Genomic DNA, 144,179 nt, shown 5'->3' on the forward strand with positions numbered 1-144,179 from the left:
GAAGAATCCCATCAGCATTGAGCATGCTAAACCATTTATACACCTCAATCAGATCACCTCGCAGGTGCCTAGTCTCCAGACACTGTAATTTGCAAAATTTAAACCTTTCTTCGTAAGAGCAACCCTTTGCTCCATTCACTAATCTTGTTGCCCTTCTCTGTACTCGTTCCAACAGCTCTACATCTTTCTTAAAATGAGGCCTCCAGACCTGTATACAGTACTCAAGGTGTCGCTTAACCATTGCCTTATACAAGGGGATAATCACCTTCTTATCCCTCCTAGAAAATTTCCTGTATATCATTGACAAGACACCATGAGCTACTCTTGCAGACCATCTGCACTGCTCAGAGAACTTCATGTCTTCCTGCACAATTACACCCAGGTCCTTTTCGTTCTTTACCACTGTCAGTGTAGTGCCACAGAGTTGATACGTTACTCTGGGGTTACTGCTTCCCATATGTAGTACTTTACATTTGTCAATGTTAAACTTCATTTGCCACCTCTCAGCCCATCTGCTCAACTTTTCTAGATCCTGTTGCAGCAGCGTACTGTCATTAGTGTCCTTAACAACCCTGCCAACCTTCATATCGTCTGCAAATTTGGACATTAAGCTTGATATACCATCATCAATATCATTTATAAATACAGAAAACAACAATGGACCCAAAACTGAACCCTGGGGAACTCCACTGATAACATTTGTTCATGAAGAGCAGTGTCCGTTGATTACCACTCTGTCTTCTCCCACTCAACCATTTCTTTATCCATAGCAGCAATTTGCTTCCAATGCCACACTACTCCAATTTGTTCAACAGTCTTCCATTCCTCCAGGGGCTCACATCTAGTGAGTATGGGCTTGGCACACCCAGGGTCCTGAGCTGGATATCATCATTCTTCTCTTTCTTGGTGATTCCTTTCTACTCCTTCTCTCTCTCTCTCTCAGGGTAACCTTGGAATTTTTTTTTTTTTTTTTTTGGCTGGTGCAGCATAAGCCTAAGGCTTCCTTACACCATACGGCTAATAATAATAATAATGTGCAACGGTATCAAAAGCCTTTCTAAGATCCAAATATATGATATCAAAGTTATTCACTGCATCCAGTTCCTTTGTGACCACATCAAAGTATCCAATCAAATTGATCAGGCAAGACTTTCCCTTAACAAAACCATGCTGTGTCCAAGCTATAACTGAAGTCATGTCTAGATGATCTTGCAGTGCTTCTTTAACCAGTGCCTCCATTAATTTTCCTGGAACAGGAGTTAAACTAACAGGTCTATAATTACTTGTGTTGCCCTTTGATCCTCCTTTGTGAATCGGGGTCACATTTGCACATCTCCAGTCCATGGGTACCTCCCCTGAATCCAAAAGGAGCTCTCATAATTATGGTTAAGGGTTTGCTTACTTCCTTTGCTGCCTCCTTTAATATAACTGGATAGATCCCATCCACCCCGGGTTCCTTTTTTATGTTTATCTTCAACAATTTCTCCTCCACTTTCCTCCCAGTTATTACAAAATCATCTAGCTCACTGCCAGAGTTTAATTCCCCTCTCTGAATAACTCCTCGTGTGTGAATGTAAATGCAAAATACTCATTTAGTTTGTTAGCCACCTGAGCAGGATCATCAGCAGTTGAACCATCAATATCCAGTGGACAAATCTGATGCATCCCTTTCCTTCTAGAGTTTACATAAGTAAAGAACTCTTTACTGTTTTTCTTTACATCCTTTGCCAAAAATTTCTCATAATCTGTCTTTGCCTGCCTAATCTGCTTTGTGACTTGGTTACAGACCAGTTTATATCTATCATAGGCTTCCCTGTCACCCATTAATTTATATGTATCCCATGCATTTTTCTTCTCTGCCATATGTCTCATTAGTTCATCTGAGATCCATTTAGGCCTAAACCTTGAACAATATTTCTTAGTTGGTATGTAAAGCCTAGTAGCTTCCAAGATAAATTCTTTGAATGCTTCCCATTTTTAATTTGCTGTTGGTAACATCATCAGTTAGTCCCACCGTATAAAATTTAAATACTGTCTCAGACCACCATAGTCACCTTTACGAAAGCAAAATCCCTTCCCTTTATCCCTGAAGGTAGTTACCTCTTTGAGTAAATCCCACTTCAGCACACTGTGATCACTGCCACCTAGTGGTTCCTTTATCTGCAGATTCGTAATGCATGAAGAATCACTACTGATAATCAGATCAAGATATCTCTCTCCCTAGTTGCCTCCCGAACATTCTGCTGTAGAAAACAGTCATCCAATAAATCCACAAAAGTCTTGCTAGTGTGTGAGTGACCAACCCTAAATTCCAGTCAGTATCTGGGATATTAAAATCCCCCATTATAAGACTCTCTGATTTACTGCCCACTCTATTTCCCTGTATAGTTTCTTATTATATTCTTCAGAGTCATTAGGCCTATAACACACTCCTACTCTCAATTTTGATCTCCCAGTGCTTATGTCACACCAAACTGACTCGACACTGCACTGTCCAGCAATGTAGACTGGCTTCACTTCCTCGAATTTTATGTGTTTCTTAACTAATAGCATAACCCCTCATCCCTTCCTATTATGTCTATCCTTCCTGTACACATTGTACTCCCCAAATTCCAGTTCCTCATTCCTTATATCTGTGTGACACCACATGTTCTATATCCCAACAATATCTGCCTTTGATGTTTTGAGCGATATCTCAAATTCATCAAATTTATTTACCAAGCTCCTAGCATTAGTGTATATTCAAGTATACATGCACCTGTTCCTATTCTTAGCTACCCTAACACAACCCATGTGTTTACTTGTAGCACAGTGACTACCAGCAATCTGAAATCCCCTGCATCTTGTTTTCCAGGCTGCTGCTCATTCCAATAGAAGCAGTGCAAGAATCACTCTCACTTCTGCCAGTGGCTACTGTTAATCTACTAGTCCTTGTATCCCCCCCAAGCTAACAGTTTTTCTGACCCACCTAACAGTGCCTTGATAGCATCAGCAAATATTCTTGCACCCTTTCTATTTAAGTGTATCCCATCCCTGTAGAAGCAGTCTCTCCTGTTAACAAGCACAGACCAGGCTGAAAAAAATTCTACCCCTTGAGCCTTGCACAGTCTTTCCAGGGTTGAATTGATCGACGAGGCTCTCATCATATACTCCCTCCTGTCGTGTCTGGGCAGAATTGCAGACACTTTCAAATTCAACCCTAACTCACGGCTTTTTTTTCAACAGTGACCTGTACTTGTTAAGTAATTCCACCGACTCCTACTCTTAATATCATTAGTGCCAACGTGTACAACAATATCACCTTTCTTTTGTGCCCTTAAAAGATGATATCCGCTCTAAGTCATCAACCTTTGCCCCTGGCAGACATACCCTGGTCCTGTACCACTCTTTTACATAGCATTTCCCCTTTTCCCTGACAATAGAGTCACCAACAACTACTAGTTCCTGTGGGACCAGCGCATTCTGTCTTGGTGGTTGCCGCTGTGTTGCGTAATGATCAAGTGCAAGCTCTGGCGTTGATGTGGGCAGCTGAGAGCTTGATGGGCCCTCAATTTAGATTCTTCGAGGGCATCCACCCTGTCCTTCAAGCTCTCATATAGGCCCATAACCACGCTGAGTTGTCGCCTGATTTTCTCACACTCCTTACATTGCGCACACACAGAGACATCCCCCTTTGGCAATATCATGTCCCGTACCTGATTGCTCCACAAACATTGAGCAATAGTACATTTTAAAAGGCTATGATTCAGAGGGCAACTGCCCCCTTCTACTCAGTTCTCCCCTGAGCCACAGCACTCCCATTAGCTTGAGCCTTTTGCTTTGCTGCTCTGGTCTGAGTCACGATTTCGATTCAATTTCAGTACAAAATTATAACTCTAAACTTGTATCTCAACACAGTTATAACACTACATATCTATATATATTTTTTCGGTATCGAGTATTATGTTCGAGTTCTGTTATATAACTTCCGTATCAAATTGTGTATTAATTATGTTATGTTTGTAAAATCTAAGTCGTTATATGTATTTAGTTAAAAAGTACAATTTAATTAACAATGAAGTTTAACAAGATTAATAAATTTTACTGAATAATTGATAATATTATATATTATACTATACTAAGCTAACACTATATAGTTCGGGATATAACGTATCGTATAACAGTGGCGGCAAATTACGAACAGTAAATCTACAGACACTTAAGTTTTTTTTTTTTTTTTTTATGTAAACCCCAAACACGAAAGGTATTAGAACCTATAGTACTTAGTACTGTGCTTAGATTGGAGGTTGAGAAGACAAAAGAAGATATTTGTTGACATTGGACTTGAACTTCTGTAGACTGCAATATTTAGGAAATACGTATGAAGGAAGGTTGTTCCAGAAAATGGCAGTTGAATGAATAAACGAGGAAGATGAAAAGTTGGTTCTGTGAGTCAGAAGTTGGACAGTAAATGGATCTTGGCAGGGTGGCTGCACATGTTCGAACTGTTTTGAAAGAGAGAGTGGGAATTATAGAAGCCAATTCAGAAGAACAGTGCCCATGGAAGTATCTGTAGAAGAGGCATGCAGCAGAAACAGTACGTCTATGAGCCAGCGAGAGATTAGAAGTCAGGGTAATCCCCAAAAGAGATATCACTTTGCCTAGAAATCGGAGTGTCACTAAAGATAAGCATAGGAGCAGAAGAATCCGTTTTGCGAGATATAAGACAAGACTGAGTTTTAGAAGGGTTGAAATCAACTAAGTTGTCTTTGCCCCACTGGAGAATTACCTGAAGATCGGCATTTAAGAAATTGGGAGCAGATTTTCGAGAAGTTGAAGCTGATTGGGCAGGGCAAGGTTTCTCAAAATGGAAAGTCGAATGCAATGTGCTATCATCGGCAAAACTATGGATAGGATTTCCAGTCAATGGAAGAAGGTCATTAATACACAAGAGGAAAAGAGTGGTGGAAAGAACTGAACCTTGGGGGACACCGGCATTACTGGAGAAGTTAGAAGACAGAGAGCCATCTACCATTACCCTCAGTGAGCGATCAGAGAGAAAACTGGATAACCAATTACAAAAAACAGTTGGCAAACCATAAGATGGAAGCTTGTTTAGAAGACCTTTATGGCAGACACGATCGAAAGCCTTTGAGATGTCAAGAGCAACTACTTGTGTTTCACCGAACCTTTCCATTGAATTTGTCCATAAATGGGTAACATAAGCCAGAATATCGCCAGTGGATCACCACCGACGGAATCCATACTGGCGATCATTGATCAGACGGAAGGTTTCTAGGAAGTTTAAGAGTTGACAGTTAATTGATTTCTCCATTATTTTAGAAAGAGTAGAAGTAATTGCAATGGGACGATAATTGGATGGGAGGGTTTTGTCACCCTTTTAAGGAACTGGCTGGATATGAGCAAATTTCCAAGCAGAAGGAAAAACACCTTTGGAATAAGAAAATGAAAAAAGGCGACATAGATCAGGAGTAAGTTCAGGAGCAGGTTTTGAGAACAAGTGGAGAAATACCATCGGGACCTGGAGCTTTCTTAGCATCATGATTCGTCAAAATCCTTCTGAAATCCTTTTGACGGAAGACCACAGGAGGCATTGAATGGAGCATGTTGGGAATGGTGGAAGGTGTTTTACCAAGATCATTAATACATGAGTTTGAATTAAAATGGGATGCTGAATGAGCTTTAACTTTGGCTGAAGTGACAATAGAACCATCTGGTTTTGACAGGGTGGGAGCAGAGATAGGAAAAGTTGCAGCCAATAGCTTTGGCAAAACACCAGAATGCTTGGCACTGTTGAGAAAGGAGTCTATCGTCTCCGAAGGCTACAGTTTTTAGCGCTTTTATTACTGTTATATTTTATTATTATTTTAACTTCCATTTCAGTCATATTTTAACTGTCATTTTATATTTATTGTAAATTCATCTGTTTTTACCAGTTTTATCTAGCTCATATATTTTAGTTTGCAGTAAAACTTATATTTTATTGTACTTAACTACTAGTTGGTGTGAAGCATAAAATTTTTCAACAGGTCTGTAATTACCTGTCTCCCCCTTTGATCCTCCTTTGTGGATTGGGGTCACATTTGCACATCTCCAGTCCATGGGTACCTCTTCTGAGTCCAGGGAAGCTCTTATAATTATGGCTAAGGGTTTTCTTACTTTGTTTTCTGCCTCCTTTAATATAACTGGATAGATTCCATCCGCTCCAGGTGCCTTTCTTTTGTTTATCTTTAACAATTTCTCCTCCACTTTACTCTTAGTTATTACAAGATTATCTAGCTTACTGCCAGAGTTGAATACACCTCTGGCATTCCCCTCCCTGAATAACTCGTTATGTGTGAATGTAGATGCAAAATATTCATTTAGTTTGTTAGCTACCTGAGCAGGATCATCAACAGTTGAACCATCGATATCAAGTGGACCAATCTGATTCATCCCCTTCCTTCTAGAGTTTACATAAGTGAAGAACTCTGTTTTTCTTTGCATCCTTTGCCAAAGATTTTTCGTAATCTGCTTTCGCCTGCCTAACCTCCTTTGTAACTTGGTTACAGACCAGCTTATATCTATCATAGGCTTCTGTGTCACATGTTAATTTATATGTATCCCATGCATTTTTCTTCTCTGTCGCATGTTTAATTAATTCAGCTGACATCCATTTAGGCCTAAATCTTGAACAATATTTCTTTGTTGGTATGAAAAGCCTAGTAGCTTCCAAGATTAATTCTTTGAATGCTTCCCATTTTGAATTTGCTGTTGGTAACATCATCAGTTGGTCCCACCGTATAGAATTTAAATACTGTCTCAGACCACCATAGTCACCTTTACGAAAGCAAAAATCCTTCCCTTTACCCTTGATGGTAGTTACCTCTTTGAGTAAATCCCACTTCAAAACACTGTGATCACTGCCACCTAGTGGTTCCTTTATCTGCAGATTCTTGATGCATGAAGAATCACTACTGATAATCAGATCAAGAGTATTACTCCCTCTAGTTGCCTCCTAAACATGCTGCTGTAGAAAACAATCATCCAATAAATCCCCAAAAGCCTTGCTAGTGTGTGAGTGACCAACCCACAAATTCCACTCAATATCTGGGAAATTAAAATCCCCCATTATAAGACGCTCTAATTTACTGGCCCACTCTATTTCTCTGCACAATTGCTCATTATACTCATCAGATTCAATAGGCCTATACTCATTTTTCCTTTCCCAGTGTTTATGTCACACCAAAAAGACTCAACATTGCATTGTCCACCCACATCAATTGGATGCACTTCCTTAGATTTTATGTTTTTCTTAACTAACAGTATAATCCCTCCTCCCTTCCTGTCCTGTCTATCCTTTCTCTATACATATTGTACTCACCAAATTCCAGTTCTGCAGTGCTTATGTCTGTGTGAAACCATGTCTCTGATATCCCAACAATATCTACCTTTGATGTTTTGAGTAATACCTCAAATTTATTTACTAAACTCCTAGCATTGGTGTATCCAGCTCAGGACCCTGGGTGTGCCAAGCCCATACTCACCAGATGTGAGCCCCTGGGGTTAAGAAACAGCACCGTATTCAGCAGTCACGGGCTTGAACCCCGGTCACTCAAGGCACGTGTACTTATGCACCCGCGTGCCTGACCACTAGGCTACGGCGGCCTGTCTATCCTTTCTGTAGCACTTCAAGCTCATCGAATTTATTAACTATACTCCTAGCATTGGTGTACATGCAAGTATACATGCACCTGTATGTATACAGGTGCATGTATACTTGCATACATGCACCTGTTTCTACTCTTAGTTACCCTAACACAGCCCATGTGTTTACTTGTTCAATTATGACTCCCAGCAGTCCTGGAAATTCCCATTTCCTTCCTTTCCAGGCTGCTGCTCAATTGCATTTCAATAGAAACAGGGCAGGAATCACTTTTACCTCTGCCAGCGGCTACTGTTAATCTATTAGTCTGTGTATCCCCCCCCAAGCTAGCAGTTTTTCGACCCACCTAACTCTGCCTCGATAGCATCAGCAAATATTCTTGCACCCTTTCTATTTAAGTGTACCCCATCCTTGTAGAAGCAGTCTCTCCTGTTAACAAGCACAGAGCAGGCTGAGAAAAATTTCTACCCCTTGAGCCTTGCACGGTCTTTCCAGGGTTGAATTGATCGACAAGGCTTTCATCATATACTCCCTCCTATCGTGTCTGGGCAGAATTGCAGACAATTTCAAATTCAACCCTAACTCACTGCTTTTTTTCAGCATTGTCTTGTACTTGTTAAGTAATTCTGACGGTATTTTACTATTAATATCATTAGTGCCAACGTATACAACAATATCACCTTTGTACCCTTAAAGGATGACATCTGCCCTACAATGTCATCAACCTTTGCCCCTGGCAGACATACCCTGGTCCTGTTCCATCTATCCTTTTTGCACAATATGTTCCCCGTTTCCCTGACAATAGAGTCACCTACAACAACTAGTTCCTTTGGGACCAGCGCATTCTGCCTTGGGGTTTGCCGCTGTGTTGTGTGAAGTTCAAGTGCAAGCTCTGGCATTGATGTGGGCAGCTGAGAGCTTGATGGGCCCCTCAATTTAAATCCTTTGAGGGCATCCACTCTGTCCTTCAAGCTCTCATATAAGCCCATAGCAATGCAGAGTTGGCACCTGATTTCCTCGCACTCCTTACATCGCGCGCACACACACACACACACAAAGACATTCCCTTTGGCAATATCATGTCCCCTTCCTGATTGCTCCACAACATCAAGCAAGCAGTGCATTTCAATAGACTGTGATTCGGAGGACAATCGCCCCCCCCCCCCAGTTCTCCCCTGAGCCACAGCACTTCCACTAGTCTTATAATGGGGGATTTTAATTTCCCAGATATTGACTGGAATTTGTGGGTTGGTCACTCACACACTAGCAAGGCTTTTGTGAATTTATCGGATGATTATTTTCTACATCAGCATGTTTGGGAGGCAAGTAGAGGGAGTAATACTCTTGATCTGATTATCAGTAGTGATTCTTCATGCATTAAAAATCTGCAGATAAAGGAACCACTAGGTGGCAGTAATCACAGTGTGCTGAAGTGGGATTTACTCAAAGAGGTAACTACCATCAGGGGTAAAGGGAAGGGTTTTTGCTTTCGTAAAGGTGACTGTGGTGGTCTGAGACAGTATTTATATTTAAATTCTATACAGTGGGACCAACTGATGATGTTACCAACAGCAAATTTAAAATGGGAAGCATTCAAAGAACTTACCTTGGAAGCTACCAGACTACTAGGCCTTACATACTAACTAAGAAATATTGTTCAATGTTTAGGCCTAAATGGATGTCAGATGAACTAATGAGACATATGGCAGAGAATAAAAATGCACGGGATACATATAAATTAAGTATATGTACACAGAGATGGGTGAGATGGAAGCCTATGATAGATATAAGCTGGTCTGTAACCAAGTCATAAAGGAGATTAGGCAGGCAAAGGTAGATTATGCAAAATCCTTGGCAAAGGATGCAAAGAAAAACAGAAAAGAGTTCTTTACCTATGTAAACTCTAGAAGGAAAGGGATGAATCAGATTGGTCCACTGGATATTGATGGTTCAACAGTTGAGGATCCTGCTCAGGTGGCTAACTAAACGAGTATTTTGCATCTACATTCACACATCAAGAGTTATTCAGGAAGGGGAATGCCAGAGGTGAAGTAAACTCTGGCAGTCAGCTAGATGATTTTATAATAACTGAGAGGGAAGTGGAGGAGAAATTGTTGAGGAGAAACATAAAAAAGGCACCCGGGGTGGATGGGATCTATCCAGTTATATTAAAGGAGGCAGCAAAGGAAGTAAGCAAACCCTTAACCATAATTATGAGAGCTTCCTTGGACTCAGGGGAGGTACCCATGGACTGGAGATGTGCAAATGTGATCCCAATTCACAAAGGAGGATCAAAGGTTAACACAAGTAATTATAGACCTGTGAGTTTAACTTCTGTTCCAGGAAAATTAATGGAGGCACTGGTTAAAGTTGCACTGCAGGATCATTTAGACAAGGCTTCAGTTATAGCTTGGACACAGCATGGTTTTGTTAAGGGAAAGTCTTGCCTGACCAATTTGATTGGATACTATGATGCAGTCACAAAAGAACTGGATGCAGGTAATAACTTTGATATTCTATATTTGGACCTTAGAAAGGCTTTTGATACTGTTGCACATGGAAGACTGCTGCACAAATTGGAGCAGTGTGGCATTGGAGGCATATTGCTGCTATGGATACAGGGATGGTTGAAGGGGAGAAGACAGAGAGTGGTAATCAATGGACACTGGTCATCGTGGACTAATGTTATTAGTGGAGTCCCTCAGGGTTCAGTGTTGGGTCCATTGTTGTTTTATGTATTTATAAATGATATTGATGATGATATATCAAGCTTAATATCCAAGTTTGCAGACGATACAAAGGTTGGCAGGGTTGTTAAGGACACTATCGATGCTATGCTGCTGCAACAGGATCTGGAAAGGTTGAGCAGTTGGGCTGAGAGGTGGCAAATGAAGTTTAACATTGACAAATGTAAAGTACTACATATGAGAAACAGTAACCCCAGAGCAACGTATCAACTCTGTGGTACTACACTGACAGTGATAGAGAATGAAAAGGACCTTGGGGGTAATTGTGCAGGCAGATATGAAGTTTTCTGACAGTGCAGATGGGCTGCAAGAGTAGCTCATGGTGTCTTGTCAATGATATACAGGAATTTTTCTAGCAGGGATAAGGAGGTGATTATTCCCTTGTATAAGGCAATGGACAGTCCACACCTTGAGTACTGTATACAGGTCTGGAGGCCTCATTTCAAGAAGGATGTAGAGCTGCTGGAATGAGTACAGAGAAGGGCAACAAGATTAGTGAATGGAACAAAATGTTGCTCTTACGAAGAAAGGCTTAAGTTTTGCAAATTACAGTGTCTGGAGACTAGGCACCTGCGAAGTGATCTGATTGAGGTGTATAAAGCCTTGAATGGTTTGAGCATGCTCAGTGCCGATGGGATTCTTCCTCTTGCTCAGAATAATCACCTGAGAGGGTATAAATTCAAATTGAGGAAAGACAGATGTAGGATAGATGTGCGGAAATTTGCCTTTAGCCAGCGGGTAGTTGTTTGGTGGAACAGACTTCCATCCTTTGCTGTGGAAGTTGATAGCCTAAATAAATTTAAGCCTCAACTAGACAGGTATTTCGAACGAGCAGAGGGGGTGAAATGGCAGTGGTTTTTTTTTTGGTTAATGCTGCATAAGCTTGCTTTCTTGCATTATATGCCTCTACTAATGTTAATGCTAATACTAGTTTGGGCCTTTTGCTTTGCTGTTCTGGTCTGAGTCATGATTTCTATTCAAGTTCAATAAAATTCCAATACAAAATATAACCCAAACCTATATCCCAATGCAGTTATAACACTATATATATGTATTTCGTTATCAAATGTTATCTCCGAGTTGCGTTATATGACACTCTTATCCTCTGTCAACTTATATGTATTAATTTATGATGATACGTTTGTAATAACTAAGTCGCTATATTTATTTAGTTAAAAAAGTACAATTCAGTTGACAATGAAATTTAATAAGATTAATAAATTTTACTGATTAATTGATACTTCTATACTCGCTATCTAGTTTTCCGTTAAACCTTACTCTAGCACACGTTGTATCGTATAATAGAGGTGGCAAGTTATGAATGGTGAATCTACGGACACAAGGTATTATTTACTTTCCAAATCGCACTATCTAAATTCAAAATAAACCATGGAGCTTGACTAGGTCTATAAGCTACGTATAGAAAATAATTTAATCTAACAATTAAGTCAATAAAGCAGCTAAGTATAATTAAAACCTTTCGTTCGCAGGAGCTGTAAAACCTGCCCACACATGGATTTGATGATACCCTTACTGATACTAAGTAACCTACAAAATCTCTGTCTAAATTCAATTTAAACTAAAGTATTGTTACTAGGAATATAAAGCAACTCTAAAAAATAAATTAATATGCCAATTTAAGTCAATAAAAAAGCAAAAACTTCTCTATTTGCTGGAGCCTTAAAAACTTCACCTGTTCACAGGTACTCCTGCACCCACTCAGGTGCAAGAGTACATGTGAACAGGCAAGATAGGGAGATTATAATTACTGCCTAGTACTTAGCTTTATGTATCAGAATACTGACATCAATTAAACTTGAATTGAAGTTTGAGCACAGCCATTCATTGCTATCTGTAGATATTTCTTACCTATGTTCATATTAACACTTTCATGCAATGTTGGAACATTTGAAAAGAGAGGATGTCAATTTTTGTAGCATAGAGTGAAAAGAGGGACTTGCAAAAATAAAGACTGATTTTGTTGCAATTTATTGTAGCGATTTCTTCTTATATGTGCAGCTTACAAAAACTTATGAGAAATTTGACAATCTTAAAAAATTTTAAGATTCAATGATTCAATCCTATTTTCTTTACTTCTATAACTAAGTCTACAGTAACCTCGGATGAGGTAAAAATCTTCAAAATTACATGTAGTAATATTTATAAATTTGACCATAGTCAACTGTTTATGGAAGTTACTAATATTGTAATTACTGACTACTTTAAACTATGTGGTATGACTTTTTATGTGTCAGAATAACATTTTTAGGATGTGCCACTTTTTGAGCATTGTAATTCACAGTTTATAATGAAAGGGCTTACTTTAGCTAGGGCTAAAAATTTAACAGGAAATAGGATTGAATGGAGGAAAATTAGTGAATGGAAGGGAGCTATAAGGACAAATTTGTACTATCATAGCGATATGTACTCCCATTGGGTATGACTGGTTTGGATGATGAAAAGATAATACTTTTACAGTAATGATGGTTTGAGACAAACATATATATAATAGATGCAGTATTTTTTTCAAGCAAACTTAAATTTTTTTTTTATTTTTATTTAGGAAAATAGCACAAATAACCACATTAAGAAAGTTTACCTGCAGCCTTCTCCAAAAGTAAGTTTTTGAAGTGATTCCATTAATTTTGAATTTCCGGTAAAATAAAATACCTAATTATATATAAATATATAAATATATATGTAGTAGTAGTAGTAGTGGCATTTGATGCAAGAAAGCAAGCGTATGAGCTTATGTAGTATCAGTCAAAAAAAAAAAAAAAAATTACAAAACAATCCCCTCTAAATATTTGTCCATTTCTTCCTTATATTTATTTAATCTCATCAACTTCCACAACGACAGATGGAAGTTTGTTCCAGCAATTAACCACCTGCTGGCTAAAGGCAAATTTTTGCACATCTATTCTACATCTGTCCTTCCTCAATTTCAATTTATGGCCCCCTTGGGTTTGTAATCTGAACAAATGGAAGAATCCCATCAGAATTCAGCGTGCTCAACCCATTCAAGGCCTTATACACCTCAATCAGATCACCTCGCAGGTGCCTAGTCTCCAGCTGCTGCAATTTGCAGAACTTAAGCCTCTCCTGGTAAGAGGATCCCTTCATTCCTCTCACCAATCTTGTTGCCCTTCTCTGTACACGTTCAAGCAAATCTATATCCTTCCTAAAATGAGGCCTCCAGACATGCACGCAGTACTCAAGGCGTGGCCTGACCATTGCCTTATACAGAGGGACAATCACCTCCTTTTCCCTGCTAACAAAATTGCTGTATATCATCGACAACACACCATGAACTGCCCTGGTAGCCTGTCTGCATTGCTCAGAAAACTTCATATCTGATTGTACAATTACTCACAGGTCTTTTTCATTTTCTACCTCCTTAAGTGTAGTACCACACAGTTGGTACATTTCTCTGGGGTTACTTTTACCCATATGCAGTACTTTGCATTTTTCACTGTTAAACTTCAGTTGCCACTTCTCAGCCCATCTGCCCAAATTTTCTAGATCCTGTTGCAGTAACACACTGCCATTACTGTCATTAACAACCCTGCCAACCTTTGTATCATCTTTAAACTTTGATACTAAGCCTGATATACCTTCATCAATATCATTGATTAATATACAAAACAACAGTGGACCCAACACCGAACCCTGTGTGACTCCACTAATAACATTAAACCACGGAGAGCAGCACCAATTGATTACCACCTTCTGTCTTCTCCCACTGAACCATCTTTTTATCCATTGTAGCAACTTACCCTTAATACCATTCTTCTCCAATTTGTACAGTAGTCTTCCATGCGCAACAGTGTCAAAAGCTTTCCTGAAATTCAAGTATATGATATCAGAATTATTTTTTGCATCCAGTTCCTTTGTAACCACATCATAATAACCAATCAAATTTGTCAGACAAGTCTTTCCCTTAACAAACCCATGCTGTGTCTGAATTATTGCTGCAGTCTTGTCTAGATGATCCTGCAATGCATCTTTAACCAGTGACTCCATTATTTTACCCGGAACAGTAGTTAAACTAACTGGTCTGTAATTACTCGTGTCACCCTTCGATCCCCCCCCCCTTTGTGAATTGGGGACACATTTGCACATCTCCAGTCCGTGGGGACCTCCCCTGAGTCCAAGGATGCTCTCATAATTATGGCTAAGGGTTTGCTTAGTTGCTTTGCCGCCTCCTTTAATATAACTGGATAGATCCCATCCACCCCAGGTGCCTTTCTTATGTTTAACTTCAACAATTTCTCCCCCACTTTGTTCTCAGTTATTACAAAATCATTAAGCACCCTGTTACAATTTGATAACCTTGTGGCATTTTCAAACCTTAATAACTCCTCATGTGTGAATGTAGATGCAAAATACTCATGTACAAATGCAAGTTTACAGAGATATATTAATTCATTGCTAATAATGTCCATTGGTTAATTTATATTTTTCTTACTCAGCAATAATTTACTTTTTATATTTACTCCTACATGAAATGGCCATTTAGATATTAAAACATTACTTATTAAGTATATTTTTGTGCTGAATTTGTTTGACCTCTAAAGCTTTACATCTATTTTTTTGTATCTAAATAATAGACACTTATTCCTTCACAGTCATTTGTTGTTTAGATTGGGTTTTATTATTATTATTAATATTATTGAGATTAACATAATTACAAATAATGCTATATAGCAAAAAAGTTTGTTTATATTTAACTCTTTTGTATATGTATTTTGCATTCTGAATCCAACTGTCATTGTTTTTTCTCACTATTTTGGTGGCAATTGAATGTTTTATCTTTTTGCAGCATTTTGTGTATTACATAAAATGTATGCCAATACTGTTTTATTTAAGAGCCTGTGGTATTCGTATAATAAATTTTTTTTTTTTTTTTGTGGTTTGTTATAGCTATTAAATAAAGGTGTAAGTTATTTCTAGACTTGCCCTACTATATTTGTGGATATTATATAGTTCTGAAGCAGGTAAAGCATAATACTGTTGGTGGCACCAAATGTTTTGATGCAGATGAAGATCATATGCCTCTACTAATGCTAATGCTAATTTTTGAATGTTGGTGGTGATCAAGACAAGTTGCAGCCACTTCATTTCTGTTGTGTAGTTGCAAGTCACTTGTCATCAGTGGTTTTGTGGTAGTCATAAGTGTATGTTATTTGCTATACCTTGAATGTCGAAAGAGCCTACTCACCACTATAATGACCACTACTTTTGTTTGGTGGCTGTATCAAAATCCGAAGATCAAAAAGCTGTAGTGCAAATAATGAAATAATTCTCTAACTCTCATAATTGGCATCCTAGTAGGTTACAAAAATATATCAGAATTTTTTTTGACACTTATGATAAACCCTTCACCCCTAAAAAAATTCTCACCTGGAGCAACATTAGCCTTCCAGTTTTGGTGTTTTATTTTTGTCTAGCATTAGATAAAATTAACACATTAGTCTAAGAGAATAGGTAAAAAGATAATCCTCCTCCTCAGATCTTCATTACTTTTAAGCCACCAAGAGAGTCTCAACTGATGAAAAAGTATTGATATTAAAGATATTTATCAGGGGGAGTTAGAAAAACTTGGTTATATTGCTACAGCTATTGAATTGGAGTTAGGAAACACTTAAACCACAAAATAAATATTAACAGCATTAATTTCCTGTATTTATTTTGTGGTTAAAGTGTTTCCTAATTCCATTTCAATGTTAAAGACATTTTTAATTAAATCAAAAAAAAATATTATATCAAGTGTTTCTACTTGCATCTTTTGATGAAGCAGATAGTTAGATAAAATGTTTACAGTTCAGTTTGATTATGTTATAATATAAAGTTGTGTATTCAACATAAAAATATTAATATTTCCTTTATTATTTTCTCTTTGCTATATTCTCTTACCATAGATTGCTGTGATAGTAAAGCTTGTAACTGGAACTTTGTGTGCTGTTATTGTTGTACATATTGTTCCTCATTTTCCTGTTAAATATCTTGCAGGTAAGTTGATGTATATCATGAATTTGAAATTTTTTAATATGAAAATTAGTTTGTTATTCATTCATTCTTTAGAATTTCTGCATTTAGTAATAGTTGCTGGTAACAGTCCTGGATTGAGAGATGTATAGGGACTACTGAGTCAAATAAATGATGCTATAAAAGAGCTTCACTTCAGTTTTAGCCCTGGATCTCCAATGTCTTTAATCCATTACTGTCTGTCCAGGTTACTTTATTTACTGCCAGTTGAATGTTTTAAAAGATTATCACCTAGCAAAATAATTTGTTACATATAAAAAAAAAATTCCAAAGTGTTATAATATAACATTTTTAAATGAGACCTTTGAGTTTAAGACTCTTAACAATTTAGTCTCCACTTTAGAGATTAGTAAAAGATTATTGATAATGTTTTGAAAATCAAAAGGAGAGTTTGATAAAGAGAAGTTGATGTACATCCCAGAGAATTTCAAGAAGTTACTAGAGTGGCTGGCATTTTTTTGGACGAATGAAGACTGAGTGGTTCAGATTTGTATTATGCATAAATGAGAAGTCATGATTTTTGAAAAAAAGGAATAAAAGAAACATTTAAAAAAGAAGAGAAAAGAATATACCACTTTGGAATATATATATCGAAGTTTTAGAGAGGTGCACCCGATTGTTGAATGTAACCTGTATAAATCTGTTCGGAAGAATAATTTCCAAGAACAGTACTCTGTGATATGAAAATTAGTTTCCTAGAAATTAATAAGGCTGAATTCAAGACTGCATAAAATGGAGTGGAGATTTCTAAGAAAAATATGTGCAGTTGACATTAAAATTTCCAAGAACAACACATGCTTTTTAAGGAACTTGATTTAGACAAATTATTATTTTTTTTAATTATTTATTTTTTTTTTTTTTTCATTGCATAGTAGAGAGGAGAAATTTGTTGAATGGATCCATTTGTTGGAAGAAGAAAGGATGTATTTTTCTATAATCTTTTGGAAACCTGAGACAATTGAGATTGGTCTATTTAAATTGTCTCATACATCCAGAAGGAAAGATGAAGCAAAATTTCCACTTAGGATTCTGACAAAATATCACAATGTACAAACTGGCAACTTGGAAGACAAGCAATGGTATATGAACTGCATCCTGCTGCAGCTTTTAAAGGAGGCATAAAGAAAAAAATTACCCTAGTCAATTTTTTTTACTGCTCTCTTTACTAATTTAGCAAAGACTAAATTAGTAAAGAGAGCAGTGGGTATCCTTTCGTGCAGGAGGCAGGTATTTTTTCACTGGCTGAATTTGGATTTGTTTCAACCAGGTTTGGGCTTAGTAGGAAATGATTCAGAGTGAAGAGATTTGCTGAAAATTCTTTTGCATTTTTTTTTTAAATACTCAGTGAAACAAAAGAAGTGAATGCCTATTGAATTCTTGATTCAGATTTGTGTAGCTAATTGTAATGATTATTCATGCAGTCTCTAAAATTTTTGTATGCAAGATTTCTCATTTGAATCTCCTAAGATAAAGTGGATTCAATTCATCAAGGCTTTGAGAAAATGGAAATTTTGGTTTAATACAAGCCAGCTATTTTGTTAGTCCAAAAAGTTGCCTCCTGAAAAGAAAAATAAAATAAGAAACTAAATAAATATATATATATATATATATATATATATATATATATATATATATATATAAAGGTAGTAGTAATGACAAATAATGCAGGAAAGCAAGCTTATATAGCATCTGCCAAAAAAAAAAAAAATGTTCACCTATCTGTACCCTCCAAGTATTTTGTCTAGTTCTCCGTTGAATTTATTCGACCTATCCATTTCCACAACAACAGATGGAAGCCCCTGTTCCAACAATCAACCAGCCGCTGGCTGAAGGCAGACCTCCTCACATCTATCCTGCAATCATTCTTCCTCAACTTCAATTTATGCCCCCTCATGTGTGTGTAGTGTTAGCAAGTGGAAGAATACCATTAACATTCAGCTTTCTCAGTTCATTCAAGGCTTTAAACACCTCAGTCAGATCTCCCTGAAGGTGCTTGGTGTCAAGACACTGAAATTTGCAGAATTGAAGCCTTTGTAGGTAACAGCACCCTTTTGTTCCCTTCACCAATCTGGTTGCCCTTCTCTGCACCCGTTCCAGCAGATCTACTTCCTTCCTAAAGTGAGGCCTTCAGACCTGTATACAGTACTCAAGGAGTGGCCTAACCATGGCCTTTTACAAATGAATAATCACCTCCTTATCCCTGCTAGCAGAGTTTTTGTATATCATTGACAAAACATCATGAGCTTTTCTGGCTGCATGTTTGCACTGTTCAGAGAAATTCAGGTCTGACTATACAATTACCCCCAGGTCTTTTTCATTCTCCACTACCCTGAGTGCAGTACCACAGAGTTTATATGGTTCTCTGGGGTTACTACTATGCTTGTGCAGTTCCTTGCATTTGTCAGTGTTAAACTTCAACTGCCATTTCTCAGCCCATCGACCCAATTTTCCCAGATCTTGTTGCAGTAGCTCACCCTGATAACCGTCATTAACCACCCTGCCAAAATTTGTATCATCTGCAAACTTAGACATTAAGCCTAATATACCATCATCAGTATCGTTGATAAATATTGAAAACAACAATGGACCCAGCACTGAATCTGAGGAACTCCACTAATAACATTAGCTCACAAAGAGCAGTACCCATTGATAACCACTCTCTGCCTTCTTCCATGTAACCATCCCTTTATCCATAGCAATAACTTGTCCTCATTACCACATTGCTCCAGTTTGTACAGCAGTCTTTTATGTACAACAGTATAAAAAGCCTTCCTGAAATCTAAGTATATGATGTCAAAATTATTTTTTGCATCCGTTTCCATCATAGTAACCTATCAGATTGGTTAGACAAGACCAGTGGTGAGCTATAGTGGGTTCACATGGGCTCGCAAGGTCCCATTGTTATTTTTTTTGAAAATTTGCGAGCCTATTGTTGAGACAATAATTTATTTTACAAATGAAATCTTGAATGCAATTATTGAGTATCCACAGCTGGAACTACAGTGGAATGAGCGAGGCCCCCATCCCCAGCATTTTAATGGTGCAATCGATCAGTGATGTATTTTAAAATTGCTTCATTTTTGATTTAATTATAGTCGGACCTCTGTTTAATTAACTTCTTTATAGCAAATTTTTTTAAATTCCCCTTGGTAATTACATTTAAAATAGTTTATGTTGAACGAAGAAAATTCCTATGCATTGTTCTCACCTTTTGCCTTTAGGCAATTTAGGTAATTAGAAAGTGTGAATTAAGGGCAAAAGGGATTACCATTTCACAATGTCACTGGTGTCCTTAAAACCTATGCAGTCACATACCGAGAAGTTGCACTAGTCAATATGCTTTCCATAGCCAGTCAGAGGATTAAGAAGGTTCCCGACACTGATAATAGCCTCTGGTCAACCTGTGTTGTGGTTCCCCTTTACTCTGACAAGAAGTCATATGTTTTTCGGAGAAGTGAGTGATCCACGTGTTTCAGTAAATTTATCCTGTCTATGTTTACACGGTCACAGTATTCAAAGAAATTCAAAGTGACAGTAGCAACGTAGAGGTGGAGAAATTTTGAAAGAAATTTTAAACATATGCTACTTGGAATCGTGGAATATGAGAAAATTTTCGTCTCCGTGTATGAGGCAACTAAGATATTAAGTAAACTTTCAGATGATGAAATGTTGGCAGATTTGGAAACTGGGTCGAGGCTTTCATTGTGAAGAAAATGTTCCAAAATATAATGGCATATAGCAATAATTAAAAAAAAAAAAAATGTATGCATTATATCACCAATCTCCAAAAAACCAGTGCAAATTAAGGATTATTGCTAAAGAACTTGATCTGGAAACTATAAAGATCAGTTGCGTGTTCAGGCCACGATGGGCAGCTTGTACCTTGCAGATGGCATTTGCAGGTTGAAGGAATTATCATGCCTTGTGTAAACATTTTGAATTAGAAGTTAAATATTTTCGATTATTAAACTGACTTTTCAATCTGGAATTTCTTAACGATTTAGCTGTAATGATTGACATCCTGCAGGAGCTCTCTTACCTTTCAGAAGCTTTACGAAGTCGCAGCATCACTATAGTAAAAGCAGATAAATTAATTATTCTAACTATTAATGCTATCACTAATTTTAAAAATTCTGAAGAAAATTATGAAGCTAAAATTGAGAGCATGTTGAAGCGGAAAGAATTTGAAGGAATCAAAATCAAAAGTAAGAACACATTTAAAAAATTACCTCGTGACAAGTTATTAATGCAACAGAGTAATTTTAAATTAAATAAAGAAAATAATGATACTATTGATGATGAGGAATTGAAAGAAATTTTAAAAATATGCTACTCGGAATCGTGGAATATGAAAGAACTTTCGTCTCCGTGACAAGACATTATGATGACCATATGTTTAAATGGAAAACCATTGCTTAAATTCGATCTGGATCATTACGTCAAATCATTCCTCTGTAATCATCGCTGAGCTATTGAGCAAAGTGGATTGACAACAGATATTAATAAAGAAGTAAATTCTATATGGAAGTTTTTTAGAAAAAATTTTTCTTGAATATTTGTATAATAATTTTTTTCATGTAATCTGTGATTTTTGTGTACCTTTTCTAGAAGAGTTTATTTTTTATGTAATATTTGTTTTTATATTGTAGAATTGTTTGTGATAGTTTTTGTTATTTGTGATATGGGAAATATTTCATGTTATTTTTTATTCGCAATATTAAAATTTTATCATGAAAAACATGAAAAACCATCTACTGCGTGTGCCGAGCAACCACGCTAGATGGTTTTTTGTGAATCCTTTGTGTTTCTCTTAGGTATTTTGATTTGTATATTGATTACGAAATAAAAGACCTTTTTTATTGTAAATATTTTATTGAACATTTTCAGATTTTCATAATTTCTGGAAGACAAGATACAATGGATATATGATAACTAAAATAAGAGATGTATATTTGCGATTGCAACATATGTAAATGTCTCTAGAAAACAGTGTCAATTGAAGTAGTGATCTTGTAGTTGAAACGACATACGCAGCTGTTATCGGCACCTAACAATGGAATGTTACGAAAATGCAAGACAAAAAAATAAATTGTTGAAAAATATTTGTATAGGTAGTTCTCGAATTTACGAGTTAATTCGTTCCATGTGCCCATAAAGTGAAAACTCGTAAAGCGGGAATTAAATCCCATAGATATAATGTTAAAAACAGGGGTTAGTTCTCAACAATGAAATTAGTTAGCTAATTAGTTTATGTTTAAACAATGATTGATTTATCCAAAGAAATTAAAATGTAGCCTGTAAAATCAAGCAAATTATAATAATAAAGAAATTATTTATGACTTACAAATTTTAAAGAATGGTTATTCTTCATCATCGACTAAATGCACACTCGTTGATCACTCATTATTGGCTCAGCACTCATTGGTTTATTGCACAAGGAGTCGTCTTCTTCAGAAATGCTTCAAGAGGTGTTTGTTTCCAAGATAATCTTCTATTTTCTTTATAAATTTCAATAGATGCATAAGCATTTTTTAACGGAACACACAAATTGCAACTAACATGATTTGCACGGAGTAACAAGTTTACGAAGCTTAAAAAAAAAAAAAAAGGAATGAAGAGAACATTCTGAAAATTTATTTATGTTTTTTATATGATTGAAGATTTTAGTAAAGAGAAACACGTTTCACCATAATAACACAAAAACCACACAATTCTAGATATTGGTATTTTCGCAAATGCAATAACATCGAGTTTACTACCCATTTATAATTGCTTGGAGTAACAGAAAAGCCTAATAAACCAGAAGGTACAAATTGTTTTTATTGTTTTATGGTTGTGACCTCCAGAAATGTGCTTTAGAAAAATGTCACAAAGGCGTTCAAAATTGGTTCTTATAACAGAGCATATGATAACGGTGAAAGTTTAGTGCATTTTAGTGATTTGATTTGGTAAGTAATACAATTTACACTATAAAAACAACCTTTTAGAGAGTTATATAGTGAAAATTTAAACTTCCTAGGTCGTGGAACGAATTACCAAAAAAGAATGTGTTTTTTTTTTTTTTTTTTATCTACGATATTTTCACGATACGATGGTGTCTCTGGAATGAATTAATATCGTAAAGCTGGGTACACTGTATTGTATAGCTATGCACCTGGTTTGAAATGCGGTATCGATTTGGTTGACACTTGATACTTTGAAAAAAAAAACTCATAAACCCGAGAACTCGTAAAGCGAAAACTGCCTGTATTATTGCAGTCATATGACACATACTCTTATTGTTACAGTCATATGACAAATACTCGTATGATCGACATTCTGTATGATTGTTGCAATCATACTTACTTCAGGAAGTATGATTGTGATGTCATGCTATTCAAAAATTCTAAAAAGTTAGAACTCGAGATACAATATCTCGAGGCTGCCTCAAGATATTATATCGGTCATGAAAAATGCGTCAGCCGCTCTAATCATATTACTGATGAGTGCTCGGCACAGACTAATAGTGTGAACGTGGGAAGTGCCTCTGGCAGAAGCTACAGATGATGTCACTTCTGTGCCTGATCAGATTCACTTGGCAGGAATCCCCAAGGATGTTTCACATCAAAAAGTTTGCAAAATGCAAGCCCATTGTTAAAATATTCACAGCTCACCACTGGACAAGACTGCTCCTTGACACATCCATGCTGTGATTGCAGTATAATATCATGCCTGTCCAAATGGTCCTGCATTACTTCTTTAACCAGCAATTCCATTATTTTCCCTGGAACAGATGTTAAGCTAACATTTCTGTAATTACTCATGTTGCCTTTTGAATCCCCTTTATGAATTGGGGATATATTCGAACTTCTCCAGTCCATAGGGACCTCCCCTGAATCCAAGGATGCTCCCCTCATTATTATGGCTAAGGGTTTGCTTACCTCCTTTGCTAATATAATTGAACGAATTCCATCTGCCTCAGGTGCCTTTTTTCAGCCCATCCTCGATAGTTTGTCCTCCACTTTCCTTTAATTTATCACAAAGTCATTTAGCTCCTCGTTGGAGTTTGATAAACTTCTGGCATCCTCTATCCTAAAGAATTCTTCATATGTGAATGTAGATGCAAAATACCTATTCAGTTTGTCCACAGCCTGAGCAGGATTATCAACAGTTAACCCATAGACATCAAGTGGCACAATGTGATTCAACCCCTTCCTTCTATTGTTAAAATAAAGATAGAAGTCTTTGCTGTTTTTATTTTCATTCTTTGTCAGAGACTTTTCATAATCTGCTTTAGCATCTCCTTTGTGACTTGATTACAGACTATTTTATATCTACCATATTTGTATCACCTGATAATTTATATTTCCATGCACTTTTCTTCTCTTCCATGTGTCTCGATAGTTTATCTGATATCCATTTAGGCCTAAGCCTAAATGGATATCGGATGAACTATTTTCATATAAAAAAAAAAAAGAAATACTATCAGTATTTTTTTTTTTATATGAAAAGCCTAGTAGCTTCTTTGCTTACTTCCGATTTAGAATTTGCTGTTGGTAGCATCATCAGTTGGTCCCACTGCACAAAATTTAAAAACTGTCTGAGACCTGTAGTTACCCTTACAAAAGCAAAAGCCTTTCCCTTTACCCTTGCCAGTAGTTATGTCTTTAATTAAATTCTACATTAGTACACTGTGATTGTTGCCACCCAGTTGGTCTTTTACCTGCAGATTCTTAATGCATGAAGAATCACTGCTGTTTGCTGACACCCAGGTCAAGAGTATTGCTTCCTCTTGTTGCTGCTCTAATATGCTGCTGTAGAAAACAGTCATCCAAGAAATCCACAAAAGTCTTGCTAGTGTGTGAGTGACCAACTCACAAATTCCAATCAACATCTTGAAAGTTAAAATCCCCCATTATGAGACATTCTGATTTGCTAGTCCACTCTATTACCCTGTATAGCTGTTTGGTATACTCATCACAGTCATTAGGCCTTTAACACATTCCTACTCTCAATTTTGTTTTCCCAGTACCTATATCACACCAAAATGACTCAACATTGCACTCGTCACCCAAGTCAACTGGATGCACACACACACTCCAGCAGTTACCAAAACCTTAGATTTCATATTATTCTTAACTAAGAGCATAACCTTTCCACTTCTCCTGTCCTGTCTGTCCTTTCTGTATACATTGTACTCCTCATATTTAAATTCAACATCACTTATGTCTGAGTGATGCCAAGTCTCTGCTATTCTGCGTCTGCTTTTGACAACTTAATTAGTACTTCAAATTCATTCATCAATTTTACATTGCTCCTAGCTTTAGTGTACATGCAAGTATCCATACATGTGTTCTTACACTTAGTTACCCTAACAGAGCCCATGTATTCATTTGTTCCATGATGACCCACAGCAGGGCCTGAAATTCCAGACACTTTGCTTTCCAGGCTGCTGCATATACTAATAGTAGCAATGCAAGAATCATTTTCACTTGTGTTTGCGGCTCTAGTTAAACTATTAGTCTGTGTATCCCCACAAGCTAGCAGTTTTCCGACCCACCTATCACTGCCTTGATAGCATCAGAAAATATTCAAGTGTATCCCATCTCTGTAAAAACAGTCTCTCCTTTAACAAGCACAGACCTGAGAAAAATTCTTTCCCATGAGCCTTACACATTCACTCCAGGGTGGGCCGAATTGATTGACAAGGCTCTCAACATATACGCCCTCCTATCGTATCTTTTTTAATTAAGAAAAAAAAAATTAAGAAAAGAATGACAATTAATGTTTAAAGTTTTAACAATACAGAACAGAATGGAACACAGATTACAAACAGTAAATTAGTTTACACTAGATCACAGAGATTACACTATATTGTTAAAAAAGTAATAATTTATTATTGCCGACAGTTTCAGAAATAATTACACATTTCCATCTTCAGCGTGATTGGATGATATTTACGTTATTGCAGTCTGTCTTTATATTGTTACAGTAACATCACATCTAGAGTGACATCTCAACACCATCTGAGAGACATGACACAGAACACCAAGAATTAGTAATAGTAATAGCCATGTAGTGCAAGGAAGCCACAGGATTTTGCTGCACTGGCCAGGGAGAAAAAAAAAACACAAATAGATAACAAAAAACAAAATCCAGTTGACCTTTGAATTTATTCAAACTGTCAGCCTCAACTACCTGTGAAGGCAGCCTGTTCCAGCAATCAATGACTCACTGGTTAAAAGAAAACTTCCCATGAGCCTTACACATTCACTCCAGGGCGGGCCGAATTGATTGACAAGGCTCTCAACATATACGCCCTCCTATCGTATCTTTTTTAATTAAGAAAAGAATGACAATTAATGTTTAAAGTTTTAACAATACAGAACAGAATGGAACACAGATTACAAACAGTAAATTAGTTTACACTAGATCACAGAGATTACACTATATTGTTAAAAAAGTAATAATTTATTATTGCCGACAGTTTCGGAAATAATTACACATTTCCATCTTCAGCGTGATTGGATGATATTTACGTTATTGCAGTCTGTCTTTATATTGTTACAGTAACATCACATCTAGAGTGACATCTCAACACCATCTGAGAGACATGACACAGAACACCAAGAATTAGTAATAGTAATAGCCATGTAGTGCAAGGAAGCCACAGGATTTTGCTGCACTGGCCAGGGAGAAAAAAAAAAACACAAATAGATAACAAAAAACAAAATCCAGTTGACCTTTGAATTTATTCAAACTGTCAGCCTCAACTACCTGTGAAGGCAGCCTGTTCCAGCAATCAATGACTCACTGGTTAAAAGAAAACTTCCCATGAGCCTTACACATTCACTCCAGGGCGGGCCGAATTGATTGACAAGGCTCTCAACATATACGCCCTCCTATCGTATCTTTTTTAATTAAGAAAAAAAAATTAAGAAAAGAATGACAATTAATGTTTAAAGTTTTAACAATACAGAACAGAATGGAACACAGATTACAAACAGTAAATTAGTTTACACTAGATCACAGAGATTACACTATATTGTTAAAAAAGTAATAATTTATTATTGCCGACAGTTTCGGAAATAATTACACATTTCCATCTTCAGCGTGATTGGATGATATTTACGTTATTGCAGTCTGTCTTTATATTGTTACAGTAACATCACATCTAGAGTGACATCTCAACACCATCTGAGAGACATGACACAGAACACCAAGAATTAGTAATAGTAATAGCCATGTAGTGCAAGGAAGCCACAGGATTTTGCTGCACTGGCCAGGGAGAAAAAAAAAAAACACAAATAGATAACAAAAAACAAAATCCAGTTGACCGTTGAATTTATTCAAACTGTCAGCCTCAACTACCTGTGAAGGCAGCCTGTTCCAGCAATCAATGACTCACTGGTTAAAAGAAAACTTCCCATGAGCCTTACACATTCACTCCAGGGCGGGCCGAATTGATTGACAAGGCTCTCAACATATACGCCCTCCTATCGTATCTTTTTTAATTAAGAAAAAAAAATTAAGAAAAGAATGACAATTAATGTTTAAAGTTTTAACAATACAGAACAGAATGGAACACAGATTACAAACAGTAAATTAGTTTACACTAGATCACAGAGATTACACTATATTGTTAAAAAAGTAATAATTTATTATTGCCGACAGTTTCCATCTTCAGCGTGATTGGATGATATTTACGTTATTGCAGTCTGTCTTTATATTGTTACAGTAACATCACATCTAGAGTGACATCTCAACACCATCTGAGAGACATGACACAGAACACCAAGAATTAGTAATAGTAATAGCCATGTAGTGCAAGGAAGCCACAGACTTTTGCTGCACTGGCCAGGAAGAAAAAAAAAACACAAATAGATAACAAAAAACAAAATCCAGTTGACCTTTGAATTTATTCAAACTGTCAGCCTCAACTACCTGTGAAGGCAGCCTGTTCCAGCAATCAATGACTCACTAGTTAAAAGAAAACTTCTTAAAATATAGTCTAAACCTCTACCTCTGTAATTTGAATCTATGCCCACGAATTCTGGAATTCTCTATAACAGTGAAAATTCCACCTTCATTCATTTTACTAACCCCTCTCAGAATCTTATAAACCTTTTTTTTTTTTTTTTTGATTTGGTAGTTGTTGGCGCATCGGCTTCTGTGGCCATATTGCACCTCCCAAGGTTTTTGCAGTACTTTGATCCAAGCCCGAGGCGGGAATCGAACCCGCGACCTTTGGGTTGCCGGGCAGGTTCTTTACCCACTCGGCTAGCCCGGTCGGCCTTATAAACCTTAATAAGGTCACCTCTGCAGTACCTGTGCTGATCTCACCATGCAAATTGCCCATCTTTGGACCATTTCAAGAAGTGCAATGTCTTTTTTTCAGATGAGGTCTCCATACTTGGACACAGTATTCCAAATGTGGTCTTACAATTGTCTTATACAGTGGGACTGTGGCCTCCATATCTCTACGTGTTAATGTGTGATAAATTATCAATGGGATACCAACATAGCAATTCAACATAAACAGAATAAACAAAGTATGATTTTAGAATCATACAAAAATTACTCTGTTAAATTAGTCCCTAGTTTGATGGTTGTTGTTGGTGAATATATTTTAACTACCATTATCAGTATTATTGTTATTATTTAATTTACTTATTCATTTTTAAAGATGTGAAACTTTTTCAAACTTTTAATAACTGTAGGCCTGACGTAGCCCAGTGGTCAGGAACGAGAGTGCATAGCACGCGTTCCTTGATTGGACCGGGGTTCAAGCCCGTGACTACTAAATACGATAAATATCTGTATTGACGATTTATTGTAAACTCTACTGACTTGGTTGTCATGCCGGAGTATAAACAGAAAATTTATTTATTATTTTTTTAAATTTAATTTTAATTGCAATTTACTTGACTTTAACAATTTGAACAGGTTTTTGAGCAGTTTTCTGGAATGTATTATGTTGCTAATCTTTCAACAACACCTGCTACCTCTAATCAGAAATGTACATTTACTCTAGAATCCATAAGTGGGCATTTACTCTTCACCATAAATTAGGCATATTATGGCCTTGTTGCCCTTTATCCATAAAGCATAAACAACCAACAGCCTTTTTTAAGTGAGTCTGACAACATGCTCAATTTCCTTTCTGGTGAGAATAGCAAAGGGATATCTATTTGAAAGGGACTATGAAGATGTGAGTTAAAGTTAAGAAACTAGGCATCTCAGGAGCAGGACATAATGTTGTGTATAAGGCCTTGTGGAAAGAGTGCAAACCGAATGCTGTTGCTCTATTCACATTGTCTGATGGACCAGATCTTAGTAAGTTGATGTTTGATCAGTATGCTGTTAACCACTGGGATGAACTGCGTCTCTTGTGGTTGAGGTTGACAGCCTTGTGAAATTTAAGGGGCATCTGAGTCAATACCTTTTGACAGTGGAAATAGTATGAAAAGAGAGGTTATATAGAAAAGGGTTTTTTTTTTGTCTTGTGCAACAAAAGCCTAGCTTCCTTGCATTTTTTAGTCTATACAAATACAGATAACTGTTACAAAAAAGTACTCAGTATTTTTAGTGTATATGAGGGGGTTATCAAAAAGTTAGTACTCTGATCTAGATAAAACATCAGTAGGAAGATGCTGTTTTTAATATAAGTTGTCTACGTATTCAATAACTAACATGTGAAATTTCATTCCAGTAGGTGATCGTACACCAGAGGTGGAGCCTGGAATCTGAGGACGGATGCTATGGTTGACAAAGTGGAGTATCAAGCAGTGATCAAGTTCCTGCATTTGCAGGGCAAGAAAGTTCAGGAAATTGATGAAGAAATGAAAGCTGGATATGGGCAGAATTGTTCATCCTATGATACTGTAAAAAAGTGGAAACCGTAGTTCCAATACAGTCGTACAAGTGTCTTTGAAGCCAAGAGAAGGAAGGCTATCAACATCCACAGACAGTGAGACGGTTGCAAATGTTGAGAAGCTGGTGCTGAGTGACAGACATGTGACAATTCATTTCATCGCAAATGCAGTGAGAATTAGTTATGGGTCTGTGTGCAGATGGTCATTTTACATGACCATGTGCACATGTCTAAGGTCTCCACACCATGGCCAGATTTTCCTTTAGGCACAGTGCCTAGGGCCTACAAAGGAAGGGGAAAAAACAGTTTTTGAAAACCATTCCTACGTGTGGTATTTCTTTGCAATTGTCTCTAGGAGCTTCAATTCAATACGCATACACTATCTAGTGACTGTTCTCAAAACTAGAAGAATAGAAGAGATGGTCGCCCCATCAGTTGAGGCGGTTTATCATTTATTATAGTTGAAACTTGAGTCATTAATTGACATGATTCGCAGTCAAAGTGTTAAAATAGAAGGAACATTTCCCCCTCCCCCTCTTTTTATAGCACATTTCGGAATTAAAAGTGCCTAGGGCCTACGAACACCAAAATCCAGTCTTGTTCCTCACAGTGGATTCCAAGATTGTTCATTCTTTTTCAGAAGCAGTGTCGAATGCAGTGTTCTCACCAACTGTTGGATTTGTGTAATGTGGATGTCGAGAACTTTTTTGATCGGTTGGTGACAAATGCTAGGTGCACCGGTATGATCTGGAGACTAAAGATATATCAAAGCAGTGGAAGCACACCTCCACAGTAAGTCATTAATGAAGTGGAATTGTGGTTTCAGGCAAAAAGTGCAGACTTCTATGATCAAGGCATTAAACAACTGATTCATAGATGGGCGAAATGCGTTATTATACTTGGAGAGTACATAGAAAAGGATTAAAGTTCCTGTGAAATTTCACCTTTCTAGGGCTATTATTTCTAGGTAAGGGTACAAAAGTTTTGAAACCCCCTTGTATATGTGTCTGTAAGGACTGTAAAATTAGCTACCATCCTCAGGCACCAGATTGTCTTGTGTGAGTAAGTTTAACTATTATCCAGTTCAAAAAAAGTTAAATAAGCAGGCACATTGGTGTACAAAGTTTGTCATTCTGTTTTTTTTGGGGGGAAAAATAGGCAAAAAATTTAAATTGTACACTTTGCAATGCTGTCCATTATTTTAACTATATAAAGGATACAGTTCTGAAAAATTTATATTATTGTACAAGCAGGGCATAGCTTCATTCTGTATGTAGCATTGAGCAAACTAGGTTTGCCACTTAGTGTATTAGTCTTATTTGTGGCAGCACTTTGCCACAAATTTCAGTACTCAAAGTAAAAAGTGCTGCTCCAGTGGAATATATTGTTATTTATATAAAGTGTATGCCACTGTCCAGATTGCCAATTTCGATCCTACTTGGGGTTTCATCAGTGGATAGGTAAACACTGTGAAGGCCTTAACAACTCAGTGATGAGATGTGAGACAATACAGTGAAGTAAATTTAGGGAAGAAGTGTCATGCTATGAGAGCTATGAAACATTATTGTACAAATGGGGCATAGCCCCATCATTTGGTTACTGGGTTCAGGTTTTCACAGTGCCTGCCTTCCCATTAATGATACTCAAGCAGGTCGAAACTGGTGTAGTGACATACACTTTAAATTAATAGCATAGTATACTTCTCCACTGGAACAATGCTTTTTATTTAGATTAATGCAATATCAAGGCAATTCATGGCAAAGTGCCTCCACAATATGAGATTGTTGTGCTAAGGAGCAAACCTAGTTTGCTCATTGTGACATACAGAATGAGGATATGCTCTACTTGGGCAATAATGTTTTATAACTTTCATAACATGAAGCGTCTGTCCTAAATTTACTTGAGAAAAATTTATGTATAATTTTTGAATTTCTGCAGAACAACAGTATACTTACAATAACAAATTTTTTTCTAAACAAGTGTTGTTGGTGTATATTATAAACCTAAACCTTTTCATTTTGAAAACAAGAATAAAACAATATTAAATATTTTTTTAAATAAAGCAGATTGTTTGTTTATCCTTCATTATTTTAACATTATTTAAATTTATCTTAATTTTAGTTGAAAAAATTTTAATAGTAAATCGTACTGAAAAAAAAAAAGTTATATGGCTACTCAAGTATGTTGTTGTACCATGTACATCAAGAGAGAGAGATTTTTTAGTCACACTTCTTGAGTGTTAGCTAATGATTCAGATCGAAAGTCAAAATGATAATAAAGTTGAATACTAAAATTCACATAGTTAACAGTTCAGTAGAAATTGTTTTTTTTTTTTTTTAAATAAGTTTTCCCCATTGTTTTGCCATTTAAAGTGAAGCCTCTAAAAGGTAGGCAGGCAAAAATTTAAATATAGTAGAATTGTTTCTAAATGCTTCCCTCTGTCCATTAATTTGTTAATGGAAATTACCTTATCCCCAGTTCTATTGTGCAATAAAACTAGTAATAAGGTAATTTTGTGTTTATTTATATTTATTTTGAGTTTTATATTTAAAGTAGTTTTACCTTGCATTTGTATGCACAAATTCTTCTGAAATGTATTGTTTTAATTTTACAGATGAAAATTTTATTAAAAATGCTTCTTGGCTATCCAAAGTTGTTTATCTAATTATTTCCACTTCTTTGGCAAGATCAAAGTATTACGTTGCATGGCTCCTAGGTAAGGTTATTAGATCAAACTAATATTATTTATTCTGGAAATTGTAATTCCTTTGCCAGTGTTTATTTTTAAAGTTGCAGCTCATGTGATTATTTACATATAAGTAGAACAAAAGAATTTTTAAACAAGCAAAATGCAAGATTCTTGAGCTACTCAACAATTATTTTTTAAGCATTCAAACTGAGTGTCCTTCCTGGAACTATGATGCCAGTTATGACTGGCATCATAGTTATGACTTGGCATAATTTGCCAAGTTATGACTTGGCATGGAGTTATGACTTTGGCATAATTTGCATGATGAAAGAACTGTACAGAAACCAACTTTAAATTCTTATATGATATTCGTGAATAGAGAGGATTTTTGTGAAATACATATTTTTAAGAGTGTAATTTAAACAAAGATACATTACCCGGTATATATTTTACTTTGCTTACAAAGGTAAAAAACTTGAATACAGTCCTATGTGAAAATTTGTGTGAATTAGACTGTCTCTGGCCATTAAGTGCATTAGATGGAAGTTATTACTATGGATAAAGGGATGGTTAAGTGGTAGGAGGTAGAGAGTAGTTATAAATGGCCACTCTTCATTCAGACTAAACATTACATTTGGGAGCTCTCAGTGTTCAGTGCTGTGTCTCCTTATTGTTCTGATATTTATTAATGATATTATGTAAATATTTCAAGTTTAATAGCTAAGCTTGCAGATGGCACAATGTGGAAAGGGTGGTTAATGACAGGAATCAAGGTATAATACTTCATCAGCATCTAGCAAAATTATTTGGTTAGGCTTTAAAAAGGAAATTGAAGTATAACTGGAAAATGCAAGGCCTTGCATCTAGGTAGTAGTAATCCTAGTAATAAACCTGTTGATGAATAATTTATTGAATTAAAATTTTTATTATTTTTTTCAGGAGACTGTGTTTGCAATGCCTCAGGACTAGGATTTAATGGTTTCACTCCAAACAGATGGGCGAAATGGGACTTGGTGTCTAATGTAGATATTTTTCATTTTGAAGTAAGTTTTATTAATTCTTATCAATACTTGTACTATTTATTAAAGATATCCCTAGTCTGTGAAATTGGTTGCACATTACATAATTTTGCTAAATTACAAGAGTATTATTAGTTTTTAAAATATTTCCCACTAAAGAGACCCATTGAGTTTCTTATAAGAGACACAACTGAGTATTGCATTTGTATACAGTTAAGCACCCGTAATCTGGCCCGTAATCATTTGACACAGAATCACCTCTTTTGAATCCAGCATTTCCAGTATTTCACAAGACTTAATTTCCCCTCATTTCTTACAACTTGCATTACCATTATTTCCCTTTTTAATTTCTGCACTGGTTTTTTTTTGGTCTATTAAATGTATACATACAAAAAATTTTCATTGTACTATGCAACTGAACACTGTCATATCATACATTGAACAAATCTGGGCTTTAGCTTGCTATGCCTGCTATCAAATAGCAGCTACTAGAATTATAAGAAAAAAGTAGTCTATAGTCTTGGGGCTACTTATTCAGAATTTTTTAATCAAATATTCTTAAAAACTTTGATACATTGATACCCTGATTTCTTTCATTTCTATTTTTATATTTTCATATTGATTATGGTTTACTACATAAATCTTAGATAGTTTTTATGTACCTATATGCACATTATACTTCTTTCATTCTTTAAATCTACAGTTATGTGAATTAAAACATGTATATTTATTATTTATATATGAATAAATGTATATTATAAATCTATTATACAATCCTGTAAATTGGAAAATTCCATAGATTGTCAATGATATAGCTGCAAGATTGCTGGTCAGAGACTCCCTACTGTATTCGTATTTTTATGACTTAATAATCAACTTCTTAAAATTAATTTTTTGTGTTTTCTAAGGGTTTAGCCTACACTGGTGCCAAAGAAAGTGCATTACTCCTTAAAATTGTAATTGTCGTCTGAATAACGTAAGTATATGGCAATATTTCTTATAGATCGCATCAGATAAGATTGATATGCATAGGTGATGATGTAATATTGCATCAGCTGTTACTTTCGGTTATATAAGTACGCTCTGCAATAGTTGCAGTCATTCCTTGCTTGTGTCAGGATGGCGAGTTACGTGCAGTTGACGCCATGAAGAAAGAGTGCTACTGTTGCTTTATGTGAGGAAGGATGTTCTTCCCATCATATTGCTTATAGAGTGTCTTGTAATCAGTCGACAGTGAGTAGATTTCTTTCCAAACTCAAGAATACTGGTTCTGCTGATAGGAAAAAAGGAACCGGATGCAAACTAGTCCCTGCATTTACCTACACCAAAACAGGACCACATTTTGAAGCGCTTATGCCTTAAAAACCATAAAGCTTCTTCGTCTGAGCTGAAAAGGGAATGGGAAGAACATACAGGAGTGTGGTAGCAAGTGCAGTAACAGTCAGAAAACGCCTCTTCAAAAATGGACTTGTAGCCTATCGTCCTAAGAAGAAGCTCCTCCTCACACAAAAAATGAAAGGTCCGATTAATTTGGTGTAAGGAGCATGTCAAATGGACCCCTGAGCAGTGGAAGTCAGTTATTTTCATGGATGAGAAGAAATTCAACTGCATGGCTCTGATGGGAGACAAACGATTTGCCGTAGACATGGTGAAGAATACCGTCCAGACTGTATGGTGTCTGTAGTGAAATTCTCTACCAGCCAAATGATATGAGGATTGTATTTCATATCGCAGAGTAGGTCACCTGCAGTTTATAAAAGGTTCCGTAAATGCCAATGGATATCTGGCTATATTGGAAGGCAAATTGCTGCCAACCATTAGAGACTATTTAAACCTGCCAAGTAACTGCATCTTTCGGACGACTCTGCTCCTTGTCATCGGGCGAAAAGTGTAAGTAGGCACTTCTGTAGTTACTTTAGCTTCATTTCTGCATTAGAGGTTTGACAGTAATGTGTTTATATTTGTTACAGGTGAAAAAATGGTTGGAAGAACAGTCTGTTACAACTCTTAGCTGGCCTGGAAACAGCCCGGCCCTGAATCCTATAGAGAACTGTTGGCATCGTGTGGAATCTGCAGTTGCCAGAAAGAAACCAAAGACCCTTCTGAACTTCAGGAAGCCATAATTCATGTTTGGAACCATGAACTATCAGTTGATTATCTTCATAAATTGATCTTGTCAATGCCTCGACGGTGTGCTGCTGTCATCAGGGCCAGAGGCGGTTCAACTAAATATTAGTTTGCACCTGGTGAACTTTTCATTTTGTTTTCCATTTAAAATGATAGACTGAAGCAAACTGAGGGCTTCTGATAACATTTCAGCCATAATTGTCATGTTGACCAAAACTGTTGTATAAAGGTTGCAAATGCTCATTTTGGAATATTTTGAGAGCACCTGTCAAATATTACTTAGCTTTGCTTTAACTATTAATAAATATCTTTTGTTTATATTTCTATTTGTGATGCTAGTCATAAATGTAACATACCATCATGAAAAAGGGTTAGAAATATGAAATTCCTATGAAATATGAGCACTTTCTTTGAACACCAGTGTACATAGTGTCAGTTTTTCATATATGTACTAGTTATAAACAGTGGTGGACTGGGACTACAAGTTGTGTGGAATATTTCTAACTGGCTTTATTTGTGGTGGTCCTCTTTTTAGTATATATAGTTTACCAATAATATGCAATTTTCTGATGAGATCATTGTGCACATGTAAAATAATTATGTGCTGCAGAGCAGGAATAAACTTTACAGAGTATTTTTTTTTAAATTTGAGAAGATACTAGATACAAGTGAGTTGTTTTTGAGAATGGAGTATGGTGAAGAATGGACCAGAAACTGGATTATTCATTTACTGAAGAGAAGGTACAGCAGTATGCATATGTGCTTATGTATGTATTTGTTCATTGACTGTCCTAATTGACTGTATTTGTTCATTGACAACTGCTACTAACTTTGTAGAAAAATAGATCAGTCATATATGTTATTAATCTATTGGCTGTATTGGCAGTCATGTGAAATCATATATAAAATATTGCCAACTAGTGGCACATTTTCACTCTATTCAATAAACTTAATCAAAATTTTTAATAGAGAAAACTGTGGCAAAAGAATATCTTTGAAAGCATTGAAGTGCTACTGAGTGAGTGGAATGGATTTACGTAAAAGTAAAAAGAAATTATCAAGAAAACACCTATACATACAGTTTTATTTCAGTGCCACAAGATAAAAATTGAAATCTGTTTTTAACTCTTCTTATTTTTGGGCCTCTTGTCACAACCTTGCCACAACCCTGGGTAGCAGTGAGAATGCTCAGTAAAAGAAAGGAGTGGATGGGGAATCAGTACTGTTAATTATTTCCTGTGGGAATATATACTGTTTTATTGCAGCGCCACAAGAGAAAAATTGAAGGCCTGTGGTATTTGGCAAAGAAAGGTTGGAAAACGTTTTGTTAACTAGAATCTTAATTAAGATTTTATTTAAATTGCATTAACATCAAATGGCTATAACTTTTATGCTTTTTTCATAAAAATTGCAAAATTTCATAATTTGCACCTTATTTTTCTTGATAGTAAAATAAATATATGTAAAGATACTTCAATAGGATGTTTAATTTCGTTTACTAGTTCTCTCGTAATTTTCGTGAAACCCTGGAATCTTGGAATAGATCCACGCAGACATGGTTGCGGCTGATAGTATATGACAGAGTCCAGTCTCACAAGACCCTAGCTACTTATATATTGTCTGCCTTCTGGCATGGCTTTTTCCCTGGCTATTATTTCACTTTCTTAACAGGAGCCCTTATGACAGTTGCTGCCAGAATTGTAAGTATATTATTAATTTAAAATTCTTATGGATTCCTTAGGCTAATTTTATACTTTTTTACATCTTTTATTTCAGTAATATATATTTAACATTAAAGATTTATAAGATTAAAATTAAGATTTATGAAATTAGACCAATTTTTTATCCGATTTTCTTTAATTAAAATTAATAAATAAATTTTATCAATTGTACCAGATATTGTGAACTATGATTTTTCCTTACGGCTTCAAGTATCATCATTGGTTATTATAATTTCCAGTAATGCAGGGCTCTTCAACCTGTGAGCCACAAGGAAAGAGAAGCTGATTAATATAAAAACTTATGAATGGTACAGTTCTTGAAATCTAATGTATTTTAATTCCTCTTGCCAAGGTTAAAGATCCTTGCCTTAATGCTTTGAACATAAACTATTTGGCTGTACTTTGCATATAATATATTTTTCAAATGTTGGGTAGCTTTCCTAAATTTGGTACCTAAAAAGTAATAATAATAAAATTGTTGAATATAGTAAAAAGCTGTATTTGTGTCCATATTTGTTTATGTTTGATACGGGATCTCTTATCTCTCATTTATTGGCTGTGTTTCTCAAAGTATAGTTGTTGCTTACTCCAGTCTGTCTGAATAGTAGATGGTTTGAGTTAAGTGTCTTTACCAACTAGAGAGGTGTTACTGTGCTTCTGCAACCCATTTAAAATGCTATATTTATTTTTGTATATATTTATAAATGCTGCCATATCTCTCTCTCTCATTGTATCTCTACTTTAAAAACTTTGGCAATTGATTGCAGTTAGTTGTCCGTCTGTTCCATATATTTCTGCAGTAATTTATTTTTTAAAAAAATTGTGAACGTCGCTTTTTTGTAAACAGTCATTGTTTGTAGAAGCATATGGTATTTTTTCCGTGTGCTTTTAGAAACTAATTTTCTTCTAAAATTTATAATCATAGTGAATGTACCAGAAATTGTGTTTTACACCTTTTTTCAAGTACCATCACTGGTTATATTTTCATGTTTTATTATATTTTCAGTATTTGCTCTTGTTAGCATAAAATGGATTTAATCAATAGTAGCACAAAATAGATTTAATGAAATTTTATATATTTTTGCTATTAGGTTCGTAGGTGTATGCGACACCTGTTTCAGCACAACTTACAAATGAAGGTCCTGTATGATGTGCTTACTTGTTTTGTCACTAGGATAGCAGTTGCCTATGCTGTTTTTCCTTTTGTTATTTTGGAATACACTGCAACTATTGCTGTGTATAAGTAAGTATACTGATCTTTGCATACTATGTACAATATGTTATATACAAGGCCATTAAGAAAAGATGCAGCACTTTTGATTACCTACATTTTTTGGTAACATTAAACATGTATGGCATGAGAATTCTTTTACCCATTAGATATGCACCCTGGTGGGAAAATTTTATAACTGGTATGGCAAGCAGTACTCTGCGCATTTTTTTTTTTTTTTTTTTTTTATGAGGTTTTATCAAACTGGCAATGTTATTACAGTGCAATGTGAGTTTGAAGTATGATTTTGTTGCAGAAAAGAGTGAATATAGTTCTTCATTTCCTGAGGAATAGTAGGGTCATCTATAGTAGGCTGATCCTTGATGATATGGAATTGGATGGCATTAGTCATTTTATACGTGTTCTATCTTAATCCCTGTAATTATTTCCTGTGGTGAATTCCTGTAGGACAATGTGCACAAGAATAATCCACACACTCTGAGGAACAGAAAGGTGAAATCAAAGCTGCTGGAGGGGTATCTTGGATGAAATACTAACTTGCGGTTAAGATAAACTTCAGCTGATACCTGCAAATGGGCCTAGATGTGCAGGGATTACATATTGAATATGTTTTTGTTTGAATTATAAACTCCCATCTAACATGTTTAATGAAACCATTCATGTCAGTGCAATAGATCATAAGATATTGGCATTCAAAACTATTGTGCTTTTCTTGATGACACTTTAGTTAAGATATTACTCAGTGTAAAATTACCATTGCAAGAGATATCTTAAATTATATGTTACATTGTTGTTTTTTTTTTACTGGCTTTTAAGTTAGATCCTGGGTATAACCCCATACGCAAGCATGCTGTGCGTAACCATCCAGGTGTGAACCAACGTAAGCGGGGGTCGAGGTGTGGTGCCCATACCTCGACCACTACTTTGCTTATTGGAGGCTTGAAGTGGTGGAACCCATGTTTAGTCTGCAGAGCTAAGTTCCAGTCAACCCTTCCCACCTCTTCCATTGTGCAGTATGATTGATGTCTTTTGAGGTTATGATAAACACCATGGTGAAATCCAAACTTTCTTACATTTCAAGGATACAGCTCTAAAACGGTGTTTACAGGCCAGCCAGCCACCAGTTAGTACACCAGACCGAACCTATTGGTAACTCTCTAGGAGGCTTCCAGATCAGCTAGAGTATAATCTTGCTGCCGCTACTCTGCCAGATAGTGACTGGAGGGAGTCAGAGTAGTGTGTATGCAGGGGGCATTGTCAAATCCACGTTATGTCAAGAATCTGGATATATTCCTACCATGTGTACGCCATATACAAAAATTTCATTACTTCATACAGCATGAGCCCCCCAATTTTATTACAATTGAATACACCATGAATTGTCAAACTAATAGAGCAAACTTATCTGCGAAAAGATCTAAACCTCCCAAACACTTCCTAGTTCATTTCACAAATATACATGATCTCAGTTCTAATCTCAATGATGTCTATTTCCAATTACAGTCTGCCAAACCCCATGCACTGTTTCTGACAGAATCTCAGTTATCGGTTGATTCAACCACTGCTCATCCAGTTGCCCAAATTATTCACTGTATGATTCCTTTTGCCTCAAAGGTGGTACTTGTGCATATGTCCGTTCTGATATTCCCTGTCAGAGACTTGGTAATTTGGAATCTCCTCTTTTCAATCTTCTCTGGCTTAAAATCTCTCTAGTTCATTCTGTCAAATTCATCTGTTGTCTCTCCCAACTCCACGAATCACTTAGAATTCTTTGACTTCCTCTCTTTGCAACTTGACTTTCTCCAGTCCAAATTTCCTAACAGTGAGGTGATTTTAATGTTCACAACTCCAGCTGACTTCCATTTTCTAGTCACACAGACCCAGCTGGTCGAGATGCTGAGGCTTTTCCAATTACTAATGACTCACACAAATTGTTCATTTACCTACCAAAATGCCAGACAGTCCCAACCATACAGCCAACATGCTTGATCTTTTTCTCACAAGCAACCCTTCTAAGCACACTGTCAAAGTGAGTGGTCCTTTAGGCACCTCAGATCAAAACTTTGTGATTGTCTTTTCTCCAATGGATCCTTTATCTCATGTGTTCTCAACCTTGTGTTGTTTGGCATTACAAGAATGGGATGTCCTGCAAGTTTCTTTTCTTCTTTTCATTGGCCGGATTACTGTTTCAAAACTTCAGATGTCAACATTTGCTCAGATCGTGTCAGTGAAATTATTCTTATAGGAATGGAATCCTTTATTCCACACTCCACTTTAAAATTTCATCCTTTATCTAAACCTTGGTTTTCCAATACATGTGCTAAGGCTGTTTAAGAGAAGAATGTTGCATGTCGTAATTGGCTTGGTTCCAATTCTTCAGTTTCATTTTCTGCCTACACCAAAGCTCGCAACAATTGTAAAGCAGTTATTAATCAGTCCAAACTAGATTTTGAACAGGCTGAGAGTAGAAAACTTGCTTCTTGCCCTAGTGGTAGCCAAGCATTCTGGTTGTTTGCCAAAGCTAAATAAATTATTGCACATTGCTTGTGAGAGGGCTGCAACTTTTGCCCACCTCTGTCAAAACCAGATGGTTCTATTGTCACTTCAGCCAAGGATAAAGCTGACCTAGCATTCCACATTTTTCTTCAAACTCATGTATTAATGATCTTGGTAAAACACCTACCATTCCCAACATGCTGCATTCAATGCCTCCTGTGGGCTTCCGTCAAAAGGATGTCAGAAGGATTTCGACGAATCTTGATGCTAAGAAAGCTCGAGGTCCTGACTGTATTTCTCCACTTGTTCTCAAAACCTGTGCTCCTGAACTTACTCCTGTTCTTTGCCACCTTTTTTCACTTTCTTATTCCAAAGGTGTTTTTCCTTTTGCTTGCAAATTTGCTCATATCCAGTCATTTCCTAAAAAGGGTGACAAATCCCTCCCATCCAATTATCGTCCCATTGCAATTACTTCTACTCTTTCTAAAGTAATGGGGAAATCAATTAACCGCCAACTCTTAAACTACCTAGAAACCTTCCGTCTGATCAAAGATCGCCAGTATGGATTCCATTAGTGTCGATCCACTGGTGATGTTCTGGTATATGTTACTCATTTATGGACAAATTCAGTGGAAAAGTTCTGTGAAACACAAGCAGTTGCTCTTGACATCTCAAAAGGCATCTCAAATTACAAATATTGCTATAAAAGTCTTCTAAACATGCTTTCATCTTATGGTTTGCCAACTGTTTTTTGTGATTGGTTATCCAGTTTTTCTCTGATTGCTCATGGAGGGTGATGGTAGATGACTCTGTCTTCTAACTTCTCCACTAATGCTGAGGTCCCCCAAGATTCAGTTCTTTCCCTCACTCTTTTCCTCTTGTATATTAATGACCTTCTATTGACCGTAAATCCTATCCATGGTTTTGCTAATGATAGCACATTGCATTCCACTTTCCAGTTTGAGAAACCTCGCCATGCTCAATCAGCCTGAACTTCTTGAATATCCACTACCATTTCCTTAAATGCCAATCTCCAGGTAATTCTCCAGTGGGGCAAAGACAACTTAGTGGACTTCAATCCTTCTAAAACTCAGTCCTGTCTTATATCTTACAAAAAGGATTCTTCTGCTCTTATTCTTATCTTTGGTGGCACTCTGATTTCTAGGCAAGATGATATATCCCTTTTGGGGATTACCCTGACTTCTAATCTCTCTTGGCACAAGCACATTACAAATATTGCTTCCTCTGCATCTAAAAAACTTGGTTTTCTCTTTCACTCTCGGCGTTACTTTTCTTCCAAACAGCTGTTCACTCTGTACAAATCGCAAATCTGCCCTACCATGGAATATTGTTTCTACATCTGGGGCGGTGTACCTCAAAACCTCTCTCAGGCTCCTAGATTCCATTCAGAAGAGGGCAATTTGGTTAATCAATAGCTCATCTCTAATAGAGTCTCTCCACTCTCTGTCTCATAGACGTTCTGTTTATGCTGCATGCCTTTTCTACAGATATTTCCATGGGATATGGAAGATATTATATTATATATTTCCATGGGATATTAAAGAAGCCAATTCTTCTGAATTGGCTTCTATAATTCCCGCTCTCTCTCTTTCAAAACAGTCCGAACACGTTCCGCCACTGGCCAACATCCATTTACTGTCCAACTTCAAGCTCACAGAACCAACTTTTCATCCTCGTTTATTCATTCAAGTGCCATTTTCTGGAACTACCTTGCTTCATACGTATTTCCTGAAAATTAGTCTACAGAATTTCAAGTCTAATGTCAAGAAATATCTTCTTTTGTCTTCTCTACCTCCAACCCAAGCATGTACTATAGGTACTAACCTCTCATGTTTGGGGTTTTCATAAAAAAAAAAAAAAAGATAATTTTTATGATCACTTATTTAAGAATTATATTAAGCACACTTAAAAATCACCTTATTAGTATAGGTGGAAACTCCATACATCATTCAGCTCAAAAGTAAGTCCTCTATAATGCTGTTGTCTACTATTGTGTTCTATATATTGTCTACTCCAATCCGATATAGTTTTTCAATATCATTGTCTCAACTTAGTTTCATTGCCAAGCTGTTTTTGCAGACTTAATAAGATTTCAAATATATAAACATTGTTACTGACCCCATACTTTAGTGCAGCATTTCCCAAACTGGGGTCTGCAAACTGCTGGAGGTCCGTAGACTAGTTCCAGGTGATCTGTGAAACGGACCCTCTGGAACTGGTCAAATTATTTGTTTTGCATATAGCAAATTGATGATAAATAAAGTTATTATTATATATTTATGTAAAAATAAGAATAAAGTTGAGTTTTAAATATAACTTTGAATCTTTTATAAATTTTATTGTGTATATATATCTTGTATATATACACAATAGAGAAACATATCTATATATATCTATCTATATATATATATATATATATGCAAATACACCAGCTGTCTATGACTGAAACTTTATTAAAATAATAAAATAAGACAGGATAAAATTTGTTGTAAAAATAAAATACACTGACTGTAAATCGCTTTTAATTTCACATATTTATCTATCATTTTATCGCTTTTAACTTTACAGTCAGTGTATTTTATTTTTACAACAAATTTTATCCTGTCTTATTTTATTATTATTTTAATATAAAGTATCAGTCATAGACGGTTGGTGTTATTTCATTGCAATTATTATGAGTCAGAACTTTCCCAACCCCATAGGCCTATTGAAGAATAAAACAAATCTTATCAAAGTTAAGTAAACAAAAGAGTAGACAACTGGGATTTTATGACTTAGGTTTCATTGGCATACAGTTTGACACCTTACTCATATCAGTTTATCATTCTAAGTATGCTTAACACTCAGTTAATGTATGAAATGCCCTTAATGCCATACTGCTCCAATTTGCACAGTAGTCTTCCATGATACTGTTGCACATGGAAGACTACTGTACAAATTGGAGCAGTATGGCATTAAGGGCAAGTTGCTACAATGGATAAAAGGATGGTTGAGTGGGAGAAGACAGAGAGTGGTGGTCAATGGGTGCTGCTCTACATGGACTAATGTTATTAGTGGTGTCCCTCAGGGTTTGGTCTGTTGTTGTTTTGTATATTTATCAGTGATATTGATGAAGGTATATCAAGCTTAATGTCAAAGTTTTCAGATGATACAAAGGTTGGCAGGGTTGTTAATGACAGTATGCTGCTGCAACAGGATCTGTAAAAGTTGGGTAGATGGGCTGAGAAGTGGCAACTGAAGTTTAACATTGACAAATGCAAAGTACTGCATATAGGTAACAGTAACCCTAGAGAAATGTACCAACTATGTGGTGTTGCACTCAGGGTAGAGAATGATAGAGACCTGGGGGTAATTGTGCAGTCAGATATGAAGTTTTCTGAGCAGTGCAGACAGGCTGTCAGAGTAAGTCATGGGGTCTTGTCAATGATATACAGGAATTTTGTGAGCAGAGATAAGGAGGTTATTATCCCCTTGTATAAGGCAATGGCCAGGCCAGGCCACACCTTCAGTACTGCATACAGGTCTTGAAGCCTCATTTTAGGAAGGATCTAGAATTGCTAGAACGAGTACAGAGAAGGACAACAAGGCTGGCGAAAGGAACAAAGGGGTGCTCTTATGAAGAAAGGCTTAAGTTCTGCAAATTGCAGCTTCTGGAGACTAGGCACCTGCGAGGCGATCTGATTGAGGTGTATAAGGCCTTGAATGGATTGAGCAGGCTTAATGCTGAGGGATTTCTTCCTGTTGCTCAGATTACAAACCTGAGGGGGCATAGATTCAAACTGAGGAAAGACAGTTGTAGAATAAATGTGTGGAAGTTTGCCTTTAGCCAGCGGGTAGTTGATTGCTGGAACAAACTTACATCTGTTGTTATGGAAGTTGATAGCTTAAATAAATTCAAGGCAGAACTAGACAAACATTTGGAATGAATGGATCAGTGAAATGGGATTTTTTTTTTTTTTTTTGGCTGATGCTGTATAAGCTTCCTTTCTTGCATCATGTGCCTCTACTAATGCTAAATGCATCCTCGGGAAACTGTACATTAACCAAATTTATGCTAATCAAACAATTTCTCATATAAACTCGTGTAACTTGCCCTATGTTCCCAAAAATTTGCCAGTAATTTGATTTTTAAAACAAAATATAAATAAATACAATTAGTGTGTGTACATACCTGATAAACTAATCCTGTTTAAAAAAATTCATTCAAAGAAAGCTGATGAGTTACCTTCTTTTCATCATAAAAAATTTTATAGCAAATGGGGGACATCATGAAGGCCTTTGACCATTAATTCACCTTATTGTCTTTTCCAAATTCATATTGATTTGTCTTAAACATTTGAGGTTCAGTCTCTTTGAAGAGATACTGAAGATTATCATCACTATCATCTCTTTATTCAGCAAAGGAGGTAAGTAGACTCTTAGCCATAATTATGAGGAGAGCATCCTTGGCTTTAGGGGAGATCCCTATGGACTTGGAGAATTTTGAATATATCCCCAATTCATAAAGGGGGATCAAAAGGCAACCTGAATTACAGACCTGCTAGCTTAATGTCTGTTCCAGGGAAATAATGGAATCAGTGGTTAAAGAAATAATGCAGGACCATTTGGACAGGCATGCAATTATACTGCAATCACAGCATGGATTTGTCAAGGAGTGGTTTTGTTTAACCAATATGGTAGGTTAGTATAATGCAGTGACCAAAGAACTGGATGCAAAAAATAATTTTTACATCATATATTTGGATTTCAGGAAGGCTTTTGATACTGTTGCACATAAAAGACTGCTGTACAAATTGGAGCAATGTGGCATTGAGGGCAAGTTTCTGCTATGGATAAAGGAATGGTTAAGTGGAAGAAAACAGAGTGTGGTTATCAGTGGGCACTGCTCTTTGTGGACTGTTATTAGTGGAGTTCCCCAGGGTTCAGTGAAATGGTTCCCCAGGGTTCAGTCCATTGTTTTCAGTATTATCAGATATTCATGAAGGTATATCAGTCTTAATGTGTAAGTTTCCAGATGATACAAAGGTTGGCGAGGCAGTTACTGACAGTCATCAGGGTAAGCTACTGCAACAAGATCTAGGAAAATTGGGTTGATGGCCTGAGAAATGGCAGTTGAAGTTAACATTGACAAAACCATGGGTAGCAGTAAGTCCAGAGTAACTTATGTGTGGTACTACATGCAGAGTAGGGGAGAATGAAAACTACCTGGGGATAATTGTGCAGTCAAACATGAAATTCTCTGAGCAGTGCAGACATGCAGCCAGGACAGCTGAAGGTATTTTGTCAGTAATATACAGAAACTTTGCTAGCAAGGATAAGGTGATTATCCCTTTGTATAAGGCATGGTTAGGTCACAACTTGAGTACTGTGTACAGGTCTGGAGGGCTCACTTTAGGATGTAAATCTGCTGGAACAGGTACAGAGAAGGGCAACCAGATTGGTGAAAGGAACAAAAGGGTGCTTTACCTAAAAATGCTTCAGTTCTGCAAATTGCAGCATCTGAAGACCAGGTACCTGTGGGAAGATCTGATTGAGCTGTTTAAAGCCTTGAATGGATTGAATAAGCTGAATGTTAATGGTATTCTTCCATTAACATTGCTGAGACCACACACATGAGGGTGCATAAATTCAAGCTGAGAATGATGATTGCAGGATAGATGTGCAGAAGTTTGCCAGCAGGTGGTTGATTGTTGAACAGGCTTCTATCTGTTGGAAGTGGATAGGTTGAATAAATCCAAGGGAGAACTATACAAATTCTTGAGAGTACGGATGGGTGAACTTTTTTTTTTTTTTGTGGCTGACGCTGCATAAGCTTGCTTTCTTGCATCACTATTACTTTGCCATATTAGGTATCTGTATTTATCCTGTTCCCTTGTAACTATCCCAATAAATGTTAACATTTGCATGTCGTTTAATAGTCTCTCACTTTGTATTGACATTAGAGTACTGTGCATCCCCATTCTTAATAACTAGTTTATTCAGTGATATATATATCCATGATCCTTTTTAGCTAATTTAAGTATCTGTTGAAAATCAAATAAATATTTAGGGTAAATGCCTCACACTATGACAGCTCCATAACATTATAATACAGGTTAGGGCAAAAACCTTGGGTTTGTACATGGCTCTGAGTAAACCAGATTTGTTCTGAATGCATCAATCTCATATTGTGGAGGCACTTCATCACAAATTCCTCCAATCTTGCACTATGCACTTTAAATAAAAAAACACTGCTCCAGTTGGGAAGTATATTGCTATTTATTTAAAATGCCATTACCTAGAACTGTTCCAACTGTGGTTGGGGTTTCATCAGTGAGTACGTAGGCACTATGTTAGCATTTAGCATTAGTAGAGGCATTTGATGCAAGAAAGCAAGCTTATGCAGCATCAGCCAAAAAAAAAAAAAAAAAAAACACTTCCACTTCACCCCTCTGTTTGTTCAAAATACCTGTCCAGCTGAGCCTTAAAACTTATTTAGGCTATCAACTTCCACGACAAGGGATGGAAGTCTGTTCCACCAACCAACCACCCGCTGGCTAAAGGCAAATTTCCACACGTCTATCCTACATCTGTCTTTCCTCAGTTTGAATTTATGCCCTCTCAGGTGATTATTCTGAGTGAGAGGAAGAATCCCATCAGCATTGAGCATGCTCAAACCATTCAAGGCTTTATACACCTCTATCAGATCACCTCGATGGTGCCTAGTCTCCAGACACTGTAATTTGCAAAACTTAAGCCTTTCTTCGTAAGAGCACCCCTTTGTTCCATTCACTAATCTTGTTGCCCTTCTCTGTACTCGTTCCAGCAGCTCTACATCCTTCTTGAAATGAGGCCTCCAGACCTGTATACAGTACTCTAGGTGTGGCCTGACCATTGCCTTATACAAGGGAATAATCACCTCCTTATCCCTGCTAGAAAAATTCCTATATATCATTGATGTATGATGAGAAATGTCCATAATACCTATAAGTTTCAAAATCTAATAAATAGGATAAAAGCCTCAAGGTACAACAGCTATATATATAACATAATACACGTTACGGCAGAATCCTCAGTTTTTGTATATAGCTGTGAGAAAACTAGGTTTGCTACAAATGCATGTTTCATTTTGTGTAGACACTTCATCAGATCCTGATGGTCAGAATTGCAGTCTCATTAGTGGCATGCATTTTAAATAAATAGCAATATGGTTCATGGAGCAGTGGAGAAATATTCACTATAGTTTTTATTTTAAACGCAAAGTGCTACTTGTGAATTGTCCCCAATATGAAATTGATGCATTCATGGTGAACCTAGTTTGCTTATAGCTCTGTGCAAACCAAAGACTTTTGCTCTAACTTGTGCTATAACGTAAGTTTATGATTAAAGAAATTTTAAATCTGTATTTCTTCTATGTCATTTTCTAATAAAAATTTTACTTTTACAGGAGTTTATATTTCTTTGGTCACATAATTGTCTTGGGTGCTGTGTATTTTTTGCCTGTGATCTTCCCACCAAAACGACATTCAAGTAAAGAATCATGCCAGACAAGTATAAATAGTTTGCCCACACCATGCCGGGATACAAGCTGAAATACCAGTGATGCAGCTCCTATTCTTGTACAGCATGTCCGAGTGATGTGATATATATATGGTGCTCTTTAGTTGAGCGTATAAATGCTCATTTTTAAAGCAAGGTTTATTTTTAAACTGTTATTAAGGTCTTTCAGATTTTTAACCCATTTCTACAAGTATGCTGTGTATGTTAAAAGTATGTTTAGAATACTTTAATTTTAGTTGTTGAAAAATAAATATTGCAAAATGTTATGTTTGTAAAGAAGATTCCGCTGAAAAACAAAATTTTGTGGTATGATAATAGTGATACGTCAGTGGTGTCCAACATCTGGGTATGCTTCACTACTAAATCAAGCATATAGAAGTACAACAGTTCACTGTTATTTCTGCATTAAAAAGGTATAGGGTATGCCTTGCTGCTGAAGTAAGCATAGGAAAGATAAGTACAATTCTTTGTTATTTTTATGAAGATTTTGTTTTGTAAAATTTAACCTAGCATATATAAATGGCAGAAATTGTATCTATTTGCTATGAAATGTGAGAGACCGATATAGTGGCATTTTATAGTAAATGGATGCAAGTCATTTTTATTAAATACTTGAATATGCTTGGAATTTTGAAGATTGTTGTTGAATTTGACTTCAAGTATAAATGATATAAAAATCTATTTTATATTTGAATAGCCTATTTTTATCCTTGTTATTAAAAGTAGCATAATTACTTTTTTTTTTTTTTTTTATTGTGAAACAAGCAAAGAACAAGGTACAAAATATCACAGTTAAGAAAGTGAGATGCAGCAACAAAAAGTTTGGGAGCCTGTGATTTGAGTTAAGCATTTTGATTATTTTAACTAAATTATAAACTTTAAGAAAATATTTTCACACTGTGGACTAAATTCACATGAAAGACTATATTGAAACAAATTGCTTATAGATTATTTACATTTATAAGCTGCTGGAAATAATAGTAAACATAAGAGCCTTTTATATAGATTTATGGATGTAATCAGTGAATTATAGATACTTTTGAAAAGGAAGTAAAACACATTACAACTAAGCTGATCTGCTACTTTTATTGAATATGAACTTGACTGGACTGGATACATGGCTTAACTCAGAGCTGGCACAGGTGTACCCAGAAACAAACCAACCTCTTGGGCCATCTAGGAAGTTGGTAGGATGTTATCTGGTTTTGTGCATGTTTTTTGAACTTTAGCTGGCAAACAGGAATTGTTTGCAATGCCACACATATTCTAGAAAGCAAACTGGAGGAAATTTCTTTAGGCCTCTTTAATCAGGGTTGTAGTTAACCAATTTCAGGAAATAGGATTTCCCCAAGAGTTTTTCAGAGCTTTTTTTTAGCCTACATAACGAAAATCAGAACATTAATATACACTGGTGCAATATGGTCTGTGCAATGTAGTCTAAAGTGTGATACTTGTAATTTTTGTTTTGGTGAGAAGACAGATGCCATTCAGCTCAGGGTACTGCATATATTTAATCAGCCTCAGGGTGGACCTTCATGGATGTGTGTGAAAGGTAAGTTGAAGGAGGAATGCATTTGCTTGCTATATAGGTTTTTGCTATTTGGAGGCTCATAACATCCTTTTTAGTTTTTTTTTTGAAAATGGCTAGATACTGTAGATTGAATATTAATACATGAATATGCTTCTTCATATGAGTTCAAAGCTAGGAGCTTTTGTATATCAGTATTGAGGCTATAGCAGGGGATTGGCAATATTTTTATTTCGCACAAGCACAACACATCGACCAGTAGAGCCTTCTTTATGTGCTACTTAAAAAAAAAAAAAATTCCATGAACTTCAGTTGTGCAACATTTAAAATTCCATCCATAAAAATCACTAGTAATGACATTTCTGCAATCCCTTAGTGCCCCAAAGAACTGAACTATTTTTTTTTATATATATATATATATATTGTATGAAGATGCCTGCATAAATCTCCTTGCAAGTTATTGATCTGTGGTCTACATTCTAGCTATATCGTGACACTTTGGATATATATGTGATAATGTGTCATGTTCTTGTAATCTTTTATATATCCTTCAATAGGTTTGATATGCAACTGCAATGATGTCTGATTTTGTATACCAGGCTGCCTCTGGCTTCATGTTAGAGAGATGGTAAGCATGGAATCAGTGCCCAGCATAGAGAATCCTGTGATGAAGTACCTGTAATTTGGTGATAACAGTAATATGAATCTGAAACAAAAAACTTGTTTACTGTTATTAGCAGCTGCTTAAATGCAAATAAATTTAAACAATTTCAAATTATTTAATGTTTAAATGAAGTGCTTTGTGTGCCTTTATTCATTAGTCATATCTATCTTGCATCATGTCCTAACATGAATAGAATATATAATTTTCTCATAATTTGAGGGTTTTGTGATCTTTTTAGTTCCAAAAAGATTAAAGCATTAGCACACAAAGATCCAAATGGTTTTAGTCACAAGTTACAATGTGATAAGTTTTTTATTTTTAAGGGAAAAGGAAGGTGTAACATTTTTTTTTCATTATTTTTTACAACTTACATAAACTATTTATTTCTTTCATATTGTTTGTATATATTCTTTCTTTATATTTCAGTTGTGAGTGATTTTGAAATTTAGTGATGAATTTTATTTAAAAGTAGTATTCACAGTTACACATGTTCATGAATTTTCCTATAACTTTTGTGAATGAATTTATACATATTTACATTAAAAATTTTGTACCAGACATTTCAGTTAGGATTTCATGGCTTATGTTCTTGATTAATGATCCTTGTGTATATTAAAGCTTCAAAGGAATAGATGTATTTTTCATTTTCTTACATAGCAATTAAGAAAAGACATTCCTATATTTTAAAAATTCAGTTGAGAATTGTAAGCAGATGTATTCCTTATGAAAGGTTGTAATGAGAGACTAAATACAGCTGAGTACCTCCAATATAGAATCGTTGGGACTATAGCCTATTTAGAAATTTCTAAATTTTAGAATTTTTCTCAGAATGATAAAGAGGAAGGGCAGGATGAGCCTTGGTTCTTGAATTTGTTTAATACAAATAATAAAATTAATTTTAAATAAATAATATAAAAAATTTTGAACTTTTTTCAAAACTGATGCCAAAAATTGGGACACATTTACCATGACAACATTTAATCAACTAATTTTACCTAAGTTTGCAGATTGAGCAGCATGGTATTCTGCTTCAGAATTCCTTTATTGGAGTCATACTGCATTTAAAGACTAAATGCATAAGGCATAATTCCATATGGGTTGAAATTAACTATATAATATTGGTGTATTATTTACTCAAAATTAAACTACGTATGTAGTGGAAATGCGTTGTTTTAATTATATCTCATATTGTGGCTACCTTCACAACGAAATACCAGGTATTGCACTACTTTGAATAAGTAACACTTCTCTAGTAGAGAAGACTACTGTTATTTATTCTCAGTGGGCACCACCACCCAGACGGCATCGTTTCAACGGTTGTTGGCCTTTCATCAATGGGCAGGCAGGTACTGGTAATGCAAACATGCCATCACAGTTGAAGTTAATTCCACAATATGAGAGATACCAAATGGTGAATAGAATGATACCGTATTTAAAGACTAAATGCACAAGTCATAATTCCATATATGGGTTTAAATTAACTATATAATATCGGTGTAGATACACCATAGTTAACCCATAAATCAAAGCTTGTTGGCCTTTCACCCACCGATGAAAGGCCAACAAAGCTTTGAAATGGTGCCATCTGGGTGGTGGTGCCCACTGAGAATAAACAACAGTAGTCTTCTCTACTAGAGAAGCGTTACTTATTTGAAGTAGTGCAAAACCTGGTATCTCATGAAGGTAGCCACAATATGAGATTACAACAATGCCTTTACACCACATACGTAGTTTAATTTTATGGGTTAACTATGGTGCACCTACATCAATATTATATAGTTTATTAGTAAAATAATAAGAGGAGTTTACCTCAATATAGTGCGTAGAACACTTCCGTATGATACCCTCCAGAAATTAAAACGTAAAAAAAACCGACAACTTACCGGTACATTAGAGTAAAATATAAATAATCAATTTAACACGATTCAAATCAATTTAAAACAATTAAAAATCAAATTAACGCAATTAAAAGAATCTAACGAAAGAAGGAAAATCGTTTTTGAATATTTTTGTTAGATTCCTTTAGTTGCGTTAATTTGATTTTTAATTGTTTTAAATTGATTATTTAATTATTTATATTTTACTCTAAGGTACCGGTAAGTTGTCGATTTTTTCGTTTTTTTTGTGTGTTTTAATTTCTGGAGGGTATCATACGGAAGTGTTCTACGCAGTATATTGAGGTAAACTCCTCTTATTATTTTACTAATACTATTAACAATGTAGAACATATTGAGTAGTACAGCTCTGATTCATACTATATAGTTTATTGGAGTCAATACCAAATAAAACTTAAGCAGCCCTTTTTTTTTGGTTGCTATAGTTGAAATGCCACCAAAGATAAATGTAAATTACACATTGATTTGCTAGCATTTTACTTCTGGACTTCCTGCCTCATTACTTCATCCTTCCTTATAGAACTACCAGTGACTTCAATATTATCATTACTGAGCATACCTACGGTTTTTTTTCTGATACTGCTCTTTAAAAGTAACTTCAATTGAGGAATAGCAGTTTGCAACTAAATGGTTAAGCATCAGTTTTGTTTATGTTCTGCAGCATCACCGTTGTACAATGCCAGCAACTACAAATAAGAAATGCTAATTTTATGATCCATTCAAGTTCCATATCTCAGTTGCTGGTCTAGAAGTACTTAACTGTAATTACATTACAAAATTGTGAATACACAATGTGAGAACTATTTTCACATCTAATCAGATATCTTAAAAATATTCAATCTCATTTGATATTTAAAGCCAAAAGAATAATTAAAACACCAGAAAAATTTAATTTTTCTAGTGTTTTAATTACCAATTTTATGTTAATTTTGTTTTTCTGTAAAGTTTTATATGTAGTACAGAAAAGGAGACTGGTCACGTAAATTCTTTTAATTATTAGTTACTGAACTCTTTTTTTTTTTTTTTTTTTTTTAATAGAAATGAGTACAGTAAATCCTTGCTTTAACAGACTTCGGAAGTAGACAGCATCCACTGAATCAGACTTTTCTGAATAGGAACCAGTGATATAACTGTTGCAGTCTGATGGTATTTACCATCAATTAAAATATTTTCGCAATACAGTCCATTTTGGTTATTTGGGACACATCGGGACTAGTGCATTTTGGCCCGATTAAGCGGCTGCCCCAATTGTCCGAAGTTTCATGTAAATAGTTAAAAATACAATGTACTTCCCCTTTACAATTGGTTCAGTGTACAATCAAATCATGTTACGACGAACTCAACATAGTAAAGTGCCGTTCACTATACGATGTGCAGTAAGCGCTGGTTCACTGTGATCACATTTGTGAATTGAATTTTAAAATTTTACCCTTTATTACCTTACCAATTAAAAAATTAAATGATACGTGAAAATTGGAAGAATATACTGTAATATGCACATACGAACTAGTTGACATTTCTGTTCCCTGACATTTGTGGGCGGGGGTTAAAATTTAAACCAGTAAAAAGATAAGCAATCAATAACAAAGAACACAGCACACACAAATTGCAAGTAACACAATACGCACAAGTGAGAACCGAGTAACGAGTTACAAAGCTTTAAAAATACGAATGAAGAGAAGATCTGAAAATTAATTTTTTTATGATTGAAGATTTCATGCAAGTGTAAACACATTTCACCATAACAACCCACAGAATTCCAGCTGTCGGTATTATCGCAAATTCAGTAAGATCGAGTTTACTGTCCGTTTATGATAGATTTCACTAACAGAAAAGCCCAATAAACAGGTGACTGCTAATTGTTTTTATAGTTTATGGTTGTAACCTCCAGAATTTCGACCGAACCACGTGGTACCGTCGGAGACAATCGTAGGGTAATCTCCAGTGCTGCGGTCTCCTGCCTCAATTAAGCGAAGTAAACCCTGGTTATTTTCTCGATTGGTTTCTGTTTTTTAAGATTTGCCCCAATTAAACGGTGGCCCAAATAACCGGAATCTACTGTATTATAAAAAAAAAAAAAATTACAGGGAGCCAGGAGTTTCTTGCTATCACCTTCCATCAGCCTTCTAAGCATATCAGAAATAGCACACTGAACCTCCAAGTAAGGTACTAGAGATCTCTTCAGAGTGAATAAGCTTTATCCAGAAGTTTCTGCTGCCACTACACAACAGCAAAATTTCAGCTGCTCTTAATTTTTTTTTCCCTTTTAGTATAGCCCTTTTTCATAACGTTCTAGTAACTTTGGTGACTATGTTATGTATTTCTTTGAAGTTTAATGGATGCCAAATTTAGTGGATTGGCCTTATCCCAATATAGTCTGTTAAAGTGAGGCTTTATAGACTAAATTTCATTCAAGCATGTGTTCTCAGTTAACGTGATCTTAAAGGAAATACTGCTGGAAATGTTTAAACTAAGATATGAGAAGAACCTTAAATTTTTCTTTATTTAGTATACTTCAGATAATAATTGAATCGCCTTTAAATACATGTGTATAAATAAATGCAAATACAAAGAATGATAATCAATGAACATTACTGTATGGAGAGAAAAATATACCAAATTGTGTTTTAATAACTTAAATGTACGTAGTTATTTTAAACTATGTTATATAAATCAAGCTTTTAATTAACATACTTGCTTGAAACACAACATTATTTTTGATAACCACTTTTAATAAACAGTTTTCATTTTATGAGCAATAAGAATGGCTAAGTGCAATGTAATGAGTTACAAAAATTATCACCAGAATAAAAAATACATAAAAAATAGTTTGTGACTGATCAAAAACACAGATATGTTGTACATACAATAGCTACATTCAGAATGGATAACCCTCCTCTCACATTTTATGAAGGGTATCTGGAAGGATCAAAGAACACCATATAAAAATTAATATTTCACTGTAAACATGTACACATGTTAGATGGTAAGAATACAGGCTAGCTAACATTAGATATTTGTATTTACTTATCTGAATAAAAATATGGTCATTTTTTTTATACAATAAATAATTTTACTAAAAATTCATTTTTAGTAAAATGATTTACAAAATCATTTAAAATCTAGCTAGTTACAAAAAAACTTTGGCATGAAGAAAATGTGGATATAAGGAAAGAGGGAAAAAATCTTCCTTTTATTTCTTTGAATATACTACAGCTTTATTACTACTATTTTTGTGTGATTAAAAAATTGTGAAGCCTTAAACTACGTTAATATTTAGTAAGTAACAGCATTCCTAAAAGTAGGAGTCTTCAGAAAGCAGCTATGTTATAAATTTTCCAGTGAATATAAAGTAGGACAGGTATTTTCTAGCAAGTTATCTTATGATTCAACTGACTTATTTATTTGTACTTTCTCCTTTTTTGAAACTACAGCAAAATCACAATTGTTACATGCATGTAATTGACCACTGCAGTTTTAACTTCCTTGCTGTCCCATTTTCTGTTTAAAGAAATGTTGTTGGTAACTGCAATACAGTTTTAGATTGTACAAAACCATGATGTTGGTGTGCGTGCAGTGTTCATTATTTTTTAATGTGAAAGGCTTGAATCTATAGTATTGGTGGATAATATGAAGATTCAGATTGTGAACGCAATTTCTTTCTTTTTTTAATTTTTTTTAAACAAAATCAAATCCTCCCTTGTACCTTTGCCCACCAATAGTCTCTAACTGATTATATGGTATTTTCTATTTTTATTTCAATATACTACAAATTACGAGATGTCGAATTTTTGTTTGGCATTTAACAGATGCCAGGTGAGCAAAGCATCTACATTTCTAGGCAACTCCCATATCTGTGAGATGTCAGTGAACACGTCTTACTATAAAGCTTTGATTTTTTTGGCTAAATGCAAACAGCTGACAAACATACAGATGTTCACATTGCACTCTTGTGGCATCTAGAAGATGCCACAAGAGCGCCTGGTTTTCAATGTGGGGATCAGTAACCTTAAATTCTAAAAAATACAAATACTTTTATAATCGTTTCTCTCATTTCTTTTTGTTTGATATTTTTTAAATTGGGTTTAGCAAATCATAATTAATAGATCATCGATTTTTTATAATTAAAACAAAAAGAAGTATCACACAGACATCGTGCGAGTGTCCTTGTTAAAATTGAGGTTGTGATGGGATGTTAAACATCTGCAGGTTTAGTTTTCAGGAAGTACATGTAAAGGAAAGTTATTTCAAAGAATGGAAGTAGAAGTGATAATATACTAAGATATCCTCTCTCTCTCTCTCTCTCTCTCTCTCTCTCTCTCTCTCTCTCTCTCTCTCTCTCTCTCTCTCTCTCTCTCTCTCTCTCTCTCTCTCTCTCTCTCTCTCTCTCTCTCTCTCTCTCTCTCTCTCTCTCTCTCTCTCTCTCTCTCTCTCTCTCTCTCTCTGTGTGTGTGTGTGTGTGTGCGCATGTATAAATTTACTTGGAAACTGAAATACTGGAACTACAAATCAAACATGTTGGATCAGTGAAATTTTTTCAGATTATCTCTGAGTGAGAGAACCAAGAATGTGTTAAACTAACTTTTTTTTTTTTTCTCCTGCAGACTATAACAAAGAGAGAGAGAGAGAGAGAGAGAGAGAGAGAGCCAAGAGTGTCCCTTCTATTCTACATATTTCCACAGCATTCATTTGGTCTGCAGTTCACCTATTTTGCTATCACAACAGAAATTAACATTATCAGTGAGTGTATTTTTAAAAATTGCCGTGCCCATTCTTCTATTGGCTAACAATAGAATGGGCATAGGTATTGCTTAATTGTATACCAGAATAAACCCAATGATTTTAATATTATTTCAACCTTTGGGCAAAAAATCTCATGTTATCTCAAATTTCCAGATTCAATATAAAAAAAAAAAAAAAAATCCCATAGTAAGATGCTTCCTACATAGAGTTTTGTAAATTAAACACATTACTGAAGATACTGCATAAAAAAAATCAGTAATATTGCCATAAGATCTTAATGACAAAATGTGTGGCAGCATTCCCCCTTTTCAATTTATTTTGAATAATTTACTCAAATTATATTTTGACTTGGTACTAATCCCCTTGATGCTGTCTAGAAGTAGTTAGTTTTAATTAATTTTAATTAATGGACAGAGTACATGTGACTTCTTTTAAGTACAGTAGTACCACATCAAAAGATGCACAACAAACTATGTACACTGCTGATGATATCATACTTGTTTCTTTATGAAATAAAGAACTTTTTTTTATTTACAGCATAGCACAGTCAAAACAAGTTCTAAAACAGATTAAAATCCTACAGCAAGGCTGCTTTGGTGGATTACATAATTGCAATTTAATTAATAACTCAACTTAAAGTGTTTATAAGAAAACTCTTGGTATCAAAGTTTCATAAATACTGATTTTAAGGGGTTTAATTTCTGAGAACGTGTCAACTTCCCTTAATGCTAATAAGAATAATTAATAGTCTGTGATTAGTCAGTATCACAATTACATGTTCTAAAAGCATCAAGCAAATTGGCAAATAAATATAAATACAGCCACCATCAAAACTACGGTGCAATAAAGAAAATGAAGAAAAATAAATGACAAAAATGATGATGTTCTTTACATTTAATTTCAGGAAAATGTTCAAGAACAGTCATTCGCTTCCTTCCCCATACTTCTGGAACACTTCTATACAGTATTCCAGAAGTATAGAATACTTATCTAGTTTCGTGGTTAGTCATACTCTTTTTCTATCCAGTTATGTGATATTTCCTCCTGCGGCGCTTAAAAATGAATTGGGTTGAACTTTCTGTATTTCATTTAATCTATCAATTCTCTATTGTAACTGTGTTGTAGCTTTAGCTCTACGTTAATGTCATTAAATTTGAAGATTAGGAGTTTTCTGTCCATCATTTACCTTGAATGTAACAGACTGTATATCCTTTTTCCACATAAAAAAGCTAAATCATTAAGAAGAAACATGACATTCCCTGGCAATAAATAAAAATTATTTAATTATTAGAGGCCAAGTTTGATTCCTTTCCTTAAAATTGTTTGCAGCATATTTAATTTTTTGTACTCAGTTTTTAAATCTTTCACCTGTTACTGATTTCAGTTAACTACCACAGTTCTTTATAGTGCAAAATGCCACAGGATGGTAATGCCTGAAAATCTCGACACCTTCCACTTCTGTCCATTATTTTTTCACTGATACAAAATGTAATTTATATGCTGTTAAATAACATCTATCACCAAGACTGAAGCAGATTTTCTTTAAAAAACCTTCAGAGTTAAAAAAGCAATGTGAAATTGAATATTACATCATAAAATGTCAAAATACAAAGTACCCTAATATAAAATATTAGGGTACTACCATTTTATTGATGGTTAGTTTTCTGATATGCCAGTGATAATATATCACTGGGCATCCTTGATGCAAGGGTTACCACAAGTGGGTAGGCGAGGCAAGCGTCGCTTACAGGTGGCAGTTCAAGAGGGCGGCAAAATTTTTTTGATATTGTTTTCTGATTGGTTAACGCTTATCAGTATTCAACATTTAGGGCGGCAAATTTTATTTTGATTACTGGCAAGCACATAGCAACAGTGCTACTGTTTGATGCTAGCCACAAACAGTTGGGGAAATATTCCTGTCTCAACTATATTTTTTGATTGTATAGGTATGGTATAAAGGATAGTTTGCTTTTCAGAGGGAAAGATAGACCTGAAAATTCACAGATAAATCATACTACCATGGTATGAGACTAATCAACTGCTAAGTGTAAAAGCCTTGGAAATATTCCCATCAAGCAGGGATCTAATCAGAATTTGCCTCAACAAGTCAGTAGGCTTTTTAATCTTAGGCCACTCTGGCAAACCTAGCATAGAATGGATAATCAACATCTAATTTTGTATTCTTCTGAAATACTTCACTTTAGCCCATTCCCTCTCTCAACTGTGAATAGTTTAAAATTTAGCAGGCCAGAGAAACTTGGCCATTCACATTGCTTGATCCTCTTATTTAAATTTTAAAATAACACACATTCTGTATTCATTTTTTTTCTCCTCCAGTAATATAATATATACTAAGCGTATCACACTGAGCTTAGAAACACCAAAAATTATGAATTAAAAATTTGTTCTAATGAAAAGCAAAAAAAAAAAAAGAAAAAAAAAGTTTCATATTTGAGCATGAGACATAAGTTTATAATATCACGCATGATAAAAAAAAGCAACATTTTTAAATTACAACAGTAGTTTACTGTCGTTTCTATCCATTACAAGTAAAAACTACTTTTAACTTTATCAGGAAGTTTCTTATGATTTATGTAATACTGCACAGCTAAGGAAATCTTCGTAGTTTATCTTTATTGTTCCAGACATTTCGGTGTCCCTAGCTCGGAATGCATCAGTAAGAAGACGCAGTTGGACACAGAAGACTATAAAATCATCAAACTGAAGAGACCGTCGTGAACTATCATATTTTGCAATAACACTAGCAGTGAATTGCGGAGATAAGCGATAGCCCATTTCACTCAATGCTGTAGAGAAAAATGATAAAATTAGACAGGCTATAGTAAACTCTTGTACTTAATTCACATATATGATGGAGAAGGATAGGGGGAATAAATTCTCTACTTATAAAAATATACTTTTAAAGCAAATTAATGCTTGTTTGTTGTATTGTGATTGGTTTGCATTTTTAAAAATTCGTGTAATAATTTCATGATTTCTTAAATAACTGGTATAGTGACTTCTTAATTTATGTAAGGGTTACATTCCAGAATATCGTGCAATTTAAATTCATACGTAATGTAAATAATCACCAAAAGATGGAATAATAAACCTATGAGAGTAACTCTTGCATCTAGCTAAGTTACCCCTACCAGAACATACCATTCATTTTCTTTGGTTGAAAGACTCGACACTAAAAAAAAAAAAAAAAAAAAAAAAAACAGAAAAGAGCAACCAAAGAGATTCATTCATCTTTATTGGTTTACTTTTTTTTTTTTGTACAGTAAGTAAAAGTATGTTCGCTATAACCAACACACAGTACAACACAAAAAACAATTGAAAGAGATTGGGGTGGAAGGTGACCTTAAGCAGATTGATGAGAGGGATCATTATGGTCAGATTTAGACCAGATAAGTGGAAACATTACACTAAACTGGGAGGTGGAGGGTTCAACTTGGTTGCTCTCTCTTGAGTGCTTAAAAAAGAAATCCAGTTAGTTGCTTTGCACATTGCCTCTTCTCACACAACTCATAATAGCAATCAAGTATCTGTTTCCTGAAGTGAAAATCACTGGGAGCACCACTTATGAGAACATCCTTGGACCCAGGGGAGGTCCCCACAAACTGGATGCAAAAAATAATTTTGATATCATATATATACAGGAAAGCTTTTGATGCTAGTGCACACGGAAGGCTACTGTACAAATTGGAGCAGTATGGCATTAAGGGCAACTTGCTGCTATGGATAAAGGGATGGTTGAGTGGGAGAAGACAGAGTGGTAATCAAGGGGCACTGCTCTTCGTGGGCTAATGTTATTAGTGCAGTGCCTCGGGGTACAGCCCATTACTGTTTTGTATATTTATCAATAATATTAATGAAGGTATATATTAGGCTTAATGTCAAAGTTTGCAGATGATACAGAGGCTAGCAGGGTTAGTAATAACAGTATGCTACTGGAACAGGATCTAGAAAAGGTAGATGGGCTGAGAAGTGGCAATTGAAGTTTAACATTGACAACTGCAAAGTACTGCATATGGGTAGCAGTAACCCCAGAGAAATGTACCAACTGTGTGGTTACTACACTCAGGGTAGTGGAGAATGATAAAGAATTGGGGTTATTATGCAGTCGATATGAAGTTTTCTGAGTAGTGCAAACAGGCTGCCAGAGCAGGTCATGAATGATGTATACGAGAATTTTGCTGGCAAGGATAAGGAGGTGATTATCTCTATATAAGGCAATGGTCAGGTCACACCTTGAGTATTGTGTGAGTGAACTGCACAGGCATTTGGAGGGAATGGTGTGATTTTTTTTTTTTTTTTTTGGCTGATGCTGCATAAGCTCCTACACTTGCTTTCTTGCATCACGTGCCACTACTACTACTACTACGTCTGGAAGCTTCATTTTAGGAAGGATGTAGAGTTGCTAGAATGAGTACAGAGAAGAAGGGGAACAGAGGGGTGCTCTTACCAAGAAAGGCTTAAGTATTGCAAATTGCAGGGCCTGGAGACTAGCCACCTGCGAGATGACCTGACTGAGGTGTATAAGGCCTTGAATGGTTTGAACAGGCTCAATGCTGGTGGGATTCTGACTCTTGCTCAGATTACAAACCCAAGGGAGACAAACTGAAATTGAGTAACGACAGTTGTAGAATAGATGTGCAGAAATTTGCCTTTAGTCAGCAGGAAGTTGATTGTTGGAACAAATTTTAATCTGTCGTGGAAGTTGATAGCTTAAATAAATTTAAGGAAGAACTAAGACTTCCTTAAGCGTGAACGTATGGATGAAATGGGAAGTTTTTTTTTTTTGTTGTTGTTGTTGCTGTATAAGCTTGCTTTCTTGCATCATATGCCTCTACTAATGCTAATGCCTACATCCAAACATATTAAACTCAATCTTCTTTAGGGAAAACTCTTTAATAGCCATACAGGGACGTTGGCAGCCAAAAAATTCCAAGTTTCTCTGTCCCTATATTAGGAATTATCTTCTCGGCATTCAATCCAGTCCAATCTTTCGTCATTCTCTACCACATTTGATAAAAAATTTCAATGGAAAAAATTTATAATTCAACATGCCAAAGACTAATAGTGAACGTTGTAAGGCATATAGAGCACGTATACATGCAATGCAACCACCGAAACCATCTCCATTGAGTCAAAAAGGGATCTCTGTAAAAACTTTGTAATAAACTTGTAAAACAATTGTAAATTGAGGTCATCCATTCATTCTCCTCTGGCTTTCATTTGCTTGCTCTCCAGAGCAATTTGTGGTTTCATATTTCTTTCCTTTCAGAAAGTGCCCACAGTAGGCCACTTTTAAGGTGAAACGTCTTTAAGTGCATGTCCAGGCAGTTTTCACATGGGAATAATACTTGCATCCGTGGATTGACAAAAACCGCAGCAAAAATGTGACACGGAATGATTCATCATCCCCACCACTGTACACTCCATACCAGGCATGAGCGAAGCGGCACGTACACAGCAGCGACGCATGACACAACCAGTACCCCTACAGCGTGGCTACAGTGTAACTTGAACACGTGTCGCATTTACGTTTTAAATTGCTATATCTCAGCTTCTAGCAGTCCGATTTTAAAAATTTAAAAACGAAAATATTTTCTTTCATCATTCTCTACCACATTTGACAAAAAATTTCACTTGAAAAAATTTATAATTCAACATGCCAGACTAATAGCGAACGTTGTAAGGCATACAGAGCACGTATACATGCAACGTGACCACCGAAACCATCTCCATTGAGTCAAAAAGGGAGCTCTGTAAAAACTTTGTAATAAACTTGTAAAACAATTGTAAAATATTAAACCATTGTAACGTTGAAATAATAAACATTTCAAAATATTCTAAAGTTTCACAACTTCTGTTGTGTGCTTGACACAATTTTTTCTTCTCCATATCACCTTTATTATGTGTCTATTTGTCTTTGCCATTTGTAGAACTCTCTCATTACTAACTCTGCTTATCCATTTGATTCTCCACAAGCACCACATCTGAAATGTCTCATCTTTTTTGTAATTTTTAATTGCCCAGGTTTCTGTATTAATGTTATCAATTTAAAGATATATTCAAATTAAAATTATTATTTTAACAGAACTCTGCTTATCATTCATATCTATATTGTATATTTATGTACAGAAGTGTGTGGCTGCAGGCTGATTTGAACGTTGTATGGGCTGAAAAATCCAAATAGCTTGCATGGGGACTTGACTCCTTCCAATTGAGATTGGCTAATTGCAGCTTCAATTGAAGAGTCCTTGAGAAATTCCTAGTCATTCATTGGAACTGAACCTAGACCTCTCCAAATAAGTGGCAGATGGCGATGTTTTATATCAACTAAGCTGCCACAGGACAATTTAAAAATATAGTCAAAGAAAAAAAAAAGCTAATAAGGTCTTTGGTCAAATTAGCATATTTTTCATCATGATAATGCATTTGCTGTAAGATAGTTATTCACAAAAGGATCACACAGCTTGATCATTTCCTTATTCCCCCACTGGAAAATCAGGTTATCATTAGTTTATCTATTATATAAAACATTAAAGATCAAAAATAATATTTGAAATAATTGAAGGTTCTTTCTTTCTGAATTTGTCTGTACTTTACAGTTGTGTATTTTATTTGATACATAAAATAGCAGCTATATAAAATGAACTGCATACTAAAACCCCCAAAAAATTGAGTTATTCAAAGACTTAAGCATTTCATATTAACATTCAATAATCTAGAATATCTGATGATCTGGCACTGCCATGGTAACAGTAGAAGCTAGATTATCAAACTTATATAAAGAAAAAAAAAAGATATGTTTTTGTATGAAGATGAGCGATTACATTTAAAATTTGATTTACCTCTTTGTAGCTCATCCTGTTCAACATGACCTGATCGATTTGAATCATACTTCTCAAATACTGCTTTCCACTGCTGAATGTAATTAAACAAGTTCTGAAATTCCATCAAATCAATGCTACCATTGCTGTCCCGGTCAAACATAGCTGTAGTAATAAATATTAAGTTTATAAATAAATATTAAGGGAAAATCAAGGAAAACTATAAAATTTTCATACTGCATATGTTACTTTTCATGTATGTTTGGCAGGTAATTATAAATATTCAATTATTTTTAACTGCATCTAAAAACCCTTTTTAACAGTGGACCATGTGCAAAATCTGCATGGTTCACTGTTAACCAAGTTCTGTTAATGTAACTTCCATATAAATAAATTTGTAAACTCCTCTGACTACAGGTTGGTGAAGCACATAAAAAAAAAATTAAACATTTTCACTTTAAAATATGAATGTGGATTCGCTGCTTTAAATTACAGGTTTTCACATATCTGTCTGACGCATCTCAACTTTTAAAATTATTTATTACATGCAGATATAAGTTGTTACAAGCAGAGGGATAGACATGGTGAAAACAATAAATAATAATAGTATTTAAAATATACTAGGTTTTATCCCAATTTTTTTTAAATTTTGAGTTTTCACCTTCATTAAAGCATTTTGTAGAAAAATGAAATCTGGTGGCAGCACACTAGCTGCATAACATGCATATAGCTAATAGTAAGATTACTATAAAATTAATATAATATATTGGCATTTAAAAGTTAAGTTGCAACCATAAAATGCAACCTCAGATATCAAGGAATATACTCCTTAATTAAATTCTATCAAATCAATGTGGAAGAGCATTATGAAATTCATCATATATTGAATTATAAAAGAAATAACCATAATTACGAGATATGACTGCCCAAAATATAAGAGCCTGCATAATTCTGGCATTTAATAATGCATATGATCACAATGAGTTTTTTGTTGTTTACAAGGCTGATGATAAGGCCTTGTAATAAATTCCACTCCTCTACAAGGGCAGAGCTCAGTGCGTGAACTAGTTCACCATTTAACCATTTCATCCATAACCTTGAATGGACTGAGGTCAAAGGATTTAGCTGACCACTTCATCCAAAGAATATCCTTACTATGAAGAAATTTGTTCATCTACTAGTGAACATTAAAATGCAAATGAATTCAGAAATTATTTCTAAATAATTATTTCCAGCCTTCTTTTATCAATCACAATTTTTATCATAAATGATCTCAGAACATGTATTTGCTTTTGACATCAAATTCTGTACACTACAAAAATTATAACTATACAGTCTCATTCAAGCTTTACTGAACATGCACAGAATCAAAATATTTCATGCTAAGTAATATATAAAGTTCACAACAGAACTAAGACTGTAATGTAATGATTATATATAAACGGAAATTGTCTCATCTTAAAATTTGCTTTCACAAGAGTCTTTCTTCTCATGTAAAACTAACATGATATCACAGAATATAATGCATGTGCTAATGTTGCAATGGTCTCTATGCTGCATAACTGCAGTTAGCACTCTTTTGGAAATAATATGAATGGTAAGGAGTGAAATATAAACACATCAAGAGAATTTATTGTTTTGAGAATCACAATCAGTAATTAAGTATAACCATTTAAAACATTATTTCAACAAGTATACCGTTTACTATTATTAAAGCCATTTTCAGTTGTTATTCCTTAAATAAGTGATAAATGTGAGTTCATTTGTTCTTGCATGTCACAAATTTATAATTCAGTATGGTGCCCATCAGACACACAAGAGAGATGGGGGTACACACATTGCCAAAGTTATAACATTCTAACATCTTGCTTTAAACTAGTAAGTTAGGTCTGACGTAGCAGAGTGGTCAACCACAAGGATGCATTAGCACACGTGTTTGATGAACGGTGGTTCAAATCTGCACAACTGTGAAATACAGTTAATATTTGCATTCACTGTCAAAATGATAATGACAAACTGTAATCCCCGATCATCTTAGTACTGCCAGTTACACTGTTTTCTTACAGGGGCACTCCTTGAATTACTAGAGGTGTCCCTTTGGAAATACAGTAAAATATGTGGTTCCAGCATGATATAGAGCACCTCCATATTTGGATGAACAATACCTGTATTATGTTCTTGTCTGACTGATCGATAGGCCATGGAGGAGCCACCCTCTGGTCAGCCAGGGCTCTGGATCTGAACTCAGCAGGCTTCTTTCCAGGGGAACATCTGAAGGTAACTGTATACCAAACAAAGCTCATCAGCCTGGAAGATCATGTGGTATCTCTTAATTCGGTGAATACCCATCTAAAAAATAAAAAATCACAAGGCAAGCAGCTGTCTGTTCTAGGATGCACAGGGTGCATTTCAGGCAACTATACTAATGCCCATAGGTTTCAGTGCATGTGACTACCTCCAATCACTGGGTGACCACCCAGGTATGAATCAATGTAAATAGGGGTCGAGGAATGCCGCCCCTCTGTGTTACCAGGCAATACTAGGTAGCAGATGACTCTCATCAAGAGCTAAGTTCCGATCAACTCTTTCCCATCTTGCAGAATGACTGATGACTTTTGAGGTTATGATGAACATCATGGCGAGATCCAATCTTCCTTACATTTCGAGGGTACAGATCTAAAACGGTGTTCGCAGGCCAGCCACTAGTTAGTACACCAGACCGAATCTATTGGTAACTCTTTAGGAGGTTTCTGGATCAGCTAGTGTATAATCTTGCTACCTCTACTCTGCCAGATAGTGCTTTTTTCCAACAGTGACTTGTACTTGATAAGTAATTCTGCCAGTCTCCTACTCTTAATATGCCAACGTGTACAACAATATCACCTTTTGTACCCTTAAAAGATTATATCTGCTCTACAATGTCATCAACCTTTGCCCCTGCCAGACATACCCTGGTCCTGTTCCACCTATCCTTATATGACTGCCACAATGCAAATTTGTCAACAATTACTTTTTTGATCTTTGATGGTATATGTGTTTTCACATCAAAAAAAAGTCTGGATTAACCTTGAACTGCCTTTGTGTAACAGTGGAATAATTATTCATATTGAAAAATATGCCTTATGGTGGTGGTATGTTTAACCAAACTCTCCTTTCCCCTCTCAAATTGATTTCATATTAACTGTAAATGTCTATTCTATATTCATTCTACACATGTATTGGAGTAGGGTGGACTGTCTGGTTGCTTTGTACAAAAAAAACAGATATTTTCTGTTAATTCTCAAGGTCCATGAGGTTGCAGACATTCTCTCAGATATGCCAGACAAGCTGTGCTTACTACCTGGGAATTTAAAAGGGTAATGGAACTGATATTCGGATGACACTCAAATCAAGTGGACCCAATTTCGGCAGAAGTCCAGACGGTCTGTGATAGCCAAATCCTCTGCTTGCACCTTCACGATGGTGGGCCTGTTAGTAATCCTGGGTATAACCCCCATGCGCAAGCACACCATGGGTCACCACCCATGTGTGACACCCACACCACACAGAGGAATGCCGCCGCCATGTGTTACCAGGCAATACTAGGTGGTAGATGACTCATCAACCGGTGCAATACCACCACTTTGCTTATTAGAGGAATCCATGTTTAGTCTCCAGAGCTAAGTTCTGGTCAACCCTTACCCATGTCTTCCATCATGCAGTATGATTGATGTCTTTTGATGAACACTATAGCGAGATCCAAACTGCCTTCCATTTCAAGGGTACAGCTCTAAAAAGGTGTTCACAGGCCGGCTGCTAATTAGTACACTGGACCAAACCTATTAGTAACTCTCTAGGAGGCATCCAGATCAGCTAGTGTATAACTTGCTACCTCTATTCTGACAGATAGTGACTGGAGCGAGTCCGAGTAGTGTGTATGTGGGAGGCATTGTTGAGGCCACATTATGTCATGAATCTGGGTATATTCTTACCATGTGTATGCCATATCCAAAAATTTGATTACTTCATACAGCAAGGCCCCCACTTTTTCTTACTATTGAATACACAATGAATTGTCAAACAAATAGAGCAAGTTTATCTGCAAAAAGATCTAATCCTCCCAAACACTTCATAGTTTATTTCACAAATATATGTCTTCTCAGTTCTAATCTCAGTGATGTTCATTTCCACTTACAATCTGCCAAACCGCATGTAATTTTTCTGACAGAATCTCAGTTAATTCAACCACTGTTCATCTCAGTTGCCCAAATTATTTGCTGTATAATTCCTTTCGCCTCAAAGGCAGTCCATTCCGACATTCCCTGTCAGAGACTTGGTAATTTTGAATCTCTTTTCAATCTTCTCTGGCTTAAAATCTCTCTGCCTCATTCTGTCAAATTCATCTGTTGTCTCTACTGTTCTCTCAACTCCACTAATCACTTGGAGCTCTATGACTTCCTCTTTTGCAACTTAATATTCTCCAGTCCAACTTTCTTAACAGTGAGGTAATTTTCCTTGGTGATTTTAATGTTCACAATTCCAGCTGGCTACCGTTCTCTAGTCACGCAGACCCAGCTGATTGAGATACTGAGGCTTTTCCAATTACTAATGACCTCACACAGATTGTTCATTTACCTACCAGAATATCAGCAATCCTAACCATACAGCCAACACCCTTGATCTTTTTTCTCACAAACAGCCTTTCTAAGTACACGGTCGAAGTGAGTGGTCCTTTAGGCACCTCAGATCAGAACTTGGTGATTGTCTCTCCTCTAATGGAGAATTTATCTAATGGCTATTTCAACCTCGTGTTGTTTGGCATTACAATAATGCAAAATGGGATGACCTGCAAGATTTCTTATCTTCTTTACCTTGGTCGGATTATTGTTTCAAAACTTCTGATGTCAGCGTTTCCTCAGATCGTGTCAGTGAAATTATTCTTGTAGGAATGGAATCCTTTATTCCACACTCCACGTTAAAATCTCGTCCTTTATCTAAATCTTGGTTTTTCGAATAAATGTGCTAAGGCTGTTCAAAAGAAGAATGTTGCATATCGTAATTGGCTTGTTTACACTTCTTCAATTTCATTTTCTGCCTATGCCAAAGCTCGCAACAATTATAAAGCACTTATTAATCAGTCCAAACTAGATTTTGAACAGTCTAAGTGTAGAAAACTTGCTTTCTGCCCTAATGGTAGCCGAGCATTCTGGTCGCTTGCCAAAGCTTTTGTCCATTTTTGCCCATCTCTGCTCCCACTTCTGTCAAAATCAGATGGTTCTATTGTCACACCAATAATAAAGCTGACCTGCTAGCATCCCATTTTTCTTCAAACTCATGTATTAATGACCTTGGTAAAACACCTCCCACCATTCCCAACATGCTATATTCAATGCCTCCTGTGGTCTTCCTTGAAGGATTTTAACGAATCTTGATGCTAATAAAGGCTCCAGGTCCTGATGGTATTTCTCCACTTGTTCTCAAAACCTGTGCTCCTGAACTTACTCCTGTTCTTTGCCGCCTTTTTTCACTTTCTTATTCTGAAGGTGTTTTTTCCTTCTGCTTGGAAAATTTGTTCATATCCAGCCAGTTCCTAAAAAGGGTGACAAATCCCTCCCATCTAATTATCGTCCCATTGCAATTACTTCTACACTTTGTAAAGTAATGGAGAAATCAACTAACCGCCAACTCTTAAACCACCTAGAAATCTTCCATCTGATCAATGATTGCTAGTATGGATTCCTTCGGTATCGATCCACTGGTGGTATTCTGGCTTATGTTACCCATTTATGGACAAATTCAATGGAAAAGTTTGGCGAAACACAATCAGTTGCTCTTGACATCTCAAAGGCTTTCGATCGTGTTTGGCACAAAGGTCTTCTAAACAAGCTTCCATCTTATGGTCTGCCAACTGTCTTTTGCGATTGGTTATCCAGTTTTCTCTCTGACCGCAGACTAAGGGTGTGTGGTGTAGATGGCTCTCTCTCTTCTAACTTCTCCACTAATGTCAGTTCTTTTCCCACTCTTTTCTTCTTGTATATTAATGACCTTCTTCCATTGACTGGAAATCCTATCCATAGTTTTGCTGATGATAGCACATTGCATTTCACTTTCCAGTTTGAGAAACCTTGCCCTGCTCAATCAGCTTCATCTTCTCGAAGTTCCACTACCAATTTCTTAAATGCCGATCTCCAGTGGGGCAAAGACAACTTAGTTGATTTCAATCCTTCTAAAACTCAGCCCTGTCTTATATCTCACAAAAAGGATTCTTTTGCTTCTATGCTTTTCTTTGGTGACACTTCGATTTCTAGGCAAGATGATATATTTCTTTTGGGGATTACCCTGACTTCTAATCTCTCTTGGCATAAGCATATTACAAATATTGCTTCCTCTGCATCTATAAAACTTGGTGTTCTCTTTCACTCTCAGTGTTAATTTTCTTCTAAACAGCTGTTTACTCTGTACAAATCGCAAATCCGCCCTACCATGGAATATTGTTTCTACATCTGAGGCAGTGTCCCTCAAACCCTCTCTCAGGCTTCTAGATTCCATTCAGAAGAGAGCAGTTAGGTTAATTAATGACTCATCTCTAACAGTCTCTCCACTGTCTCGTAAATGTACTGTTTCTGCTGCGTGCCTTTTCTTTCATGGGCACTGTTCTTCTGAATTAGCTTCTATAATTCCTGCTGTCTCTTTCAAAACAGTCCGAACACGTGCAGCCAACATCCATTTACTGTCCAACTTCAAACTCACAGAACCAACTTTTCATCTTCCTCATTTATTCATTCAACTGCCATTTTTTGGAACAACCTTCCTTCATACGTATTTCCTGAAAATTACAGTCTACAGAAGTTCAAGTCTAATGTCAACAAATGTCTTCTTTTGTCTTCTCAACTTCCAACCCAAGCGCAGCACTAAGTACTTTAGGTTCTAATACCTCTCGTGTTTGCCATTTTCATAAAAAAAAAAAAAAAAAAATTACCTATCATCATCCTGCAAGCTTCTTCACTAAAATGAGTCATGTTACCATTGACCAGTGCCTGCCGTAGCTCCTGGAAAGAAATTCTACCTGTACGATCAGTGTCGACAGTTGTAAACCACTGATGGATTTGAGGATTTACTCCAGGAGGAGGCTGCTGCTGCTGTTGCTGCTGCTGAGGCCAACCACCTAAGAAGAAAAAAAAGATAATAATAATAAGTTAATCCTTTGTCATTACTTTTGGTGAGGTAACTTTTACAGTTCTTTACAATAAAGAAAATCTCTTTCAGACAAATTTAACTAAATGATTTCTAAATAGTCTATGCTAAGGACTTATCACTACCCTGTTATAGTAGTTCCACGTATTTTTGCTTATCTTTGAATCTTCAAAAAGTAGGAAATTTAATTCTTAGATTCAATAAAATACAATCTTTCAATTCTGCTTATGTAGATCACATTGTAGAGGATTAAAACAGAATTAATATTAAATACAATGTAGGATTTGTAAGAGCGAGATAGAGGTACCTGGAAAAGAACAAACATTATATCTTAAATTTTGTTAATTGGGGCCTGTTAGGAAGTTCGACATACCCTGATTTTAGATTACTCTTCAAATATGTATATATTAGAAACTTTACATTCTACTGTTTATCAAGGTGCTATTTTCTTTTAAAAAATGCATACTTTAAAATAAATTACAAATCTATGAACTAAGGAGCTCTTCTAATGGCGAAGCATCAGCCCCAACACCAAATTAATTAAACACTCAAGCACCCACTCATTCTGAAATTCTGAAGGTATAATAAATGAAATTTACTTTAAATTTTGCTATCATGAGCTTCCAAAAGACAAGACAAAATAAAGTAAATAGGACTTTGCCAGGAATTTTATTTAATTTGATTTGAAAGCTTGTGAGAGTAGAACTTAAGAGTAAATTTCATATTGCATCTTCTGAGTTCAGAGCAAATGGGTTCCTGGATGTTTTATCACTTTTAGTGGTGTGGAAGAGGGTGCTTTGATGTTTCATTTTGTTAGAAGAATTCCAAAATTCATGGATTTATAAGTTATTTTAAAATTTTTTTATACTTGATAAAAAAATAGAAGATAAGCTTTCCGATAAGTATCTGAATCTTAAATTCATAAAACCTTTAAAATGACACGATAAGATGACTAGCAATGTCACTTACTGAGTAACACAAAGAAGTGAGAGAAGAAGCAGAAGTATAACTTTGAGCTTTGTCTCATTATATACAAATATCTAAAAGGATGCCCACCTTTTGCAGATTTTTGTCTCATTTGGGTACCATTAACTCTCCCCATAGGCAGCACTCACCCTCCTCAAACTAGGACTTTTTGTAGTATAACAATCACACTAATTGGTAAAGGTGATGATTACAAACATTTTTAAGAGAAATAACAGCAGCCACATCTATAAAGCCATTTATACAAATTTTTTTACAAAATTGTTTATAAAAAATTTTGTAAAAGCTGTGTAAAACGTTTTTGTAGAAGTTACAAAATAATTTTTAAAAAAAAGAATATTTTGCAAAAGTTATTGAAAGTATGTACCATACACCGAGTTGGCTTTACATTAGCAACACCAAGCTAATACCTCATGGGGACACCTTTTGCCTGTAATATAGCCCACACACACACCTTGGCATGGACATGTAGTTTTTTTTTTCTTTTGGCTGGTGCAGCCTAAGCCTTAGGCTTCCTTGCACCATATGGCCTTTAAAAATACTCCACAAGGTGTTGCAGGGTGTCCTGTGGTAGTGCTGCCAACACATTGCACAATGTGCTCAGTAATGCCTTGTGGATAGTTGTCAAGTGGACAATTGTAGCATCAAATGTCCTTTTCCAGTAGGATCCAAACATGCTCAACTGGGTTGAGACTGAGTGAGTGAGTGAGTGAGTGAGTGAGTGAGTGAGTTAGGCAGCCATAGGTGGGCAGAGAATTCATTGTCATGTTCCTGAAACCAGTTAGCAAACTGCCAGGCCTTCTGGCACAGAGAATATGTCTTGTTAATTTTTGTTAATTTTTTTATTTATTTTGTGTAGGTGTCACTGCCACACAATAGCATTAGTGCAGTAAATGAAAATCCAGGTTATAATAAATTTTGTAATCAAATACCATAACTTTCATTACTGATAATAGTTCATATATAACATATTTTTTTACTTGTCTGGACATCCTGACCACTGAGAGGAGTTTGCATGCGATTAAGTGATTGGTATAGGCCCCAGAACATGCTCTTCACAGTGCTTTTTAATCATAGTTATATCTTAATGGGGATTAACCCGCAAAGGTGGCAACTTATTTAAAGTCACAATTAGGGGAAGTTCATATAATTATCAAAAAAATAATAATAATAATAATAATAATCATATCCAGATTGCTGTTATATAGATAGAACTTACAGACTGCCCTCATAAAAAAAATATTAAAAAAAAAGCCCAAGGAGCCAATAATCAGGACATCAGAAGACAGTAGTCCAACAAGGTGTTTCACTTAATGGTTTCAAGAATCATTGCTTTGTTAATAGATGATGGAGTTGTCTGGATACACTGTCATCATGAAAGGGTGTACTTGGTCAGTGACAACTAGTGATTGCAATACTGCAGCAAAATGAAAAAAAAACAATATTTTGATATTTTTTTGCATACCAGTATTTTACATTAACAAAATCCAATTTAAAATAGAAAAAGTATGTGAAATGAAATATTTATTTTGGGTAAAAAAGATATAAATATGTAAAGTTATATGATATAACATTATAACATAAAAAAATGCAAATTTTTCATTCTGATAGAAATTAATGTTTACTGATATAATCATATATAATTATTAAGAAATAATTATTTTAAAAAACCAAAGTGGAAAAAAAATACAAAACTTATTTTATTTCATACCTTTGTTTTAAAATGAGATCTTAGAAAACAAAATGAATTGATAGTGTCATTGCTGAGCCTTGAGCGAATTTTTGTACAAATATTACCCATGGCAGAGAAAGCTTGTTCCGAATCAACACTCGTTGAAGGAATGGTGAGAAGATATTGATATGCCAATTACAAATATTTCCCTCTAATTTCTTCCTCTTCAAATAAGCTCATCGTTTGTTTGATAATTTTGAGATCTTTTCGAAATACATTTCCCCCCCCCTGCATTACTTTTAGATAGTCCTGCATTACTTCTCTAACCAGTGACCCCATTATTTTCCCTGGAAAAGAAGTTAAACTTACAAGTCTGTAATTACCTCATGTCTCCCTTTGAGTTTGGGATAAATTTGCATCATTAGACCAGGCAACAGATTTCCACATGTCAGTAGTCTAGTGTTGATGATGATGTGCCAATGCAAGTTCTTATTTCTCACAGCGAGCACGAGTACCCATGATGGCTTTCAACTGCCATGAGCTAACGTATAGTGCATAGTCCATGAAATAGCATCTCAATGTATACAATGCAGATTTGGGGAGACCCCAGTACTTGAGCGGAGATGGAGGAAACCCCTGGTGCCATTTGACATTAAACACACTCTACCACTTGCCCCTTCCCCAGTGGGGGAGGGAGACAGCTTGCCATCTTCTGCACCCCCCATCACCCTTCTCTCCTTTCTGGTGGGGCATAGGCATGCCCCACTGCAAACTGAAGCTACCTTCCCTATCAGCTCCTTATCTCTGACTATATCCCCCCCCAGTCTTTAGGCTCCCTCCCCCACTCTAACTATATGCAAGCGAAAGTCCTACACAATCCAAATTTAACCATCAAAATAAATTTCGTCGAAAACTCTCGGCTTCTCTTTCTAGTGCCTTCACCACGCGAACTAACCTACACCAATTGATGTGTATATGTATGTTTGTATATATGTACATGTGCACTCCCCTCCTCCTCCCACTTTTTTTTTTTTAGGTCCTAGCCACTGAAATCTCAGGAAATTAGGTGGCAGGACCTGCCAGAGTGAACTATTGACTACTGGGTACCTGGTCTGCCTCCACTGGGCGAAAGTGGGGAAATGTTGGGCCTGAGCAGGGGTCCAGTGGCTAAAGGACCAGAAGAACAATGGTACATGACACTACACATATACAATGTCTATACACTTTTAAATCTCTGGCATTTCCAGTCAACTGGTACACCCACAATGTAATCAATGCGGAGATGGGGGAAACCCCTGGTGCCACTTGACAGTAAACACACTTTACACTTTATCACTTGACCTGCAACACTATAAGCTATAAAAATCCATGAGGATAGTGGTCCTGCTATTCCTATGTTGTACTGGGTGGTTAGCTGGGCTACTGTGCTGTGTTTCTGCTGTGTTACAAAATGACACACATGATACTATCACAGGCATTGACCACACACAGCTATCCCACATGTGACCTTTGGTTGGTTGTTGAACTGCTATTGCCAAGATACTGACACCTATACATCTTACCCACACAATTATTCCACATATAAAGTCGAGAAAATCTCTATGCTGATACATTTTTCCTCGCAGACACTCAAACTGATCTCCAAAGTGTGCAAACTACAGTCTTATATCAGCCATTACTGACTTTGAGCTTTCACCAGCATCACAGACCAGTCCATTCCTATAAGTCCACAGGGTTGTTGCTAATGCAAAGCCAACTAAGTGTATTTTGTATGTAACATATTTCCTGCCATATAAGATGAACTTTTTTTCCCCAGAAATCTATCTCAAAAAAAAAATCAATCTGCATCCTATAAGGTGATGGTCCTAGCTATCACAAACAAGCATGTTGTTATGATGATGCAAGTGATTTTGGTATTTGGTATATTACAAATAGTCATGTTACAAATAACCTTCATTGGCCAACAGTAAAATGGCAAAGGCTTGAAAAAGAATTGAACAGCTGGATAATAGAACAGAGGAACTGTGGTATATCCAATTTGATTGAATACTATAATGTGGTTACAAAGGAACTGGATGCGAAAAATAATTTTGATATCATATACTTGGATTTCAGGAAAGCTTTTGACACTGTTGCACATGGAAGACTACTGTACAAATTGGAGCAGAATAGTATTAAGGGTAAGTTGCTACAATGGATAAAAGGGTGGTTGAGTGGGAGAAGACAGCGAGTGGTAATCAATGGATGCTGCTCTTCGTGGACTAATGTTATTAGTTGAGTGCCACAGGGTTCGGTGTTGGGCCCACTGTTGTTTTGTATATTTATCAATGATATTGATGAAGGTATATCAGGCTTAGTGTCGAAGTTTGCAGATGATACAAAGGTCGGCAGGGTTACAGTAATGGTAGTGTGCTACTGCAACAGGATCTAGAACATTTGGGCAGATGGGCTGAGAAGTGGCAACTGAAGTTTAACATTGACAAATGCAAAGTACTGCATATGGGTAGAAGTAACCCCAGAGGAATGTACCAACTGTGTGGTACTACACTTAGGGTGGTAGAAAATGAAAAAAACCTGGGATTAATGCAGTCAGATATGAAGTTTTCTGAGCAATGCAGACAGGCTGTAAGGGCAGGTCGTGGGGTTTTGCCAATGATATACAGAAATTTTGCTAACAGGGAAAAGGAAATGATTATCCCTTTGTATAAGGCAATGGTCAGACCACTACCTTATACAAAGGGATAATCACTTCCTTTTCTTGCCTTGGGTACTGCGTACAGGTCTGGAGGCCTCATTTTAGGAAGGATGTAGATTTTCTTGAGCGTGTACAGAGAAGGGTAACAAGGTTGGTGAGGGGAATGAAGGGATAATCTTACCAAGAGAGGCTTAAGTTCTGCAAATTGCAACGGCTGGAGACTAGGCACCTGCAAGGTGATCTGATTGAGGTGTATAAGGCCTTGAATGGGTTGAGCACACTGAATTCTGATGGGCTTCTTCCACTTGCTCAGATTACGAACCTAAGGGGGCATAAATCCAAATTGAGGAACGACAGTGGTAGAATAGATGTGCGGAAATTGCCTTTAGCCAGCAGCAGGTGGTTAATTGCTGGAACAAACTTCCATCTGTTGTTGTGGAAGTTGATAGCTTAAATAAATTCAAGGAGGAACTGGACAAACTTTTAGAGGGAATGGTTGTGTGATTTTTTTTTTTTTTTTTTTTTTTTGACATGTTACATAAGCTCATATGCTTGCTTTCTTGCATCACATGCCTCTATTACTATTACTATCCATATCAACAAAAACAATCATTTTTGAGGCAAATTCTATGCAGCAGCAAAGGGACTTGATAATTTTGGTGGCACAACAAGTTGGTGTTATAGATTTATGAAGCAAAATGACTTAGCTATAAGGACACAAACAAGAATAGCCCAGAAAATGCCAGTACAATATGAAAACAAAATCCTGGAATTTCCGAGATTTATAATTAATGCTAGGAAGCACACAAACTACGAGGTTGGCCAAATTGGTAATACTGATGAAGTATCTATAACATTTGATGTACTCTCAAATTGAAGTGTGGATGTTAAAGGTACAAAATCAGTAACTGTAAAGACATCACACCACAAAAAGAAACACTATCATGATGTTCTGCCTTAATGTGATGATGGAGCAAAATTTCCACCTCTCCTCATATTTAAGGGAATATCAAACGAAAAAATTCCACCAGATATTTTTGTCCATGTTCATTCTAGGGGTTAGATGGATGAAGATAGTCAAATTATGGCTGAAAAAAGTGTGTGGTCATGGCATCCTGGAGGCCTTCTCAAGAAACCAGTCCTACTAGCGTGGGACCAATTTTGCACACATAAAACAGAGGCCACAGAGAGAAGGGTGGAAAATTTTAAAACAAAATTTTTTGAAATTCTAGGTACACTTATTGGCCAACTACAAGCCACTGGATGTTTCTGTTAACAAGCCCTTTAAAGCTTTCATGAAAGTAGAATGGTCTAAATGGATAAAGGCACCCCAACATAACTTAACACCTACTGGTTGTATGAAGAGACCAACAATTTCTCAGATATGCCAATGGGTAAAAAATCCTTGGGATGCAGTAAAGATAGACAGTTGTGAAGTCATTTAGGGAATTTTTTTCCCTAAATAATCTTTGCTAAATACCATCAGTAATGCCTTAAATAGACAGACAGAAGATGATATTTTGTTTAATGAGTTCTTTAATTTTACTTTATACAAATAATAGTTCACTATCAGACAGCAGTGACCATTAGGAAGAATGTGATGATCATCCTGATAAGGATGACAACACTGATGGATTTCTGGGTTTTGAAGATGATAAAAATTTGATTTTTTTCTCTTTATTGCCCCATTTTCTTATTGTTCCTTAAAAATGAATTAGAATACAAGGGTTTAGAGTCAAACAAAGTTAACTACAAAATCATTTTGTAGTTGATGTTTTTGTAATTAGCCAAAAAAAGTCAGTCATTTGACATTTTCTTGGTTTAATGGAAATGTACTTACAGCCTAAGCTAACTTGTAAAATACTAGAGAGATACAGTTCTATGACATGATATGCAATGTTATTTGTATAAAGTAAAATTAAAGTTATCGCAAAAACAAAATGCAATTTTGTAGTTAACATTGTTTGACACTAAACCCTCGAATAATATTTTTGTATATGAGTTTTGAGATGATTAAAATATATTGGGCTCACCTAATTATGTATGGTATTATAAAAATAATAATGTGCAACAAAATGCTTTTATTTTAAAAGAATTAGCAGTAATGTGATATGTGCAATAAAATAAATCAGTTCATTGCTCAAAAATGTTATATTATTTTTTTTTCCCTAAATAATCTTTGCTAAATTATGGGTTTGTCTTATATGGTGGGAAATACAATAAATATGTATCATATTTTCACTTATTTTAAAATTACTTTAAAAAATATTTTTTTAAAAAAATGATACTCTAAAGGCTCATAAGTGAAAAAAATTCACCCTGACTGGTAATTTTAAACTTTTTTGTGTGGCTACACAAGGGTTATATAAGACTGCAAGTGATATTGACAGAGAAATTAAATAGACAGTTTTGAAGTAAATTTCTGTGTTAGGCTAATCACAGGGAATGTTTTGTTCCCTCCAAAGGTCAATTATGCTTGGTTGTATGTGCCCAACTTAGAGATGAATATTATTATATAGTTTAGCCTAAGTTGCTAATATATTTTTAAATTGCATAGCATCATTCCAACAGGCAAATTTGCTATGCATTTAAAAATCTGGGACACTGCCAGGACAGCCGTTTCAGAGCTTACTGGCTTCTTATCAGCTGGAAAATGGCCTCAATTAGCAAACTTATGCTGAACAAGTGAACAATTGTATGTTGTCTAAGTGAACAGCCAAGCAGTGTATGGAAGAAACTTTCATTTAAACACGTAACAACAGTTACATGTGTGTACTTCCAATAACTGGATCGTGCTAACCTTATGTAATATTATTATATAGGATTACAGAGGATATAAAGGCAGAAATTAAATACAGACAGGTTTAAAGCACATTACTATTCTAGGCCAATTACAGGGAACATTCTGTTCCCTCCAAAGATGAATTAAGCTTGGTCTTAAGTTCAACTTGTAATGCAGCGATGCATTAATCTAATGTAGTAATGTGTTTCAAACCTGTCTGTATTTAATTTCTGCATTAATATCTCATGCAATCCTATATATTAATACTGCATCGGGTTAGCACAACCCGGTGTACTAATAGAGGCCACCTGCTGATGAGAAGTCAGTAAGTAAGCTTCAAAATTACAGCAGTCCTGGCATTGTTTCTCAGATTTTAAATGCATAGTGGATTCACTTATTGGGTGATACTATGCAATTTGAAAGGATATTAGCAACTTGGAATGAACCATTGATAATGGCATTTGTCTTGAAGTTTGGCATAAGACCACACTTAATTGATCTTGGATTATAATTAGTACCATATGGTGATGGATGCTGAACTGCACCAGGACCTAAACCTGCATCTCCCGTGGCTACTGGGTATGGATAGGCTAATGGGCCAATTAAGCTTGGTCTTATGCCCAAGCACATTACTGCATTAGGCCAATCTGTATTGTCCCACAATTCAAATAATCTTCAATGAAATATTAAACAATAGGTAGAATAATAAATCTCAAAATTAAAATTCCTACAAAAAAAAAAAAAAAACTTTTTTCCAATAAAAGGGCATCTTTAATTATACAATTATTGGCATATTATAGCATTAAATATACAAAACAATTACCCTGCTGCATTCTAGAACCATATGGAGATGCATAACCACCAGCAGGTTGCTGATATGGATTATAACCAGTACCATATGGTGAGGGACGCTGAACAGCACCAGGACCTAAACCTGCACCTCCCATGGCTCCTGGGTATGGATAGGACATTTCTGATAACAGAAAAAGGAAAAATATTCTAAAACAATTTTTACCAATAGAAAAAATTAATCAAAAATAATAAATAGCAAGCATGAGAACCATTTTAATAACAGTCCAAAACTTTATACATGCAAACAAGTGGGGAAGGCTCAGTCACTAGCAAATTCCATTAAAAAGTTAACTTGTATTGCTTACTCTTAGATTTTTTTTTCACCCATTTCAACCAAATGCAGGAAAAACACTTCATACAGTTCTGTATTTTAAAAGAATAGCAAGTGATAGCAGCATTTTAAGAGAATGCTGCAAACTGAAATGTTCATTAAATTAATATTTTAAATTCAATTGAAGAGACCTCTTTTGCAAGGAATTTTGTTACTAAGAAAAAGTGAGGAAAAATTAATTTTATGTTAATAATTATTAATAAAGGAGGTAAGGAATAAAATTAATTAGCTTCAAACTAAATTTTCTGTACGTTCAGCTTTGCTGCTGAAAAACAGGTGGTGGATATTCCTTTTCCTCTCCACTCTCACAAGGCCTTTAAAATGAACTGAATTCTGAGATGAATAATGTTGAAGACTATACACATATTCAAGACAAAATTTCAATAGTTTGTTTAAATTTCAAATTTAAAATATTGCTGAAAACAACCACTAATGATTTACTATTTTCTTAATATGAAGTAGCCAAATCAAGTTTTGAAATTCAAATTGTTAAAATTATGTCCTACATCATCTAAAAATAATTTCTTTAAGATATTTTTCTTTTAGATATAAAAAATAATTTATTTTAGATATTTTTCAAAGATAACTTAGAAAAATATCATTGGTGATCACAGAATTTTATTTCCAAGATCCATTTATCTCCCAATACATATATACAGTATTTATATTCCATTTGTATTTAAATCTCACGATACACATTAAAACATTTGTTCCCAAGATAAATAAAAAAGATTTTACATAAATAAGATATATAATACAAGATAAACACGGAATATTTAAGAATACTATGGAAATACACAAACCAGAAGTATTAGCATAGTATACACCCTTTGGAATATGGCACCAAACAATTCAGAAATTTTAAGAAAGCAGTCCAGCACTTGTATAAATGATCACATTTGTCTTTAAAATCCATGTAAAAAATCTCATTTGTTTTTTAAGAGTATGAGAAAAAAAAAAGTGAAATTTTTTTCTATATAAAATGCTTGTAGGACTATTTCAACCTCTATGGTCTTAACAGATAATTAAGACCACTGTATTACAAATGCAATGGTCTTAATTCCCAAATCAAATGTGTCTTTGCAAAGAGTTACCCTGGTATTGCACTACTTTCAAATAGATGGCATCTCCAAATGGTTAACTGACTATTTTTTAAAAAGATGGGATGTTTTGACAGCCTGGTTCAAGGCAAACTGGTCTCATTTGCAAGTAGTGTCTCTAGTGACAATAAACTGATAAAACAGTTGTAAAGAATTTGCTATCTGTTAAAGTGGTGCAATACCAGGGCAACTCATTACAAAGACAAGTTCGTTCTTCTGTTCTTCTGTGATAATCCATTGCATCATTCATACAGTGTAAATCCTTCTGGTTGCAAAAACACATGAAAGGACAACATAATCATTGTAAATGTTTATAGATATAAAAGTTCAGATGTTTGTGCTTAATATTTGTTGAAATGTGATCCTCTAAAATAACCACTAGGTATATCTCTCTAAAATCTGTAAACTTTTAAAATCCAGCAATTTCAATCCCCAAAGGGGCTTGATTTTAAAGAGTTTGCTATATTATATTGGCAAATGATGCAAAGCAGCAAACTTATACAGCATTGGCCCAAACAAAAAACAAAAAAAAACTACCCAGCTCATTTGACCATCCCCTCTAATAATTTATCAAATGCTTCCTTAAATTTATTCCAACAGTCCACTTCTACAACACCAGAGATGGAAGTTTATTCCAACAACCAATTACTCCCTGCTTGAATGCAAATTTTTGCAAACTTATCTTGCAGCCACTGTTTTTCAATTTAAATTAATGTTCCCTTATATGTGTTGTTTAAGAAAGAGTAAAAATGCTATAAGCATTTACTTTGCTCAATCCATTTTAAGCCTTAAACAATTTAATAAGGTCTCCTTGTAGGTGCCTGGTTTCCAAGCACTGCAATTTACTAAACTGAAGTCCCTCATGGTAGTGTGAATACCCTTTTATGTCCTTGACTAATCATGTCACTCTTCTCTGCAAGAATTCCAACAGTTCCACAGCTTTCTTAAAATGAGGCTTTCAGAACTGTATGCAGTGCTCAAGATGCAGTCTAAACTACTTTTTATGATGAAAAATCACCTCCTTATTCTTGCTGCCAAAATTTTGGTATATATAATTCACAGAATCCCATTAACTGCTCTAGCAGCCAGTCTGCACTGCTCAGAAAACTTCATGTTGAACTGTACAATTAAATCCTGTCTTTCATTCTCCACCACCTCGAGTGTGGTAACAACTAAATGGTATATTATTTCTGGGATTACTGTGCCCATACAGTACCTTGAATTTTTCAATGTTAAACTTAAATTGCTACTTCTCAGCCTCCCTGCCTAATTTTTCTAGGTCTTAATTTATTCTTTTTTCTTTCCTAATTTTTCGAAAATAAACTTCCTCTCCCATTTCCAAACTTCATTTTAAGAAGGATACAGACCTGTTCAGAAGAGTGCAGGGAAGATTAACAAGCCTACATGAGAGCACAAAACAGTCTTCTTAGCAAGAAAAACTGAGGTTCAGTAAATTGCTTCCAGATCTGTTGAAATGCATAAGGCTTTAAAAGCATTGAGTAAACAAAATGTTGATGGCATCTTTACTCCTCGGATCACATCAAGGGAACTTACTCCTCGGATCACATCAAGGGAACATAAACTTCTTTTAAGTATTTATTACTAAGCATTCAGTAATTTCTTCACTGAGTTACCTCTAGAGATAATTCTGTGGAGGAATTGCTATTTTTACAGTTGATAGATGGGGGAGAGGAATGGCTTCGAATATGTAAACTGGCTTGGAAACTTAACATTTTGGTTAGGGTTTGTAAGTAAAATGAATGAGGGAGGTATATTCATTATTAATATAGACAAGACTAGGAACAACAAAAAATATAAAATTTTAGGAAGTAACAGAAGGCTGAATGAAATTCATAACGTGTGCCTCTGGGCAGCAAGCTGTACTTCATTAGAATAAATTATTTGCCAAGGTGAGGGTGAAATTCAAAACAGAACTGGTGGGTTACTTTTTAGTAGTGAGTGATTGGAGGAGGGAGCAATTGTTAAAAAAAATGCCATTTCCTTTCATCATTTAGATATTCTAATGTTAACATATATTATCCTACTAAAAAAGTCTTCATACACCCCTCTGATTGCAACAAACTGTGTGCAGTATGAAACACAGAAATATTTTGATCTAAAAAGGTGATTGGAAATTTGCTCAGAATTCATTTCAAAACAACGAGCACACAAAAAGACCTAACAAAGTTTGAGGGATATGACAGTTGGATATCACATAGGGTAAATGCCTGTAATTACTATTATTTAAATGGAAGTCCAGAGGTACACTGCCCAAGACATTCCTTGACATGGCCGGTTACCTCATCTCACTATCAGATCCTAGCAATTCTGAGTTTGGAACTGTGAACACCCTCAGGCGAACTTGTAATGTCCCCACAGATGTAGAGAACTGTAAAACAAACTTTCACGGAACAGCCAACAGAGTACGAGCCTTTAATAAAAAAAAAAAAAAAGGCAAATCACACAATCAATTGGCAAAATGCAAGACACACCAACCCTAGACTATGGATCTATGGTAATTGGTCCTGTGGAGTGATAGGTCACATTACATACTCTTAGTTTCACTGACCTGCTTGAGTATGGAGGATTCCTGGAGAGTGCATACTACCCAAGTGCACTATTCCAACTGTGAAGGTGAGAGCACGTGGTGCCATAGTCTAAAAGTGTTTTGTGTGGTATGGATTAGGTACATGTGTACTTTGGTGCCTCCGTAGCCAGGTGGGAAGGAGCAGCAGTGCGTAGCACACGCTTCTTGATTAGACCGCAGTTTGAGCCTGTGACCACCAAATATGGAGGATGCAGAAAGATCAGGGAATGACCACCGCATATCCCCGGAGCAATATGGCCTTAGTTGCTAATGCTCCCAAAAACCAAACAACTAACAAACATGTGTACATGTATAGGGCAGCACCTAGAACATCTGTTCAACTCTGCCTCGTGTTTCTGTGAAGAGAAGAATCAACTGTAAATGGGCCAGAAATGCGTCAATGTAGGTTTCTGTGCATTCTGTGTGTATTTTGTTGTTATGTTCTGGCCACTTGGCTACCCAGAAGCATCAATCACCTGGACAGATGATTCTGGGTACTCGTCCACACCACAGGAAGGTGGGCCAGTTCCAGTAGAGCACAACGTCTCAAAAGAGACTCTGACCCACCTAATGATGCCAAAAGGTGGGCCAGGATCCTCTGGGGCCCATTCCAGAGGAAAAGAAAGGAGAAAGAGGAGGAAAAAAAAACAAAAACCCAACCCGTGGTGCTAGTTGAGATAAAATAAAATATATAAAAAAAAAATACATTAGTGAGAGAGGAAAAAAAAAAAAAGACACTGGGATAAAAAAAATAATAATAACAAACAAATAATAAAAAAAAGAAAAAAGATGCTGGTGCTGGTAAGAAAAAAAAAGAAAAAAGAAAAGAAAAGTAGTCTTCAATAAGTACTCTTGTATCCAGGATAATTCAGATGTGGAATTGGTGACCTTTAGGATCAGTACAATGACAATTGCATACATGAACCATAGAAGAAAATATATCGAATTTTGATGCAATTATGCTTAATTCATGAGTAGTCCAGCACTGCACAGAAATTTTTGAGTGTTCCCTGAAAGTACATGTTTTGTCAACCAGGATAACAGAGAAACAAACTATTGTCCCACTTACACAGGTGTATTTGGTGGATTCTTTTGGTACGCTACTCTGGCGTTGAGTCTCTTTCTGCGAGCAAACACTTCGGAGGCAAAGTTCTGAAGATCTGAGAGATTGTTCTTATTCTTCAGAAGCAATTTTTCTTGCCCTAGAGAGAGAGAGAAAGAAAGAGAGAGATCTGGAATGTCAGTTCGGAGCTTCACCCTAAGATCACTGTAGATTACACAGTTCAGCAGGTGACTCCAATCTTCTATATTCCTGCAGCTGCAGAGATTGGTGTGATGCAAGCGAAACTGACAGAGTTTTTGATTGAGAGAGAGAGCCATGTCCAGTTACCAGAAAGGAAGTTTCCATAGTTAAGGAGCACCAGGTTTTAACCGATTTAGAGAGTAAGAAGGTCACATCAGGTAGGAATTTTCTTGTGGCTGCTCCAAGTGGGATGGTGTCCCATCTAGTCTGCCCGATGCTAATTAGCTCGTTAAAGCATCTGGATTTCTCTTTTTTTTAGACCAGGTAATTCTGAAAGTATTTGTTTTTTGTGTCGAAAGCAGAGGCCAGGATAGATGACAAATAGATCCAACAGAAAGGACCCTGCAATAACTTGCGTGTGTGTGTGTGTGTGTGTGTGTGTGTGTGTGTGTGTGTGTGTGTGTGTGTGTGTGTGTGTGTGTGTGGTATGGGTGTTTATGGGCGCATTAGCTGCTATGGCTATAGTGCGCCTATTCGTATGAATATTAAAAAATAATCCAGTTTAAATTAGTTTCAGTTCTGAAGCCTATTTATAAAAGATGATACAATCCAATTTGTTTTAAAAAGCAGAAAAGCGCGTTAACATTTGCATCCTCTCCAATGATATGATGTAAAGTCAATGGTTCTCGACGATTAGCCAGATTTTGAAATATTGCATCTCGATGTTGTTGATACTGTGGACAGTCAATCAGAATGTGTTTGACAGTTAGATATTCTAAGCAGTGTGGACACTGAGGAGGATCATCGCCCATTAGTAGATGGAGGTGAGTCAGATGGGTGTGTCCTATTCTCATTCGTGTGAGTACCACTTCTTCCCGCCGCACTGTCTGATTGCTGGATTGCCAGAACTTTGGGTATTGTTTCAGCTGGAAAAGTTTGTTATTCGTTTGGTTATGCCATAATTCTGTCCACTGTGCATGGCATGCTGCTTGAATTAAGATATTATAATCGGGCGCTGGAATAGGGACAGAAGTTAGGTCTGAACTTGGACTTTTGGCAAATATATCAGCCACTTCATTTCCTTTTATGCCTGAATGTGCTGGAATCCAGCAAAACTTGTTGACGATGATATGATAAATCTGCAATAACAAACTCCTGATTTTCATTACAATATGGTGATTCTTTTGAGATGTATTCTGCATTGCTTTAATTGAGCTGAGAGAGTCAGTATAAACTATATATTTTGCAGATGGATGTAGAGTCAAATTTTCTAGAGCTAACTGTATTGCATACAGTTCTGCTGAAAAGTTGCTATACTCAGGTGGAAGAGAAGCTGATATGATAGCAGAGGGAAACACTGCTGCTGCTGCTCCAACAGTTGAAAGAGATTTGGAACCATCCGTATATATCGGCAAGAAGTCAGCATAGGTTTGAATATGGCTAGCATGGAGTTGTTGCACAGTCACTGCCGGTAGGCAATTCTTTCCCCATTGAAGAAAATAGGTATCAGAGGTCAGTTGAGGAAAGGTGGTCCATGGTGGATGAGAGTAATTCTTTATCTGTTGCCTATTGTGGAGAGGAACATTCCAGTTCTGTGATATTTCAAGGAGCCGTAGGCCAGCCGGTTGGATTTTACTTGGTTTATTTCTATAGAGATTAACTAGTGATTGATTAAAAAGGTATGGCTGAATAGGATGCAAAAGGCAAGTCTGTATTTTGGCTGCATATTTAAGTAGTAACATTTTTCTACGAAGATGCAAAGGGGGCTCATTAGCTTCAATGTATAGACTCTGAGTTGGAGATGTCCTGTATGCACCAATTGCAATCCACAATGCATTATGTTGAATAGGATCCAGCCAGCGTAGCACACTCCTTTGGGCAGAATCATAAACTGGAGCACCATAATCTAAACGGGATCTAATCAGTGCTCTATATAAGAGCAGCAAAGTTGTACGATCTGCTCCCCAAGAGAGGGCAGATAAAGCTCTTAGCATGTTGATCTTTTTAAGACAGGCAGTACGTATTAATTTAACATGCTCTAAGAAGTTGAGCTTACTGTCCAGGATTAGTCCCAAGAATTTCATATTGCTGGCAATCGGAATGGTGGAATTTGAAATCCGAAGTTCAGGATCTACATGCAATTTGCGTTGACAGCAAAAGTGGATCGCAACTGTTTTCTGTTGGGAAAGACGATATCCATTGAGCTCAGCCCACTTTTGAACTTTATTGAGGGACATCTGCAATTGCCTTTTGATAGATCTCATGTTCTGAGAATGGCAAGAAATAGCGAGATCGTCAGCGTAAAGGTAAGCCTCTACAGTATTTGGGAGTACTTTTGTAATGGAATCAATTTTAAGGGCAAACAAGGTTGCATTCAAAACTGATCCTTGTGGTACTCCTTCTTCCTGCGAGAATGTAGCAGAAAGGGAATTTTGATATCTCACCTGGAAAGATCGGCTCTTGAGGAAGTTCCTAATAAATATGGGTAGGTTGCCTCGTAGACCAAGATTATATAGGTCACTGAGAATGCCATACCGCCAGGTAGTATCAAATGCCTTCTCTATATCAATGGAGACCATGACAAGGTGTTCGTTTTTCACAAAGGCATTGCGAATTTCAGATTCCGCCTTGATCATCAGATCTAGGGATGACCTGTTTTTGCGAAAGCCATGTTGACAATTACTCAGTAGATGTTGAGTTTCAATGATCCAAGTGAGTCGACTATGGATCATTTTTTCAAGAATTTTACCAAGGCAACTTGACAGAGATATTGGTCTGTAACTATTAGAACTGGAGGGATCTTTTACAGGTTTCAAAAACGCCAAAACTGTAGCATGGTGCCAAGAGGTTGGATAAATATTTTCCAGGAAGATCCGGTTAAAAAAGATTAGAAGCAGTTGTAAGTTTTTCTCATCGAGATGCTGCAGCATGACATAATATATGCCATCTGGCCCAGAGGCACTGTTTCGTGTTGTTCTGATGGCCTGTAAAAGTTCACAATATTGCAGAGGCTGATTATATGGAAGTGACAGTGAGGTTCGAAAGTTGATAGGTCTCTGTTCGTTGGCAGTCTTAATTTTCTGGAATTTGAGTATAGTTTGATGCAGCCGATATTTGAGCAAAAGTTTTGCCCAAGGCATTGGCTATATCTAGAGGAGCAGAGAGTTCTTGCCCATTGCAGGAGAGAATTGGGGAAGGAACAGCTGGAAACTTCCCAGAAAGCTGCCTAATTTTTTTCCATATTAGTCTGGAGTCAGTGTTCCTATTGATAGTTGATGCGAACCTAGTCCAAGAATCTTTCTTGGCCTGCTTTTGAATGTAACGCGCCTTTGCCCTTAGTTTCTTGTAGCTAATTAGATTAGCTGTGGTTGGAGGTCGACGGAATAAATTAAATGCTTTATTTTTTTCCTTCTTTGCTTTTGTGCACTCTTCGTTCCACCAGTAGTTGAAATGCTGTCGGGACGGGGGATTTGATAACGGAGTTGAGTACTTAGTTGCAACTAAAAGGCGGGATGTAATATAATCAGTAACTTCATCTATGGGGTGTAGTTGAATAGTTTTTTTGTCAAGAGTGATTGCTGACTGAAATTTGGCCCAATTGGCTTTAGAGAATTTCCATTTCCTGCAGGGCTGTTTTAATTGTGGTTGTGTAGTCAACAGATTACAAACAATTGGAAAATGATCACTGCCCATGGGATCATCCAGAGTGGACCATTGCATAGCTGAAAACAGTATCGGGGAGCAAATCGATAGGTCAATGGCAGAAGTCTGTCCATTCGGTAACTATATATGGGTGTGCGAGCCACTGTTAAGAAGAGTGAGGTTTTCTTTTTCCAGTAAAGTTTCAATCAGTCGGCTGCGTCTGTCTAATTTAGATGAACCCCATAAAGGGTGGTGGCCATTGAAATCCCCTAGCAGGCAGATAGGGGAGGGTAGCTGTAATAAAAGTTCTTTAAGATCATTATAAGAGTAAGTATGATTTGGTGGGAGATAAACTGAGACTAGAGTTAATGCAGTCTGAGTAATCAGACGCACAGCGACAGCTTCGATTTGGGTTTGGAGAGTGATTTGCCTAGCTGGAATCCTTGCACTAATTAAAATAGCTACACCACCACGAGCAGAATTGGATGTATTCCGATCTCGTCTATAGACCGAGTAGTTTTTTATGGAAATGGAAATTTGAGTAGTTAAATAGGTTTCTTGCAGGCAGAAACCAACTGGAGAGTAGCGATTAATTAAGTAACGGATGTCGTCAATGTTTCCACGAAAGCCTCTGCAATTCCATTGCAAGATGTTAGGCATTACTTAAATTTAGAAGAAGAAGCTGTACCTGATGTGGCTGCCTTATGACGTTCTGGCTTTGGTTTGTCTCTTTTTGGAAAGGAAGGGCGACCAGTGTCCATCTCTTCTTCTGCAAATATTTCCAGAATTGGATCTTCCTGTTTGGATGGGTACTCTGACTCCATCGATGTGTCCCGAGTAATCTTTTTTGAAGTCGAACTATCATTATTTGTAGTAGTGGCATTCACTGGCGGAGATTGAGATTTTTCTGGTATTGTGAGAGGCGTATTATTTGCTTGGTCTGAGTGCTTAACGGCACTGGACTGTTGCTGAGAGAGGACAGCCCGAGCCCAGTCAGAGATGGAAGTGTTTGAAGGAATGGTAACATCGGTTTGTGTGGCAATGGTTTGATATTTTTTTGCAATATTGGCATAGGTACGGTTAGGCATACTGGGTGAAATTAATTTTTTTGCCTCTTGGTAACTAACTCTGTTTTCAACTTTATATTTTACAATTTTTTTCTCTGTTTTCCACCTCTCACACGTCTTAGAGTAGGCAGGATGGTTCCCTTTGCAGTTGGGACATATCATTTCTTTCACCAAACTCACTTTGAATGTGATCGGAGGATCCACAGTTGGGACAAACTGGGTTGCTTCTGCATGTCGTTTGAGAGTGGCCATACTTTTGGCATTTATAACATCTCAACGGATTTGGTATGAAAGGACGAGTGCGGCAAAGTAGATATCCAGCTTTTACTGATGAGGGCAGGTTTGGACTGTTGAAGGTAAGAATGATATTTCTGGTAGGTGTGAGAATATTGTCTTTTTTTATCATTATTCTTTTTACAGCTATTACATTTTGTTCCTGAAGCTCTTCTTTAATTTCTTCCTCCGTCACATTCATCAGGTCCCAACTAGATATTACACCCTTTGATGTATTTAGGGTTGCATGTGGAGTTACTTTCACTGGAATACCAGCGAAAGTTGTCTTTTTTAGTAATTTCTGAGTGCCTGCTATTTAGAGTTTCAATAAGTAAGTCCCCTGATTGCAGTCTCTTAACCGTCTTGGGAGACCCTGCAATACTTTCCAGATGTTTTTGAATTAAAAAGGGGGATAGCTTACTGAGAGGCTGTTCAGATAGTGAGTGCATTATTAAGAATGCAGGTAAGTCTGTCGCTGAGGGATTGGTTTCCAACCTCTTTGCTTGCGACGAATCATGGTCATGGTTATTTTCTGTGTTTGGCCGACAGCTTGACGGCTCTAAAGGTGGAAACATATTTTGTTCCATGTTGGCTCCTCTTAGCCCCTAGCAGATGGACTTTTCTGCCAAGGTTACCGGCCCCGCCACGGGGAGGCAGGAGCAGTGCCTGGTGTGACCAAGCAAAAAGTAGTAAGTGGTTAGTAGTAAAATAGAAGAAATAAAGAAAGGTGTCTTTCCTTTCTTGCTCTGTACAAGTGTTTTTGTTACAAGAGCTGTTTTTAAATGAATAAATTTATTAACGTCAAGAACGTAAAATAACTGTAGATCACTTTTGGGAAATCGCAGTAATAGCACAGAGAAATCGCTCAGTCACATTCGCTTGGCACCCGGGGCCACAATAACTTGCACTGCAGTGGTTGAAACTGTTCTACAGACTCTGAGAATAGAGAGGAGCATGCTCTGCTGGATGGAATTCAGTTTTAACCTCATTTTGGAATTGGTGGCCCGATGAAAACAAGCTCCTGCTGCATAGGTGACTATGGGTAGGAAAAACAGCATTATAGTAGGGAAAGAGTGACTTCCTAGAGAGACTCGACTCCCCTCTGGAAATTCTAATAATTGACCCTGTGAATTTTTTGATTTTAGTACTTATGTGAATCAGATGAGGATAGAAGGAAAGCTTATGGTCAATAAAGACCCCAAGGAGTTTTGCATCAGTGACTATAGGGAGCCACTTGCCAAATATTTTGACTTGGGGAGGCCGCCTGAGATCCAACTTGGATTTAAAAAGCATCTTTTTTTTGTTTTCACTGGATTAATTTTAAGTTTGTTAGCAAATGACCAGGTGGAAAGGTCAGTTAAAATCCGGTTTGCATTCACCTCCAAAACCGCACGAGAACTGCCCGAGACCACAATTGTCAGGTCATCGGCGAAAGCAAAAATTTTACAATACTGGAGAGAACAGCCCAGCCAGTCTTGAAGCACAATGTTCCAGATAAGGGGCCCCAGGAGGCACCCTCGAAAGACCTTCCTAGAGACTTGGAGAAATTTTGACTTGACAATTATTGAGCGGTCAGAGAAATAGCTTTGAAATAATTTGTACATATGAAAGGAGCATCTGGCAGACTGGAGATGTTTAAGGGCGCTGCCCCACCAGACAGTGTAGAAGGCGCCCTCAAAGTCAACCAAAATAGCTAGTTCAAATTTGGATTTAGAATTTACAATGTGCCAGACAAAGTCGGACAAGACCTCCTTGCAAGAATGACCTGGAGTGAAGCCATATTGACAGGCAGAAAAGAGATTCTGTTGTTGAAACAGAGCTGTTAGTCGAAGAGCCAAGGTTAGCAAGCAGCGCAATTGGTCTGTAGGCACGTGGATTTGAGGTAGGCTTATCTGGCTGTTTGATAAGACGGAGCAAAGAAACCTTCTAAACAGAGGGAAAGATGCCTTCCATGAGGCATTTATTGAAGAGCAAGGGCAAGTAGAGAAGTCTTAATTTTAACAGCTGGAGAATGAACACATATTCAATCATATCCATTCCTGGACATTTCTTCACGTTGATCTTCTTAACCACCAAGGTAAGTTCCTCTAGAGTAAATGGCTTGGTACATTCTTCAGTAGTGTACTTGTTATTTGCCTCCCGAATTGCCATATGCTCTGGAGAATCTTCAGAAGGATTATCCATAGGAAATAAGTTGTCAAGAATTTGGTTGATAGAGTCTGTCCAGTCAGAGATTTCATGAGTCTCAGTGGTAACAGTGCCGAGGAGGTAAATGTTCTCTCCCGAGCTATTTTGTACATGAGGCCCCATGGGTTTTTGCTGTTGGATTCTTTTACAAAGATGGTCCAGGTTTCTCTTTTTCTCATTGCAATTGCTTTACTAAAGGCATTCTTTTTGGCAATGTAGTCATTATATAATCGCATAACATCGTCGGCAGGCCAGTTGCTGTGTTGCTGATATAACCGTCGAGCATAGTGAACTAATTTTCAAAGAGTAGCAAAGTCCTAGGACCACCATGAGCGGACTTTAGAGCGGATGGTCTTCTTTGCTGATTTATAGGAGGCTTTTATAAGAGATCGTTGAATAAGTTTGGCTAAATTTTCTGCAGAAGTTAAGCTGAAGCTGTCTGGAGGGTTTGATGGAATGTTATTAGTGATAGAGGCATCAAAAGAGTCCCAGTCAATAGTTTTTGTGCAGAACCAGACGAAGTCTGGTGTTCTAGGTTAGTTGCAGTTGGTAGGTGCATCGACAGAGATGTGGAACACAATGGCTCTATGATCACTGAGTGTCCAATCTTGGATTGTAACCCAGTCACTGATGCGTGAATTTAAGTCACTGGTGGTGAGTGCAACGTCAATGTTTGACTCGCCAGTTGAGCTGCATTAGGTATAGAGTTGGCCTGGTCAATTATGGACTGCAAGATTGCGACTTAAAATCGAGTCCTCAAGAAGAAGACCTCGGGTGTCAGAAACAGCACTGAACCATAAATGGGACTTTGCATTGACATCCGAGGTAATGAGGATATTCCTAGAGCCGAGGAAGTTAAGCGCAAACTCCAAGAAGTTTAATGAGTCGTTGAAATCTGCAGAAGGGGGACAGTAGATTGACAAAAGATAGAAAGAGAGAGATGAGAAAGTGATTTGCACACAAGTAGCCAGTTTGTTGCAGAGACCATGGACAACAACAACATATAAATTTCTGTTTAAAATGATGGTGCATGTTTTAGGGTCTTGGGGCACAGGTGGTATCACTCGAGCATAAATGGAATAGCCCATAATCTTGGAGATATGTCCAAACTGACCCTTCGAGAAGCAGGGTACCTAGATAGAGATCACGTCCACAGCATTTTGCTCTGCAGCCAGCCGAATCTCATCCACGATGATTCGTGACCTATGTTCATTGATTTGAAGAACTTTAAGGTTTTGTGGAGTGCAGGAAAAAGACTGAGAGTGAAAACCATCAGAAGACATTTTATTTTGATTCACCTGAAATGTAGAGTTATTCGGGTTCTCTCCATCAGCAGTTCTGAGCCGTATCATTTCCAGGGCAGGTTATATCTCTCACCAAGTGCTGTGAAGCCCTCTTCTGCCTCTTACAGTTAATGCAGACAGGCTGCTCCTCTTTGTGTGGGCACTCTGCAATGACAGGCCCACTACGGGCACAGTGACTACAGATTGGAGAGCTGTGAGTGCAATGTTCTGTGGTGTGCCCATAGCCTAGGCAAAGAAAGCTTTTAGTTACTATCATAAATGCTCTAAACTTGTGGGAGCCACAGCCAAGGAACACCCATTCACAGGACAGTACTTTAAAGATCTTTGGTGTAAAGCTGACAACCATATGATTAGTCGAGGATGAGTTTGATTTGGTGTTGAACCGGAACGTAGTGCCCTCCTTTATTTCCTCGTATGAGAATCCTAAATCAATGAGGTTCTTAAAGTAAAGGTCCTCTAAGAAGTCCTCATTTGCATAGTCTTTGGGAATGCACAGAATATAATTGCAAGATCTGATCTTTTTGGAGCAGAAGTGGCAACGTCAGCAGCAGAGAGTAATGCAGAGGCGGAGACAGTATTGAGATCTTGCTTGGATGCAGTTTTCACGATGATTCCGCGATTTCTTATCACTCTGAGAGATTTTATTTTAACCATCTTGAAGTCACTTTCAAGCATTTTGCATACAAACTCCTTTACCTCATAGCTAGTTTTCAGTTTGCTGGTGTCATTGGCTCTCAGGAGGACATTCTGTAATAGTTGGGTTTTGGGGCCAAGTTGGAGTCTGTTTGAGGCTGTGGAAGGTTTGTTGGTACCAGAAGGTGGGGAAATGTCCTTCCTCAGAGCTTCTGCAAATGGAGTGGGATCTGGGATATATGAAGATGTAGGTAGGTTTATAGTGAAAGTGTCTAAGACTTTTTCAAGGACGATCACTCTGGATCATAGCTCATCATTGATAATGCATAGTTTCTCATCGATTAGCAGCTCCGTGGCTTGACCACAAGTCATGGATGTAGGTTGCTGCTGTTTCTGTGAGTCCATTTGCATTGCAATTAATAAAAGATATCTGTTCTTTATGCAGCTTAGAGATGATCTGGTGACAGTAGAGAGCATCCTCAAGACCCTTATTTTCTGCATTACAAGAATCGGAAAGAATTTCCAGCCTGGAGGAAGAACTGAGGCCAGAAGCAAATGCAAGGTCCAAAACAGATGTCACAACAGGAGTAGCTGGAGGGGAATCCTTGGAAGCACCAAGGTTGTTACCGGAAGAGTCAGCAACAGGACATCCAGAAGGACTTTCCACTGCCTCTAAAGACTAGCTTAACTTGTTCATCTGCAGAAGCAGCAGTCTCATACCGGGACAAAAGGAGCTTAAGTTTCTTCTTGCTCTTATTCTTTTTCTTCTTATGTGAAAGATGGGGAGTCCTCTGTGGCATCTTAGGTGGAAGAGAGGGAAAATTATCAGATTCATCCTCACCAGATGAAGAGGAGCTGTCATTAGACATCATTATTTGCACAAGCAATATAAATCAAACTGAATCAACAATAATTCTATAAGTCTAGTCCTGGGCTGTAACCTGTCTAAAAACTCCACAAATTTTCTGGAATACTGACTGCTTATTTTCTGAAAAAGCTCAATTAGTGGCACACACGAGTTATTTTATTTTATTATTTTCTTCTTTTTTACGTCAAGAAAGGCAGTATCCAGGAAAGAGAAGAGGCAGGGAGTAACAGTCTTGAAGCAATTAGTCAGGTTAGCAGCATGATGCGCAGACCAGTCTCGTAAGCCAGACTAGTGCAAAAAATAGGACAGAAATGTAAAATTTACACATTTGAAGTGATTAACGGAGGGCAAACTCACAACATGGTGGAACTGCTTGACCTTGTGATATAGCCTGGAGGCGGTGGGGAGTTGGCGTGCAGTAAAGGCCAAAAAATGCGAAAGTAAAATTCGGGCCTTGAAACAAGCAAATATGGCAAATATGAATATAGATAAGAAACAGATCATAATTACCTTAAGGTTTAGGGAAGCAATCTTCAACTATAGGTGCATAGTATGATCAGTCAGGTCACTAGACAAAAAAGTTGGTGTAACTCACATAATAACACATGAAAACACTGTAAACTTGAGGAGCACAAAATAAGGCAGCCTTCACAACGATGCACACGTGCAATATTTACACTGATCACTATGCACAGAACCATGAATGCTGCATCCCGCATTCATGTTCTGAACTATTTTTTTTTTGTCTTGCATTGTGACAAGTTTATGGAAGTGGCCTCTTTTTAACATGGCAATACTCCATATCACAAAAGCAAGAATTGTGAATGCATGGTTTGGAGACAACAGTATCAGAATATTGCAATGGCAAGTACAGATCTGACTTCAACCTGCTTATTTTGTATGAAATAGAATGTAGAATTAATGGGGAGGGGGGCAGACAAAAAAAGAGGGCCATATTGATTTTTCCTTAATTCTGCATTCTTCCATTTCATACAAAAGAACTCGATTGAAGTTTCTGTGCTTGACAAGATTTCAGTTATTGCTCAGACATAGCATGGGTTTATTAAGGAAAAATCTTGCCTGACCAGTCCAATTGGATAATACGATGTAGTCAGAAAGGAACCGGATGCAAAAAAATAATTTTGATATCATATACTTGGATTTTGGGAAAGATTTTGATACTGTTGCACATAAAACACTGCTGTACGAATTGGAGGAGTATGGCATTAGGGACAAATTGCTGTTATGGATAAAGGGCTGGCTGAGTGGGAGAAGACAGAGAATGGTAATCAATGGACACTGCTCTTTGTGGACTAATGTTATTAATGGAGTCCCCCAGGGTTCGGTGTTGGAACCATTGTTGTTTTTTATATTTATCAATGATATTGATGAAGGTATATCAGGCTTAACATCCAAGTTTGCAGAAGGTACAAAGGTTGGCAGGGTTGATCAGTGGCAGATCCAAAAAAAAAAAATGATGGGGGCACCATTTTATGCACTAGAATGGCAATCACATCAGTGCTGCCAACTGTAGTCAGTTGAAAATAGCTGAGACACAATACATAAAATCCTATGTTAATAATGAAAAAAATTTTTTTTGTAGATAAAGCGAACTTAAACGATTGGAGTATATTTTCTGAAAAACAACAGGGGGGGGAATGCCCTGGTGCCCTACCCTGAATCTGCCACTGGGGTTGATAATGACAGTAATGATGGGACACTGCTGCAACAGAATCTAGAAAAGTTGGGCAGATGGGCAAGATAGCAACTGAAGTTTAACATTAACAAATGCAAAGTACTGAATATGGATAGCAGTAACCTCAGAGTAACGTACCAACTGTGTGGTGGTACTACACTCAGGGTAGTGGAGAATGAAAAAGACCTGTGGGTAATTGTGCAGTCAGATATGAAGTTTACAGAGCAGTGCAGACAGGCCGCTAGAGCAGCTCATGGAATCATTATCAATGATATACAGGAACTTTTCTAGCAGGGACAAGAAGGTGATTATCCCTTGTATAAGGTAATGGTCAGTACTGCATACAAGTCTGGAGGCCTCATTTTAGGAAGGATATAGAGCTGCTGGAACGAGTACAGAAAAGGGAAATGAGATTGGTGAGGGGAACAAGGGGTGCTCTTAAGAAGAAAGGCTTCAGTTCTGCAAATTACAGCATCTGGAGACTAGGCACTTGTAAGGTAATCTGATTGAAGTGTATAAGGCTTTGAATGGTTTGAGCAAGCTCAATGCTGAGGATGTTTAGCATTAGCAAAGGCACATGATGCAAGAAAGCAAGCTTATATAGCATCAGCCAAAAAAAAAAAAAAAAACTAATTTCACCCATCCACTCACTCCAAATGTTTGTCTAGTGCTGAAATTGTCTATGTGAGGAAATTTGCCTTTATCCAGTGGGAGGTTTATTGGTGGGACAAGCTTCCATCTGTCGTTGTGGAGGTTGATAGCCTAATAGATTCAAGGAAGACCTGGACAAACTTTTGGAGTGAATGGATACGTTTTTTTTTTTTTTTTTTGGCTGACGCTGTATAAGCTTGGTTTCTTGAATCATATGCCACTGTTGATGCTTGTCACTGCAATGTTCTGATATTGTTCTATTCAAATCATGCACTCACAGATGCTCTAAATCAGGAGGAGAGCACAATGCTATTGACATTAGTAGAATGTTTTCAATGATACACGAAGCAGTCCCTTATGAAAGGCTGTACAAACTGCAGTGTGCTGGGCAGTGGCAAAAGTATAAATTCTGTTTGACAATACCAAATCAGGGAAATACTATCAGGCCTCTTGACTGCACAGGTTCCCTTGTGGTATGGTAGTCTTGCCACTGGTGCTGGGATTAGTGGGAAGATATTTAAGTGAATCAGAAACTAGCTGAGTAAAATGAGCAGATACTGAAGTTTAATGTAAGGTCACATGTCTGGGGAAAAGAATTCCTGCTCTTTGTCATTGGTTGAATTCTTTCCCAGATATATGAAATTTAAAGATGATTTATAATGAGAAGAATAGGTAAGGAAGAATAGGGAGGGAGGATTAGACCGGCAGGATTATTTAACAAGTACAAGTCAACGTTGAAAAAAAGCCATGAGTTAGGGTTGAATTTAGAAGTATCTGCAATTCTGCCAAGACACGACGAAAGAGAGTGTTTGATGAGAGCCTTTTCAATCAATTCGGCCCTGGAGAGATTGTGCAAGGCTTGTGGGATAGAATTTTTCTCAGCCTGGTCTGTGCTTGTTAACAGGAGAGACTGCTTCTACAGGGATGGGATACACTTAAATAGAAAGGGTGCAAGAATAATTGCTGATGCTATCAAGGCAGTGTTAGGTGGGTTAGAAAACTGCTAGCTTGGGGGGAGGATACACGGATTAATAGATTAACAGTAGCCACTAGCAGAAGTGAAAGTGATTCTTGCACTGCTTCTATTGGAATGTGCAGAAGCCTGGAAAACAAGGTGCAGGGGATTTCAGAGACTGCTGGGAGTCATTGTGAAACAAGTAAATACATGACCTGTGTTAGGGTAGCTAAGAATAGGAACAGGTGCATGTATACTTGCCTGTACACCAATGCTAGGAGTTTGGTAAATATATTTGATGAATTTGAGGTGTTGGTCAAAACATCAAAGGCAGATATAGTCAGAATATCAGAGACGTGGTGTCATACAGATATAAGGAATGCAGATCTGGAGTTTGGGGAGTGCAATGTGTACAGCAAGGATAGAAAGGGAGGAGGGGTTATGCTATTAGTTAATAAACACTAAATCTAAGGAAGTGCAGCCAGTTGACATGGGTGGACAGTGCAGTATCAAGTCAGTTTGGTGTGACACTGGGAAAGCAAATTTGAGAGTAGGAGTGTGTTATAGGTCTAACGATTCTGATGAGTATAATGAACAGCTGTACAGAGAAATAGAATGGGCCAGTAAATGGGCCAGATTGTCTTATAATGGGAGATTTTAATTTCCCAGATATTGACTGGAATTTGTGGGTTGGTCACTCGCACACTAGCAAGGCTTTTTTTGGATTTACTGGATGATCGTTTTCTAAAGTAGCATGTGCGGGAGGCAACTAGAGGGAGTAATAACCATGATCTGGTTATCAGTAGTGATTCTTCATGCATTAAGAATCTGTAGATAAAGGAGCCACTAGGTGGCAGTGATCACAGTGTGCTCATCTGGGATTTACTCAAAGAGGTAACTACCATCAGGGGTAAAGGGAAGAGTTTTTGCTTTCGTAAAGGTGACTATGCAGGTCTGAGACAGTTTTTAAATTCTATACAGTGGAACCAATTGATGATGTTACCAACAGCAAATTCTATATGTAAAGCATTAGAAGAATTAATCTTGGAGCTTTTCATACCAGCTAAGAAAATTGTTCAAGGTTTAGGCCTAAATGGATGTCAGATGAACTAATGAGACATATGGCAGAGAATAAAAATTCATGGGATACATATAAATTAATGGGTGACATGGAAGCCTACGATAGATATAAGCTGGTCTGTAACCAAGTCACAAAGGAGGCTAAGCAGGCAAAGGCACATTACAAGAAATCTTTGGCAAAGGATGCAAAGAAAAAAAAAGGGTTGCTCTTACAAAGAAAGGCTTAAGTTTTACAAATGACAGTATATAGAGACTAGGCACCTGCAATGTGATCTGATTGAAGTGTATAAGGCCTTGAATGGTTTGAGCAAGCTCAATGCTGATGGGATTCTTCCTCTTGCCCAGATTAATCGCTTGAGGGGACATAAATTCAAACTGAGGAAAGACAGTTATAGAATAGATGTGCAGAAGTTTGCCTTTAGCCAGCGGGTGGTTGATTGCTGGTACAAACTTCCATTTGTTGTTGTAGAAGTTGACAGCTTAAATAAATTCAAGGCAGAACTAGACAAACGTTTGGAGCGAATGGATTGGTGAAATTGGAAGGATTTTTTTTTTTTTTTTTCGGCTGATGCTGTACAAGCTTGCTTTCTTGTATCATACGCCTCTGCTAATGATTAAAATACAACTAGTCATGATGTCTCCTCATAGTGTATGCAGGCAGCCAGCAAAGCATGCACTAATTGATCTGTGCTAAAAAAGGAGAAGGATATTATTCCTCTTCATAAAATGACAGCAATATCACAACTAAAGCATTGTATTCAGACCCTACCAAAAAAAAGCAACTAGACTCGGTTAAGACTGCTAACGGTCATCCCTCTAAAGAGCATCTTACAATATTGCAGAAACTGAAGAACAGACTCTTAAGGAATGACCTGAGTTAGGTATTTAAGGATCTTAGAAACACCTAACTGATGTATGAATGAGGAATATATATTACTGCAGGCAGGCAGAACTAGAATTAGAAGGCATAAACAAAATTTTTGGGAAGCAACAGAAGATTACATCTCACGAAGTCCACCTTTTGGGCTGTGTTTTTAATCATTTAAATAAGTTACCTAACTGATGTATGAATGAGGAATATACATTACTGCAGGCAGGCAGAACTAGAATTAGAAGACAAACAAAATTTTTGGGAAGCAACAGAAGATTACATCTCACGAAGTGAGATATAATCTTCTGTTGGTTATTGAGGCAGAGAGTTTTTTTTTGGCTGATGAGAGAATGATGTAAAATGAGTAGCTTGCTTTGTTGAATTGAATGATCTGATTAATACTATTACAGTGAAAGGTGGGTTGGTATGCTAACTGTTTTTGAATGTTTTGATTATAACTGAAAGTGTCCACAACATTTTGTAAGATAATGTATAAAACACACATGCATACATAAAATTGTTCATTATATCTACTATGAAAGGAAAGTAGGATTGATTTAAAACATTAACTATATTCATCCTATTAGTACTAACCAAAGTTATGCTCTTAGTTAAAAGCACATCAAATTTACCACAGTGCATCCAGTTGACATGGATGGTCAGCGTAATGTTCAGTCAGTTTGGTGTGACATAAGCACTGGGAAATCAAAAAATGACAGTAAGAATGTTACAGGCCAAATGATTATGATGAGTACAACAAATAACTGTACAGAGAAATAGAGAGGGTCAGTAAATCAGAATACCTTATAATGGTGGATTTTAACTTTGCAGATATTGACTGGAACTTATTGTTGTTGTAATAGGGTTATAGGAGAATTAGCGACTATGGCTATATTGCTTTATGTATATTGTCTGTAAATTGCATGTGTTCTGTGATCAATTTTCTGTTTGCTAGATGAAAAACCTGAGGTTCCAGGAGGGAAAACCATGCTACCCTCGCCTGAGACTGTTAACTCTGCCACGTTGTGAAAAAGGGGCATAAAAATTCCTCATGTCATTGACAGTACTCAAACTCAAGTTTTTTCCACCCGGTGTGGGGAGGACGGTGATTCTATCAACTGTGCTACCCACATGGGTACTGGAACTTGTGGACTGGTCACTCACATACTAGCAAGTCTTCAGTGGATTTATTGAATGACTTTTCTACAGCAGCATGTTAGAGGGGACAACACAAGAGGGCAATATTCTTGATCTGATTATTAGCAGCAATTCTTCATGCATTAAGAATCTACAGATAAACAAACCACTAGGGGACAGTGATCACAGTGTATTGATGTATGATTTACTTAAAGATGCAACTACCATCAAGGATAAAGGGAAGAGTTTTTGCTTTTGTAAAGCAAACTATAGTGGTCCCACAGTTTTTTAATTCTATACAGTGGAACAAACTAATGATGTTACTAACACAAATTCTAATTGTTAACCATTCAGGTAAATAATCAGGGCTTTTCATACCAACTAAGAAATACTGTTCAAGGCTTAGAACTAAATTGATGTCAGAAGAACTACTGACACATGTGGCAGAGAAGAAAAATGCATGGGATGTTATAAATTATCAGGTGATACAGAAGCCTATGGTAGATATAAACTAGTCTGCAATCATGTCACAAAGGAGGTTAGGCAAGCTAAGCAGATCATGAGAAGTTGCTAGCAAGGAATGCAAAGACTTATTTACTTATATTAAGAGTACAACTATGGGTTGATGATCCTTCTCAGGTTGAAGAATAGGTAGACTGAATAGGTATTTTGAGAGACTGAATAGGTATTTTGCATCTACATTCACACATTAGGAATTTTTTAGGGAGGAGGATGCCAGTAGTTTATCAAACTCTAACAGGGAACTGAATGATTTTAAGATAACTGAGAGGAAAGTGGAAGACAAATTGTTGAAGGAAACATAAAAAAGGCAACTGAGGTGGATGGTATCTATCCAATTACACAATCTAAAAATAAGATGCAGGATATTTCAGAGACTGCTGGGAATCATTGGGGTACAAGTAAACACATGGGTTGTGTTAGGGTAGCTAAGAAAAAGAACAGGTGCATGTATACTTGTGTGTACACCAATGCTAGGAGTTTAGTAAATAAATTTGATGAATTTGAGGTATTGCTCAAAACATCAAAGGCAGATATTGTGGGGATTTCAGAGACGTGGTGTCACACAGATATAAGAAATGCAGAACTGGAATTTGGGGAGTACAATGTCTACAGAAAGGATAGACAGGATAGGAAGGGAGGAGGGGTTATGCTATTAGTTAAAAAACACATAAAATCCAAGGAAGTGAAGCCAGTCGACATCGCTGGACAGTGCAGTGTCGAGTCAGTTTGGTGTGACATAAGCATTGGGAGATCAAAATTGAGAGTAGGAGTGTGCTATAGGCCTAATGACTCTGATGAGTATAATAAGAAACTGTTCGGAGAAATAGAGTGGGCCAGTAAATCAGAGAGTCTTATAATGGGGGATTTTAATTTCCCAGATATTGACTGGAATTTGGGGGCTGGTCACTCACACAGTAGCAAGGCTTTTGTGGATTTATTGGATGATTGTTTTCTACATCAGCATGTTCGGGAGGCAACTAGAGGGAGTAATACTCTTGATTTGATTATCAGTAGTGATTCTTCATGCATTAAGAATCTGCAGATAAATGAACCACTTGGTGGCAGTGATCACAGTGTGCTGAAGTGGGAGTTACTCAAAGAGGTAACTACCATTAGGGGTAAAGGGAAGGGGTATTGCTTTCGTAAAGGCGACTACAATGGACTGAGACAGTATTTAAATTCTATACAGTGGGATCAACTGATGATATTGCCAACAGCAAATTCAAAATGGGAAGCATTCAAAGAACTTATCGTGGAAGCTACTAGGCTTTACATACCAACTAAGAAATATTGTTCAAGGTTTAGGCCTAAATGGTTGTCAGATGAACTAATGAGGCATATGGCAGAGAAGAAAAATGCATGGGATACATACAAATTAACACGTGACACGGATGCCTATGATAGATACAAGTTGATCTGTAACCAAGTTACAAAGGAGGTTAGGCAGGCGAAGGCAGATTACGAGAGATCCTTGGCAAGGGATGCGAAGAAAAACAGCAAAGAGTTCTTTACTTATGTAAACTCTAGAAGGAAGGGAATGAATCAGATTGGTCCACTTGAGATCGATGGGTCAACTGTTGATGACCCTGCTCGGGTAGCTAACAAACTAAATGAATATTTTGCATCGACATTCACACATGAGGAGTTATTCAGCGAGGGGAATGCCAGAGGTGTATTCAACTCTAGCAGTAAGCTAGAGAATCTTGTAATAACTGAGAGCAAAGTGGAGGAGAAATTGTTGAAGATAAACACAAGAAAGGCACCCGGGGTGGATGGGATCTATCCAGTTATATTAAAGGAGGCAGCAAAGGAGGTAAGCAAACCCTTAGCCATAATTATGAGAGCTTCCTTGGACTCAGGGGAAGTACCCCTTGACTGGAGATGTGCAAATGTGACCCCAATTCACAAAGGGGGATCAAAGGCTGACACAAGTATTTATAGACCTGTGAGTTTAACTTCTGTTCCCGGAAAATTAATGGAGGCACTGGTGAAGGAGGCACTGCAGGATCATCTGGACAAGACTTCAGTTATAGCTAGGACACAGCATGGTTTTGTTAAGGGGAAGTCTTGCCTGACCAATTTGATTGGATACTATGATGCAGTCACAAAAGAACTGGATGCAGGGAATAACTTTGATATTATATACTTGGATCTTAGAAAGGCTTTTGATACTGTTGCACATGGAAGACTGCTGCACAAATTGGAGCAGTGTGGCATTGGAGGCAAGTTGCTGCTATGGATAAAGGGGTGGTTGAGGGGGAGAAGACAGAGAGTGGTAATCAATGGACACTGCTCATCGTGGACTAATGTTATTAGTGGAGTCCCTCAGGGTTCAGTATTGGGGCCTTTATTGTTTTCTGTATTTATAAATGATATTGATGATGGTATATCAGGCTTAATGTCCAAGTTTGCAGACGATACGAAGGTTGGCAGGGTTGTCAAGGACACTACTGACACTATGCTGCTGCAACAGGATTTGGAAAGGTTGAGCAGATGGGCTTCGAGGTGGCAAATGAAGTTTAACATTGACAAATGTAAAGTACTACATATGGGAAACAGCAACCCCAGAGCAACGTATCAACTCTGTGGTACTACACTGACAGTGGTACAGAATGAAAGGGACCTGGGGGTGGTGGTGCAGGCAGATATGAAGTTCTCTGAGCAGTGCAGACGAGCTGCAAGAGTAGCTCATGGTGTATTGTCAATGATATATAGGAATTTTTCTAGCAGGGATAAGGAGGTGATTATTCCCTTGTATAAGGCAATGGTCAGGCCACACCTAGAGTACTGTATACAGGCCTGGAGGCCTCATTTCAGGAAGGATGTAGAGCTGCTGGAACGAGTACAGAGAAGGGCAACTAGATTGGTGAATGGGACAAAGGGGTTCTCTTACGAAGAAAGGCTTAAGTTTTGCAAATTACAGTGTCTGGAAACTAGGCACCAGCGGGGTGATCTGATAGAGGTGTACAAAGCCTTGAATGGTTTGAGCATGCTCAATGCTGATGGGATTCTTCCTCTAGCTCAGAAAAATCACCTGAGAGGGCATAAATTCAAATTGAGGAAAGACAGATGTAGGATAGATGTGCGGAAATTTGCCTTTAGCCAGCGGGTGGTTGGTGGGTGGAACAGACTTCCATCCCTTGTCGTGGAAGTTGATAGCCTAAATAAGTTTAAGGCTCAGCTGGACAGGTATTTCGAACGAACAGAGGGGTGAAGTGGAAGTGGTTATTTTTATTTATTTATGTTACTTTTTTTTTTTTTTTTTTTTTTTGGCTGATGCTGCATAAGCTTGCTTTCTTGCATCAAATGCCTCTACTAATGCTAATGCTAATCTACCCATTGTTGTGTGACTGAAGCATAATAACAGTCCTCTCTAGATTTGTTAAGGGAAGATCTTGTCTGACCAATTTGATTGGATACTATGAAGTCACAAAACTTCATGGAAAAAATAATTTTGATATCATATACTTGGATTTCAGGAAAGCTTTTGATACCATTGCACATAAAAGACTGCTGTACAAAATGGAGCAATATGGCATTCAGGGAAAGTTACTGTTACGAATAAAGAATAATCGAGTGAGAGAAGACAGAGTGGTTATACAAGTGGTTATGCTTGTATAACGTACCCTGCTCTTTGTGGATTAATTTTATTAGTGGAGTCCCACAGGGTTTGGCATTGGGCTCATTGTTGTTTTCTGTATTTATTAGAGATATTGATGAAGGTATATCAAGTTTGCAGATAATACAAAAGTTGGCAGGGTGGTAATGACAGTAATGATTGTATACTGCTACAACAAGATTTAAAAAATTAGATGAGCTGAGAAATGACAATTGAAGTTTAACATTGACAAATAAAAGTACTGCATATGGATAACAGTAATCTCAGAATAGCATATCAACTGTATAGTACTACACTTAGGGTAATGGAAAATGAAAACAACCTGGAGGTAATTGTGCAGCCTGATAAAATGTTTTCCGAGCAGTGCAGGCAGACTGCCAGGACAGCTCACGAGGTTTTGTCAATGATAACAGGAATTTTGCTTGCAGGGATTGTTGTTGTTGTTATTTGGTTTTTAGGAGCATTAGCAACTAAGGCCATATTGCTCCGGGATATGCGGTGGTCATTCCCTGACCTTTCCGCATCCTCCGTATTTGGTGGTGACGGGCTCGAACCCCGGTCTAATCAAGAAGCGTGTGCTACGCACTGCTGCTCCTTCCCACCTGGCTACGGAGGCGCCTGCTTGCAGGGATAAGGAGATGATTATCCCATTGTATAATGCAATGGTTAGGCACCACCTTGAGTACTGCATACAGGTCTGGAGGCCTCATTTTAGGAAGATGTAGGGCTGCTAGAATGGGTAGAGAGAAGAGCAACGAGATTGGTGAAGTGAACAAAGTGGGTGATCTTACCAAGAAAGGCTTTAGTTTTGCAAATTGCAGCATCTGGAGACTAGGCACCTGTGAGGTGTTTAAGGTTTTGAATGGCTTGAGGAAGGATGGTTGCAGAATACATGTGTGAAGTTTGCCTTCAGCCAATAGGTGGTTGATTGCTGGAACAAGCTTCCATCTGTTATTGAAGCAGATAGTCTGAATGAATTCAAGAACTGAACAAAATATTGAAGAGGATGGACAGATGAATTGGAATTTTTTTTTTATGACCGATGCTGTATAAGCTTGTGTTCTTGCATTATTTGCCACTATTAATACTAATACTAACCAAATTCATTCAATCAGTAATAATTAATACTAATTGAATTCTTTGTAATCAAAGAATAACCAAAAACTAGTGTGTCAAGAAATTTTATGTGGATCACAGAAGTTTTCCTGCTTTTCTTTATAGTTTAGGTCAGTGGTTCACAATGTTCTACTTCTGGTAATTGTTTTTGAATAAAACAAAATCCATAATCATTCTTCAGTGCCCCCACTATAGGCCATAACAAGCTTAATGTTTTTTTTTTTGTCTGAAACTCTGTTCTGTGTTTTCGATTTACTTTGGTACACAGTTCTCCAGATTATTCTCCATGATCTCCTGGAGGAAGCAGAGTAACACCCCGTTGATCTTGGTGCTAGCCAAACATGCCTTTCTTCTTCTCTGTTTGTTAAATGCTAAAGGGTAGTCTGAATTCTAAGCTTATAATAACCGTGAATGATATTTTTTTATAGCAATGCATCTAGGTAAGATAACTTAAAAAGAAATAACTGAGTGCACTCCAAATGATACTGCTCACAAAAAAAAAAAATCTCTGCACAGCAAAGCAAAAGGCTCAAGCTAATGGGAGTGCTGTGGCTCATGGGAGAACTGAAGGGGGGCAGTTGTCCTCTGAATCAACCCTAATTCAGCCTTTTAAAATCTACTGCTTGTTTGATGTTTGTGGAGCAATCAGGGACGGGACATGATATTGCCAAGGGGAATGTGCCTGTGTCTGCAAGATGTAAGGAGTGTGAAGAAATCAGGCGATAACTCAGCATTGTTATGGACCTATATGAGAGCGTGAAGGACAGGGTGGATGCCCTCAAAGGATCTAAACTGAGGGCCCATCAAGCTCTCAGCTGCCCACATCAATGCCATAGCTTGCACATGAACGTCATGCAGCATAACGGCAACCTCCAAGGCAGAATGCGCTGGTCCCACAGGAACAAGTAGTTGTCAGTGACTCTATTGTCAGGGAAACAGGGAACATATGGTGCAAAAAGGATAGGTGGAACAGGACCAGGGTATGTCTGCCAGGGTCAAAGGTTGATGATGTTGTAGAGCAGATATCATCTGCTCTACAACATCACAAAAGGTGATATTGTCGTACACGTTGGCACTAATGATATTAGGAGTAGGAGACCAGTGGAATTATTTAACAAGAACAAGTCAATGTTAAAAAAAAGCTGTGAATTAGGGTTGAATTTGAAAGCGTCTGCAATTCTGCCCAGACACGATAGGAGGGAGTATATGATGAGAGCCTTATTGATCAATTTGGCCCTGGAGAGACTGTGCAAGGCTCAAGGGGTAGAATTTTTCTCAGCCTGGTCTGTGTTTATTAACAGGAGAGACTACTACTACAGGGATGGGATACACTCAAATAGAAATGGTGCAAGAATATTTGCTGATGCTATCGAGGCAGTGTTAGGTGGGTCGGAAAACTGCTAGCTTCTTGCACTGCTCCTATTGGAATGAGCAGCAGCCTGGAAAACAAGATGCAGGGGATTTTAGAGACTGCTGGGAATCATTGCAGTACAAGTAAACACATGGGCTGTGTTAAGGTAACTAAGAATAGGAACAGGTGCATGTAGTAGTAGGCGCCTCCGTAGCCAGGTGGGAAGGAGCAGCAGTGTGTAGCACACACTTCTTGATTAGACCGGGGTTCGAGCCCGTCACCACCAAATACGGAGGATGCGGAAAGGTCAGGGAATGACCACCGCATATCCCAGAGCAATATGGTCTTAGTTGCTAATGCTCCTAAAAACCAAACAACAACAACAATGTAGTAGTAGTAGTAGTGGCATGTGATGCAAGAAAGCAAGTGTATGAGCTTAAGCAGCATCAGCCAAAAAAAAAAAAAAAAAAACACACCATTCCCTCCAAATGCCTGTCCAGTTCCTCCTTACATTTATTTAACCTATCAACTTCCACAGCGACAGATGGAAGTTTGTTCCAGCAATTAATCACCCGCTGTCTAAAGGCAAATTTCCGCACATCTATTCTACATCTGTCTATTCTTAATTTGAATTTATGCCCCCTTAGTTTCGTAATCTGAACAAGTGGAAGGATCCCATCAGAATTCAGCGTGCTCAACCCATTCAAGGCCTTATACACCTCAATCAGATCAACGCGCAGGTGCCTAGTCTCCAGCCACTGCAATTTGCAGAACTTAAGCCTCTCTTGGTAAGAGGATCCCTTCATTCCACTCACCAATCTTGTTACCCCTCTCTGTACATGCTCAAGCAAATCTACATCCTTCCTAAAATGAGGCCTCCAGACCTGTACGCAGTACTCAAGGCGTGGCCTGACCATTGCCTTATACAGAGGGACAATCACCTCCTTTTCCGTGATTTGTATATTTACGTGTACACCAATGCTAGGAGTTTGATAAATAAATTTGATGAATTTGATCTGTTGGTCAAAACATCAAAGGCAAATATTTTTGGGAGATCAGAGAAGAGGTGTCACACAGATATAAGGAATGCAGAAATGGAATTTTGGGAGTACAAAGTGTACAGGAAGGATAGACAGGTAGGAAGGGAGGAGGGGTTATGCTATTAGTTAAGAATCACACAAAATCCAAGGAAGTACAACCAGTCGAGATGGCTGGACAGTGCAGTGTTGAGCCAGTTTGACATAAGCAATGGGAAATCAAAATTGAGAATAGGAGTGTGTTATAGGCCTAATGCCTCTAATGAGTATAATAAACAACTGTACAGGGAAATAGTGGGTCAGTAAATCAGAGAGTCATATAATTGCGAATTTTAATTTCCCAGATATTGACTGGAATTTGTGGGTTGGTCACTCCCACACTAGCAAGGCTTTTGTGGATTTATTGGATGATTGTTCTCAGTGTGCTCATGTGGGATTTACTCAAAGAGATAACTACCATCATGGGTAAAGGGAAGGGTTTTTACTTTCGTAAAGGTGACTATGGAGGTCTGAGACAGTATTTAAATACTATACAGTGGAACCAACTGATGATGTTACCAACAGCAAATTCAAAATAGGAAGCATTCAACAAATTAATCTTGGAAGCTACTAGGCTTTTCATAACAACTAAAAAATATTGTTTAAGATTTAGGCCTAAATGGATGTCAGATGAACTAACGAGACATGTGGCAAAGAAGAAAAATGCATGGGATACATATAAATTAATGGGTGACATGGAAGCCTACAATAGATATAAGCTGGTCTGTAACCAAGTCACAAAGGAGGTTAGGCAGGCAAAGGCACATTACAAGAAATCTTTGGCAAAGGATGCAAAGAAAAACAGCAAAGAGTTCTTTACTTATGTAAATTCTAGAAGGGGATGAATCAGATTGGTCCATTGGATATCGATGGTTCAACTGTTGATGATCCTGCTCAGGTAGCTAACAAACTAAATGAGTATTGTGCATCTACATTCACACATGAGGAGTTATTCAGGGAGGGGAATGCCAGAGGTGAATGAAACTGGCAGTGAGCTAGACGATTTTGTAATAACTGAGAGCAAAGTGGAGCAGAAATTGTTGAAGATAAACATAAGAAAGGCACCTGGGGTGGGTGGGATCTATCCAGTTATATTAAAGGAGGCAGCAAAGGAAATAAGCAAACCCTTAGCCATAATTATGAGAGCTTCCTTGGACTCATGGGAGGTACCCATGGACTGGAGATGTGCAAATGTGACCCCAATTCACAAAGGAAGACAAGTAATTATAGACCTATTAGTTTAACTTCTGTTCCAGGGAAATTAATGGAGGCACTGTTTAAAGACTGCAGGATTATCTAGACAAGGCTTCGGTTGTAGCTCAGATACAGAATAAGTTTGTTAAGGGGGTCTTGTCGGACCAATTTGATTGGATACTATGATGTGGTCACAAAGGAACTGGATGCAAAGAATAATCTTGATAATATATATTTGGATCTTAGAAAGGTTTTTGATATTGTTGCACATGGAAGACTGCTGTATAAATTGGAGCAGTATGCTATTAGAGACAAATTGCTGCTATGAATAAAAGGATGGTTGAGTGGGAGAAGACAGAGAGTGGTAATCAATGGACACTGCTCTTCATGGAGTAACTTTATTAGTGGAATCCCAGGATTCAGTGTTGGGTCCGTTGATGTTTTCTGCATTTAATAATGATATTGTTGATGGTTATGAGGCTTAATGTCTAAGTTTGCAGTTGATACGAAGGTCGGCAAAGTTGTTAATGACACTAATGACAGTACACTGCTGCAACAGGATCTAGAAAAGTTGAGCAGATGAGCTGAGAGGTGGCAACTGAAGTTTAACATAGACAAATGTAAATTACTGTATATGGGAAGCAGTAACCCCAGAGTAACGTATCAACTGTGTGGTATACACTTACAGTGGTAGAGAATGAAAAGGATCTGGGGGTAATTGTGCAGTCGGATAAGAAGTTTTCTGAACAGTGCAGATGGTCTGCAAGAGTAGCTCATGGTGTCTTGTCAATGATATATAGGAATTTTTCTAGCAGGGATAACAAGATTATCCACTTGTATAAGACAATGGTCAGGCCACACCTTGAGTACTGTATACAGGTCTGGAGGCCTCATTTTAAGAAGCATGTAGATCTGTTGGAACGAGTACAGAGAAGGGCTACAAGATTAGTGAATGGAACAGAAGGTTGCTCTTATGAAGAAAGGATTAAGTTTTGCAGATTACAGTGTTTGGAAACTAGGCACCTGCAAGATGATCTGATTGAGGTGTATAAAGCCTAGAATGGTTTGAGCATGCTCAATTCTGATGGGATTTTTCCTCTTTCTCGAATAATCACCTGAGAGGGTATAAATTCAAATCGAGGAAAGACAGTTGTAGGATAGATGTGCGGAAGTTTGCCTTTAGCCAGTGGGGAGTTGATTGGTGGAACAGACTTCCATCTTTTGTTGTGGAAGTTGATAGCCTAAATAAATTTAAAGGCTGAGCTGGACAGGTATTTGGAACGAACAGAGAGATGAAATCAGAGCAGTTTTTTTTTTTTTTTTTTTGGCTGATGCTGCATAAGCTTGCTTTCTTGCATTGTATACCTCTACTAATGCTAATTACTTTAGTAGTCATAATACATTTTTTTGGCTGATGCCGTATAAGCTTGCTTTCTTGCACCATATGCCTTTACTAATGCTAATGACTATGTTTTGAAGAACTCTTTCCAAGGATAGTGAGCTGATTATTATTGCTCAGGAAGCAAGTTTAACTAGTTATTAGTTTTATTATTTTATTTTCTCATAACTCAGGGAATGAAGTCCAGCCTCCTGGTAAAAAAAGTTAAATACCATTGAACCACAAGAAATGATATATGCATTTAAAAATTCTAAAATAAAAACAAATAAAAATAAGTGGTGGCACGAAACTCATTTCTTTCTTCTATAGAATTACTTTAGTAGTCATAATACATTTCCAGGATAGCATATCGAAAATATGCACAAAAATTAGGAGTTAAATATATTATAAATTAATAATTTTAATATCTTCAGTGACAATAGAAAAAGGGAGGAAGCCAGGATGCCTCTGTGGATGGCTAGTGCCATCGTACACATACCCTCAATACTGGATCCCCCTACTACAATACATCTACCATATAATAGTATATTCATCTTCTATCCCCCCTTTACTGCTACCCACAACCAGTTAAGTCATAAATAATATAAGATACATTTATTTACTGTTACTTTTTTAACTTTGAAATACTGATAAATGACTGGATGCAACACACTTTTGATTTATTTATTGTTAATTTATAACTTTTATTTTTGGAGAGTGAGGTTATTGTATTAACCCTTCCTCCACCCCATCCAAGAACAGGAATGCCTAGTGATGGCTGTCATAGGTATTAGTAAGTAAAAATAAGTGCAGAAATGCAAACTCTGGCTTTTCCAGAGATTGGACCTCTGCACAAAAAGTATATTGATGAAAATATTTATAACTGTTATGTATTTGCATGTTTAGAAATTACCAGAAATAAATATTTGCATTATTTGGCAGAAAATTTATAATGATAGTAACTTGTCATTTATCAGACATGTATTTAACAGACTAAACAAAACTTTTCCTCATCTTCTCAACAGCTGTTACATCAGAAATATTTCACAAAACTGCTTTAACATCTGTAAAAAAATTTGTCTATTGTCAGCTTGTAAAATGCTACTGCAATGGTGATGAAACATTCAACGTTGAATCTTGCTATAGCAATTAACTTAGTGGATAGTCCAACCAGGAGACCCCTGCAACTGTAGAGGGGTCCCATGAAGTAGTAGTGTTGGTCCTCTGAATAAAAATTTATGAAACATTTATTATGAAATTAATTTAGTCATTTCTTATATTCATAATTTATGTGTAATATTCTCAGACTAAAATATACTCGTGATTGCCAGGATTCTTATTCAAACCCTGTCTGCTCTGCCTATGGTTTTAAAAACAATAAGTGTCTTGGAATTATTCATTTATGGACAATTTGCAAAGCAATGTTAAGGTTATATATCCCAGGGGCTCACATCTGATGAGTATGGGCTTGGAACACCCAGGGTCCTGACCTGGATATCATCCCTCTTCTCTTTCTTGGCGATTCCCTTCTACTTCTGACACACACACACTCTTTTTCTCTCTCAGGGAGACTCGGAATTTTTTTTTTTTTTTTTTTTTTTTGCTGGTGCAGCATAAGCCTCAGGCTTCCTTGCACTATATGGCTAGTAATAATAATAATAATAATAATAATAATTCGGTGAAAATAGGGGAGGGTGAGCACAATTTTCATTAATAGACAACGTAAGGGTCTCAGAATTCTGTCTCGCAGGGGTTCCAGAAACAGCTGGCTGGTCTTTGCGGAACTTGCAACCATACTGGTGGATATACAAATTTTAAAAATTCTCAACCATAATAAAAAGTTCTGTTTCTAAAATTACGCATCTGTCTCAGAAATAAATATCGAAATTTACGCAATAAGTGTGATATAAATTTTGTGATGTGTGCAGTAATATTAAGAACAGAAAATAAAACCCATTTTTGATTATAAACCGTGAAAGTGAAATGCGGAGTTATGAAACTTGGGAGTAGAGAAATCATATTAATGGCCTCTTCATTCTAAAGGATGGAAATCTTTACGCATGTGTCTTCATTGCAGCGCATCAAAAGAATACAATGAAGTATTAATAAAAATTAATTTGATACATTAATAACATGTACTGAGATCACCAACATCCAAGGCAATGACTTATAAAAATGCTGGCAATGTCATTTCACCGGAATACTCTAATCAGCGAAATCTCGAATTAATCTTCATCTCAAGAAAAAGGAATATTTATTCACTTACTGTTCTTTATAGTTAAAGTTTTTCCAATCAAATTTGTCTTTAATCTCTCCTGTTTCTTTTCTTACACAATGTTGAATTTATATATTACAGTTCACCGGATAGTTTAATATTGGTTGTCCACTAAAGTTCATAATTCATTCCAACAAACCAGAATTTAAAGAGCAGAGCTAGTTTATTGAACGACGAATCATACTAAGTCACCAAATAAAAAAACATCAAAAACAAAATCACCCTTAGTAACATCTTCGCAGATACACGTGTCGGTATGTGACGTCACTTCATTTCCCATCTTCCCCCCCCATATTATTTTATTTTACTATTAAAAATAATAATAATCCTTAAACTGTTAAATATTCTTAAAATTAATACTGTATAAGATTTTTCTTGAGAATATCACATATGAAAACTTTCAGTGAGCACGAGGAAAGCGTGTGTTATTGGTCTGCCCCAACGTTTCCAAAGTGCAGTTCGCTGCCCGGTACTAATAAGGATTAGTAGAAAAGCATATGATGCAAGAAAGCAAGCTTATATAGCAACAGTCAAAAAAAAAAAAAAAAAAAAAATATATATATATATATATATATATAATAATAAATAAATAAATAAAACCTTCCTGTTTCACCTATCCAGTCATTCCAAAGGTTTGTCTAGTTCAGCCTTCAATTTATTTAAGCTATCAACTTCCACAACAACAGATGGAAGTCTGTTCCAGCAATTAACTACCCGCTGGCTAAAGGCAAACTTCTGCACGTCTAATCAACAACTGTCTTTGCTTAATTTGAATTTATGCTCCCCTCAGGTGCGGAATCTGAGCAAGGGGGACAATCCCATCAACATTGAGTCTGCTCAATCCATTCATGGCCTTATATATCTCAATCAGATCACCTCTCAGGCACCTAGTCTTCAGATGCAGCAATTTGCAGAACTTAAGCCTTTCTTGGTAACAGCAACTCTTTGTTCCACTCACTAATCTCGTTGCCCTTCTATGTACTCTTTCCAGCAGCTCTACATCTTTCCACTTGCCTTTAGCCAGTGGGTGATTGATTGCTGGAACAAACCATCTATCCTTGTGGAAGTTGACAGCTGAAATAAATTCAAGGCTGAACTAGACAAACTTTTGGATTGAATGGATAGGTGAAACGGGAAGGTTTTTTTTTTTTTTTTTTTTTTGGCTGATGCTATATAAATTCGCCTCTACTAATGCTAATGTTATGAAAAGGTGCTCTCTATCTTGTGGCAAGTCGTGTATAACTGTGATTAGTTGGCTACGAAGGTCCTCGTAGCGAAAGTAGATATAGAGTAGATGATGCCAGTCTTCTATATGGCTGCAGTGGCAGTAGGAATCTGCAGTAATGACCAGAGATGCTAGTTTTTGGTTGATTGGACCATGTCCTGTTAATAGGAAGGTGATATATATATACCTGGAGAGAACCGTATTCGAAGCTTCGGATAGACAATTGCTATTTCTAGTATAAACTTCTTTGTGATGGGTCCCTGGTAGAGTCAGTCCGTTGTGCTTGACAGATTAGGTTCAGTTTGCTAGAGAGAATCTGCTTTTCTACGTGATCCTAATTACTGTCCTATACCGAGTGCAGTTTTTATTAGAATCACTTTCTTCATTTAATTATTAATGATAGCAACATTAATAGTGTTAGTCAACGCAGTGACGTAGGCGTTTTATTTGGAAAGCCTGATATTTTAAGCCTAGCTCTTTTAAGTCATGATATTCTGGTTGCAAAAGCTAAGAGTCCTCGTAAGCTTTAATTTGAAGACCTGTACCATGCTAATGTGATACTCCTATTCTATATGCGAAATCAATACAATTTGTTATAAATTGCGACCTTGGATAATCAAACGAAACTAAGTTAAACACATCAAGTATTTAATACTTTTCAAAATTTCTAATGGGAAATTAAATATATTTAGAAAGTAATTATGTTCACTAGGGGCGAAAAATCTCAATCTTTTAGTAAATGAAGAGAGAGAAGTCAAACTTGGTTATTACGGGTTGAAATTTGCAAAACTTTGTTCACATATGTGTTAATGAATCAAGTTAAAGGAACACTTCATCCTTCAGAAAACAGTTCTCCAACTGCTCCAATTCTATAATGTTTATGTAATAATACACCGAATTCTTAAAATTCTCTAAAATATTTACATGATCAGCATAATGAAATACGTTTACGAAGAATGTTTTTTGTTAGATAATTTTTGAGTATCACGTTGGATTACTATATTAACTGACTGTTAAACTTCAAATAATAATGTCTGGCTAGAAAAATTAGATCGACCTTTAATTGAAAAATGTACAAACTATACATCTCTGCCAACTTCACACTATGACTTTGCTGCTTATTATTGGAAAGTTCACCGACTGGATATTCTTGCTAGTTTCTTAAAGCGTTTCCGGATTTTCTCCCAAAGCTTTATCTGATCTTCGTTCACAGCAAGATCTAATAATAAGATATTAATTGCAAAGACCTATACTGCTGTTCAGAAGTATTGAGCAACACATACAAAAATCGTATATTTCAAAATTAAATTCATCTTAATACGAGGGGCGTTCTAAAAATAGTAAAATACTTTGAGGAGAAAATTGCTAACATTCCACCCTCGTGGGTAGCACAGTTGATACAATCGCCGTCTTTCCGCACTGGGTGGAAAAGCCCTGAGTTCGAATCACGTCGATGACATCAAGAATTTTTATGGGCATTTTTCACAAGGCTAAGTTGGTCGGTCTCAGCGATGGTTTCATGGTTGTTTCTCCCTGAAACTCGGGTTTTTCGTCCAGCAAGCAGAAAATTGACAACGGAACACACGTAATTTACAGACAGTATACACTAAGCAATATGTCCTTAGTCGCTGATGATCCTAAAACCATACTTCAACAGCTAACATTCCCAGGGTTATGTCCACTTTCAAAAATTCAGATTCTAAAATTTTGAGTGAGTAAGTCACGAAGACTAGTTTTTAAAATAGTCACTATAAACATTTATAGACTTCTCCAACCACTTTATCATATTCTAAAATTTAAAAAAATAATAAAAAAAAAATAAATAAATAAAAACTATTATATCAGGATCACCCAGTAATTTCACATATATATACCGGTATTTGTGTCTGTCAATTGCGTATGTTCTCTGGTTTTGCTGGACGAAAAAAAAACCCAGTTTCTGGGGGGGGGAACCTTGCTGTCTACGCCTGAGACCGAGTAACTCCACGAAGGAGTGAACAAAGCCTATTAAAGTTCCTCGACGGGATTTATCAAATTCTAAAAATTACTTGTGTAAGCAGATGTTGGTTACTATTGTAACAAGCAGCGTACGTCATTTTAAATTTCCTCATCGTTAGAAAAACGTTCGTCACCAAGTTATTGTTTAGATGGACCAAACACCGTATATCCAAGCTTATCTTCCTTATCTTTGCCAAATCTTCCTGCTGATGAAACAGCCTTAAACTTGGAAAAAAATTTTCAATCAAGTTCTAAGTAGCCTTATTTGATATACAGTTCTCATCCAACGTTGGGAGCATTCTCTGTAAATGTCCTGTGCTGAAACTCCTGTTGCTCACAGGGCAACAGGACGTTTTCAGCAACAGTCATATGTGGGCCACCGAAGAAACTTTAATCATTTATACACTTTTACAATTGTCTTAGCAAATTCTAGAAACTCCCGGCATAAGCAGAGTTTTGTATGGTTTTAGGCCCATCAGCAAGGCCGTATTGTGCAGTATATAAAATTTCTGTAAATTGCGTGTGTACTGTGGTCGACTTGCTGTTTTGCTGGACAAAAAATTTCTGTATCAAAGTTCTGTATTCTGTTCAGATTGTTTCAAAAGTTCTGTATCACGATTTCGCAATGGAGCAAAGAACGAATATCAATTTAGCTGGAAAAAACTGAGGCAGAAACGTTAAAAACTGTTTATGGTGATGAAAAGTTAAGTCGCTGAATGGTATAAAAGTTTCAAAGACAGAGGCGAAATGTTCGTGATGACTCAGAAAGTGACCGTCCGTTAAACAATCGAAACAAGGACAGAGTTATAAAAGTTCGGGAAATTTTGTCAAGAACTTGTCATTTTATTATCAGAATGATGGCTGAGGAGTTCAATGTGAATAAGGAGACGATTCTTCAAATTCTGCATTAAGATTTAGGGAAGAGAAGGTCTGTGCAAAATTTGTGCCGCACAGCCTCACAGATGAGCAGAAGCAACGAAGAGTGTCATCAAGCAGAGATTTCATCCAGACTTGTCAAGACAATCCTAATTTCCTCGACTGTATTGTTACTGAAGATGAGTGTTGAGTGTTTCAGTACGATCCCGAGACGATGCATCAGAGCATGCAGTGGGCTTCAAAATCATCATCATGGCCCAAAACGTTCCGTTTACGGAAGTCCAGGATCAAGACGATACTGATCATGTTTTTTGCCAAATAGGGTGCGATTCATAAGGAATTTGTTCCTGAAGAGGTGGGGGAAAGAGAGAGGGGAAGAGAGAGATGCATTCACAGGTGCTTCACAGATTATTGAAGCGCATTTTCCGGTTGACGCCACAATTTCGAGAGAAAAGTAGCTGGTTCTTGTAGCACGACAATGTTCCGACCATTTCGCACTTTTTATGAACCATTTCTGACCAAATATGGCATTGTACACGTGCAACCATCCACTTTGCTCTTCTGATCTAGCACCAGCGGACTTCTCCCTCTTTACTAAGTTGAAAACTATCCTCATTTGAAAGAGACTTCAGGATGCTAAGGCCATAAGTCCTTAGCATAATGCCGAACTGAGCATCATCTGTTTGGATGCGTTCGCTGACTCTTTTCAGAAACTTTTTGAATGATGTAATAAGTATAAATAAATTTTCTGTTTATACTCGAGGACAACCAAACGGTCAGAGGAGTTCACAAAATAGACAGAAAACAAGAAACAGCAGCGTATTTAGTATTCACGGGCTTGAACTGCGGTCACACAATGCATGTGTACTTATGCTAACCACACGCCTGACCACTAGGCTACGGCGGCCAAGGTGATTATTTTGAATAAAAAAAAAAACATTTTTAAGCTCCTTCACTTTATGTTCTTTTAATTACACAAGACTTTGTAATATACATTAATCACATACACTATAAGGACAGAATTTATGGAACACCTGATTTCTGGGCAACGCGACGCTGTCACCCCTCTCGCTACCGGACGAAATCACCTATTGCATTCAGGTAGACGGTAATTCAATATCAGTATGGATAAACGTTGCGAGTGAACCGACTTTGAAAGAGGGACAACAGTGGGTGTCCAACGCATGGGTCACTCTATCGCGAAGGTGGTACAGAAATTGCACTGTTCCCGTTCAACAGTATCAAGAGTGTATAACGAATACGCCATTTCCGAAATAACATCTCATCGTGGACAGCGCTGTGGATGGAGAAAGGTGGTGGAAGAACGTGGTTGTCGACTTCTGTTTCGCATTATTTCAGCCAATCGGAGAGCGACAGTGGCACAAATCACAGCCGACTTCAACAAGAGAGATGCCAGAAATGTCTCCACCAAGACCATCAGGCGATCATTAGCCGCAATAGGTTATGGGAACCGCCGACCCACCAGAATCCCATTGCTAATACCATAACACAGTATTCTACGCCTGAAGTGGGCGAATGAACGTCGGCACTGGACCTTGGATGATTGGAGACGGGTCTCCTGGTCCGATTGGTCTCATATCCAGTTATTTCGAGCGGACGGGAGCGTGGGTATCTGCACGAAGCTATGCTCCCGTCATGGCAACAAGAAACTGTTCAATCAGGTGGACAGTTGGTAATGGTCTGGGGCATGTTCAACAGGCACATGTTGGAATCTCTGGTACATCTAGACGCATCTCTGAACAGTCCAGGTTATGTGTCCATCCTTGCAGACCATTTGTATTTGTTAATGGTCATCATGCACCCACAGGCCAATGGGCTCTTCCAACAGAACAATGTACCTCCCCACAGAGCCATGGTGACTAGAACATGGTTCGAGGAGTATTCGGCAGATTTCCACCATGGAATGGCCTTCCCGTTCACCGGAAATGAACCCTGTGGAGCTTTGGGATGCTGTGGAAAGGTCCGTTCGAGCTTTGGATCCTCCACCCAGGAATGCGACGGAATTATGAACAAGGGTGCAACAAGTATGGATGGAAATACCTGTGGAACGTTTTCGTGAACTGGTGGACTCAATGTCTCGCCGTGTGACGACCTTTATCCGGGTGAAGGTGTGCCTACCCGTTACCAGGTAGCTGTCCCATGATTTCTGTCCAATCAGTGTACCTACAGGAATGTTTTTATTTCCCATCAACGCTAATAGGATTGTTAGCATTGATAAAAAAGGGTTTAACTTCTTCGATTAAAAAAACTAATATTTTTTTCTTGTTAAACCCACTGGCCGCTGTCACAAGTGGTCTGCAGACCAAAGTTGGGAAACACTAGTCTAGAAGGCAGTTAAATTTATCATCTGCTCTAAAATTTTAAATTATTCAATTGATTCTGAGAGCAGGGAGAGAGCTTGTGATATATTGAAATTGAAGCAGATAAAGTTTGTCTAATAATTTTTTCAGATGTAAAAAATTAGAACCCTAATTTCCATATATAATTCTTTTTTTTTTTTTTTTAACTGTTCACTTGTTTCTTGTTGATTGAGAGTGATATATTTATTATTATTATTTTTTTTTGCTATTTCGAATTTTGGCATCCTTCTAGACTTCTAGCTGATACCGATTGGGGCACCCCTTAAGGCGGCCGCTGGTCCCAGTTTATTTCATAGTGATATATATATTTTTTAAATTTATACCTCAAATTAATTTATTAATTTAAAATCATTAAAATTTTTAATAATTTATAATTAAAAAAATTATGTCATAATTATGTCACAAGAAAAATACCCACACAGAAAATTGCTCACACGAATAGAAAAATGCTCACACGGAAGAATGCTTACATTATTTTTAGTTTACAAAAAACAAATTACAGTATTTTATATTTCAAAACGCAACAAAAAAAATTTGAATTTATATATTTTATTTCTACTTCTATACGATGTATTTTAATATTATTGTTGATATAAAACTTTGATTTTAATATAAAATAAAATATTTGGATGTAAATGTTTGTAAGGGAAATTACAGGAAATAAAATGCTCTGGTTTTACTGCAACTAAAGCCTTTTATTTTATTTATAAAAATAAATAATTTTTTCTCTATCTTACAAAGTGAACAGTCAACACTTTTTTGGTTTTTTTATCAACAAACAACTAATTCAGACATATTTCAGTGATTTATTTATTTATCAAGGATTTGAATAGAATTTTCATTACTGTAAGTTAGCCAATCTCTGCAAGTATTTCAGTTCGTCTTCTACCTGCTCATATTCCTGCACGAAAGTGGCAACCAAGTCATGCAGTGCATCATGTCTTCTCTTTTTCACGATTAGACGGAACTGCCTGTGCATTAGCCAGCGTCAGTCTGTGGCAAGCCAGGTCCCTCTTCAGTCCATCAAACAAAAACCACATGCTGGGATGACTGCAGTGGAATAGAGAATTAAGTGCATTGTGAAATCCCTCACAGCAGTTTGTAGTTTTAGGCGGCCGTTCAAGAGCTGCATCATGATGATTCCATATTCTTATTGGAAACTGGGGATCTCTACCTGCTGCACCCTCGATTGTCATTCAGTTATGAAGACAAAAGATGGCAACATAGTACAACAACCAACCGAACATTGTCATGATTCCAATCCTCAAAAAAAGCAGAAGCCAACGTCCCCAGAAGCAAAATGAGGCAATACATGAGAGTAGTAGTAGGTTCTACCCCTCGTAATGTTATGGGGAATGTGTTGTCAGAGTTGAGTAACGATGTACTGGTCCATATGCCCAAACAATCATCCCTTGCGAGAAATCTTCTCAATCACAGAAAAGACGGTCATTTGACTAATCCAACAAAATTAATTTTGACAGTACCATCAACTGATACTTCATGATTCAGGTGTGGATGATCCAGACAGAATTCTGGTTTTAGGTGATAAAGAAATGTTGGTTGAATTCAACAAAGATAGAATTTATAGAGATGGCACACTTTGATAAAGTTCCAGACATGTTTAACCAACTGTATATGTGGCATGCCAAGGTGGGTAACTCATATCCGCCATGTATTTACATTTTGTTACAGAAAAAGACTTGGATACTTATAATAGAATGTTTGAAATCATGAAGCTGTTGGTTCCAAATCTTGTGCCTCAAAAGGTTTTAGTGGATTTTGAGAAGAATTGCATGAATGCAGTGAGGATTGCCTTTCCACACACTGAGGTCAAAGGGTGCTGTTTCTATCTGTGTCAGAGCCTTATTAGGAAAGTCAGCAATGTTGGCTTGAGACTGAATTTGAAACTGATATAAATACAAAAACTCAAGCTGAAGTCTCTTACTGCATTAATCTTTGTCCCAGTCGCTTGCCGCCACATTTCCATACGAAGTTAGCTATAATAAGGTGCTCACTTACTTATTTTCCAAATACATTGACGGCACAGCAGGTAGAGATCCCCAGTTTCCAACAAGAATATGGAATCATCATGATGCAGTTCTTGAACGGTCGCCTAACACTACAAACTGCTGTGAGGGATTTCACAATGCACTTAATTCTCTCTTCCACTGCAGTCATCCCAGCATGTGGTTTTTGTTTGACAGACTGAAGAGGGACCTGGCTTGCCAAAGACTGACACTGGCTAATGCACAGGCAGTTCCGTCTAATGGTGAAAAAGAAGATATGATGCACTGCATGACTTGGTTGCCACGTTTGTGCAGGAATATGAGCAAGTAGAAGACGAACTAAAAATATTTGCAGAGATTGGCTAACTTACAGTAATGAAAATTCTATTCAAATCCTTGACAAATAAATAAATCACTGAAATATGTCTGGATTAGTTGTTTGTTGATAAAAAACCAAAAAGTGTTTTTTATCAACAAGTTGATAAAATTTGGTTTTTTATCAAGTTGATAAAAAACCAAAAAAGAAGGATTAAAATCAACTAAGTTGTCTTTGCTCCATTGGAGAAATACCTGGAGATCAGCATTTAAGGAACTAGTAGCGGATATGCGAGAAGTTGAACAGGGCTGGAAAGTGAAATGCAAAGTGCTTTCATCAGCAAAACTGTGGGTAGGATTTCCGATCAATGGAAGAAGGTCATTGATATACAAGAGGAAAAGAGTGGGGAGAGGAATTGAACCTTCGGGGACACCAGCATTTGTGCGGAAGTTAGAACACAGAGAGCCATTTACTATCACCCTCAGTGAACGTTCAGAGAGAGAACTGGATAACAAATTACAAAAAAAAAAACAGTTGGCAAACCATAAGATGGAAGCTTGTTTAGAAGATCTTCATGCCAAACACGATCGAAAGCCATTGATATGTCATGAGCAACTGCTTGTGTTTCACCGAACTTTTTCATTAAATTTGTCCATAAATAGGTATCATAAGCCAGAATATCACCAGTGGATAGACACTGACGGAATCCGTACTGGTGATCGTTTATCAGACGGAAGGTTTCTAGGTAGTTTAAGAGTTGGCGATTAATTGATTTCTCCATTATTTTAGAAAGAGTAGAAGTAATTGCAATGTGACAATAATGGGATGGGAGGGATTTGTCACCCTTTTTAGGAACTGGCTGGATATGAACAAATTTCCAAGCAGAAGGAAAAACACCTTTAGAATATGAAAGTTAAAAAAAACGTCAAAGAATAGGAGTAAAATTGAGAAGCTCAGGTTTTTAAAACAAGTGGAGAAATACCGTTAGGACCTAAAGTTTTCTTAGCATCAAGATTCGTGAAAAATCCTTCTGACATCGTTTTGACGGAAGACCACAGGAGACATTAAATGGAGCGTGCTGGGAATGGTAGGAAGTGTCTTACCAAGATCCATAATAGATGAGTTGGAAGAAAAATAGGATGCTGGCAGGTCAGCTTTTTCTTTGGCTGAAATGACAATAGAACCGTCTGGTTTTGACAGAGGTGGGAGCAGAGATGGGCAGAAGTTGGGGTCAATAGCTTTGGCAAGAGTCCAGAATGCTCGGCTACCATTAGGGCAAGAAGCAAATTTTCTACTCAGCCTGTTCATAACTGCTTTACAATTGTTGCGAGCTGTGGTGTAGCCAATCCAATTAAGATATGTAACATTCTTCTCTTGAACAGCCTTAGCACGTTTATTGGAAAACCAAGGTTTAGATAAAGGATGAGATTTTAAGGTTCAGTGGAATAAAGTATTCTATTCCTACAAGAATAGTTTCACGGACACGATCTGAGCAAATGTTGGCATCGGAAGTTTTAAAACAGTAATCAGAACAAGGAAAAGAAGAAAAGAAATCTCGTAAGTCATCCCATTTTGCATTCTTGTAATACCAAACAACACGAGGTTGGGAATAGCCATGAGATAAAGACTCTATTGGAGAAGAGACAATCACCAAGTTGTGATATGAGGGGCCTAAAGGACCACTCACATCGACCGTGTACTTAGAAGGGTTGTTTGTGGAAAAAAAGAGATCAAGCATGTTCGCTGTATGGTTAGGATTGTCCAGTATTCTGGTAGGTATTTGAACAATCTGTGCGAAGTAATTAGTAATTGCAAAAGCCTCAGCATCTCAACCAGCTGGGTCTGTGTGACTAGAGAACGCAAGCCAGCTGGAGTTGTGAATATTAAAATCACCAAGGAAAATTACCTCACTGTTAGGAAAGTTGGACTGGAAAAAATCAAGTTGCAAAGAGAGCAAGTCAAAGAACTCCAAGTGATTAATGGAGTTCGGAGAAATGTAGAGACAAGAGATGAATTTGGCAGAATGAGGTAGAGAGATTTTAAGCCAGAGAAGATCGAAAAGAGGAGATTCGAAATTACCAGTCTCCGACAGGGAATATCGGAACGGACATATGCACAAGTACCACCTTTGAGGCGAAAGGGAATCATACAACAAATAATTTTGGCAAATGAGGTGAGCAGTGGTTGACTTAGCCGATAATTGAGATTCTGTCAGAAAAAGTACATGGGGTTTGACAGCCTGCAAGTGGAAATGGACATCATTGAGATTAGAACCGAGATAATGTATATTTGTGAAATATACTTGGTCTCAATTCTAACCAAACTGTTATGATTGGTCCTATAATAGTGTAAAGTGTTAATTTAAATGGACCTGCTTTTAACTTAGTAACCATAAACGAGGAATATTTCATGAAGAAAATTAATTAATTTTAACTCTAATTTTATGATATATTCTCGGTATCGTTTTCAAAAGAATAATCACAATAATAATACAGTACAATATGCTTTATTAATAAAGAAACTAATTAAAATGCAATAATGAAAACTTCTTAATGATGAACAAAATATAACCTAATAATAATAATAGTAATAATAATTTTGAATCTTCTGGATACATTGAATTGATTTTAAACAGAATTAAAAGTAAGATTGAAGATTGTTCAAGCGAAACGTATTAATATGCGCCCATGAGCCAAAACATGTATATTGAGGGTAGTGCCTGTCAGTTCATCAGTTCGAGCCCGTGCAATAGGGAAAGGGAAGCATCTGATAGAGTTTCAAACGTAAATTGAAAATTGATTGAATTTTGAAGAATTGAAGAACGTAAGTTGAAGAATCTGATAGAGTTTCAAACGTAAATTGATTTGCCGTGCTAGAAAGCGGTGGCCAGCAACTCAGCAACCTCAGGCATTGTCGCCTGTTCTAAGGGCGATGGTTTATAATTCCTCAATTTACTGCACAACGAAGGCACACGAGAAGCTTTGCCGATCACACCATCCGGCGGATTGTGTGATCGGCAAAGTTTCTCGTGTGCCTCGGTTGTGCCCATGTTGGCTTACCGTCATCGACACCTCCAACTATAGTGAGCATGAGAACGTCATTCCTGGACATTGTACGACAGGAAAACAATTGCTTAGTCTGGTGAATCAAAGTTCTAGCTTATCATGTCGATGGAGAGGTGCCTACTTTACTGTGTATCCGGACTATTTCATGGCACTGGACTCTTCTAATAAGACAAACGCCCGTGTCACAAGACCCGCGTTGTGCAGGAATGGTTTAAAGATCATGTGCAAGCATTTCGCGTTCTCCCCAGCATCCACATTTCCCCAGACATTAATCCCATCGAACATATGTGGGATGCGGTGAAACTCACACTGGCCAGTCCATACCAGTGCCTCGCTCTTGCTGAACTCCAGGACGTTCTTCTGTCCAGCTGGCCCTTTGGCCTTAATAACACAAATACCATCGTCAGTAGCCTCCGAACTGATTTTTGATAACAGGAGGAGGGTATTGTCCATTCCCCTTCTGTTTAGTTCTGCCCAAAGCCGTTCAAAGGCGGATTTTGCAGGTTTGTGGCTCTAGTCAAGGCAATGATGCTTCTTGCAGGCCCACACTTTCAAACCAAATCACTACAAACTGTGCAATATTAAAGTCCTAGCGCGAATACAGTGGTTATAATGACCATGCTCCTCGTACCGGATATAAAATGCCCAGGTTCGAATCCGTCGATGACACTGAGAACTTTTATGAATCTTTTTCATTTAGTGTGTTGAGTTAGTCTGTCTCAGGAAAGGGCAACAAGGTTTTTTTCTCCTGGAAATAAACCAGGCAAATCAACCAGAGGACAGAAGTAATTTATGGACATAATACACATCAGTGGATAAGAGGTTGGTCTCGGGTAACCCCAATATAACATTTTTTTTGCAGTATTACATGTTGAATTTTCATGCTGATACAGAAAAGGGCAATTTCCATACGCCTGCCATAGTGTAGGAAGAATGGAATTATCCATCCGGGATGTTAGTGTGCTGCACAGTATCCACTGTTCCAGGAACAGCGACCAATGGTCCAGATACAAACCATGAGAAACAATCCCAGGCAGTGAGAACACGATCGCCAAATTTCACAATTGAGATGACACACTCTGGTAAATGATATAATGGATGGTGCCAAGTAAGTCGATGCTGTACATTGCATTGCGTGCTGCGATGCTTCTTTTGTATTCTCCAGTCTTTCGTAAATTCCGATGCAATGCAGCTCCCTATGTATTGCCCTTGTACTAATATTAGTTCCTCCCTGAACTCTTGTTGTTGTTGTTATTGGGTTTTTATGAGCATCAGCGAGTAAGACCATGTTGTTCCATGTATATTGTCTGTAAATTGCGTGTGTTCTGAGGTCGATTTTCTGTTTGCTGGACAAAAAAACTGTTTCCGGGAGAAAAAATCATGCTACCCACGCCTGAGACCAATTAACTCGGCCACATTGTGAAAAAGACCCATAAATATTCTTCCCGTCATCGACGGGATTCAAACCCAGGTCTTTTACACCCGGTTTGGGGAGGACGGTGATCCTAGCAACCGTGATACCCAATTCTGGATGAAGTATATGATAATGTCTGACGGCATCTGTACCATTCATCAAAGAGAAATTTTGTCCCTTGCCCATAATATTTTCATTTCGTGATTACGTTAGCCACCATTGATGTAAATGATTGCAGTTCTTGCGCAATGGTAGGAACACGTTGATATCTAGTATGGCATCCTATGAGGACTGACTTTGGAAGTCGTTAAGCTATTGTTTATTATTACCAACGGACGCAGTGATATCCGGATACTATTGGCAACGTACAATAGAATGGAAGAAGAGTTGGTTAGGACTGCTCGTTGCTTTTTTCTATTTATTTATTTATTTTTGTTTCGAGAGTTTTGCTTTCATTGGTGAGTTTAGTGTCATTTAACCCTCAAGATATGGAAGTTTTTCTGTTTTTTTTTTTTTTTTTTTGCCGGTTAATGCAATCTAGTGGGAATATTCTATAAGCAAGATGGAGTACATTACTGAGCAGCGTGTTTTTTTGGTCTAAAAATGTTTTATCTAAAAAGATCGAAATTTTCGAAGTTAGTAAAAAACTCTGAACAGTCTATGTCTGTAATTGAGTAAGTGTGTCGTTGGAAGAAGTGCAGGAGGAAAATATTGAAAATTATTGCACGTGGACAGGAAGTGATTATTCGTACCCCAAGGAGAAGCGATTCTTATCAGTTGAGCTTAAAATAAACACTTTAAGCACTTGAAACTGTTTCCTTAAAAATGTAGATGCAAAAATTCCTGACCAACATTAAAAATGAAACAATTAGTTCTTTGTGGTTCATTTTCAATATTTGGAAAACAAAGCAACAGTTTACCTTTTTTTTTTTAATTTGAGTAATAAAATCCTGTATCACGTGTTTAATTGCATCAAATTCACCGATACGCACTTAATGCATCAATAAACATAAGCATTCAAAACAGTTTACTCTTTTCTTGATATCTAGAGATAAGATGTGCACGTATGTGAGGAGAACATGAAGAAATTTATCTTTTAAAGTACAAATTAAAATATAGATATTTTCAATGTTTCACATGAACAACCTTATAAACAGACTAACTTCTTTTTAAAAATGTACCATTAATACTTACCCTGGCGTACTATACTCACATGCAGAGGGTGGATCACGAAAACTTCGGAAAGATTGGGAATTACCACAGGTGTTTGGCTTCCGTTGAAAATATGCCAACAGTCCTTTCTTGGATGGTATCTTTATAGGGGAACAACTGAAATGACGCGCTGATGAAACAACAGATTCGTTGTACTCCATAATTTCTCGAAATTCTTTTGCCGAGTCGTGGTATACGATTGTTGAACTGGGTAGCCCAATATCTCTCGAAGCCTGGTAAAAACGACGTTTATTTTCACCATACCGACTTGGTCTCATTGAAGCATTTCCACTCGAATGAGTGGTAGCACTAGCAGTCCCTATTTTGATATTGTTTATGACAGCACCTGGTAAATTTGGATCTTCACATACGTCAGTATTAGAGGTGTGTAATTTACGACAAACTCCACTGTTGTAAGATGATGGTGTGCTAATTTTGTGTGGCAGCTTATCACAAAGGGTAGTAATTTCATCTAACACAGGTGTCTTTCGAGTGGCCACTTCGGTATTGTTATTGATACACTTGATGTTTCTGCAAGGACAATTTGTTTCCAGTGGACCATCTGAAGAATCTGCTTGTGCAATCATCCCATTCATATTGTACTGACATTCAAAGGGTGGGGTTCTTCCTACAAAAGAGGATCCTTGGAGAGATGGTGTTCTGAGTGCATTCGGATAGGAATATGGCTGAGGCGACATCTTCGGAGATTTTAAAGTGGACGATACTGTCTCTTGAAGGTTTTCATCGCTAGAGACGTTGTTTAGAACTTCGGGGTTCACAGAGCGATTATCTTGTTCACTTTCAGAACACAACTGTTCGTTGCTTTTGCTATGTGTCGTCTGATTTTGATATTCATTTGAATAATAAGACAGATCTGGAAATAGTAAAGAAGAAATTAGTAGTCACATCATTAAAGAGTGAAGATTTCTTCTGATGAAAATTGTCGTGTTTTTGTAGCAATGCTAATTCAAATGCAAGGCATTTTCAGTAGTGTTATGTGACAATTTAGAAGGTACTATTGATTACATAGTCTAAAATTAGTAGCTAATCGTCTGGCTTTACATTTTTGGAACATAAAAATAAACGTAAGATAAAATGAAACCTGTATAATGGAAATAATAAAATAAAATTAGGAAAGAAAGCAATTTAAAAAAATTAAAAGAAAAACCATGCAACTGCAGATGCATGTTTTTTTTGTTCATCATTAGGACCATGAACAGTGTGCTGAATCATCATGTTTTATTTGTTGATAGCAGAATAGAATGTGGTGCATGACTCTCTTTTAGTTATCATAAAGTTGAGTAACTATATTTAATACAGAGAATTAATATTAAAGTTTGCCTGTAACCAGGATGTATGACTTCAATTCCTCGTGTCATTGAAGGAATTAGAATCCAAGTCTTTTCCACCGAGTGTGGGGAGGACTGTGTTTATAACCACTGTTCTTCCCGTGAGGACATATCAAGAGATGTACTTTACATATACAATATATATGAACATCATATTAATAATATTATAATATTATATTATCAGTATTAATATATAGTGAATTGGAAAATGGAAATGTAATAATGCAACGATCTGATGGAGAGAATGATTATTTTTACGACAAGAGGATGGCTCACAAGATGCAAAGCAAAGATGTTCATCATCATCAGCCATTTTCAATCCACTGTAGGATGAAGGCCTCTCCAGCAACTTTCCAGTTCCTTTTGTTTTGTTCAATGGAAAAGATGTTATGAAAACGTAACTCCTTAGAACTTCCATTAATAGAGCAGTATGATGAAAGAACTGATATGCGCCCTCGTGCGTAGCACAGTTGGTAGAATCGCTGTCAGGTCTTTTCTACCCACACTGGATAGAAAAGACCTAAGTTCAAGTCCTGTCGATGACGGGAGGATTTTTTATGGACGTTTTTTTCACAATGTGGCTGAGTTATTCGGTCTCAGAGAGAGTAGCATGGTTTTTCTCCCGGAAACTCGAGTGTTTCATCCAGCAAGCAGAAAATCGACCTCAGAACATACGCAATTTAGAGACAATATGAGCACAGTCGCTGATGCTCCTAAAAACCCTACAACAACAACTGATATACATAATTATAGAAGAGAATAGGCTAATCTATGATTAATGTTTCTAAGCATTTGAGAGCGAATATTAGAGTAGACTGTTATAATTTATTGTTTGGCTAAATTCAGTATTACGATTGAATAAAGAAGGTAATTTAGTTAGAAGAGATTGAATAATAGAGTACTGTAAATGCATCCCATATGAATTATAGGCATTAGTCGTATATACATGCACATATACAAAGAACCGTGGTGTGTGTGTGTGTGTGTGTGTGTGTGTGGGCATTTTCTTATGAGAAATTCGCAGTTATGCCAAATGTACGTATGTATATAGAAAATTTGGATCTGAGCTTTTGGATCTTCTGATTACAGAGGCAGAGAATTATTAACGGTCAGATTGCATTGTGGATCTTAGTGCTTTCAGGGAAAGGTATTGTCAAAAAGGTTGCCAACGAGTGTTGAAAAAACAATAATAAGATAACGGGTGTATAGAGGAATATTTAAGAAAGGTAAAAGGTAAATACGAGGTACATTCCAAGAGTTCCCGGAATTTAACTATAAAATTTATTGAATGAACAATTGGGCTTACTAACCTAATCACCTCGAAAGTACCCTCCTTCTACACATACACATTTATTCCATCGACCTTCCCAAGCTTTGAAATATTTAAAATCGTGTTATTTTAGCGCACGTAGGGCCACTTCGGGGTTTTATTTGATGTCATCCGTTGAAGTGGGACGACAACCCCGAAACCCCATTTTCAGTTTATAAACAGCGAGAAGTCAGACGGTGAAAGGTCGGGGAGTAAGGGGGGGGGGGGTTCTACATGACTGTGACTCTTTTTTTGCAGCCAAGAAATGCTGAATTGCCATCGTCATGTGACTGGGCACATAGTCATGGTGCAAGATCCAGCCATCCTTCCATTTTTGAGGTTGTCTTCGCCTCACATTCTCACTCAAACGTATCAAAACCTCAACGTATTAAGCAGCAGCAATGCTTCTCCCCTAGTCACAAATTCGTGGTGCCCCATGCTTCATCATCTTAGAATACGATGAGTATGACTTTGTTGCACGAGACTTCTTGGGCCGTGAGGACATTTTTGTGTGCCATTTCTGATGATTCCACCTTGGTGTCAGGGTCGTAGGCGAACACTCGACTCTCATCCTCAGTGATCACTTTTCTTAGGAAGCTCGGATACTGCGTAGATTTTTCGAACAAATCCCATGCGATGGCTTTCCTGCAGTCCATTTCATCGTCCGACAGTAAGGGTGGAAAACAAACTGCACACACGCAACGCATCCCTAAATCTTCCATCAGGATTGCGTGTACTGAGCATACAGAAATTCCAACTTCATCAGCAATCTCAACAACAGTCATTCGCCTATTATTTCGCACGAAGTAATACTTTCATAAAAATTTCGTCGTTTTGTGACATCATGATGTGCCACTGCTAGGTTCATCTTTCCGTGTTTCCTGTTCGGTTGTAAACAGATTAAACCATTCGTAAACTGCTGTGTTCTTCAAAGCATCATCTCCATAAACTTTCTGTAATGCCTGTATTTCATGTTAACACGCTGTTCAAATTGCGATATTCCGCAATCAATCAACTATGACACAAGAGTGAATTGGTCGAGTAAGTTCCCCCTTGGCATGCGTGCCCACCAAGGTCAATGTCAACGCTCTATGAAACCTTACAGCCGTAGAGCAAACAGTTTAAATACTAGTGTGCGATTTCTGGAACTTTTTTAATGTATACGTAAGAAATAAGCAACAAATACAAAATTGAGAGGTACAGTATAATAAAACCTTTTCTTTCAAATATACTCCTTCCTTCCCAGGGAAAATCTGAAAGTGAGACAATTTTAGATATCTGTATTATTTACTATGTTTTGTGATATCATGTGGATTTGAATGCGTGACGTGCTTGTTCTGTACATGAACACTAACTGATGTGCCACAGCCAATCTTAAAATTATGGAGTGAGATTGTTGCTCTTCATTCTTGTTGTTGATGTTAAAGGTTTTGGCATAAGGGCTACAGTGGCCATTTTGGGCCTTTCAAGTTATTAACATAAAGTTTCAAGTTTGTACGTTTTAGAGGTGAGATAACCTCCTTATTTCCTTTAGAAAGACAAAGAATTCATCTAGGTAATTCATATCAGAATACTGAATATAAAACTCCTTAGTTCTTGAATGTCAATAAGGTCAACGCGCTTCGAAAGAGTTTTAACTTATCTCTTTAATATCATAGTAAGAGGTTGTTCTTAAAACAAAATAAAACAACTTCGTCCGCCTGAACAGTCTTATAATAATCTTACCAATTGTTTCAGGCCTTCTTCCTCCACGATCCATGCCTCTTTTTAGGAAAGGATGCATGAGGGCTGTAAAAGCAGTTTTTCGTTGATGTGGTTCCTCCACTAGGAATTGAGCTAAAAAGTCCCAGCATTCAGTGGCGTCAGCATTAGTGATCTGGACTGCTGCATGGGCATCTTTTAGTAACACACCAAGATAGTCTGATTTCTGGACTTTCTCCATCACAGCTCTGACATCAATGGGCCAAGAAAGATATTTAGGCAAATTAGTGCGAAAAGCTTCCTGAGTAAGAATTTCAAGTGCTACAATGCCAAATGCCCAAAGGTCAATTTTGTTTCCAGCAAGTGGAAGAGATGTGTACTGACAAGCGACCTCTGGTGGCTGATAAATAAGGGGAAGCCCAACTTGTCGTTTGGCAGTCACAGACGAGCTAGGAATAAGGAAAGAATAATCAGCAATCACAGCACTTCCATCAAAAGACAGCAAAACGTTATCGGGCTTCAGATCAAGATGACAAAACCCAGAACAGTGGAGGTAACCTATTCCACTAAGAACTTCATATAACCAACCTTTCACCTTTACGAAACTTCCAGGATCTTGACGAAAATCTTCCCTCTTTATGTGCTCCATTAGAGGCCTACATTGAAGGGGCATCACAAACATAGTAAAATCGTGTTTAATTTCAATTGATTCGACGAGAGGAACAAGGTTAGGATGATCGAGTAATTTCCAGAATCGAATTTCTCCTTCTTCGGGCTCTAAAACTACCTTAATGGCTAAAGGGAAGTTCCTTCTGGGATCCCAAGCTTGTAGAACTACGCCAAAACTCCCCTCTCCAATAACACCCAAGAAAGCAAAGTTCCTTTCTCTTTCAAGATAAGAAATCGCATCCTTTGCAAGGTCGGAGAAAAGCGATCCTTCTCCACTTTCCATCGGAAATTTTCTAAACCATTTTTGTATCCTCTCACAGACCGAAAGAGAGAGTAATCATACTTGTGCCCAATTCAAATGGTATTGTAGAATTTCATTATTTTCTGGTAACTTCTTTGGAAACACACGGATGGATTTACAACTGATGGTGGCGTTGTAAATTAGGGCATTTCTCAATTAACACAGATATGTTTATCTGTAAGCTCCTCGAAGGCTTCTGCTCTATTTTAAATTAATTGAGAAAGCCACGTTGCAACAATGTGGTTTGTGGAATGAGAGATTGCTATTTTCATAGAAAGAATAATTGTTGGAATTCCTCCTCATTTGTATTGTTCAATGCAATAGTTAGCCACGTATGGAGCTCAGAGAATGGACTATTGGCAATTTTTCTTATAAAACATTCGGTATTTGAAAGGATTCAAATGATAACTATTTCAGTATGGTTATGGTATCTCATTTAATCTGATGACGTGGAAATATTTCTCTAATATCTTTTTAAGATTCAAGTTAAATATTTTTGGACCACATTAAAGAATCTTAAGTACTGTAGCAAATGAAAAGAGCTAGAAAGTTCAGAAATCCTGTTCGACTATTGTTTAGGCATTTATGTTCAGAATTTTATTTTGGTAAACGTGTGTTAATCTGAAAACTAGTGCTATATACGTTTAATATGTATGAGTTGTCTGCAATATATATATATATTGAGTGCCCACTTTATTAGACACATCCATCTACTCCTACATCGTCTAGAATTCCCCTTTTGCATAACTGCCAAATGGTTCTTACAGTTCTTGGTATAGCCTCCACTAACATCTGATAAAGTTCTTATGCTATACTGGCCCACGCACAGTGGACGGAACTTTGCATTTCCTTCATGGATGTCAGTAGTGATAGTATTTTTAGCACTGTCCCGCTGGAAGTAATCATCACTTGAGCTATGGGCAGCGAACGTAATGGTACGCACCAGATCTGCAACGATGTATAAATACGCTCTAGCGTTCAGGCGTTGGTCTGTGAGAATCATCCTGGAGCCCGTGGACTGTCAACAAATCATATCCCGGACTATAACACTTCCTCACAAGCAACTCGTCTTGTGTTTATGAATCACAGGTCTATGATTTTATGTACTGTCAACATACCCTAATGCTGTCATCAGCATGATGCAGTTAGAAACTGGACCCTTTTCTAGTTTCCAGTTGTGATGCTCAATATTTCAGGCATTCGGGTATCGCTATATGGAAATTCGTTTCTTAACGTTTCTTCCTGTTGTGTTCGGTGTTCAGCGAAGTCTGATTCATCGTATGCGTGGATGCGTGGTCTGTCTTACTTGACTGAATTGGGTTGTTATTTTCCTCATGATGGCACTCCTGCTGGCCCATAGTATTCTGAAAATCGTCAGCTAATCACATGTATTAATTGCAGATTTACGGGCACAGCTTGTATGCAGACTGGCTGTTCAGGCTTTCCTATCACACTTGCCACTCTTGTTCATACACACCACCAGGATGCTTGCTTTCAAGTTCCACCGAATTTGGAAGTAACCATTGAAAGCAACTTTTTATGTGGGTTGAGAATGTTCCGTATGAGAGACAGTTCCCTTTTATACTTCGGAACAGAATCCAATCATTGGAAGGAGGAATGCCCAGCAGTCAAGCAGACTCGAAATCGAAATCAGAGACTGGCTGCCTAAAGTTTCAGTTTGATTTAGCAGTGGATCCCAAATAATTTTTTTGTTTTATTTTGTAGAGGAGGAACCCAAAATTCATTTTCAAAGATCACGAGATTCCTCCTCCATTCATTGTGTTTATAAATGACATATATCCCGAATTATGTGTCTGATTCTCAAGACGTATCAGTCCGTTTGCATGCTATCATATAGTGTACTTAATAAAGGTGGCACAGAGTTCATATCTTTAAATGATACAATCAAGGCAAGTAGACCGTTTCCGTCTCTTGATGTGTATATCGTTTATATTATGGTCGATATATATGTCATCATAGACAATTGCCTAAAATTGTAGTATAAATCAGCATCTGCATATCAAATAAGAATGATGGTAAAGCAGGGTTGGGTTTGAGCTCCCCCACATAGAGCCACTACTGGAAGTAGTTGTATGTAGAAGGCTCAAGATTATTCTTTGGCATCAGATTTCTGCTTGTCTACAAATTAAATATAAAAAAATTAAGGAAAAAGGATTAACTGAACATTTGCAGAATCTCTGAGATACCTTTGCAGAACTGATTTGCGGAACACACATTGAAAACCACTATCCCAGACTAGTTCTGAATGTCACACGAAATCCTGAGCCTCCAAAGGAATCCAGTTTGTAATCTATGCTACTATACCAAATTAGCAAATGAGGCACCCATAGATTCATAAGCCAAAACATTATGACCACTCCTGTCTCCACAAGTGGGAGTATCCCACAGCACCTAGCCGTGGCATCAACAACCCATATCATATATAGTAACGACATGGGTAGTGCCTGTCAGTCGTCAGTACGAAGCCGGTGTAATAGAGAAAGGGAAGGACCTGATGGAGTTTGAACGGGGAATGATTTTTGGTACTAGGACGGCAGAGGCCAGCATCTCAGCAACCGCGGGTATTTCGGCTATTTGAGGGGGCCGTAATGAAGGTCTGAAGAGTGCTAAGAGGGGGAGACTACCATCGTTTGACAGTCGAAGTAAACTGCGGTTGCCACGTGCTGTCCAAGAAATCAGACTGCTCAGGATCCCCCAACTCAGACTACGACCATGGCTCACAGAGAAGCGTCTCCGATTGCACCATCCATCAGTCGCTCTTGCAGATGGGTCTACAGAGTAGGCGATCTGTTCATGTGCCCACATTGACCAACCGTCATCGATATCTCTGCTTGCAGTGGGCAGGCAGAGCATGGTTCCTGGACAATAGACGACTGGAAAAGAGTCTCCTGGTCTTTAATATTAAACTAAAGAAAAGAGACTAATCATTCGATTAGAGACCCAAATTGTCCTGAGTATTGCAAAGTTGAAATTTCAAATTTGAATATCAATTATGGATAGTATGGGTAGTTTGGATAGGATTGGGGATACAAATCACTGGAGGTGTGTGAAATTAAGGTGTTACAATTGAATTGTTAACGATCAAAAACAGTTATGGATGAAGTGAGGATAATAATGTGAGAACATCATTATGACATTCCTTGTATGCAAGATCCTTTTTATATATATCATGCAAGCAATTCAATGTCTAAAATTGACAGGCATTCCAGTGAAAGTTAGACTTATTCAATCATCAAACAATAATCCTAAGTCTGATATTGCTATTTTTAATGAAGATTTAGATGTAACTGTCATGAATGGATTTTGTACCCAGAATAACACAGGTGTTCTTGTTACTGAAAGTATTATTTCTTTTTATTTATTATCAGCCCTCAATCTCAAGATATGAATGAATCTGTCAACTAGATCGAAATGGTTCTTCCGCTCTCAAAAATTTGAAAAAAGAACAATTAATATACAGGGTGTTTCAAAAATGATGGTCAATAATTTAAAGGTGAAAAGTACAAACTTACTCGGCTTTTTTTTGCATATTGTAGTCTGTACAGTTCACTTTAAATTATTGATCATCACTTTTGAAACACCCTTTTGAAGAAAATCACTTTTGAAGAATTTATTTATTTTTTACTTTCATAGGTAGAGCACTCCCTCCTGTGGATGTTTCTTTTGCACATCCATTGCTTTTGTACTACCACCAGTGGATGCGGATAGACAATGACATAGGGTCAGCTCCATTTGCCGTAGAACGAGAGCTGGGAAGCAGTTGTCCAGGTGATGGCTGCTTTCTGGTGGCAAAGAGGCCTCACAAACAACATACACAACAGTACACATATTAACACTACACAAACATACATTTACACTACACGTCTGGCTCGTTTTACAGATATTCTGTATACTATCACAGTGACATTAGATAGAGATGGACCTTGGTCTGGGAGCCATCATAGACAGCATGCACATGCACACTTCGGCATTGTTTCGGACTATGTTTTACCCTGCACATGGTGACCGTGTATCCAGATGGCACTGCTCTTTCAACAAGACAATGCCCCGTGTCACAAGGTCAGCATTGTACAGGAATGGTTCGAGGATCATGTCCAAGCATTTCGTGTGCTCCTCTGGCCGTTTAGTGATCTCGATATGTGGTTACCGTAACAACGAATTTGTTAACAATTACAGCCACTCAAGAGTATAAACAGGAATCCTGTTGAGCTGATCTTGGCTTGCATTTGCTTCTCCACCACCATGGAACAACTTAAAGGAAAGCATACGATGGACAGTGCAGTTTTGAGCATCAAAACTGCACCAAACTGCAATTGTATCAATATATGGCTGTCCACGGAAGTCATTTAAAAGATTTATGTCTGGTAGATGGATTACCCACTAGGAAGTCACAAATACAGGTTTATGTAAGAAATTACTGGTGACCTTAATATAACAATTTGAATTTACCCACTAGGAAGGAAACTGCTTACCTCCTATCTTTTAAAAGCCTGCTGCTGTCAACAACAACAATATTCTCCCTACCTTCCTCAGAAATTAAATAAATGTTTCTTAGAGTTCGAATGCTACAGTATATTATGCCATTTTTTAATTTAAAAAACAAAAAAAAAAAACTCGCAGTGTTATTTTATTTTTACATTATTTAAAAATTATTTTATTAGGCCTGTCCGTGTATGAATATTTTTCATAGGGTGCACAAATTTATAAATTCGTCCCTGACATCCAAAAACTAACAGATGTATTGTGGCAAGTTTTCAATTTTCAAATTGACAATAAAGAATATTTAGCTACTTAATTGTGATTTTTATTTATTTAAGTTTTAAAATCCCATCATGCCTTTTGGCAGATTGTGCAATATACGCCACCATAAATTAATATGAATATCTTCTGCGATTTTAAGTTGAAATTGTACGTACACATTTTTTCAAAGAAGTATTAAAATATTCATTTAAATGTGAAAATACTGTTTCTTAAGATGTTTGTTACCAGTAATAAGTAGTTTTTCTTTTCTGGTGAGTATGGGCTTGGCACACCCAGGGTCCTGAGCTGGATATCATCATTCTTCTCGGTGATTCCCTTCTACTTTTGACTCTCTCTTTCTTTGGGTAACTCGGGAAATTTTTTTTTGGCTGGTTCAGCATAAGCCTCAGGCTGTAATAATAATAATAATTATTATTATTATTATAATATTCCCCCTCTCCATGTAAATATTTTTGAAAATTTCGTAAATTGATTTAGCCAATAATTCACTTAAATAAAAACATTGTTCTTACTAAAAAAATATCTTGACGAGATCTCTTAACAAACCGATTACAAATAAAAACAGGAGTGAAATTACCGAATTTAATATTATAAACTTTTAGTCATAGATGGCGCCACACAACGTTCTATGAATCCAAGCTTTAGTTGACATTTTAATTTATAGAGCGTATATTATGTTTCTTTAGGAATATCATATTTCAAATTATAATGTAAATCATAGGAATGCAAAGCTAAAATGAAAATACGTTGTTATACAACACGTTATATCTATGAAAAACAATTTTAAATACTAAATAAAAACCAATATTGTTCATAAATAAGATTTAAAGATAGCATTATTAACAGAGGGCCGGTGGCGCAATGGTAGCGCGTCTGACTCCAGATCAGAAGGTTGCGTGTTCGAGTCACGTCCGGCTCACACTGCAATGCAGTTTTTTATTTTTTAACTCCTTAATTCTTAACTCTTTATTTAGAATTATTACCGACCACTTAGGTAAAAGTGTACTTTTATTTAAACATCAAACATTATTTTATTTGTTTATTTTGGATAAATAAAAAAGCCCTCTCTGTTGTGGTAAGATGCAATCTCTCTTCATTTTCACGGAATATTGAGAATATTGCAATACCTGAGGGAATACAGAATGAACTTCATTTTTGTTTTTCTATTCAAAATCTTAGTATTATTTTAATCCCTAAAATAAAGTGAACGTCCAGTTGACATTGCATTACTTCAAGTAAGCATTAGTTCCCTATTGAGATAGAAATAAGTGCTGACATAAATTCTTAAAGACGCCTCTTGGGCAGAGTTGAGTTTTTTTGGCTCATCAGCGACTTGGACATATCAGTACAAATGCGCGTTCGCAGACACAAGCGAATTTTATTATATTATTATTATATTTTAATATTTAGCAAAATGAAAGACTGTTTAATGATACTGACTAATTTCAATAAGGCAATTTGATACCACCATCAACATTTTTTTTTTACAATAATAATCTGTTGACTGTAAAAATATACCTTCTGTAACAGTTATGTTAATATGTAAGTTATATGTGGAATTATTAATGAATTGTAAATATATGAGCTGTATAATGTTTGTACACAATCATAAATGTGTAAATACTGTATGTATTAAACATAAAATGTGTATATAATATTTCGGGACGAGACTACGTGTTCAGTATATGTAACCCACTGCACGTAGTATCTCGTACCCTGATATGTACTTAGCACCCTCCTGGCACTATGTACTTAGCACCCTCCTGGCACTTTGCCGTCCCGGGGTGGTTTCCTTATGGAAATAAACAGATAATAATAATAATAATAATAATTTTTGCTTTTTCTGGCAATGTTCCAATTATAAGTGGTCTTGTTGAAGCAACTAATTGAATTCAGTATATTTTGCGGAAATGATTTCTTGCAGAGCAGTATAACCTTCTTTTTCTTCCAGTCACATAGCTCTCTGAGGAGCTGTGTGGCCACCAACAAATTCCTCCAACTGCATCGATCAAATATCGATGCAGTTGGAGGAATTTGTTGGTGGCCACACAGCTCCTCAGAGAGCTATGTGACTGGAAGAAAAAGAAGGTTATACTGCTCTGCAAGAAATCATTTCCGCAAAATATACTGAATTCAATTAGTTGCTTCAACAAGACCACTTATAATTGCTATACGAGCAGCATTGCAAAGTGTCATGCCCAGAAGTTCACTGATCCCATCCTTCCACCTAGTTGCAGGTCTCCCTCTGCACCCTTCCCCTCGGTTTTTCCTTCCATTATATTCTTCAACAGAAGGTTTTCTCTTCTTACCCAAAACATTGAGTTTTCTTTTGTTGATGCTATGAAGAAGAATTTTAGGCCTGCCAATTTTGTTCAATACCCACTCATTTGTTTTTCGATCCAAGTAAGATATACGAAGTGTTGTCCTGTGACACCAATTTTCTTCCTGTCAACTCTTTTCAGATTCCATCCTTCACATCCATAAGTGGCTACTGGAAACATTAACGAATCAATGATTCGCAGTTTCGTCTTTAGGGGCAGATCATGATCTCTCCATAATTTTATCAGATCAATAAACAAATAATTATTTATTCTTGACCTAAGGAATCAAATTCATCAACTTCTTCGATATCTTGCCCATTAACCTTAATCTTACTGGAATCAAGATTATCACCAATTGCTTCACATACTCTCCTCAGAGTTTCTTTAAGATGATCCTTAGAATTACAAATTAGCACAGTATCGTCTGCATAACGAAGATTGCTTATCTTCAGTCCTCCAATTTTGATGCCAGTCTCCAAATCTTCCAAAGCTTCACGCATGATATCTTCGGCATAAAGATTAAAAAGATGAGGTGACAAAATACAACCTACAAGACGTTTAATTTAAACAGAATTTTCGACATTGCATGTCCTCTTTGAATCAAATCAAAGACAAAAAATTGAGCAAATTAACTAGTGATGATAGTCATCAGCTGAACCGAAAATTTGTTATTTTGTACCAGGACCGGTTTTAGTAAAACGACTCAATGCTTCGGAGGACCGTGCGTTTCTGGAATTTTAATCATAGTAATTAGAAAGTAGCTTTACAACTTCACAATAACGATTTTATAATTTCAGATAAAGGAAATACTGTACATAAATATCTTCGTTTTAGCAATTGCATGTCGTCTCTTTACATCGTTTGAGCAATCACTATTTTTATTTATTCTTGACTTAAGTAATCAAATTCATCAACTTCTTCGATATCTTGCTCATTAACCTTCACCAATCACATAATTTTAGTTTTACACACATTCAGAAACAATCCTTTTTTCTTACTATTTAATCGAAGCAACTTAGTATTAGCAATGGGCACATGGTGCAAGGAATGGCTTATGCTGCACCAGCAAAAAATAAATAAATAAATAGAATAAAATAGCAAAATAAGAATAAAAATAAAATAATAATAATAAGAAAATTAAAAATAATAAAATAAAATAATTAATAAGAGAAAAAGGAAAGACAACCTATGCGTTTCTCTCCTCCCATAGGTAATTATCCAGATGACCTTTGAATTTCCCCAAACTGTCAGCCTCTACCACCCATTAGATAACTTATTCCAGTAATTTATAACTCGCTGGCTAAAATAAAACTTCCTGAAATCAGGCTAAACATCTCCCCCCCACGTAACTTGAAATTATGGCCCCTAATTCTAGAATCATTTATAACCGTGAAAGACATTTTAGTGTGCACACACACACACACACACACACACACACACATACAATTTTTCTTTCATCACAGATCAGGATGCTGTTGATCATTGGAATAGATTGCTTCTCATGGTGGTTGAGGTTGAGAGTCTGGTTGAAAGTGGAATTGGATTGTTACAGCAAGGATTGATGCAGCAATGCCAACAGTGCTGCAGTAAAAGGCGCTATTAGTGAAGCTGTACTATCAGGCCCACGTGGACCTATGACTGTTTGTGCTGTCCCCAAAATGTTTGCGAAATTTGAAGCGACAAGACATCTTGGTGTTCAACGAGGTAGAGAGTGTTCAAAATGTGGCTATGGCTGTCGTGGATTTATCAAGTCAATCTTCAAGTGTTAGCGCAAGTGTGCCAGCTGTTTCTCGTGAAGTGGACATGCCGTATTCCACTAAGGCTAGTAATGCGTTGGGTGTTGCGGTACCATCCTTACAAGATGCACATGCTACAGCAGCTAAAGCATGGTGATGCAGATATTCGTTTCACATACGCACTTCAGTTTCTGGCGCAAATGACAGTGGATATCACTTGGCCATGGAACATCCTTTGGAGTGATGAAGCCCACTACTGCTTAAATGGACAAGTGAATACGCACAACTATCGCATTTGGGCAACAGAAACACCTCGAGTTATCCAAGAGGTCCTGTTGCATTCTCCAAAAGTGACAGTGTGGTGTGGATTTACGAGCACATTCATGATTGGGCCATATTTTTTTTGAAGAGGTAACACCAACTGGACCCCGCACCTGTTCCGTCACTGGACAGCGATATTTTGAAATGTTGGCAAATTTCGCAAAATCAGAGCTGCAACAACGTGGGTGCCTTCAGGATATCACATTCATGCAAGATGGTGTGCCACCCCACATCCACCGCTGTGTCCAAAGATTGCTAAGGCAACACTTTACAGGCGAACGGGTCATCAGCTGTTGTTTCGAAACATCTTGGCCACCCCGATCACCAGATCTTGGCCACCACGTGCGACTTCTGGTTGTAGGGTTTTTTGAAGAACTAGGTATATCGAGAAGGATGTCCAACTTTGGGAGATCTGAAAAACAGCATTAGACGTCGTGTGCTGGCTATTCCAGTTGACATGTTATGTTCTGCTGTAAAAAATGCTGTTCTTCGAATGGAAACTGTTGTTGACCAAAATGGAGGATACATCTAACAATTGTAGCGCTGTTTAAGTGATTTGTATTGCCACAGCGCCACATAGTGACAAATTTTGTAACTAATCTTTTTTTTCCAATAAATGGCGAGCGCATTCTTTATTATACCTGTTGTCCAAATCTCTTCACTACGAGCCTTAGAACTCGCTCCAGAGCCTTCTACATAAAGTGTGAAGTATTTTAGGGTCTAACAGCACCAGGGATTTCCCTCCATCTCCGCATTGCATGCATTGTTCGTGAAACACTGTACTCTGTAAAGACCAGAGATTTAAAATGTATATGGGTATTGTTCTGTAGTGTAATGTCGTGGTGCGTTGTATCTTCTGACCATTTAGTCGTTGGACCCCTAATGGGACCCACCGTTGCCCACACTTTGCCGCGAGGAGGCAGGTCAGGTACCCAGTAGATTATATTTCGTACTCTGGCAGGCCCTGCCACCTAGTTTCCGAAGATTTCAGAGCCAAGGGCCTATTGCAATAAAAAAAAAGGGATAAGCACTGAAGTTTTATTAAGCTCAAATGGTTTAATAAGAGTGAGGTTTG

The 144,179-nt window shown here is 37.0% G+C and overlaps 2 protein-coding genes and 1 non-coding gene across 4 annotated transcripts in view; 2 read left to right on the plus strand and 1 right to left on the minus strand.

Moving 5' to 3' along the window:
- LOC150077838 (lysophospholipid acyltransferase 6-like) overlaps window positions 1-48,341 on the plus strand; it is an 81,661-nt gene extending 33,320 nt beyond the window's left edge. The window contains exons 6-12 of the mRNA XM_090384785.1: window positions 12,956-13,009; window positions 16,314-16,404; window positions 31,908-32,009; window positions 32,922-33,025; window positions 36,631-36,828; window positions 37,941-38,092; window positions 48,024-48,341. Coding sequence (XP_090240911.1) covers window positions 12,956-13,009; window positions 16,314-16,404; window positions 31,908-32,009; window positions 32,922-33,025; window positions 36,631-36,828; window positions 37,941-38,092; window positions 48,024-48,168 — 846 coding nt within the window. The 3' untranslated portion in view covers window positions 48,169-48,341. The remainder of the gene's footprint in view (window positions 1-12,955; window positions 13,010-16,313; window positions 16,405-31,907; window positions 32,010-32,921; window positions 33,026-36,630; window positions 36,829-37,940; window positions 38,093-48,023) is intronic.
- An 11,137-nt stretch (window positions 48,342-59,478) lies between these two features.
- On the minus strand, window positions 59,479-114,344 carry LOC150077839 (peflin-like). Of its 2 annotated transcripts, none has more exons than XM_090384846.1 (5): window positions 114,114-114,344; window positions 79,938-80,087; window positions 70,767-70,952; window positions 63,830-63,973; window positions 59,479-59,773 (listed from the first exon to the last, which is right to left on the minus strand). In XM_090384846.1, the coding sequence occupies exons 2-5, from the start codon at window positions 80,083-80,085 to the stop codon at window positions 59,550-59,552; spliced, it is 702 nt and encodes a 233-aa protein (XP_090240972.1). In that variant the 5' UTR covers window positions 80,086-80,087; window positions 114,114-114,344; the 3' UTR covers window positions 59,479-59,549. The 2 variants fall into 2 exon arrangements, with proteins under 2 accessions (XP_090240972.1, XP_090240970.1); XM_090384844.1 differs by having other exon boundaries at window positions 114,110-114,344.
- A 25,229-nt stretch (window positions 114,345-139,573) lies between these two features.
- Window positions 139,574-139,645, plus strand: TRNAW-CCA (transfer RNA tryptophan (anticodon CCA)). Its single transcript has one exon. It is a non-coding gene; the product is annotated as a tRNA-Trp (tRNA).
- The last annotated feature ends 4,534 nt before the right edge of the window (window positions 139,646-144,179 follow it).

The sequence above is a fragment of the Mastigoproctus giganteus genome, chromosome 11 (assembly GCF_048544385.1).
Source record: "Mastigoproctus giganteus isolate SK-2022 chromosome 11, ASM4854438v1, whole genome shotgun sequence".
NCBI classification, from domain to species: domain Eukaryota; kingdom Metazoa; phylum Arthropoda; class Arachnida; order Uropygi; family Thelyphonidae; genus Mastigoproctus; species Mastigoproctus giganteus.

What these genes read in the sequence shown, in the direction of transcription:
- LOC150077839 (XM_090384846.1), bottom strand. Translation starts at nt 80,085, where the DNA reads ATGTCCTATCCATACCCAGGAGCCATGGGAGGTGCAGGTTTAGGTCCT. An exon ending in TGGTTCTAGAATGCAGCAGG is followed by an intron (nt 70,953 to 79,937) that starts GTAATTGTTTTG and finishes TTTTCTTCTTAG; the next exon opens with GTGGTTGGCCTCAGCAGCAG. An exon ending in ACAGGATGAGCTACAAAGAG is followed by an intron (nt 59,774 to 63,829) that starts GTAAATCAAATT and finishes TTTTCTCTACAG; the next exon opens with CATTGAGTGAAATGGGCTAT.